Below are 121,896 nucleotides of genomic sequence, written 5' to 3' on the forward strand. Positions count from 1 at the left end.
CAATTAAAAAAATCAACATTTTTACACTGAATTATCCGGGGACAATTTTATTTATCTAATGACCTGTAACCACTTGAAGATTTAATATTGTGACTTAATCGCCCTACTCTCAGCCTATATCAACAAGATGGTTTATATTTTATGCCATTATAAATGAGAAAAACGATATTGAAGTCATCAAAAACTCCCCAGAATTTTATTTTTTAACTCCCAGTTCTAATTTATTTGCAATCTGAGTTTATGCCATTGCGTGTAGTTTATGGAGCTATAAAACCCATTAGGGTCTCCTCCAAATTGGTGGAATCGTTTCAAAATTACCACGTGTTTTGTGATTTTCCAAAAACAAATGCCTAAGAAAGCCAAACAAATTGAGATATTCGTGAGAAATATTGTTTTCGCTAAAAGAGAAATTCAGCCTTACATGTAACAACTTCCTTTTTATATAAGGTTGAGATGAAAAAACTAGTGTTACAAGCGGGATTCGAACCCACGACCTTCGGCTCAATACGCCGCTGCTCCGTGACTTCGAGCCACTCGGGAACGATAGTTCATGGGTAGAGTAGAAGCGTATTGAGCCGAAAGTCGTGGGTTCGAATCCCGCTTATGGCACTAGCTTTTTCATTTCCACCAAGACACATCCAAGACCTGAGCAAATCTGACAAACTCGAGTAGAATTTCGTAGAGAATGAAGGTCTTAGACCGAAATATACCAAACCATATAGGAAGATTGTGACCATTTGCTACAATCGGAAACGATCAAACTATAGGTTCATCACGTCTTACACCACAGCAAAATATCTCAAAATTCTGTTTTAGTAGTAAAATTCGACTGGAGTTTTACTATAGTAGTGAATGAGTATATTAGACATTTGTAGGAAACAAAAATCTTTTCTTTATTTTTGAAGGGCCTCGATTCTGTATACTTCTGCTGGATGGATGCAAAACCTCACTGCGGCAATCTCCATCCACCTTTCTAGGGCGTACATTAAATATTCATGCATCACTGCCATTCGGGACGAATTCCATCTCGGGCGCCCCGTTTTCACTGAAAGTTAAATTAAAGTTTCCTAATTAAACCACTGTCGATGTACAGATTTTAAAAATGTACGATCCCTGTATAATTCTTTCAATAATCGGATTAAATTTTATTAATAATGATTAACTGAACTGTGATAAATTGACGATATTGTTTTGTTTGGTTACAGAAACTCCGGCATTTTCCAACAATAGTCAATCAGGTTTAGTAATTTTCAAGTTACTAATACTACTAATACTAATCACCTGCGGTGTTATTAGCGATTAGCCTTTAATATTATGCTTATATGTTAAAAATCAATCAAGGATGAGGTCAATTAAAAAACAATTAAATTTATTTTCAAGTTTTCAAGATATCACCAAATGTTTCCTCAACTTTGAAACTTATATTGCCTTCAATTAATTATTCTTTGTATGTAAGATCTTGGATGAGATAAAAAAGTAAGTGTCACGAGCAGGATTCGAACCTACGACCGCCGCTGCTCTAATCACTTGAGCTATCCTGACTTCGGTCCTCTCGGGCACCAACCAACCCTCCAACTCATCCTACAACCGTTCAAATTTTACTTCCTTTTTGCCATTTTCAAATGTCGTGTAATCAGGATTGGATTCTCAGCGAGTTATGAAGTGGCCACAGGGAGTTTAGTGAAGCGATACTTCTTTTACTTATTAAATATTAATTCATTTACGTTTTAGTGGTCAATTGACCAAGTTACTTCTTTCAATTAATTATTCTTTCTATGTAAGGCGTCGGTTGAGATAAAAAAGTCAGTTCGGGATACGAAGAGAGGATCGAAGTCACGATAGCTCAAGTGAAAGAGTAGCGGCGTATTTACGCGAAGGTCGTGGGTTCGAATCCCGCTCGTGACACTGACTTTTTTATCTCAACCATGACCTTACATAGAAAGAATAATTAATAAAAAGAAGTTATTAGTGGCCGTTAGTCGATGATTATTCGGAAATCATGAGATGCGGTCTGGTGTGATGTAGGTTTCAGAAAAACATTTTCTTTATCGTGCTAACGTTTCGATCTTTATTGGGATCATCTTCAGCGCCTGGGATTTACAAACATATTTAACCTCAAAGAAGCCGACTCCTTATACAAAAATGTCTTTCTATACCGACATCCTTCCCCACCCCTTCAAAATCCAACTTATATATACATAAAACAGCAATATCTCACTGGCACTCTCAACACGACACGCAAGAACGGCACAATTACGCAGAAAACTTTGATTGAGTAGAAATACTCTGAATATAAAAAAAAAAATTTTCATTGTATAAATTCACTTTTTTCCACGTCCAACATGTATTTGTTAAATTTAAACAACGTTTGTAAATCCCAGGTCCTGAAGATGATCTCAATAAAGATCGAAACGTTGGCACAATAAAGAAAATGTTTTTTTGAAACCTACATCACACCAGGCCGCTTCTCACGATTTCCGAATAATGAAAGAAGTAACTTGGTCAATTGACCACTAAAACGCATTTTTAATGATTTTGTCATGGTTGATTTGGTTCAACATAATTACAATCTTTACATGCAACATGATTCATTGAAATTTAAAGAATATTAGTCAAATAAAATCTTTTTAGAGGTAATAGAATATGATTCGTTTCTTGCAATAATGATTTTTTTCAATTCGTTTTAAGAATTCATATCAAAGTTTAGATCTGATTTGTTATATTTTAACCTGAAGTTACGATATTTATGGGCAATTAAATAGATTTTCGTTCAGAATTAATGCACTGAAATGATCCGAAGAGTGTCTCAGCTTCACCCCCAAAGCCAAAAACCTCTGTAATCATTAACTCCATTTATATCAATTTATTCGATCCGGCTTTTCCATGAAATATGGTTTATTTTGAGGGGAACTTAACCCTTGTTCGAGAAGGGAGAAGTTCATTATTCAATATTAGAATGGGGTGTCCTAAATCACGTCGCAAACCTATTGTTTGTTTTAATGTTTCGCCACGCAATGCTATCAGCCTAAAGTAAAGGGAAAACAGGCGGGTCGCATGATGCATACTGCTGTTCTGATGTTGAGTCGATGATGGAAGCTTAGTCACAACCACTTCACTTCAAGAATGCCGGCGATGGCTTAGCCTAATGCACCCTGAGTGCACTCAACCCTCAGAAATACGATACCCAGAGGATGATATATTTTTATCCAACTAATAGATTTTACTCTAAAGTTTTTTCAACTATGCCTGCTGTTCATAACAAAGATTTTTTACTTATTAATTCTTCTATTCATAAATAAAATACAATAACATTTTTAAAAAATCGTATACTTTTGTATTTCTGTATTGAATCTGAGTTGTTTCCATCTTTCTTCCTGATATGTCAGAAGGCTGCAGTGCCTGCGGAGCACAGACCCTGCTTCCTAATCCTCATTACCATTATCCAGTGGATATTGTGTCCTTCGGTTCTTTTTCACGTCTACCTATTTAGGACAGACAGGTAAAATGATAAAAGGCAAATACAAAGAATATATAAGATCATGAAGTAACAACGACAGAAAATTCGACTACCCAGTATCACAAACCATGAACCATCAACATACAAGCAATAATCCGGCACTGATGATGGCAAGATAAGTTTATTAAAGCGATGAGGTTGTTTTTTTTCAATAACAGCAGCAGTTGTTTGTTTATAATAAGGCGACGTACTTCTGCTTATGAGAGAACTAACCTAAGGATTAGAACGACATTCTCCTCCTCTTGTCCCTTCCGAAGGGATGGTCAACATTAAGTGTCTGACCGTGCTTCGTACACCAAGAAGCTCAAAAAGACTGAAACAACACGAACTCAATTCCTGGCATGGAATCGGACGTTTCATTACCACCTGGAGGGACTCCTCCAACTGAGAACTTCCGAACTACAGGCTAGCATTGGGTCTGTTAGTTAAAACTCTGTGCACCTGTTAAGCCAGAAACACACTTACCCGATGCTACCCGACGCCTTGCCACGTTTTGGTGGGGTGTGCACATCTACCCGACGCAAGTACACGTCGCGTACAGTCCACAGCATTTATCACAATAATCACTGTCACAATCGCAACGCATCTTTTGTTCTTAATGCACTATTTTGAGCAAAACCTTGTAATAAATCGTTAGTTAAATTTTATGAGCACAACCATCTAATAATTGTTTGTTAAACTTAATGTTTTAAATAAATTTACTCCTAACCATCATAATTAAACAATGTTTATAAAAACTTATGCATTTTTGATCTCGTTTAATTTGGTTTACATTAAAATAAGTTGTAATTAATATAACGACAATAATACATGTAGTTTGAATAAAAATATGAGTGTCCGGTTTTTTTTGTCTTCGACTGTACTCGATGCGACCCGACGAAAATCTGGACAGTGGGGATCGCAGAGCGTCGGGTAGGTTAGCGTGGCATAGCATCGGGTAGATGTGCACGGGGGTAATGCAACCTTATGGAAAATCGGAGTTTGGATTTGCGTCGGGTGCATCGGGTAGCGTCGCATGGCGTAGCATCGGGTAAGTGTGTTTCTAGCTTTAGGCATACTGTCACTAAGGTTGTCAATAATTTTATAAGGAATTTCACTCACTAGATGTTACAACGCTGCACTCAGTTGTTCCAGGTCAACTGGCTGGGGATGTTGATCGAAAAGCCTTTTCTGCAACGCATCCTACACGGGCACAATAGGATTGAGGAATGGAGACAAAGAGGGAATAGGATGATAATTTCCCAGGTTTTCTAAACATTGATGAACAATTGCTCTCATCCACGAGGACTGGCATTGTCATCCAGTAATCGAAAAAACCCGCCAATGAGATCCCTGATTTGAGGGATGTATTCCTCGATACTTTCTTGGACATAACGGACATAACGGTGAGGTTACCTTCAACAATATGGAGTTCAGTTAGTCCTCCCGTGTAAATCCCAATCTAGACAAAGCGTCCTCCAAACTACACTGAAGGGAGCACGAGCTGGAGCATTGTACGAATGGCCCGTACTCTGTAGACTCTTCGGCATCTGCTATTTCTATACAGACAGAAGCACGTCTTCAGTAAACATAACAGCATTCCAATTGGTGTTCGGCTCGCTGTACCATATTCTCGTGAGTTTCAGGTGGCGGCCTGTTGTTGCATATGATGTGAGGCCAACTTCCCTCAAATGGTTACGAATCGTTAGTGTTGATAAAGGTCTTGCCGAAACATCTTGTACTTCATTTAGGATCTAGTTGGCACGATGGGCAAGGTTTCGTCTTTCAGCAATGACAATATTTCTAACCTCCCTTAGCGTCGTAATGCGCTGAGATCCACTACCAGGCCTCCTATTGGAACTTCCAGTCTCTCCGATTCGAGCTAAAGTCCTGGAGACTACGCTCTGAGAAACGCCAACTGCCTCTGTGATATCCACTTGCCGTGACCTCGATGACTCATCCTCACAATAATACTGCGAACTTCTTGTCCGAGATTATGCCTTTCCATGGTTAAAGAGAATACAACTGGCTTAAAATGGAGAAAAGACGAGAAAAGTTGGTTGCTTACAAAATGAGTAATCTTCTAATGTTTACTATTCTTAAGTAAATCAGTTATTAAAAATAAGGATTAACATTTGTTTGTTTTTGGTTTGTATTTTTAATTTTGCTTTATACTACTAACAAGTATATCTCGGTTAATTTAATTAAAACTAATAGAATAAGACTAAATTACAAAAATTCTTATTCATTTTTGAACAGTTTATTACGATATAATTTCCAAGCAAATGTAGTGGTAAAAATGGTCGTTTTTGGCCTCCGGGTCGACAAGCACGTGTTTATATGATCGACACTGATCATTTTTCCTTTCAAAGTTCTCAAGATGAGTTGAAGCCAAAGTGCTTTTAAATGAAAGGTAAATCGTTTAGGGGGCCAAGGTGGCCGAGTGGTTGGGTGTCCGGCTATTTGACACGCTAGCGGTAATGGGTTCGAATGGTCTATGGTTTTTTAATAGAAATGAAAATGTACTTTATTCAATGATAAAATAAGTTACAAAAAAATTAATTTATAAAAATAAATAAAAGCACACCTAAGTGTCTCACTCCAAATTTTGCAAGAGTCGGACATTCTGCTCAGAATTGGAAGGTGTCTTCTTTGGCCTTTTTATTGCATAGGGAACACAAGTTGAGGAAGTTATCTCTTATTGGATTATAGTTAAGAGATAGCAACTCACATCTAATTTTGAAAAACCAGCAAGCAAACGAGACAGGGGAAATTCTGGCGCTCTCAGACATATTAAATAAGCTACTATCAAGCGCAAGTTCCTTACTCAATAGAAATCTGGATGAATTATGGGCCTGTACTAAACATTTATCAACGTGTACGATCCGCATACATTGCGTGAGTTATATAAGTAAAACTGGCAAATCTTCGACGTTATCCAGTATAATAGCCTAATGAAAAGGACTATAAAGGAAACAGTACTTACATTTGAAGAATACTCCACTCTATTTTCTCGCATAGAGGCTATCCTGAATAGTCGTCCTCTTTGTAATTTAAGAGATGATCCTGACCATAATGACTACTTGACTCCGTGTCATTTTCTAATAGGTGCTCCTTTGCTCGCACTGCCTGAGATACCCATGCCTGAAGATTCATCCTTACACAAACGTTGGACACATTTACGAATTATTACACAATCCTTCTGGAAAAGCTGGACCCGTGAATATCTAATAACGTTGATCAACTGAATTAAATGGGCTACTCATTGTAAGCCCCTTTGTAATGGCGAGATAGTTTTTTTGACTGACCTGACGAGTAACCCTCTCGACTGGCCCATGGGCAGAATTACCCAGTTGCTTCCTGGTAAGGATGGGATCGTACGAGTGGCCACTGTTCAAACTGTTCGAGGTGTTTATACTCGTCCAGTCAGTAAATTATTGCGTCTGCCTGACTAATTTAGAATTAGTCAGTCTCCTTGTATATGTTGTACATACCTTCATGTCTTTGTTTTGGTGGTTAGAAACTCTACTTTTTTGTTGCTTTATTTGGAGTTTGACTTTTCCTTTCTATTTGTCTGTTTACTACCCTAGGTGGGTGCCTATTTAGTTTTCCCCTCCATTCAGTTTAATTTCTGTTCCTTTAATTATTTCCCTTATGTAAGTTTCAATTTTGGTTTCTTGTGTTTCTTCCTATATTTTTGACCCTTCGTGCTTTGGTGGGTGGTGATGTTTACGCCGATCGCCCTTTTGAAACCTTCTGGATGTCTCCGGCCGGTCGGCGAGTCAGTTGTTGCCCAGAGTTACTGCCGAAAACATCGTTGTCTTACCCGAGTATTTAAATCTGGTGTTTGTGCGCAATTTATGTTTTTCAATTGCCGTTGTCAAGTAAGCATTCGGTACCAAATGTCTGAATCCGCCGGAGACTGTAGGGCCCTGCCTAGTCGAAGAAGAAGGCAACTGTTGCCGAATTGCTTGATCCCGTACCGAGACACGTTGGGGTAAGTGAAAATTCGAATTTATCCCAATCCCCTCCTCGGATTCACTCTTTCCCATTTTCTTTAATTTTGAATTTATTTAGCCTTTAATATACAGTCCACTTAACGAACATAAAATTTGGTTGAGAGGTAGCAGCTTACATCTAATTTTGAAAAACCAGCAAGCAAACAGGACAGGGGAAATTCTGGCGCTCTCAGACATATTAAATAAGCTACCATCAAGCGCAAGTTCCTTACTCAATAGAAATCTGGATGAATTATGGGCCTGTACTAAACATTTATCAACGTGTACGGTCCGCATACATTGCGTGAGTTATGTAAGTAAAACTGGTCAATCTTCGACGTTATCCAGTATAAATTCAATGTTCGGGTTGAATTGCTGCGTCATGTCCCTCCAGGTGGAAAACCATGATATTTTATGGCTATTAATTTCTGCTGCTGTTATTTTAGGAAGCCGGTGATTGCGAAGGTGATCCTGTGCACATAGGAAATATGAAGCTTTAAAGAATATATCAAGATGAGGTCTATCGAGGATTCCAGATAAATCATGTACGGCGGTAGGCGATAGACTTTTCGAACAAAATAACGTTGAAAGGCTTCAATTATATCATATCGTATGTAGCCCCACGCGTGACCAGCATAACACACTATACAGCGACGCACAGCTAAAAACAGTTTGAATTTACTGTTGACAGTATGACATTTTGCAATATGAAGTTCTGCCATATAGAATTCACAGCAAATTTAGCTGTTTGGATTTTTCTTTTGAAGGTTAAGGGAAAGTTGAGGGGATGAAAATTATGCCGAAATATTTATTTAATATTTCCCTGGGCGCCCCTTTGAAGTTACACTCTCATGGACAGAAAGTATGCCATCTCTTCTGAAGACCATCATTTTGGACTTGCTGAGATTTACTGAAAGATTCCAGTTGTCTGCCCTCAACGCATTGATATTTTTTGCATTGCAGTTGGCTAGTCGTCGTGGTTTTATGGTCTTATCACAGTGAATTCCATATTCCAAACAATCAGGGAGATCTTCCAGGAAGAGTGCAAACAATACCGGACTCAGGCTACAACCCTGTCGAATAATCTGAAATTCCTTCCCTGCCTCTGACTGCCGCTTTAGCGATGCTGAAAAGTTATTTTAGTATGGTACGGGTTTTTACTAAGAAGCCGAGGTTACTGAGCTTGAGTATTAGGGTATTAGGGGGTGTATATTAACACAATCAAAAGCCGCCTTGAAGTCCACAAAAACCCATAAACTTTTTTTTTCTTTAGATTGATATTAATAATATTGTTTAGGGTGAAGATGTTGTCTGTTGTGGAGTGACTTGAAGCCAAAGTGCGTTTGAATGAAAGGTAAATCGTTTACGGGACCAAGGTGGCCGAGTGGTTGGGTCATTGGGTGTCGAATATCCCATGGTTTTTTAATAGAAAATTATATAAATATTCAAAACGAGAAATTAGTACCGGAAAGGTAAACCAGCGTGAATAGTGAATCTGTGTCGATTGGTTCAACAAATGCAAAAAAAATCACGAAGTAGGCAGCTCCTTTCAATGTGTTATACTTCGTACTGAAAAGGCTGAGACAATGATTTGATTATAATAAAGTAAACTGAAGTTAAATCAGTCGTAGAACAACGGGTTGTTAAAGTTATAATCCAAATTATCAGTTTCTGTTTATTACAAACTTATCTCGTATTACTTAAGAGCTTCCTGGCTTTGAAATTAAACCTTTTGAATTCGATATTGTGCGAGGTGCGAGTGCTTCATTGGTAATTCAACCCACCATACTAGTGAGTGTTATAATGTGTGGAGTGTGTGTGTGAAAAACCGGTATTGTTCAACAATTATTGACTTCTTTCAACTTATTGCGAAGAAACATGACATTTTAACAGGAATTGGACGGATATATTGGATAATGGAAGGAATAAATGACGCCAAAACGTTAGAACACAAGATAAAGTAATTATACGTGTCATTAATTGGTTAACAAATATCGATTATGATCTTTTTTGTATAGTTTCTATATACACGACCTTCTAAGTGAAAAATATCTTGAGTAAAACAATCAATACTAACATTTACCAACAAAAATGTAATAGAAATAAACATATCTATCGAAAAAGCTAGTGAAAATAGATGAAATGTTGCCTTCTTTTTACAGTTAAACTAAATTTATACCGACATTGCCCTGTTAAACTGTGGCATGTTAAGAAAGAAGTCGGTCCCTGGTCCACGGAGAACAGTACGAAAAGGGAAAAGGCCATACTGACAAGACTACGCATAGGTCATACAAGAATTGCGCACGGGCACCTTCTGGCTGGAATGCGATCGCGTATGTGCCCGTTATGCAAGGATAGAATAATGGTCTCGCACCTTTTCAATTGTAGAAGGCTTGATGTATATAGACACTATTTGTCAATTAGTCTTGGGGCACGGCAGCGGGCACAGGTTCCGGTACCTCAGGGCTATAGGGATTTTTAAATGTATATAGTTTTTTTATGTGTGTTTGTGTTGTGTCTGTGTTGACTTTATGTTAATTTAGCGGAATGAATGTAATATATTAGCATGAAGGGAAGGGGTGATTTTACCCCGCCCTGAGGAATATCGAGTATTCTGGGGTGAGTGTATGACGTCTGGAGAGTAAAAGTAATTTATTAGCGTGAAAGGAAGGGGTTGCTTGTAACACCGTCCCGAGGAATATCGAGTACTCTGGGGTGAATGTATGACGTCTGGAGACTAAAAGTAAGTTATTAGCGAGAGTGGAGAGGGTTCAACCCCGCCCCGAGGAATATCGAGTACTCTGGGGTGAGTGTATGATGTCTGGAGAGTAAAAGTAATTTATTAGCGTAAAAGGAAGGGGTTGCTTATAACCCCGCCCCGAGGAATATCGAGTACTCTGGGGTGAGTGTATGATGTTTGGAGAGTAAAAGTAAGTTATTAGCGAGAGTGGAGAGGGTTCAACCCCGCCCCGAGGAACATCGAGTATTCTGGGGAAGTGAATGTGACCAGATATCTATGTTTGTGGTGATGTATTGTATGTTTTGTTTCTATTCTGTATTTGACAACCTGAGGTACAAACGGAGACTAGCATTCTAGGATATCAACGTAGTACATATTTGAAATCAGAGAGTCAGTCTGGTTACTGACCGAGACGCTCAAATGGCTGCAGTTGAAAATAAAATACGCGCGAAAGAAGAGAAAAAGAAGGAAAACACGCAGAGGGCCGGCGATGACCTCAGCTGTTGTCGGCCCATAAACTTCCCACTTTATTATTATTATACCGACTTCGACGGAATAAGTTTGGGTTTTTTCGGTTCATTTTAATTTTACGTTGTTATAGTTTTGAATGGAGTAAATGATTTGTGCACTGGCATTTGTACGTTCAAAGGTTTCCTCGTGTTTACATATTTCTAGGGTTAGAAGCACGCCCAATTTCCGTCACAATCCCTTACAAAAAAGACTCGATTCACTAAAATAACACAAACCCACAGCTATGGAAGACCAAATTGGCGAGTATAGGCCAGAATCGGAAACGACACAACTATAAATTTTAACCTGCAAATTTTTGTTAAGTAAATTAGCTTTAATCGAATGCGAGTCTGGAATAACGAATTCCATTTTCAAAAGGACCAAGTTGACTCCATGATTTATATATCCGACCTGGAAATAGAACGACGAGAGGGATATCCGGCGTAGTGTAGTCACTCGTTATGGGACAACAATAAAAAAACACTTTCCGATCGATATCCCTTTTTAAGCCTTGTTCCCTCGGCGGGTGGTTTGGCAAGCCTGGTCTGAAGTTTGTCATACCTCAGGCCGTAGGAACGTAAAGACTCGTTATTGCTAATCAGGCTAAATTATTCCCATCTCTCCTGACCTCTCATACATGAATTTTTTTTTAACGAGAAACCTTGCATTGACAAAGGGAGGTTACCGACTTGGGCTCACCGCTTTTAATTAAAATTTCTTGGTGAAGCTAGATGGAAAAATATTAGACAGGGGTCCGAGGGTTCTTGCCAATGGGCCCTTAGAGTCGAGAAAAAAGTTTATATAATTTGCATAATATTTTTTTCTTAATGTGACCTTTTGTTGTGCATGTATCAAGCTTGTTATACAGGGTGATTCGTCAGGTGTTTCTACACCTCAAATGAAACAAAAAAAATTCGTATGGACCACGGTCCGATTCACATGCCCTTTCGAAGACTTTCAACAATTTTTTTAAACTATCTACGATTTTCCACATAAATCTACGCATAGCTCATGAATTATTCATTTTTAAAACAATCATTGAAAAAGGCGTTAAATTTTCTTTTAAAAAGGCACCCTCCTAAAAAAACCTATTTAATTTTTGATTAAAAAAACAAACACTAAATTTTTAAAAAGCTGCTGAATTTAAAATTTGGAAAAAGAACTAAATTTGCAAAACTTCACAGCAGAGCTTGGCAAATTTCATCGCAACTTCTCCGTTTAATAAGCTTTCGAGCGATATACTCGTTAATTTAATTACATGGAACCGAAATGAAGAAATTTTATGCTAAATGAAAAAAGTTGGAAAAAAGGGGAATGAGGTTAATCGAGTAATTCAATGTTTTGTCCTGGGCCAAATTTATTTAACAACTTTAGCCTAATAAAAAAGCACAAAAATAAAAAATGAGAAAAAACACATGAAAAAGAGGCAATAAACATAGTGAAAACCAAATTGAACCTTATCAACCAATTAAAAACACACACCATGTTATTCAACTAAAATTCAAATAAAACACATAAAAAGAGACAATAAACTTAAAAAAATACATTGAATTTTCTTTTTTTTGTGATTTTTATTAGATAGGAAAGAAGTTAGGAATCACACTGTACGATAAGAAAATAATAAACAGGAATACGTGAAATGATACCAATTGCATAAAAGGTTATACAAAAAAAGCACTTCAGTAAAGTAACCAAAAAATTACTATAAAACGAAACAATTCGGATTCGTTTTAAGCACCCTTTCATGTCCTTAAATATTAATTTTTATAGTACACTAAAACATTTTTGAACTGAATTAGCCAGAAACAATTTTTTTTCTTTACGATGTCCGGTGTTCTTACCTTAAAATTTTGTTGCTCCTTTGGATCCAAAACCAACTTCATTAAAACAGGTTTAACGTCCTGTTTCACGATCAATCTCAAAAAGTTTTTGATTTTATATATTTATAAGTGATAAAATAATCCATTATATTGCGTGGTCTGATTGAACTTTTTTTCAATTAATTAATATTTTTATGTAAGGTATCGGTTGAAATGAAAAAGTTAGTGTCACGAGCGGGATTCGAACCCACGACCTTCGGCTGATAAAATAATGATGAAATCAACAGCAAAAAAATATTTTATGTCTCTGGTTTTAACTTATCTATTGAGCATGTGCTTAAATAGAGAGAGAAACTGCTGCTGAAGTTCTGGCGGAAATTTGACTAAGACACTGAGATATTTCAAGCAATACAATAACTTAGACTGAATTTACAGAATGTTATTCTGGTGGTGGTAGCATGGTGCCTTGCAAGTGGGGGTGATCAAATTTCACTTTTAGGGAATAGTTGTCTGAAGTTGAACTAGTTGTTAATGATGACGTCCATAATTGTAAGAAGATAACTAATATAACTCGGGATCAGTCAGCTCTCAAGAATGCTCTTCACCATCTCCCTTTCGGCGCTGACGTCTTCATTCTCCTTATCCTGTCCTCATATGAACAGAGAATGCAGCATTTTAGCCACTTGCCCAACTTATCCAACTGTTCAGCAAAATATCTGTATCTTTTTCCACTTCCCGAACAAAGCGCTGAAAATCTACTTGAGACAGTGACCAATTCGGTTTTGTTTGGCGGCCACATTCCTCCCCCCCCCAAAGCACCCTCTTCATAAATCGGCTTCGTGGTCCTTGAAAATGCGAGCAGGAAAACAACACATGATCCCAGGTTATCTCGTTATCGATGAATATTAAACCTATAAAGGTAGCTCTTAATCTTTCCATGGCCACTCAAAACCTGGATCATTCTGCTGCCTTGTTGAAAGGATGCAGCGAGACGGGACTTTACTGTAAGGAAGTACTGTTTTGTAGTGGAACCGGTACCGCTTTTTTCCCATTCTTCGTTCCAAATTCTTCTGCACTTATCTTTGGCCATTGCTTCCACAGCTCTTTGGTATCTTTGAGAATATGACCGTAGTATTTCCCGCTGCTGCCTCTTTTGCCAGATGATCTGCTTCCTCATTTCCCTCGGTACCAACGTGTGCCTTAACCCATCGGAACGAAACCCTCCATCCTTCATTTTTTAGGAGTTTCAAGATTTTTTCATATTGAAAGCAGTCCCTGTCAATTTGGTGTTCTGAATGTATCAAGCGATGTATGACTGTCGGTGTGTATTGCTACTGATTTATCTCCTGGTCTTACGCTCTGAAACTGTATCCAGTCCAGTGCTCTATGGCTAAATGTTCGGCCTGATTATTGGAACATCAATCCGATAATTTGTATTTCATCGATTTAATGAGTGAACCGTTGCGGTCGTAAACAGCTGGTGCACATCCCACGTTGTGTCTGTCTTACTCTCATCTGTGTATATGTTGAATTTTCTTCTTGATCAGATGTAGTTATCACTTTAACTGTTTGTGGATGCAAGAGTATGTGAACCTGGAGGTGTGTGTCCGTCTGGTAGTCGGGACATGTGTTCCCATGATGATATGATATGCCTCACAGACTTCCACCACTTCCTTGATTTCCAGGTCTATAGGTTCCTCGCCAGTCAGAATGCATACAGCGTTAAACAAAATAAACAAATAAAATAAATAATATATGTAAATAAACGAAATAATGGACCCTTAGTGCAAGAGAGTTGGGGTGGATGACCTGCACCGAAAGATGCGAAAACTGTTGAACCCTGAAAGAGGTGTACAATTTAAGTTAAAATCAAAAGAAAAAGGGTTGTTGTGAACACTAATCACTATCATATAAGTGCCAAAGAAAACCTGCTATTTATTAATTTCAGTACGCGATTTTGTAGTCTTTTCTCTTTTGATATGTGTCGCCGCAGAATGAAACAACCATGCTGGTTAAATCAACCGGGAACATCAATTTTAGAAATCATCTGCACAAATGAGGCTATAAGAACATCCTAAAATAGGTTCTCTTTCATTACGAGACTAAAATACAATAAATGTTTTCTTTGTATAGGCCCAAGATCTACATTATCTATCTTTTTATGGTTTATTTATAGGTTACGTTTCTTTGGCCTTATCCTATCGTTTATTACAAAATTCCCAATAGATCCGGTAAACATAAATAACATATCGAAATAATTTCGTCTATCATGGTTATCTTTATTTCAAGACTATCGGATCCGAGAGCCAATCTTAGGTTTTGCCAATCCAACCAGACCGGCCCAGTGCATTAATAATGCGCTCCCTTGACAATGGGAGACTGGAGGAAGTGTTAGCAAGGACCTTGCGCTTCCAGATTGGATTTGTTAATTAACCGAACCAACTTGTTCATTTCATAATTAATTCAAGCTGAACCGAACAATGAAACCGGGTCAAATCGTTGAGCCTTATACCATTCCTGTTAACTTTCTAGCTGTTTCCAACCAATAGTTTACTATCAATGTTAATTAACTGTTATCTGCTGGTAAACTCGTGAACTAATTAGAAGTGAGATCTCGCCATCTTTATACGCACTTTGATGCTGGTCACCGGCCGGATTTCTTCGTAAAGAAAAAACAACAGTCTTCCATAAAATAAAATCGTTATACTTTATATAATTTCTAGACGTTTTACGAGTTCTACAATTTTAAGAGTTTAATTAAAGTGCGTGCATAAATAGGTCTAATTAAATGTAAATATTCACAAAGAAATAACACGTAAATACGATATAATAATGAAATAACAAACAAATATTTATCTACGTGAACTTTGTTGTTTTTTTATGCATAGTAAATTAATTAAAATTACAACTAGGCACGGTTTGTACGATTACATTACATGTTTCAATCCAATATTGTATAAGCTAATTATTATAGCTCATTTTTATGTTTACAGAATATTTGTTTGTTGTTAAAGTAATTAGATATTGTCATTTGTGAAAAAGAAAAGACATAAAACAATTTCAATTAATTAATATTTATGTTACGTATTGGTTGAAATAAAAACGTCAGTGTCACGAGCGGGATTAGAACCCACGACCTTCGGCTAAATACGCCGCTGCTCTACCACTTGAACTAGCGTGACTTCGATCCACTCGGACATCAACTTCCGACAACCCACCTTTCCAATTTTCCCTCCTTTTCCACCAATACCTTACATAAAGATTAATTAATTGAAAGAAGTTATTTGGTCAATCGGACCATGAAATCTAATGAGTATAAAAACAATATGAAACATTGTAATCCATATATATACTTAGTAGTCATAATTGACCTATTAATTATGTTAAGCACGGGATTGGGTTATATAAAATATGAAATTAAGCGTATCTCTGTAAAGTTTTTTTTTATAAAATGATTTAATATTATACATTTCTTTAAATTTTTTAAAGATAAATAAAATCTTTAAAAAAATCTAAATCCAGATGCCCCATAATGTTCCTCGAGTGCTAACCGGCCTTTGCTTTGCCGATCTAGAGATCTAACGCTATGACTTTCTTCGAACAATGTTGTGTAGAATTAATTATTCTTTTAATCTCACGCCTTGGTTGAGATGAAAAATTTAGTGTAACGAGCAGGATTCGAACTCACGACCTTCAGGTCAATACGCAGCTTCTCTAATCACTTGAGCTATCGTCACTTCGATCCCTAATCACACCAACTCCTCATTCAATGTACAACTGTTCGAATTTTCCCTCTTATTGCCATATGTTGTTTCAAAAATTTTTAAAAAAGATGTTCTTTAAAATTCCGTTTATGGAGATCATTGAGTACCTAGACATTCGGACAGGCATACTCAACCTATCTAAAAATTTAGTGTAACGAGCGGGATTCGAACTCACGACCTTCAGCTCAATACGCCGCTGCTCTAATCACTTGAGCTATCGTCACTTCGATCCCCTCGGACACCAACTCCTCATCTCTACGTACAACTGTTCGAATTTTACACTCTTTTGCCATGTTTTCAAATTTCGTTTAATCAGGATTCGATTCTCAGCGACTTCTTAAGTGGCCATGGGGATAATACAGTATACTTACTGTACTTAGATCATAATTGACCGTGTTAATTATTTTAATTAATTACTTGTAATCTAAAGCCTTGGTTGAGATGAAAAGCAACATAACTTAGCGGGATTCGAACACACGACCTTTGGCTAAATACGCAGCTGTTCTAACCACTTGAGCTAGCTGAAAGTCGCGGGTTCAAATCCCGCTCGTGCCACTAACTTTTTCATCTCAACAAGACCTTAAATTAAAAGTACAATTAATTAAAATAATTAAACATTTATTTAGATAGATAAATGCACTCAAAGACACAATCCCGGGCACTCGTATTTTGTTGTTTATTTCTATATGTATTTTTATCTTACAATATACTTATTTTGATGTAAACCAAATTAAACGACCTCAGAAATTCATGAGTTTTAATAAAAAGTATTTTACTTACTTTTTACAAGGCTGAGTACCAAAGTAGTATACATAAATTCACTATTTTCGTGGTCCACTTGACCAATCAATACATGACAATTAATTAAGGTTTTTAGTTGAGATGAAAAAAGTTAATGGCACGAGAGGGATTCGAACCCACGACCTTCGGCTGGATACGCCGCTGCTCTACCACCTGAGCTATCGTGACCTCGATCCACTCGGACATCAACTCCCCATCTCAACCCCACCTTATGAGTTTTCCCTCCTTTTGCCATTTTTCAAAAGTCATGTAATCGGTTTGGATTCTCGACGACAATTGAAATGGCGACGGAGAGCTTTAGTGAAGTGTACTTCATAATGGCGACGAGATCAGAAGGATCGTTCGTCATTGTTAAAAGCTGCTTACGGTGATAAAAATTATTTAATTTTGACGGTTTGAAAGAAAATTCAAAACTGATAAACATAACTTAGCAATAGATTAAAATTTAACTAAAAATGTATTACCTAGCTTTGCTCTTAACAATGTCTTAAGTCTACTAGCGTCGAGTAAATAAGCGACTGAATTTCCTCTTCTGACACAGAAACCCATTCTTGAACAAGAGCAGTTCAATCAGTCCGTTGATCAGTGTCGGTCCAGTGAGTTTGCTTTAGACTGGCTAGAGATATCATCTAAGGTGCATGTATTGGAGTAAAGAAACGCAAACAAAGAAGTCAAGCAAGTCAGGTCTTTTTTTTAGGAAGTTGGCCATTTGTTCATTTCCTCCTCTTGCCTTAATTACACCTCGAAGACGCCTCGGCATACTTTCTACCAGTCTGGAAATGTTAGCCCATTCTTCACGAAGAGTCCTTTCAAGATCGCGGAATATCAGGAAGTGATGGGACGTCTTGTGACGTTATCCCATAAATGTCCGATGGGGTTCAAGTCTGGATAACTAGCCAGGCTAAGACCCTGATGTTATGCTGTTGAAGGTTTGTACTGTGCGAGCAACATGCAGACGGGCATTGTCATGCATTAAAATAGGATGGTCCCTGATTTCAAGGATAGGCAACGAATGATGTTCCAAAATTTCATCCACATAGCGAGTGGCCGGCAAAGATTCTTCACGAACAACAACCAACTCTGTGCGACTCTCCACTGAAATTCCCGCCCACACCATCTCTGAGCTACGTTGAAAAGGTTGGTTCTAGGAAAAATTACAAGCTTCGTAGCTTTCATTTTGCCTTCTCCACACTCTTTCACGCCCATTTTGAGATCGTAGAGCAAATCTGCACTCATCTGTAAAAACTACAGCAGACCAATCGTCCAGAGACCAATGGCCGTGTTCTTGAGCAATCGTGAGCCATGCAACTCTGTGTGTTCTGGACAATTCTGGTCCTCTTACGGGGCGAAAAGCCATCAGTCCATACTGATTTAATCTTCTTTGAGCAGTGCATTCTGAAAGTGGGACACCTCGAACTTCCTGGAGTTGATGAATCGCTTATGAAGTAAGGTGCCGGTTTGGCAAACTTCTCAAAGTCAAAAAACGGTCATCCTGTGTTCCTATTGCACTAGGTCTTCCAGACAGCTTTCGAAGTTAGGACCCAGTTTCTCGAAAACGTCTAACGGCGCCTCACAGTGTTTCGTAGGTAACTCCGATGGCAATAACTGCATACCTGATGGAACGTCCATCGTCAAGTGCACACCATGCACAACATCCTCAGCACTAAGTGACATTTTTAAGTTTAAAAATTGAAATTAAAAAAACAAAGTTAAAAACTAAACAGTTTATTTCTTCAGAATTCAAATGAGACTGAATAAACATTTTAAATTCCGTAAAAAGTAAGCATTGAAAAATCCTTTATCCTTGTTTTGGTTAAGGATTAAGTGTGTTTACGTCTAATTGATATGCCCAATTCATAATTTGCATAAACCAATATTTATTGATAATAATAATGAGACAAATTAAGGGCAGAATTTTCTTTTATCGACAAATTGAAAAAAAAATCAGTTGGGTGGAATTTTTTGCCTGTCAGTGTATATAAATTAGTGCAGGTTGTATTACCAATTTCGTTCGCAGATAATTTTCAATTAAATTGATAATAAATAAAGCCGTACATAACTGCAGTAAAGTTGGAATTTATTTCAATTTTAATCCGGCTAAAAGCTTAAATAATAGTCATTTACATTATTTTTTATATTACAATTAATCAGGTTTTTAGTTGAGATAAAAAAGTCAATGGCACGAGCGGGATTCGAACCCACGATCTTCGGCTAGATACGCCGCTGCTCTACCACTTGAGCTATCGTGACCTCGATCCACTCGGACACTAACTTCCCATCTCAACCCCACCTTTTGAATTTTCCCTCCTTTTTGCCATTTTTCAAATGTCGTGTAATCGGATTGGATTTTTTATCTCAACTAAAAACCTTATTAATTGTAATATATTAATTGGTCAAGCGGACAACGAAATTAGTGAATTTAAGGAATTATTTTTTATGGTAGGATGCAAGTTTGCGTTACATATTTAAATGAAAAATCGACTCGAAAATCTTATGATACTACCTAAATAAACAAGATGATTCAATTTTATTTTATGCTAATGTGAATTAGAGCAAAATTGCCTTTCGCGGTATTGTATTTTAAGGCTGGAAGTATGCAGAGCAAGGGGACAAAACCATCTACCATTAAGTTGTGAAGCTGGTTTTAAACCAAATACACTGGGCCTTTTGGGGAGACAGTAAAAAACTTAAGTTGACGACTCTGTTCAGGGCGTAAACTCCACAGTAAGCCTCGGTAAATGAAACAATCATGGACCTAGGCTTTGGACCAGGATTAAGGGAAAGGCGTTGAGGATTTTAACACGCGTTTAGGGTCCCCCGTTCTTTACAACCGGTCTTATTTCCAAGGAAGAAAGAAAATGTAAAGAAAGTGAGAAAACTCGGAACGGCGGGTTTAAGAAAGAGAAGAAATCTGTTCTGGTCTAATCTCTCGGGTATAGAGCGGTGCTCCTTTTTAAATTCTGCGGAGTACAGAACGCCCGAATCAAACTGTATTATACACATGTGTCGGTAATGTTTCTCCTTTTATACATTGCAATATGCATGTTATACATGGAAAGGTAATACGGCTTAATTGGAAAAAGGGGTCCTGCGGGTAAGCATATAAAACCGATCTCCCCTCAAAAGGTTACGGCCTTTGCATATTGAATATTACAGCATCGGCAAACGGTAGCTTTTCGGTTTTGTGTATAAATTCAAAGCACAGCGTTTTGCTTATTTGTACTAAGTTCAAGTTTATTTGATCAAAACCTATGTGTCAAATGTACATAAATAATTAAAATTTTGCCGGCCACCTAGATTAAACGTTAAATTCAAACTAATTAAGGTTTTTGAGATAAAAAAGTCAATGGCACGAGCGGGATTCGAACCCACGATCTTCGGCTTGATACGCCGCTGCTCTACCACTTGAGCTATCGTGACCTCGATCCACACGGACACTAACGTCCCATCTCAACCACCTTTTTATCTCAACTGAAAACCTTAATTAATAGCAAGATATTAATTGGTCAAGCGGACCACGAAACTAGTGAATTTAACTGCATGGAATGTCCAGTTGTTTTGTTTTCGTTCTGAAAAAAAAAGACAGATTATCGTTATTATTTTTATTAGGTTTTGGTCCGCTTGACGAAATAAATTGTTTTCAATTAATTAAGTCACGTTAGCTCAAATGGTAGAGCAGAGGCGTATTTAGCCGAAAGTCGTGGGTTCGAACCCCGCTTGTCACACTCACTTTTTATCGCAACCAAAACCTTAATTAATTGAAATTGTTATTATTACTGATATTGACTACGGTCGTTCGAGATATAGAGATGGATGACAAACCCTCTTTTATGGTTCTAATAAATTTGTAAAGAAACATTTAAAAAATATAAAAAAAGAGGCTAACTTGTGCTCACTAAAATGGCAGGAAAAACAATAATTATTCATTCAACCACAAATGAAATTATTGGGTTTTTCCGGAAATTTCTTTAAAATTTTGAAATTGCGCTTTTCCAATACACAAAAAAATGAATGAGAAAGTTAATATTTACTTGCACATCTTCAATCCTAAAAGGTCAACGGTCAAAATTCTGTGCTTACTTTTATTCGCCACTTTTTCAGCCAAGATTCTGTGCTGAAAAGTTTAGCCGGGAAGGAACCTTTATTTTCATCTACATAACTACTCAAGTATGGATGAATGTGACGGGTTTGGTACATAAATCAACCGTTTTCCGGTGGGACTCCGGACTTAACAGGCCAGTAGTCAGATGGATGTTACCTGGTCATGCCAGGTATCGTCAGAGTATGAGGAAGCAGGCGAAGGGTAGGATGCTCTCTCTCTCGAAGAACTTCCACAGCAGACCGATGAAAAGCTTGAGCCACGCGAGTAACACTGTTTCAACTCAAGAGAGAAAGATTTCAACTTCAACCCATGACATTAGTGGATTCTGGAGTGGTCTTTACCGATAATATTTGGTACTAGGATTGTAAGGATTCTTTTCAGAAGGAGCTCCTCGAGGATTTTTCCTTGCGTAGATAAAAGGCTTATCGGGCTATAGGATTGAGGTATGTCGCTTTGGGATCTTCTTTACAATGGAAAAATTTCATTGTAAGGGAAAGTAGTATTTAGGACAGCATTATAAAGATACAGCCATTATGTCTTTGTTAAAAACAAGCTAGAACGCAGCCCGACCGGCTAACAAAATTCGCTCTGCTTACAACGAAGATTCGATTACTGACTGCACAGTTCAAAACTGGTTTTGAGTTTTAGTTTTGGGGTATTCGACTTGAAAGACTGTCAATGATTCGTATCAAGCATTAAAGCTGTGATAGAAGAAAAAAAACGTAACTATGTAAGATTGCTGAGAGGTTAGATATTGACAAATGAACCGTTTTGACAATCTTAAATAGGCTGGGTATGCCTGTCCGCATGTCTAGGTAATGAGCTCCATAAACGGAACTTTAAAGAACATCTTTTTTGAAAATTTTTGAAACGACATTTTGAAAATATAGTAATAAGAGAGAAAATTCGAACAGTTGTACGTTGAAATGAGAAGTTGGTGTCCGAGGGGATCGAAGTCACGATAGCTCATGTCTTAGAACATGTTTTGAGCCGAAAGTCGTCGGTTCAAATCCCACTCGTGACAATAATTTTTCATCTCAACCAAAAACCTTAGATAAAAAGATAAAATTAATTCCTAGATGGACATCACTAGCAAGAGGTTACCCGGTTAGCACTTGAACAACATTATGAGGCACAACATTATTATGGATTTAGATTTTTTTTTTATTTTATTTATAGTTTAAAAATTTAAAGTAATATATAACAAAAAAAAACTTTACAGAGATACGCTTAACTTCATATTTTATTAATTATTCAAAGTTAAGTTCAACGTTAAGTCCATTTGTCGCCGAAAATCGAATCCTGATTTGAACGACACTTGAAAAATGGCAAAAAGCTGAGAAAATTCGAAAGGTAGGTTGAGATCGGAAGTTGGTGTCCGAGTGGATCGAAGTTACGATAGCTCAAGTGGTGGAGCAGCGGCGTATTGAGCCGAAGGTCATGGGTTCGAATCCCGCTCGTGACTCCAGCCTTTTCATTTCTCTAGCCTTACATAAAGATTAATTAATTGAAAGATCTTTGTTTAATAAAATCCATAACAAAAGAGGATCAATATGATTAAAAGAAAATGTATTACTTTTTGTTTTGAACAATATCACCCAATATCTCTTGTCTTAATCATTGAATTTAACCCCATTATATTTCGTGGTCCGATTGACTAAATAACTTCTTTCAATTAATTAATCTTTATGTAAGGTATCGGTTGAAATGAAAAGGCTAGCGTCACGAGCGGGATTCGAACCCATGACCTTCGGCTCAATACGCCGCTGCTCCATCATTTGAGCTATCGTGACTTCGATCCACTCGGACACCAACTTCCGATTTCAACCCCACCTTTCGACTTTTCCCTCCTTTTTGCCAGCCGAAGATCGTGGGTTCGAATCCCGCTCGTGACGCTAGCCGATGCCTTACAGAAAGATTAATTAATTGAAAGAAGTTATTTGGTCAATCGGACCACGAAATATAATGTGGTTAAATTCAACGATTAAGACGAGAGATATTGGATGATATTGTTCAAAACAAAAAGTAATAAATTTTCTTTTAATCATATTGATCCTCTTTTATTATGGATTTTATTAAACAAAGAAAAAAAAACCTTCATTTGGGTTGAGACAATTCTTCATGGCAGGACGTTTTTCTTATGAGGAAAAAGAAACGCCACAGGACATCACAAGACAATTTCCAAATATTAAAGCGTGGTATTTCACTCATATGGCTTTTAAAAAATACTGGTACTAGACTGGTAAAAATAATTATTTGTCAATCAGAAGAGTTCAATTTAAGTACCCCCGTAGAGATATTGTTCAAAACAAAAAGAAATAAATTTTCTTTCAATCATATTGATCCTTTTGTATTATGGATTTTATTAAACGAAGATAGCCCTTGATTGAAAAAAAACCTTCATTTGGGTTGAGACAATTCTTCACGGCAGGACGTTTTTCTTACGAGGAAAAAGAAACGGCACAGGACATCTCCTAATTTGGCCCAAAACCCCTTTCGAAGGCACGTGTAGCCCTCGTTTCTTCAAGAAAGTGGAAAAAAATATTATAAAATCCAGCTCGAAATGTCGGACCCTCTAAGCTCTTGAAATACTCGTCTTGAGTCTCTGAAAATAAATTCAAGCCAACAACGTCAAGGAGGATTTTTATCGTTAAGAGATAACATACAGAGTAATTACAATACTTTATTAACCAAAAATAAACATATTCATATATTTACTCCTACCGATTTTATAATAATATATCCTTGAGATTCAAAACGTTGGCATTAAAACTGGACAGAATATTTCAGAAAGAAACTTTGAATACATCCGAATTATTTACAAAATGAAGATCCTTAAAAAATAAAGCCTGGAAAATCATAAAATAACCTATTCGAAAACTTTCCCTCGAAATATATAATAAATATATCCCTCGATCAAAATCAGTCCAAATTTTGAAGAAAAAAAATAGCCAAGCTAATTTGTCTATTTGTTGAAACATCCAACGTAATATAACAGGATAGGACTTTTCCTGTTCACCAGCGCAAGGCCATTTTTCTGTTATCGAATTTGGATAAATTTGGTCAATTTCTTGGCAGTACGTCGTTGATCTGATTGTCTCCTCCCATGGTAGAAAAGAAAAAAGGACAAATCCAACCACAGACCGTAACGCAGTGGGGTGTGGAAACAACCTATTTTTCAACAATTCCGAAAGCTTATTGTTAGTTGTAATTTTAACGTATTATTGTTTTATTGCTGTGTATGCATCCCAACGTTTCTTGACATTACATTTTTTTGCTAATAGTATTCACGGGTGAATAATCTACTTATTTCAAAACTACTATTTCCTTTTAACCAAATTTGGGTGGATTTCTTGAAATTTCATCTTTTATTTAATTGTTTCCTCCTTCGGCAGAAAAAAAAGGGCGAACCTCAGCTCATATCAAAAAACGATGACCGACCTGATCTGAGTTCATAGGCAAGGCTTGTATTGCCATTGTTGAAACGCCTGACCAAAACTGCGGCAGTATTTCGATAGATAACTGATTCCCTTTTGTGGCACAAACGTCTTGGCTGCCTTTTCACCAGTAATGTCTCAATTTCTCACTTCTTCAAGAAACATTTATTCCCGATTACCCTTGCGTTTTAAAAATATGAATCCCTTAAAATCAACTCAGGTAACATAAATAAAAGATTGGTCAAAGTAATTTTTTAACGAGGATAAACTATTCTATAGTCTAATAGGTTATAGGACTGACACCACCGGTATTTTATCAAATAAGGAGAGATATTCATCAACTACTCAGCAATTGATTGGCATGTTATAGTGCTATAGTGCGCACACGGTTTTGGTGGATCACCCTGATTTTTCGTTATTTGTACTTTCAATTAATTAAGGTTTTTAGTTGAGATAAAAAAGTCAGCGTCACGAGCGGGATTCGAACCCACGATCTTCGGCTAGATACGCCGCTGCTCTACCTCTCGGACACTAACTTCCCATCTCAACCCCACCTTTTGAATTTTCCCTCCTTTTTGCCATTTTTCAATGATGGGACACGATAGCTCAAGCGGTAGAGTAGCGGCGTATCGAGACGAAGATCGTGGGGACGAATCCCGCTCATGACGCTGACTTTTTTATCTCAACTAAAAACCTTAATTAATTGAAAGATATTAATCAATCAAGCGGACCACGAAAACTAGTGAAGTTAATTGTACTGACAATTCATCTAAGAAAGAAGACGCACAAGAGTTCCACTGAAGATGGCGGACGGGAATACAAACCCAGCGAGGTTCTGGGGACCTGGATGACCAAACTACACTCCGACAGTGGCTTTTAAATAGTTACATGAAAAATTGCTTTGTGTATTATTACTTAACGTCTTAAATCATAATTTATGTTATAAAGATCTGAATGGGAGGTTGACACGGTATTCATCACTGGAGGATAAAGATCCCGGGTTCGAATACAACTGCTCTGATTGAAACTTTTTTTTTGGGGGGGGGGTTCAAAAACTCCGGAAAGAACTAGATGTTTGTCACCTTTTTATTTTTTTCAGGGCGTTTTACTCCTTTTTTAAAGTGTCTGGAACAAGATGTTGACAAAACTGGTTAAAATAAATTTTCAAAATGTAAAAGACCAACTTCCAGGAAAACTCGTTTTTCATATTGTTTATGTTGGAAGAAGTTGGTACTTTTTTAGATTTTTTAATTTTATTTTAACAATTTTAGTCAACATCTTGTTCCAGACATTTTAAAAAAGGAGTAAAACGCCCTGAAAAAAAAATAAAAAGGCTTTTTTTAGATTTTTTAATTTTATTTTAACAATTTTAGTCAACATCTTGTTCCAGACACTTTACAAAAGGAGTAAAACGCCCTGAAAAAAATAAAAAGGCTTTTTTTAGATTTTTTAATTTTATTGGAACAATTTTAGTCAACATCTTGTTCCAGACACTTTAAAAAAGAAGTAAAACGCCCTGAAAAAAAAATATTTATTGGAACAATTTTAGTCAACATCTTGTTCCAGACACTTTAAAAAAGGAGTAAAACGCCCTGAAAAAAAAAATAAAAAGGTTTTTTTAGATTTTTTAATTTTATTGGAACAATTTTAGTTAACATCTTGTTCCAGACACTTTAAAAAAGGAGTAAAACGCCCTGAAAAAAAAAATAAAAAGGCTTTTTTTTAGATTTTTTAATTTTATTGGAACAATTTTAGTCAACATCTTGTTCCAGGTGCTGAAAAACGAGTAAAACGTTCGAAAACCCAAGAAAGAATAAAACATCTAGTTCTTTTCTGGCTGAAAATACCACCGTACACCAACGTTAATATTTAGAAATACAGCCATCCACCAGAGACAAATGTTAAATGGTTTATCAGGGGTTGAGATAAAAAGTAGATAAAAAAATAAATGGCAATATTAAAATAAACGTTTTCAGATTTTCCAGTCAAATTATTTTTACCAATAAGTTTTTCCCTTTAAATATTCTTTCCTTCCGAGGGTTCAGTGTTGTACTTTTCCGAAAAAGTCTAGCATCCCAGATAGATTTGCACGATCGCCAGATGTTCCAACTTTTATGACCGAAAGAAAATCCGGAGTCGTAAAGGGTCGTGGGTGTATGTGAGTCCACATTTCAGTAATGGTGGCTCTCCTTTCAACAATTTCCCCTTCCGTCTTTCCATCCAAAAACTGAGTTATTAACTATTCCTGTAATACAAACAAATCTATATTTTTCATTGTTAAATATTGATTTCTATAATTAGACAATGAAATAATAGTAAAAAAAATTGTTTTATGGACTAATTAGTTAAAACCAAATTATACATTATTAATTTATAGAGTGCAAAGTAATTCAATTTGTTATACATTAAAATAATTTATCATAATTTCTATTTAATCATCAGTATTAATATTTTGGATATTTGATTTTTTTTTTTAACGAATAGTTTTCTCTTTTCTGACCTAAATGTGGACAAAAATCATAATTTTTCTGGCGCTTAAAATCGCTTTGAATAATTAAATATGAAACAACATATTTACACAGATTCCAGCCTCATGTACATTTTAAAAAATTTATAAAAAGGAAGAGAGGTTGGAGGCATAAAATGAGGAAAGAACAACCGAGCCCAGTAGTTCCATGATTAGGGTGATAGAGGTGAGAAGGAAGCGGGTGTACAGGACAGGAGTGTACAGAAGATAAGAAGAGCATATATGTAGAGAGAGGAATAGGAAGATATCATGTGATATAGGGAGAAGCCAAGGAAGAATTGATTTTGTGTATAACCCAAGTCGGTATACAGATATACATGATGGACCTCCCTGGAAGGAGCTGAAGACAAAGCAACCAAAACAATTCATTACACATTTAAGTTTATCTTTAATATCCTCAGTAATTCGCCCAGACACATCCAAAGTGGGGGAGAATAAAGAAGGAAAATTAGAGTTTACACGTCTTAAACAGGAGGAGGTGGCTGGCACAACAGAACTGTTGAAAGGTGGAGAAGTATCAGGAAATCTGGGAGTTATGGGGTTACCAGGACTAGGTCTGAAATAGTACAATCCCAAGGTTCTTGAAGGTGGGACAGAAGGAAAGAGGATGATTGCTAGTTGTAAACTTAGGGATAGGAAGTAAGGAATGGAGGAGATCCAAACACAATAGCCTGGGACTTTTCTACGTTCAACTTAAGTCCAGTTTTTTGTGGCCCAGGAGCTAATTGAGTATAAGTCCTCCTGATTTTACACAAGTGCAGCTGAAAATGGTAAATTTAAGAATCATCTGCATAAAGGAGATTCGAGTTTTTCTAAGTGGACTAGGGTTGTAAATGGGCTATGTTTCAAGACGTTTAGCAAGGTAAAAAAGAATAGATATTGTACAGAAACCATTGAGGGAAGTGGGATTAGGGATTTTATTTAAAGGTTTTACAATAGCTTAGCTTCCATGTTTTAGAAATTATCAAGTTCTAGAAAAAAATTATAGATAAGTAGGAGGACTGGAAGACACGTCTTAATTTGCTTTGAAGATATTCTGTCACAACCAACTGTATTGGTATGGATATAAATATATCTGAGAAAAAGAAGTTGCTAGAAACAAATGGAGGTCTACTAGGAAAAGAAGTAAGGTTATGTGGACCAGATGATCATGATGTTAACACAAAGTAGCAATACACTCATCGGGTGATGCTGGGAAAATGGGTAAAGCTTGGGATGACCTGCAAAGAGAGAGTTTAGGCAGAAGGTTCCGTTTGTTCTTGGGGTCAGGAGCAGAGGACAAGGCCTCATGGAAATTACGAGTTCGAGCCATTCGAACCTTGGAAGACCAGGGTGCCTACAGCATCTCAGGTAGCCTCCCATCTTCTCTTCAGGTTGCAGATCTCATCATTCATTCTTTTTGTATGTACAGTAAAACTTTGGGTCTCCCTGAAGATTGTACTGAAACTAAGTGCACAAAATAATATCACATTGGCAATCACAACATCTTGAATTGCGGTGACTCTTTTGGATGGTTGTTGAACAGCCTATTCAGCCCTGAGAGAGCACCACTGAATATATGAAACAGTGAAACACCAACTTGCAACATTTAAAAAACATCAGGAATGAATTACTCCAGTAATGCATCGGATGAATGCACAATAGTGAATAACAAATCATTGGAAGCATCACATCTGTAGAGACATATTAATAAATTTTCATTAACAACACACGTGCATGTTAAATTACAAAACGTTCCTTTTGCAGAACATTTTGCGTTATAATTATTGGATATTGGAAATGGGAAAATTAAAATTAAATAAACAACAGGCTGCATTAAATTGCCAATTACAATATCACCCACTCACAAAAAAATTGGTTCAATGCATATTTACAGATGTGTGAGACAATTTTCGGAGTTGTTTACACAACCTTTAGACCTCCGGTTAATATCAGATCGTACCAGACCAGTTTTTGAATCAAGCCTCGCTCATCTATGATGATGCCCTTTTTTGGTGTGAGTACAATCATAAATAAAAATTCCTGTTGATGTATTCATTAACCTGATAGATCTTAATTAAGAACATTTACAGTTTTTAAAGTAATATTTTATTTTATTTTGTTTATTACTCTTAGTAAAATGTTTTGTATTTTGTAAATTTATTAAAATAAATATACTCAAAGACAAAAATTGGACACTCATATTTTGTTGTTTATTTCAAACTATATGTATTTTTTATTGTTATATTAATTACATCATAAATAAACGAGATCGGAAATTCAGGTGTTTTAACAGAAATTATTCAATTATGGTAATTTGAAAGAAATTCACCAAAACACAGGCAAATCATTTTGTGATAGAATAAATTGTTAATTTAAATTTTAATCTCTCATTAAATGATTTTTTTGGTAATTAATATACTGATAAAAACACATATAGTTTGAAATAAATAACAAAATACTGCTGTCCAGTTTGTTTTTTTATTGTTAAAAAATTACCTCTGCCCTATTCTTATCCTGACAAAGAACCCAAAGTGGTGTAATGTTCTTGCAGAAGAGAGGCACATTAATCTTGCAGTATTTTCCTGTCTTCAAGAGAATGTTTTGGCCAGAATGATCGCACATGTTCTTAAATATAAGAGAAAATTTAACAAAAATTATTCAGAAATCGTGAGATGCAGTCTGGTGTGATGTAGGTTTCAGAAAAACATTTTCTTTATCTTGCCAACGTTTTGATCTTTATTGAGATCATCTTCAGGGCTCAAAGTGTTTGTCTTCTGTGCAATTGTGCCATTCTTGCGTGTCATGTTGAGAGTTCACGATTTCTGAATAATTATCTATTAACGGTCACTAATCACCACACATATAACAAAAAATTTAAAATAGAGAGAAAATCTTGTACATACCTTCCATACTGATTTTGGGTAAAAAGAAATCTTCAGAACATTTAGAATCAGATCAAAAATTCTCTGGTAAGATTTTACAGTTAGCGCTTAAAATGCGATAAAATTTGTAATTGATTACTTTCATTGACGTTAAACTGTCGCACTAAACAGGGGCATGCTGAACCAAAAGATTATGATGGAAAAAATACATAAATTAAATTAGAATAAACAAGTTTTAATTTTAAAAAGGACATACCTAAATTTTTCATTTCATACCAAAGAACCAATACAAAACAAATTCCTAAGACTTGCCACTTCATCTCCGAGATACACAAGGCTTACCCAAATCCATACGGTAACTGGCATAAAATGGATTCGCGACATAGTTGTGAACACGAAACAACATTTTATCTCAACTGAAAACCTTAATTAATTGTAATGAATAACAACCCAGAATAACAACCCTAACTATCCTTAATCATTTTTTTGTTATTAGACAACACTCACTAAAATACCGCAAAATTGGTTTAATTGCAAAATATGAGTCAGCTTAGATGATTAGTGGTTTTTTTGTAAACTTTTTTTCCCCACTAAGTGAATCCGAGGGTTCTACCTATACCTAAAGTATTTAAATTTTCAGATGATTGCTTTAGGATATAGAGCCCTGTTACTTTTCCCCTAAATTAAAAATTTATGTAGTACCTATGTCCTATGTAATTTGTCAATAAATATATTACTACTACTACTACTGACAAAGGATTAGACATGTATATCCAGATAAAAATAATTCACATCATTAGTACTACTATTTGAAAATTATTTAGCTGTGGGCTACCAAGCACGAATAAACTGTCAAAGGAATAACTGTGTGGTTAGGACCAAGAGAATGCGGTTCTCATTCAGATTGATACATTCCTATGAAGGTGTCTGCCTTCTCCCGGAATCCAAGCTATTTTCCCAATATACATAGTTCCCTTTTCTCGAGGGATAAGGCTTTAGAAGCGTGTAGAACTTTAGTGTGTTCGCGCTTATAAATTGGTACAAGCGTACTGTAAGTTGAACTTCAATATTATTTGACCATCCAGTGAAAGTTAATTGCAATGCTGATCGACCTGGTAATTTTATATCAAAGAACAAGGCCTTCCTTCAACTATAAATTATCTATTTATGGGTATATACATAAATTACACCCTTTTACTAAGAATATAATTCAACAGGCATAAAAGTTTAAGTAGTAGATAAACAAAATTGATAAAATAACAAAAACCACAGCAACAACAAACATTAACCTAATAATAATAACATGTATGTATTTAGTAGTCATAACTGTCCGTATTAATTATTGAAATTAATTATACTTTTTATGTAAGGTCTTGGTTGAGATGAAAATGTTTGTCACGAGTGGGATTTGCCATGACCTTCGGCTAAACATGCCACTGCTCTAACCACTTGAGCTATCATGACTTCGAAGGTTGTGGGTTCGAATCCCACTTGTGACACTGACTTTTTCATCTCGAAGAAGACCTTAGATAAAAATTATAATTAATTTAAATAATAACAACAATAAAGGGGGGCGACAGTGGCCGCAACGGTTAAGGCGTTGACACGGCACTCATCACTATACGGTAAAGGTCCATGGTTCGAATCCAGCAGCCCTGCATTGAAACCCGACATACCTACAAATGTTTGTTTTTTTTTTGTTTTTTTTTCAAAAACACCGGCACCCCGAGGGTTGATATAACTTCTGCTGTTGCGAACCCTCATAAAAAAGAAGAAAAAACAATAAACTAAATTTATATGCAACTATATTTATTTTAAAATGATCTCTAAAATGATTGCCTTTAATTTGTGATCTATTAATCAGGAAAATTTAGGAACAACTGAAAGGGATCGATGCCAGTGAGAAAAAGGTCGTCCTGGCTAAGTTAGCCATGATACCACATGACCCATCTCACTTTGTATGTCTAGTGGACTTACAAAGCACAATGGTTAATGCAATTAAAAATAAAAAAATAATAAATAAAATGAATGAACCCATATTATAATAATAGGCCTGCAGAGGTCGGGCTAGAAGAGTTCATACTTACTAAGTTGCACATAGATCCAAGACACCTTAATGATAGATTCCTTTTTGAAAAGACAGTTCCTACTCACAGTAAGTTGTTTTGCAACGAACGGGTTTCGAGCCCTTAGCTCATCATCAGTTTGTAGAACTCCTTCAACCTGATGATGAGCTAAAAGCTCGAAATCCGGATCATTGCAAAACAACTTACTGTGAGTAGGAACTATCTTTTTAAAAAGGATTGAACACCGCACTCTCTCCAACATTCAACATTTCCCTTAATGATGTGGGTGAGAAAAATAGGTGCTCCTTGTGAGGAGAACATCATGAAAGAGCTCATAGTGACATAGTGAAAAAAATTAAGTCCTCAAAGAAAGACAAACGGCACCCCGAATGACCTATGCACAGCCTTGAGGCTCAGTAGCAGGAACAAATCACTGATCCAATATCTCAGGGCCATAAATATTTGTAATTTTATCTTTGTACCTTAAGGTATGTGATATGTGCTATTTATTGGAATGAATTTATTTATTAGTATGAATTTATCCCCGTTACCTTGAGGATATCATGTACTCTGGGGTAGTGTGAACGTAATTTATTAGTGTGAATGGACAAGCTTATCCAAAATTACCCTGAGTAATCTCAAGTACTCTGAAAAGTGAGAATGTAATTTATTAGCGTGAATGGACAGGCTATCCACAATTACCCTGTGGTCGAGTACTCTAGGATAGTGTGAATGTTTTTATTTTGTTTACAATCATTGCAAAATACTATGTTATAGAGTATTTGTAAAATTATTTTAAAATAAAGGTCACAGTAGCTGAGTGTCAGCATGATAAACTCTCAGCCCTAGACCTGGTCATGGGTTCAATTCCCACCGTCACCCCTGGTCCTTTTTTTCAAGCAACCCTTCCCCCCCCCCAAAAAAAAATGAATAAGCATTGCTTATCTCTATAATGTACGTTGGTTAATATGCAAAGTTCATAAGGCCATTAAAAAAAGAAAAAACATTTCATTAATTTTTCTTTGTAGTTAGCCATCATTACAGACATCCTTTACACCCAGATGCGAAACTACTTCTTGCGGCCAAGATTTCATAAATATGTGTGAATTTAATTTCATTACAATTAATTAAGGTTTTCAGTTGAGATAAAAAAGACAATGGCACGAGCAGGATTCGAACCCATGATCTTCGGCTTGATACGCTGCTGCTCTACCACTTGAGCTATAGTGACCTCAATCCACTCAGACATCAACTTCCCATCTCAACCACACCTTTTGAATTTTCCCTCCTTTTTGCCATTTTTCAAATGTCGTGTAATCAATTTGATTTTCGGCGACAAAGGAAATGTCCACGGAGAGCTTTAGTAAAGGTATACTTCATTTTAAACTTATTCAATTCACTAGTTTCGTGGTCCGCTTGACCAATTAATGCATTACAATTAATTAAGGTTTTCAGTTGAGATAAAAATGGACGATTACACGACATTTGAAAAACAGCAAAAAGGAGAGAAAATTCAAAAGGTGCGGTTGAGATGGGAAGTTGATGTCCGAGTGGATTGACGTCACGATAGGTCAAGTGGTAGAGCAGCGGCGTATCAAGCCGAAGATCATGGATTCGAATCCCGATTGTGCTATTTATTTTTTTATCTCAACTGAAAACCTTAATTAATTGTAATATATTAGTTGGTCAAGCAGCCCACGAAACTAGTGAATTTAATTTAAGTTCACACAGAAAGTTTACAATGTAAATTATGTCAAATTTATAAGCATTTGCGTTAAAAGGAACTAACACAAATTCAGTCTCAGGAAACATTTTTGCATATGCGCTCAGTCAATGTTAGTGTCCTTTGATTAAAGTATACATTTATTATCTTCTTTGTCTTATTTTTTGACTTACAAAAGCATTTATTTGATTGTCCTTTCTGTCAACCACTAAAACCAATGAATTCCATACGACAGAGAAAATAAGAAAAAAACAGTGAGAATAGGCAGACGAGGTTGATCAGGGATGATCAAATTACACTTCCATCATTTCACCATATTTCACAAGAATATGTCTGTTAAGGTTACTAGTAAAATATAAATTTAAAATATAGAATTTAATAAATTACATGAAGAAAAGAAACAACAGGAATGTCAAAAAGAGAAACAAACACTTTTAATAAATTATTTACAATGTTCAATAAACAATGTCTTCTGGCTCTCAATTTAACATTCAATCATTGAAAGTTTGGTTTGACAATATAAGCAGAAGAGATGTACAAAAGGCAGGGGAGATGTGCAATAAATACGTCACAATTTATTTTTTTAACACCAAAATGTTAAATTGGTTGTTTTTGAATACATAAATAAAATTTTACAAAAGAATAGTCTAAATTTCTATGAACTTAAAAATCATGTCTTGCCAAAGCTTTCAGTCTACTAAAACGACACCATGCTGTGTCCTTCCCCTTCATCTGCATTTACCATTTCATCCCAAAGCACTTCGACCATGTGAACACTTCCGTCCTCGGCTACTGAAAGCACTTGTTTAGTCGGGTCTGAGTTGTCTGGCATCTGAACATAAAGCGTCCCATCTTCCGCTTGCTCCACTTTCTGTAGAATTATACCGTTTTCGTCGACCATGCACAGTGTGTTGGCACCGTCTTCGCCTTCGACAGCCTGTAGTGTCATCTGTTTAGTCTCTCCTCCCACAGTCATCTGAAGCATCTGGGGCTCGACCGAATTCACCGCAGATTCGTCGGCAAACTCCTGTCCTATTTCAGCGGCGATCATTTCCACTGTCTCAGCACCCTCTGACACCATGGAGTCCTTTTTCTCTTCAGGCTCGACGGCCACGCTGCTGGGCTGCTCGTCCAGAGCCTGCATCCTGACTATCTGTTTTTCAGTTCCGTTCTGTTTTTCTTCGACAGACTGCTGAGTGCTGACCTGATTCGCTTGACTTGTTGGCACTGACTTTTCTTTTGAGTGTCCTCTTACATGATGTACCATATAAGCATTGTAATGTGTTGTGTATTTACACCGATCACATTGAAGCCATGTCACATCTTTCGTGTCCTTTAACTGATCTGGATCTACTTCACCACTAATCGCTTTTCTTTTCCTGGACTATAATATAAAAAAAAAGGCATTACTTTTTATTCCTTATTGCAAACATAAATCATCCCTTCATAATTATGTACCTGGAAATCTGTGGATAAAATATCTGCCTTTCCTTCTATAACAAAATCAATTTTTTGTAAATAATGGACAAGCTAAAAGAAAAAGGAGAATTACCTTTGCCCTTTCCTACATTTGGATTAGACCTCGTATTAACCAGTTCACCTTCTTCTAAGTCGTATTTCTTTTCCAAATATCTAAGCACCATTGACCTCAACGAACCAAGCTCTTTTTCAAGCCTATCTAACGAGTTGATCATTGTCGCACACCCTCGACAAATAATATCATCTTGTGATATAACAACCATATAACTGAAATATAAAATATTACCTTATCATCATATACTACAAATAAAGTATATTATTCAAAAGTAAAAATTTTCAAAGTGGATTTTCAATCAATTCCTTTAACACGTTCACAGTAGATGATGCCACAGTGGCATCATGAGTTTGAATAATAACACTAAAACATGTACAACTTCATCGTTGAGGTTTCAATGTTTGGAAGTGATACAGTTTGAAACTGCCGAAGAAGTCGATTGACTAAATGATGAGCTCAAAAGCATTAACATCATTCCAAGAGTGAACATTTCGCACATTTGTCAATTCGACAGTCAAGTTGACTCACTGTGAAGTTACTTAAATCCGGCAATTTCTTCCGGGATCACATTCACTCCCACATGTCAGACACACCAGAAATTGTTGGATGTTGGCTGGCTCTGCAAATGTTTTCTTATTATGAGCTCTGGACAACTCAATTAATAGAAAAATTAATATTTATGAAAGGTATTGTTCGAAATAAAAAATTTAGTGTAACGAGCGGGATTCGAACCCACGACCTTTGGCTAAATACACCGCTGCTCTACAACTTGAGCTATCGTGACTTCGATCCAGTCAGACACCAACTTCCCATCTCAACCTACAACCGTTCGAATTTTCCCTCCTTTTTGCCATTTTCAAATGCCACGTAATCTATTGAAAAACAGTGTGAAAGACACTGACTTTTTTATCTCTACTAATACCTTTCATAAATATTAATTAATTGAAAAATGTTAATTGGTCAATTGGACAACGGACTGTAATAGATTTAATAATTAAACTTAAGTATATCTTCATGAAAGCTCTCTGTAGCCATTTTATTTGTCGCCGAGAATCAAATAGATTACACGACATTTGAAAAATGGCAAAAAGGAGGGAAAATTCGAATGGCTGAAGTTGGTGTCCAAGTAGATCGAAGCCACGATAGCTCAAGTGGTAGAGCAGCGGCGTATTTAACCAAAGATCGTGGGTTTGAATCCCGCTCGACCAATACCTTTCATAAATATTAATTAATTGAAAGATGTTAATTGGTCAAATAATAGATAAAACTTTAATTCATTCTGGACTGCCACCAGAGGTAATGTTGTGCATCTGGTGAGAATGGAAGTAGGTGTGGGGCCAAACCAAATTACAATAAATTATCATTATCAACTAAAAAGCCTCATGAGTTCATTAACAAGCTTGCTGGTGAGTCCACTGTAGGGCAAACAACCCTAATCGAAATGGGAAAGCTCGAGGGAGAAGACGGGATTTGCGGGTACTGATTGGGAAGAGTTGGCTTATAACAAGATTTTGGAAATGTGGGGTTTCTACAAGATAGGGTTTGATCAAAGATGATCTCAAGGTTTTTGACAGATAGATAAAAAACAGGAAATGGATAGGACGAACACTGGGAAAAAAGGACAACGCCATCTAGAAAAGTGCTCGCTCTAGAGTTGAACCCGCAAGGACAATGCAAGATTGGACAACTGAGGGAAACATAGAGACAATCTCTTGGAAAAGAAATTCCAAGCATGTTGACAAATAAACAGTATTTTTTCTTTTTTTAATTTCAACAACCCTCACAAAATCTCAGGTTTCAATTAATAAGAAAAAAGGTTCAATTAAAGCGAAAAAAGTTTCAATTAAAGCAAAGAGTTTCATTCGACCTGAAAATGCTATATGTATTTGTAGCCCGCAATCATGTTTGGAAGTGGGTAGATGATTTAATAACAAAAATAAAATAAAAACTATGATCCACTGTGGGTGCCAGGGCACAGAGGAATTTTGGGTAATGAGAAAGCAGACAGACTAGCCAGAGGAGGATCTGCAAGAACCATAGGCCCCGAACCTATACAGTGAAACCACGCTTAACGAGCACCTTCCATAATGAGTGATTTGCATAATGAGCAAAACAAAATGTAAAAAAAAAATTACTCCTTTAAGGAGCTATATTTCACAGAATGCGTGACAAGGATCCTGCCTGCATCTCGGCTTTCAATCTGTGTTTAATGCTCGTTCAGCTAGTATTTTACTGTCGCTTGTGAAAGTTGTATTCAGACACATTATTGTGTTCTTTGTTTTTTTTAAGGGCTCTCTTCGAGCATTATTTTGAGGTAACTGAAAGAACCAATCTCACTCTCAGAGTCTTGGAAAGACCACTTTCACATCATTGCCTGCCTCAAGATGATTGACAAGGCATAGGAGGGGGTCACCAAAAGAACTCTTGTTTCTGCATGGAAGAAGCTTTGCCAAGGTAGCGATGACGAACGTGACTCCAAGGCTGCGAAGTCTCTAATCGACGAGATTGTGTCTCTGGCCAAGATTATGGGTCTAGAGGTGAATAGCAAAAACATCGATGAACTAATGGAAGAGCGTAGCCAGGTACTGACCACCGAACAGCTTATGGAGCTGCATTCTGTGTTACAGCAAGAAGTTATGGAGAAAATTTGTCAGGGGAGGAGGAGATAACAGCCTCAGCACACCAACAACCTTCCAGTAAAATAACGAAGATGCTGAAAGCATGGGAAACTGTTGAATCGTATGTTGAGAAGCATCATCCTAACATGGCAGTAGTTATGCGTGCTACAAATTTATTTAACGATAAATTTTCGCGTAGGCAAAAACAAATGTCTTTAGACAACTTTCTTGTAATTTTTTTGTTTTTTAATGGAAATTTTTTTTTCGCTTAACGAGTGTTTCGCATTACGAGTAAAGCCTAGTACGCACTGGGATTCTTTGTTCGGATTCTTTATCACAGAGCTGCATCTGGGATTTATTTTCTTGGGTCCAGGACGCTGCGCGACAATAAATCTTGAATATGGTGTGTTGCGTTTTATTATTTTTTGAATCCCATCTTAAATGGGATTCTTTACTTGTTGGGAAACATTGAGTCAGTGTGAACGTGAATCAAACCAAGTGGACCTCTCAACCACTCTCACGCAATGTTTATTTTACTTTTCCACTTTCGTTAAAATGTGGATTCCACTTTACAGTCGATTGAAGTCTGCAAATGCAGCGATGTTTGTGGGATGTTTCCTCAGAGGAAAGAAAGCTGACACTGTAGCTGTGTTAGCGCAAAAATATGAAGTTAGGCTTGCATATGAGTGACTTGTGAAGAAACGAAGAGCGATTGCTAGCCTATTGGTAGCAGAAACTGGCACCATAAAATTTGTATCCTTTTTCCAAATGTGTGGTCCAACCATTTCCAAATGACATTTGAAGTCGATTGGACTCATCCGAACAAAATTTTGGAATTCGATTCTGTCTTCCAATCTCAATGTCAAGATCGTGCCCATGCTTATAACATGATCCTTGAATATCCAAATCCACCAACTTGGTGGCTTTTTGTTAGCTCTTGTTTTACTCTATAGAGATATGTAATGTAATAATGCAATCCCCGAGCAGACGAGATGCAGACACAATTTGCATACACATGGCAAGAGTCTGCGATGAATTCAAGAGTCTGCGACAGAAAGTCCGAACAAAGAATTCCAATGCGTACTAGGCTTAAGATTCAGGAATAAATTATTCCACCAAGACTGGCAAAATCACTGCTGCAATTGGAGAGGGCTAGACTCAAAGGAGTGGTAGGACTACTAACCAGTCACTGGCATCTGAGAAAACATTACATAATATATACACAATGATGATCCATCTGTAGACTGTATGAGGAGGAGGAAACAGCCACCCATATCATCTTCGTATGCGAAACAACAGCTCAATGGAGATTTAACCTAACAACACCTAACAAAAAAATCTAGGGAATGAAATTGTAGCAGCGACAGTCAATGATCTGATACTTCTAAGGAGAAGGATTGTCTATTGCACTGAACTAAGAACTAGGAAGGTACAAGCCAGAAGGCTGCAGTGCCTGGGGAGCACAAACCATGCTTCCTAGTATCCTCATACCATACCATCGTCCACCAAGCAGCAGGGATAAATCAATGTGAAATTGTCACTTGAAAGTACATAAATATGAAATGAGTACTGTTGTTAGGTGATACTCACTCGTCGCCAACAAGATGGCCTAGTTTTTCTATAAGCCTCACTTTCGAAGTCTGCGTCCTGCAGTTGGCAAGGAGGTAATACCTTCCGATGACTCCGACATCGCATACAAAGCATACGAGGCCTTCAGTCCCGTTTGCTAACCCGCTCTGCACCTGCTTCGCCATGCTGTAAACGTGAAATCCCAAGTGAGCCGTGAAAAAAGTGATAAAAGTAAATAGAGAGAATGAAACAAAAAATAAATAAATGTGTTTACTGAATTGCCGTTTGACCCGGCCCGATTATAAACACGGGACGTGAGAGGAAATTCTCATTTCGGATGGAAAACGTTTTATTTTTCGTTTTTTTTTTTTTTTTTTTGTAGGACGCTTTTTATTTTTCCGAGACAATTGTCGAACTGAGTCGGTTGAATGTACAAAAGGCCGAAACTTGTTCGTCGCGAAGAAAGAAAAGGTTGGAAAAGTTTTCAAGATTTGGCGTATCCACGGTTAACGCGTGGAAATGGGTCGAAAATTGTTTTTTTTTTTAAAGTTCGGGCGTTGGCCGGTTTTAAGTCCGCCCAGAAGTTCAATAGAAAATCGCTTACCCAAATTTATTCAAGTCCGATTCGCCTTTTTTTTTATCCAAATTCAAAATAATCCGACCATCTCAAGTTCGCGGCCCGGGATAACCGCTGCCCGGATGAGACGGGAAAAGTGCGGAAAAGGCCGTGCGGCCGTTGAAGCGGCTTGAACTCCGGTCGTCGTCGACTCACAGCGGCCGTTGAGCTTTCTCACTCGCTTCGACGGGCCGAGCCCCGCTCAATCATCAATCACAGAATAACTCACGATTTTCAACAGAAAAATATTACCAACGCGTTAACCTCCTTCGGGGTCGAAAATGTGTTTTGTTTTGAAAAGGTTACAGAAGACCTAAATCGGGCTGCGGGCCCGGCCGAGCCCCGGGCGGATCAACGGCTGGCAGACGTGAAAAATAAATGTGTCATCCTTACTCTCGAATTAAAACCGTGCCGGTGGCCGATTCGGAAAGTGAATCTCTTTATGAATTTTCGAAAGAGAAAATAAACAGAGGGCCGGTGACACAACCCTCCAGTCCGCAGGTTGGCCTTCAGAAGGGAGAAAAATGGGCAACGCCAAGCAACCCACTCCCACGGACGGAAATCCAACGCAAAAACACTACGCAAATCCTCCAAACAACGCAGTCATGAGGTCTACACTTCTCCGTCGTAAAATCACTAGGACTGCTCGTCTACGCTAAATAATCGTCAATAAAAATATAATTAACTTCAAAAACGTCCCGATCCTATAAATAACATACTAAGGGGGCCTCAATATACATTTCTAAAAGAGCAGCAGATCTTATTCTTTTCTATCCAAGAAGAAACAATGATCCATCATTATTAGTGCGTTAAATGTTCAATTTCCTTCCCATTCCAGCACAATTAAATCGTCGACAAACGAAAAAAACGCCTCATCCTCCAAACATCAAAGTCATAAGATCTATCTTATTCAAATAAAGATGACTAGGCCAGCCCGTCTCCGCTAATATAACCATCAGTAAAGATGTAATTAACTTTTTAAAAAATGCTTTCTACAAATAATGTATTAACGAAGTTTCAATGCACATTTCTAAGAAGCCAGCAGATCTTCAAGTTTCTCTATGCAAGAAGAAACAATGGACCAACATTATTGATGGTTTAAATAAAAAATTTTCCTTCTAAATTGTAAATTATGTTCAGCCAGTACAATTCAAATATAGACAAATGTATGCTAAAACACATGTCAAATCCTCCAAACTCCTAAGTCATGATGTCTATCTTTATTCATCTTAAGATGACTGGGTCTGCCCATCAACGCTAATATAGCCATCAGTAAAGATGGAATTAAGTTAAGAAACACCATCAAAGTATAAATAATGTATTAACGAGGACTCAATGCATATGTCTAAGAGGCCAGTAGATCTTCAAGCTTTACTATGCAAAAATAAACAATCAGCCAACATTGTTGGTGGCTTGAATTAACATTTTTCCTTCCTAATTGTAATTATGTTCAGCCAGTACATAGACAAATGTATGCTAAAACATGCCTCTAATCCTCCAAACACCAAAGTCATAAGATCTTTATCCATCTTAAGTTGACTGGGTCTGCCCGTCTCTGCTAACATAACCATCAGTAAAGATGTAATTAATTTAAGAAAACCCTCATTCTACAAATAATGTATTTATGAAGATTCTTCTCTATGCAAGAAGAAACAATTGACCAACATTATTAGTGGCTTAAATTAACATTTTTCCTACTCACTTATTATGATCACGCCAGCACAATTAAAATGTCGACAAATAGATGAAAAAACACCTTAAAGATGTAATTAACATCAGAAACACCCTCATTCTACAAATAATGAATTAATGAGGACTCAATGCACATTTCTAAGAGGCCAGCAGAGCTTCAAGCTTCTTTATGCAAGAAGAAAGAATGAACTAACATTATTGGTGGTTTAAATTAACATTTTTCCTTCCCATTCCAGCACAACAACATAGGAAAAAATGACTCAAATCCTCCAAATTCCAAAGTCATGATGTCTATCTTTATCCATCTTAATATGGCTGGACCTGCCTGACTCTACTATTGTAATCATAATTAAAAATATATTAACTTGGGAAATGTCCTGATTCTCCTGTATAACCACATCAATGAGGCCTCAATCCACATTTTTATGGGATCAGCAGATCATCAAACATTTTTATGCGAGAAGAAACATTCAAGCAAATTATTGGCGGCTTAAATTTATATTTTTCCTTCCCACTTGTAAATTATGTTCAGCCAATACAATTCATAAATCAAACTAAAACATGCTTCAAATCCTCCAAACACCAAAGTCATAAGGTCTATCTTCATCCATCTTAAGATGACTGGGTTTGCCCATCTTCGCTAATATAACCACCAGTAAAGACATAACTGTCTTCAGAAACACCCTCATTTTAAAAATAATGTACTAATGAAATCTGTTGCACATTGTTGTTGTGGGGTTTTTTCATTGCCTGTGATACATAGATTTGAAAATCTTTGCATGCTGCCAATGTTTGAATTGCTTGGTTTTATTGAGCTTTGGTCCATCTGATTAGTGAGCGATGGGATTTTTGGGTTCTTACTGTCATATACAGCCAAGGAGACATTTTCGGTTTTAGTCTGCCAGATTTTTTCTAGAGTTCTTCTTGTGGTCTATTAGTGGTATTTTACTGGGTTTATTAAGTGATGGTGGTGAGGGGTCCAGATTAATTAATTATCCCTGGGTATTTAGAGATGAGTGGCTTGGGAACGACATAGGAAACTTTTATTAATTTGAGATTATTTTTCATTTTATTTCGGGACGAATTGTCTGAATTTATGTGTGACATTTGAGGTAGAGAACGCTTGTCAGAAGTTCGACGTAATCACCTATCCTGTCAATTCAATCGATTATTATAGAAAATAGTTTTTGATGTTAGTTCTGAAAGTTTTTTTTTCGTGTCGACCGTTAATCCTCCGGTAGTTTGGCCATCCAGATAGTTTTTGGCCGATTTTGAGTTTTCGACCGTCGAGGATGGCGGATTCGCGAAAATCGAGTGTGGGCCGGGCCTTGTCGCGATCGATGTATCGCCGCCAGTGCCGACCTCTCTCCAGTCGGAGTCAACCAGTCGTCGATCCCCCGTCTCCCCTGCCCAGAGCCAAAGTCAGAGACTCGGATCGTCTGCCAGTCGCGCTGTTTTGTTTGTCGTTTCCTTTCTTCGAAGTCGATCCCGTTTTTTATTCCGCCCAGTGACCGTTGCCTCTGAGGAGCCGAGACGACGCGATCGCCCCCAACACGTGGAGTGTCGTGCACTTTTCCAGGGAAACGATTCGATTTAAATGGGAACTGACAATCCGAAGACAAACGTGGAAAACGAGTTTAACGAAATCGACCGAAGCGATGGATGGATTCAGTTGTATCTGGTATTTATTTGACTCATTGCGCCTTTCCCGGAATGCCGTGTGGCCGTATCATTTGACTTTCCGCATTCCACAATAAAGAACAGCAGTTCTGCTTTTTTGTCTTATTCTTACAAATCAATTTTTGTCTTGTGTCTCATAAGGGAAATTGCCCGTTTTTGTAGGAGATAAAAGTGGAAAGCTCTAAGTACGACTTTTCCACGTCTGCGGCGATAAAGAAAAAGAATGCGGCGTTCAACAGATACCGGGACGTCAATCCGTACGACCACTCGAGGATCGTTTTGCAGAGGGGGACATGCGATTATATCAACGCCAATTTAGTTAAAGTGAGTACCGCCCGCACATTTTGCCGACGATCCAGGCCGACGTTCGATTTGATTTGGTCGAAGGCTTTTGACATTTAAGAGAGAGGGACGGCGTCGGCCGACTAAGGCCGTAAATCTGATCGATCCTCAATGTTATCGCGCGCTCCCAGGAATTTTCTTAACGTCAGGCCCGCCCAGATAAAAACAAACTATTAAAAAAAAATCTTCCGATATCTGTCGTCCGATGTCATCGTCGAACGCGGACGTTCTCAACTTATGACACTGGAATCTTATAACAACGCCACTTCCGCCTCGACGAGACAACTCGACAACTGTCAAGTGGTTGGCAAAGAGTATTTTCAAAATAATCGCTTTTCAATTGAATATTGACATCCATTGGCATTCGTAACAGTTTTTTTTTAATCATTTACATTTATCTTTATAACATGCAATGTGGGTTGGGTTCAAATATCTTTTCATGTGTTGACTAATAGCTGAGGAATTATTCAACTGTGATTACTTCCTAAGTGCACATTGCATCAAAAAACCCACGCCATATTTTTAGATGTTACATTAAACTCCATGGACTTCTTTAATTTTTTGCACTTTGACTGAGAACATAAATCATAAAACAATTTTTTTTTACTGATAACTTACATATAATTTTTACATAGGGCACGCCATTTAATAAATTTTGTAGATTTTATTTATTTTATAGCACTTTGTAAACGTAAAGCTTTTCCACCTGTACGTGACACATAAACACGACACATTTGTCAACTGCCAACTGGTAAAGAGAATGTTCAGAATAATCACTTTAGAACTGAATATTGACATCTATTGGCATTCATTACATAGTTTTTTCTTTATCATTTACATATTTCTATAACGGTTCAAATATCTTTTCATGCGTTGACTAATAGCCAAGCAATCATTCAACTGCGATTACTTCTAAAATGCAATGCATGTTGCATCAAAAAACACGTGCCTTTGGTTATTCTTTTTTTATATTAAATTTTACACCATGCAGTTATATTTTTAGATGCTACATTAAACTCCATGGACTTACTGCATTTAATTTTGTAGATCTTATTTATTTTATAGCACTTAAACTGTAAACTTAACACTTTTCCACCTGTATGTGACAAATAAACATGACACATTTGTCAACTGCCAACTGGCAAAGAGAATTTTCAGAATAATCACTTTCAAACTGAATATTGACATCCATTGGCATTCATTACATAGATTTTTTTTTAACATTAACGTTTATCTTTATAACATGCAGTGTGCATTGGGTTTAAATATCATATGTATTACTTATTCCATCAAAAAACTTGTTTTTTTTTTTCTGATATCTTTTTTTTTTCTTGTTCATTTTATAGCAATTAACTGTAAACATAACACTTTTACACCTATAAACACGACACATTTGTCAACTGCAGTTTTTTCTCTTATGTGATTACTTCGAAAGTGCAATGCACGTGAAAAACACGCCTTTATTTATTCTTGTTTTTTGTAAATTTTATGCAATGTAGTTATAGTTGTAGATGTTACATTCAACGCCATGGACTTACTGCAGTTTTTCGCACTTTAACTGAGAACATAAATCTTAAAACAATTGTAATCATTTTAAAAAGATTGAACAACACACTCACTCCACCATTCATCATTTTGTATACTTTTTTTCTTGATACTTTATTTGTATATTTTTACATACTGTGTGCCCATTAATAAATTTTGTAGATCTTATTTATTTTATAGCACTTCAACTGTAAACATAACACTTTTCCACTTGTACACAAACACGACACAATTGTCAACTCTCAACTGGTAAAGAAAATTTCAGAATAATCACTTTCAAACTGAAAATTGACATCCATTAGCATTCATTACATAGATTTTTTTATCATTAAAACTTATCTTTATAACGAGCAGTGTGGGTTGGGTATCTTTTCATGTGTTGACTAATAGCTGAGGAATTATTCAACTGTGATTACTTCCAAAGTGCAATGCTTGTAGCATCAAAAAACACGCTTTTATTTTTGCCAACCGCCAACTGGTAAAGAGAAGTTTTAGAATAATCACTTTCAAACTGAATATTGACATCCATTAGCATTCATAACATAGATTGTTTTAACATTAAAGCTTATCTTTATAACAAGCAGTGTGGATTAGGTTCAAGTATCTTTTCATGTGTTGACTAATAGCTGAGGAATTATTCAACTGTGATTACTTCCAAAGTGCAATGCATGTAGCATCAAAAAACACGCTTTTATTTTTGCCAACCGCCAACTGGTAAAGAGAAGTTTTAGAATAATCACTTTCAAACTGAAAATTGACATCCATTGGCATTCATTACATAGATTTTTTTATCATTAAAACTTATCTTTATACGTGCAGTGTGGGTTGGGTATCTTTTCATGTGTTGACTAATAGCTGAGAAATTATTCAACTGTGATTACTTCCAAAGAGCAATGCATGTAGCATCAAAAAACACACGCCTCTATTTATTTATTTATTTTTTAATTTTACGCCATGCAGTTATATTTTTAGATGTTACATTAAATTCCATGGACATTGCAATTTTTAGCATTTTGACTGAGAACGTAAATCATAAAACACTTTTTTTTTTTTACTGATACCTTTGCATGTATATTTTTAGATAGCGCTTGCAATTTAATAAATTCTATATATCTTCTATTTTATAGCTCTTTGACTGTAAACATAACGCTTTTCCAACTGTATGCAACAAATACGAAACATTTTTCAACTGCCAACTGGCAAAAAGGATTTTCAAAACTCTTACTTTGATTTTCACTCATAAGGGGACGACCAGGTTGGTGAGTCCCAACTTTGGACCAAACATTTTTCAGTGATTTTACACTTCAAAATATCAGATACCAATTCTCCACTTCTTGTGAATAGATTTTGCCAAAAAAATTTGAATGTTGAATTTTTTTTAAAAATGGTATTAAATTATTTGTATTGCTTTTGAATTATAGCCGTTTCATTAAGATATTCCAATAACAACTTCTCAAAAATTGGAAAAATTTTAGGGGTCAAAAAATTGATAAATTTAAATTCAAACAAAAATTTATATTTTGGGGGAGGGGTCTCAAAGTGGTGCTAAAACGAAATTTCATATTAATCTCACAAAAAAATCTAGTACTAAATCTACTTGAAAAATATTTGATTTTTAGAATATTTTTTGTTTACTAATAAACTTTGACAGGTTTTATATTGCATGTTATTTATATTTTATTGCAATCTATGTAAACAGTGCTGTAAAATAATATATTCACATTGTTGTTTTGAGCAAGTAGAAAGGTGAAATAGGATATTTAAAAAAAAATTCAAAATAATTGTTGTTTTTTTTTTTGCAAAACCAGGGCCTATTAACAAGAAGTGGAATGTACGTCTGATATTTTGGAGTGTAGAATCAGAAAAAAAGTGGTCCAAATCTGCATCCCACCAACATGCTGGTTGGCCCTTGTCAAACACGAAGTAATCGACTTGCATGAGAAATTACCGCAAGCTATAATCATTGGAGAGAGTATAATAGCTTTTGAAATCAATATTGACATCCATTGGCATTCATCATAGATTTTTTATCATTGTATTTATTACATGCAGTGTCCGTTGGGTTCAAATATTTTTTCATGTGTTGAGTAATATCTGAGGTATAAGTCAAATGTGATACCTTTTAAAATGCAATAATTATTGCATAAAAAATCACTTGCTTTTATTTATTCTTTTTTTCAATTTTTAATTAATTTATTTACTTTTATACCATGCAGATATAAGTTTAGATATTGCATGGACATAGTCCATTTTTTACTACTTTGACTGAGAGCATAATGTTTTTCTCCCTGTACACAGCAAATTAGCTGCAACACTTTCGCTAAGTGCCAAAGAGAAATTTCAAAATAATTGCTTTGGTTTTCAATCAGACACCATATAATCGACTTTTGTGAGATAATCACTCAAAGAATTGCTTTTGATTCAATTCTCAACTTACGAGTATTTTCATCCTATTAATATTTTTTTTATCACAATTTGTTTTATCATTAACAGTATTTTTATACCTTACAGTGTGTGTTCGGGTCAAATATCTTTTAATGTGTTGAGTAATATCTGAGAATTGATTCGTGTGTGATTACTTTTACAATGCAATGCATTTTGCATAATAAACACGCATTTATTTAACATCATGCAGTTATATTTTTAGATATTTACATTAAATTCCACAGACATAGTTTGTTTAATAGCACTTTTACTATGAATATAACAACGCTTCGTCCACCTGTATACATCATATAAACTCGGCACATTTAGTACCATGCACCAAAAAGAATTTTCTAAATAATTACTTTTTGTATTTGCTCAGGTGCGATGTAATCTAATTCTGTGAGAATTTACAGCATGTAATGATAGTCTGAACATAACTAATTGCTTTTGTTTCTATTGTCGACTTGTGGTTAGTACACTTCTCAAACACAATGTCACATCACATGAAAAATAAATTAATTTTTATTTCCTTGAAGAATACGTTGCATTCTTAACACACAATTTTTTAGAATCATTAACTTTACATTGTACAGTGTGTGTTAGGTTTCAGGTATCTGTCAAGGTGTAGAGAAATAATTGAGGAATCGTTTTATTAAGGGTGGCTAATTTTTTTCCCTCTTAGTGTATTTGTTATAACGAATATAAATATCTACTTACAATATTAAAAATTATGGCTTCATACATATTTATGAGTTTATCTCAGTAATGTTAACTATGCCAACCATCCATTCTACATTACAATTCTCGTTCAATTGTCGATGAGCCATAATTTATAATTATATATTATAGTTATTCTAAGGAGATGTTTATTTTTGTTGAGGTGTGTAAATTTTTTTGAAATATTTTTTAAGTCCTGATGAAGACATTTTCTTTCTGAAGGTGCTGAGTTTTCATCTTTCTTTCATATTCACCTTACCCCTGATTTTTTAAATATATAACACTTTACATATATATTTTCCCAGCACAGATATTTTATTATATTAAATTTCTTTTTTTTTTAAATGTTAATATGTTGAGGAGCCATACAAAAACACAATTATTATATTTTTTATCAATACCGATAGGGCACATAATAATTTAAACAATAACATTAAATTTCATATTTAATTTATATTATTTTAACACCATTATGTTTAGTGGTCCAATGACTAAATTATTTCTTTCAATTAATTATTCTTTTTATGTAAGGTCTTGGTTGAAATGAAAAAGTATCACGATACTAACTTTTTCATATCAGCCAATACCTTATATTAAAAAAAAAAATTATTTCAACACTTAAATTTTACCACAATACTCCCTTTTCATCAGATACGATGTGATCAACTTTCGGGAGAATTTATTGCCAGTGAAATTGTTCGAAGATCAGTAGGTAAATTCATGTTTAATGAACTGCACAAAAGAATACTGACATCTCTGAAGAATGCGTCATTGCATTGATAACAGGGAGATTTTTTATCACTAATATTTATCTTTCGTATTGTACAGTGGGGGTTCAAATATCTATAAACATGTTGAGTAATACTTAATAGGAAACAAAGAAGTATGATTACTTTAACCATGCATTACACATTAAAAAGCCAACTTTGATGATACTGTGTATCTATCTATATAATGCACATAATGTATTTAAAAAAAAAAAAATTAAATTTTGAAGACCGGCGTGGTGTAAGCAACCTCAAAAATCATTTAAAAATAAAATAGCTTTTGTTTTAATTGCCAGCATATTGTACAGTGCACAAAATAATATTGAATCCCATGATTTTTTTTTTTTTTGGTATGATTAACAGATCAATTTTTTTTAAATTGTACATTTGGTTTTATGTAGTGGCCATAATATTTCAGTCTGAATTTTGAAATTTTCAGACAATTACACTTCCAGTAGTTCCCTTAAAAAAAATATTTCTAATTCTAAAAATCTTTTTCAAAATTATGTCCCTCTCTCTCTGGTGGCGATAATACAATTGTTTATTATCACTTCATGGTTTTTTTACTTTTTCACTGACATTGACAAATTTCACAATTGTGTTTTCTATGTTTTGATTATATATTTTTGTGTAAACTTTCATCTCTGGCAACAAATATTAGGATACTGAATGATTATTCTGGTCTGAACCACTACCAAAAATTCCACATTTAGCTCTCGATCCTCCCTAATACGTTAAAAACAAAATCTATGGGAGTCCGATTGGAAGGTCAAGCAGGCAAAAACGATGCATGTACTTCATAATCAAATGCTAGCTGTCCAAAGTGAATAAATTTGGTTCTGAATTTCGACCAGCACAAAACACAAATGCACTGTGTTGCATGCCTAATTGGGACTGAAATTTGTTTCAACAGTAACGAAACAATTTAATGAGTTGATAATAAATTTATTTATTTTTAAATAAATTAAATGGATATGAAATTTATAGCTAAATCCCTTCAGGAAAGCATTTGATACTATCTGACATGATGTTCTCTTGTCAAGGCTACACAATCAGTGGAAAAATAATCCAGGAGATCCAAGTCATTGTACTCTTCAGCAAATTTCTAACTGAAAGTAAAGAACAAAGTAATTAACAAGGACGAACCTACAACCCAAGGCATATTGCAAGGGGAATCACTGCCTCCCCTATTATTTCATTTCCTTTTTGAAATCTCACATTGTAGGGGTCAAGTTTGACAAAGTGTGTGCCTTCTGTTCACAATGATGTGTTTGCTGATTCATTTATTGAAGTACAGTGCATGCTTATTGTGCTGTCTGAACACTGTACCATAAACAGCCTAAATCAAAAACTAAGATAATGGTGTTCAGAATTTCACCCAGAGATAAATATTTGAGAACATTGTGGGCACTTTGCCCTAGACACGAAAAATGTTCTTACGAAAGGCAAGAAAGATTTGGGAAAAAACAAAGGAATTGCATTCAAGGAACATGCAAATTATTAAAAACTAAAGTTGAGCTCTTCAGCTGGGTTTCCATTGCACAAAAAAATCACTCACCCAACTAAACACGAGAATCACTAGAAACACAGTCTCTGGTTAAGCATTTCCTTGAGGCGAAACATTTCACAGCCTAGAGGTGTAAAACAAGCCATCAGTTTGCGCAAGACAAGCATGCCGTTTATAACTACACCAATTGTCGCACCGTTGTTTGCTATCATGGCAATACTTCTTTTTTTATTTTATTTATTTTTGGTTTTTGTCCCATTTTGATGCTCATTTCCATTCATACATTCTCTCTCTAGTTCTTGTTATGATGATATTTAGCATCCTACAAAAATCAGTAGCGGTGATATGTTCGGATAAGTCTAATGCAGCCCTCATGGTTCATTCTAATACTTGAGATAAGTGCATTTACATAGAGAGAAACAACACAAAACACTTTGATGCACACTAAAAAAACCGACAGCCATTCGCCTCACCCTGAAAGTTTCGCAGTTCCAGCTAGGTATCCAAAATGCGAGACGAGTTTCACGAAACAGTTGCACGAGTGATTTCCATGCAATGGAAACCCAACTTTTGATTCTATTGTAGTGATCACCTTCTGCTGTGGGCATTGAGTTGTCTAGAAAAATCAACAAACTTTTAATGCGCTTCTTTAAACAATTACATCACCATCAGAATTGAATTTGGATTAACTCCACCAAGCACCCAAATAGTAACAAGGACCCCTGACTGGTGGGAGAAAATATTAAAATGTAATAGAAATACTCTTCTGAGACGCTCTTTTGAATATTCTCTAAAAAGCACAAATTCCTGCCGGTCCATCAGTGGTAATTGGTTCGACAACCTGAATAACTGTCTGCTCTTCAGCGTGTAAATCCTTCTACTACTATACAAATTCAAAATTCCTTTTAAGTAGGAAAGACGATATAGTTGAGAGGTGGAAGAACAATATATACTCAAAAGACATCGATGCTTTAACTCCTGATTTAACCCTGGCTTCTGTTATCTAGCTGTTGTACAATATTTATTTTTTTAGTTTAGCCATTAAGAAAATAAGGTTCCTGGTTCAGTTAAGACCAGCTAATTTAGAAACATTAAAAATATTCTACAATGGAAGTTATTATAAAATCAATACAAATAACATTTGTTTAGTTTGTATTATAAATCAATACAAATGACATTTGTTTAGTCTGTAACATGCATGTTAAAGAAACCGTATTATATTTATTTAGAAATCGTGAGATGCGGTCTGGTGTGATGTAGTTTTCAGAAAAACATTTTCTTTATCGTGCTTGCGTTTCGATCTTTATTGAGATCATCTTCAGGGCCTGGGATTTACAAACATTGTTTACATATAACAATTACATTTTGGATGTGGAAAAGTGAATTTATACAATGCAAAATATATTTTTTATATATTCAATCAAAGTATTTCTAATGTTTAAACTGTCCGGCAACTTACATCAGTCTTACATCCCAATATCTGGACAAGAGAGTAAAGCAACATATCTATGATTGCAAAAAACCCAAGCAAAATCCTACAGCACTCGCGACCCACTATTTTGAACACCAACACAATTTCGACTCCAAAAATATTACATACAGAACAAAACAAATATAAATGTAATTTCTTAGAAATGATTTATATCAACCGAGATAAACACAGCATCAATTACAGAACAGATACATGTAAACTCAGATAACATACCTACATCATCACATTACATTCCACACATCAAATATTTTTCACATAGTCTAATTTCCCACTTTTCCAAAATGTAATTGTTATATGTAAACAATGTTTGTAAATCCCAGGCCCTGAAGATGATCTTAATAAAGATTGAAACGTTGGCACGATAAAGAAAATGTTTTTCTGAAACCTACATCACACCAGACCGCATCTCACGATTTCTAAATAAATATCGATTAATGGTCACTAATCACCACACAAACCATATTATTATTTTTGCACCTTATTATTTTTGATTGTCCAATATACAGTCCTCTAAGAAGCTGTTTCATTTGTAAATGTGCGCAGTTTAATTATAAAACTGAGGGGGGTATCAGTGGCCACAATGGTTTAGGCGTAGTCATGGCGCTCATCACTGTAAAGTAAACATCCTAGGTTCGAATGCAGGGCCTTATATGACATATTTACAAATGGGCTTTTTTCAAAAACACTAGTACCCCGAGAGTCGAAATAACGTCATAGTTGAAATACCCTCATTAAAAATAAATATTTGGAGATCATGAGATGCAGTCGTCTGGTATGACATAGGTTTGAGAAAAACATTTTCTTTATCGTGCCAACGTTTCGATCTTTATTGAGATCATCTTCAGGGCTCAAACACACGACACAGAAGAATGACACATCTACACGGAAAACAAACACTTTGAGCCCTGAAGATGATCTCAATAAAGATCAAAACGTTGGCTTGATAAAGAAAATGTTTTTCAAAAACCTACGTCACACCAGACCGCATCTCACGATCTCCAAATAATCATTAACTAACGGTCACTAAACACCACACAATAATAATAATAAAACTATAGAGAATATACTATGCTTTGATGAAAACTAACAAAGAGCCAATGATTTATTATATTTTTCCAGTGGTTTTAAGGTTGAGAACCTTTGCATTATCAGAACGAAGTTGTTATTATTGCTGGAGTAACTGAACAGATACGTGTAGTTATTGGTAGTATTTAAAAGTAGTAATTACATATCTGTTTAAATCCAATTTATTTTGTTTGGTTGCACTTATTTATATATTTTTGTTTTTTAAAATGTTAAAAAGATCTTGAATTCAAATTATGTTTTAAATTGTAATGATAAGTGCCTGACATCACCCCTCTTGTACTACAATAAACAAATTCTGTTCTGTTCTGTCTAAATTCTATTAGCGGTCATAAAATCGTTTTTGACTCTTGGTTCGTTTTCCACTACCTTTCTTGAAGATTATCATCAGACAATTTAACCAGTCGGCCACCGTGGTCCCTTCTCTTTTATAACAATTTTATTTGAAATTCTACATTCACTTTTACCATTTACCTTCATTTATATATTATATTTCACTTTTATTAATGGCATAGATGTTTAATTAATTATACTTGAATATTTCAATATGACTTAGCTTTTGAAATAGCCTAAGCCAGTATACTACTTACTATTTATAATTGAAAGAGAAAAAAATATAATTGTTAAGATATGTTGATTGTTTTGTTTTAACTTTTTTTTTAAATTTGTAATGATTTGTATTGTTTGATTTCCAGGTTCCAAAAGCAAATAGAAAATACATTTTAACTCAGGGTCCCTTACAACGAACCGTTGGCCATTTTTGGCTTATGGTATGGGAGCAAAAAAGTCGTGGGATTGTTATGTTAAATAGAATATTAGAAAATAATCAGGTTTGTTGTTAGTATTGTGTTAATTGTTACCCAGTAGATAATGATTTTTTTTAAATGTATTTTTTTTTAATCCTTGAAAAGAAAAAATGCCACCTTTATTGGCCCAGAGGTGAGAAGGCTCACGGAGAAAATGTACTAACATTAACAGATGTCGGTCTTTCGGTAACATTCGTCTCGTTTGATGATAAAAATGCTTATCCTAAAACTATACTGAGGTGAGTATGTTACAAAAAAAACAAGAATATACCTTTTGTAAACAATTTTTTTTTTTTATTAGGCTCACTGACTTAGAGTCAGGGGAAAGTAGGGAGGTCATACATTTTCAGTACACCATGTGGCCTGACTTTGGTGTTCCCGAAAGTGCACGATGCTTCGTACGGTTCTTGTGCCTTGTCAGGAGGAGCGGAATCCTAGAAGAGGATAGTGGAGGTCCGCCTGTTGTCCATTGTTCAGCCGGGATCGGAAGGTCGGGCACCTTCTGCCTCGTTGACTCGTGTCTCATTCTCGTAAGCCTGCATTAAGATCGAATATTTTGAACTTTTTTTAACTTAAACTTTTCAATTTGTTCCTAGATGAAAAAATTGGGCCAGAAAGATGTAAACATTAAAGAACTTCTACTGGAGATGAGATCAGATAGAATGGGCCTGATTCAGACCCCGGGGCAACTTCGATTCTCTTACTTAGCTGTAATCGAAGAACTGACAATGGATTGGGAATCACAGAAAGAAGTTAGGCCTTTTTATGTACAATGTTATCATGTTCTTTTTTATTTTATTTTGAGATGAATCTATTTATTAAAATCAACTTGTGTATTTTTTATTTATTTTCATTTTTGTTGGTTGTTTATTATTTGAGATATTAAATCATTCTCTTTGTGCAACCTAACTCTACCTCAATGGGTTGTTTATTGATTAAGGAAACAAAAACACATAAAAACACATTAGTAGATGTTTCTATTATTTGTATAATTTAGAATGCTTTTAGTAATTTAATGTTTCCAAGCGTTTTATGCATTGTATTTTATTTTACTTTTAATGTTCATCATTAGTTTGAATGTCTACCTGAAGAGGAGTCTGCATGGAAGAACACAATATCGGAGTCTGACTCAGAATCAGATGATGAACCGCCTCCTTTGCCACCGCCGCGAAGTGACAGCAAAAGAGAAATACCTCCATCACCACCTCATGACTTACCTTTACCTCCAGACAGGCCACTCCCGAGTGAACCACCAACGCCTGAGACGCCCACACCTGAAAACGAACTTTCCAACAACGATGCTTCAATGCATTATAATGATTTGTATGTTTCTTCATTTAGACTTCGTCCTTGAGCTGTAGCAATAAATTTCTTCTGTTCCAGGGGCGAGGGTCTCAGGGAGAGAAAGAGGGTTGAAGCGAACAAGAAGACATCTGATATTATATCGGAAATGAAAAGGAAGCAGGAAGCGGCCGAGAGTTGGCAGAGAGTTAAGAGGTCTTTATTGAAACCCTTCAACCTTGGTCTTGGTGCTTGCCTCATTGGAGGCAGTGTCATTGCCATTTATTTGTACATTAGTCGAGAATCATAATGCTCATAAATGAAAAGTCAATATGAAAGAAATCATGTAAATACATTAATAATAATGGACTTTTTCAGCCCTTGATTATACACACATAATACATACACAAACAAACAACAACCACAACGGTGTGCCTGTGTAAACACACAAACAAACGTACATGTACATAATAACCTTTTCCTCTTTTAATATCTGAATGATTTATTTTCAAAGAAAAAGGAGGTGTTTACATTTTCACGTTTGATACAAATTTCTTTAGTATGTAGAATCGTCATGGTATTGATGAAAACTTTTGAAGTAAGTACCATAAAGTTATTGTTTCTATATATTTCAAAAGGAAAATTTTCTCGACGAGTCTCTTGTTGGAAAATATCAATGTTTGTCTGTGCCATATCATTTTTTGTTATCCCTTGTTTCCGTTTTTCCCCTTTTTCATGAGAAAAAAGTGTATTTACTATGGAAGTGTACAGTATTAATTTAATTGTTATTGCTATTAAAAAACTCCAACAACCAAATTTTTCTATTTACTAATTATATTGCTCAAAACATCTTGTTTTGACAAAAAGAGTCGCGAAAATGTCAGTCAAAGTAAAGAGCTTATTTTAAATCCAAGTGACCAATCACATAATAATATTCTTTTTAAAAAAAAATGGGAATGGATTATGTTTCCAATCTATTTCTACTGAAATTAAACTAAAAAAATTATATATTTGCATTTGTCTTTATTTCCTAGTGTCTTCTTTTTGTTCTAAAACAAAGTGTTCAAAGAATTTTATGGATTCGTCCAGTTTTTATCTCAATTTAGACTTTCTGTGATGGATATTTTTTTATATTTTACAATTTGTAGATTTTTTATATAATAACAAAATGAAATAATATATTATGTATAAGTAAATTTTTTGTCATATGTACTTGTAAAATACACAATACAGAAGCTCGATGGTAAACAATCAATTTTCTTTTTCTTTTTTAAATATATAAGCCTAGTACTGAATGTAAGGCTTAAGGCAGGATTATTTAGAGGATGACTGCAAGACAAATTATGTTTTTATACATGGATTTAAAAAATCCTACTGTCTTGATTAAAGTTAAATGGAGGATTTCCACATTTTTTAGTTTAAAAAAGCCTGTATTTTATTACTTTATCATGGCATCCTCTAATTTTTTAATTGTTTTATTGTCAAAAACGTTCATATGTGGGCCTAAGAAACATTGTATAAAAGGCAACAACGCTTCTCAAAGTGACACAAATTGCGATATTTGATACGCTTGTAAATTATAAACCGACTGCGGTTAAATAATTAATTATCATCTGCGAATAAGGGAGGGTGAGAGGCTGTAGTAAAATGTTTTGCCATTTCTTTTATACCGAGTTGAGTGGGTGCGATAATGAATAGAAACATGGTTTACTAATTGTCTAGGTGTGAAAACATATTCCAAACAAACATTTTCACTTTATTTTTTTTGTTAAACAATAAACTCGCTGTGCAATAAATTCTTAGGCTATTTAATGTGTCATTTATCACTTGATGAATTTCTATTGAATTTTTAATATTAATGTACATTGAATGGACAACTTAGACTGAAATGTGTGGTTATGGTGGTATTTTGCTGATGTTAGAGCAATTGAAAGTAACGCATGTTAACGTATCTTGTATGGAACAGTCCTATCCTTTTGGTAAAACAAAAATAAATATGTATTTTTTTAAGAAAAAAATTAGCTAGGTTAAGGGAATGAGATGGATCTTCAAAAATTACTTTTTATTCATTATAGAAGGCACACCATTCAGTGAATGTATTTGTTATAAGTTGTAGTCTTCACAATGAACATTTTGGAATTGAAATTAAATTTTCAAAGAATTTATCGCAGTGTGCTGTGGAAAAATAATCAAAACCTGCATATTTTTATTATCCTTTTTGTGTTTTAGATTAATAGAAATGTGAAATACCTGAAATTGTGATATTTTTTAATGAATATCATTATGAAAACTGGGTCAATTTTGTTGGGTTACTGTAAAAATGCAGCTGTCGAGGATATTTTATGTAACACTTAATATTACTGCTAATAATGATAATAATATTACTACCAATATTATTATTATTATTTAATTGATAACAATAATAATGACACTGTCATGCGTATATAAAATATTTGAAACAACTTTCTATAAAAATAATCTAAATTAGTTTTGTACTACTCTCAGTTTGTATACAATATTATTGTGAACAACCTTTATTGATATTTTACACAGTTAATATATGTGTCAAGTGTAAATTGCCTGTGTATTAATTTGATTGCAAAATATTAACACAACACCCGAGCCAACATCCCTTGAAATTTAAGATATTAATTTTGCCATCTTTTTATCAAAGAAAATAAAGAAATTTTGGTCTTGTTTCGCTTTCAGAAAACACACCGAAGACTCAGATGAAGGTGAGAACCCTCCGACAAAGAAAAGTTGATTTTCTCCCAGGAGCCCACAATTCACATCAAACGTTTTCCTTGAAATACTTTTGTGTTTATAATTTGATTTTCTTGACCTGTTAATACAATAGATGTGATATTAAATTTTCAATTTTTAAATATTAAGTTATTTTTTATCAGTTTATGAAATTGTTTGAACTACATTTTCTACTTTTTCTCCCCCCTGCTAATTGTAGAAAATATTTTCAACAATAAACACTTGTGTAATTATTAAAATTTTAATTTCTTACAAATTTCCTATAAATAAATATTACATAATACAATTATTTTCTCACTCGACTCACATTTTAAACTTTTTTTAGTTTACTTTACATTACTTTTTGAGTATTCCCAATTCAGAACTTCTGTGTTTCAGACAATTTCAGTTTTGGGTTGTTAAATTTAATTTTAACTGTTAATAAATGACGGACATCTGTTTAGCAAATTTTGTCAATAGTTTATTAGTTTTGATTCTAAGACTAAATTTATGGGAAAATGAAAGCAATAAAAAATATGTAATAAACTTGATAATGAGTAAAAAATCTATTTAAATTTACTTGAAAAAAATCTACACAATCTAATTTTATAAAAACAAATTTCTTAAAGTAAAAATAAAAAGGTAAAACTATTAATGTGGTATAATGAGTTAACCTATATTTCCAGATAGACTGACAGTGTACTTGTACACTTTAAAAAATGGTGGTGGTTTAATAATTATAAACTTTTTATTTTCCTAATTGTATATTTTCAGTTTTTCTTCTTTGACTGATTAATTTTATGTTATCCTTAAAAGCCATGCATTACAGAGAGTATTTTATTAGGCTAAAGTATCGTGAAGAAATATTGCATGCTGAAAAGGGGGCTGGCTGCCTCAAAATATATAGCTTTATTTATTTGGTACTTTTATGTAATATGGATAATGTGATGGTTACCAAATGGGTGAAAAATGTTCTAAGGCAGTCCTAAACATTGCACAGAAAATAATTTTTATAGTTGAGATGAAGGATTTACATTTTCTAAAAAGGAAGCTGTTTTATAAGGCGGAAGAAATATAAATGCGATGAAAATTTAAATTCAAGGACAAAGATAATTAACCAGATTGTTAATCCCATTGACTAATTCTAACGCTGGTTTCAAAGACTGCATTGATCAATTAATGGTGAGGAAAATGACGATGTAGTAGTTCCAATTTGGTACAGTTGTACTATAGCCGCATTTAACAAGGACTGGAATCTTGGGTAACTAAAGAACATAATAAATATTGGGAGTGCAAACCAGGTATGAGACAATCAAAATACTACTTGAAAAAACAACCAAATGGGAAAGAAAATAAAAACTGGTGTGTTTACAGGAACTGCTCCAGTAAAATGCCAGCTTAAAAACATTGGACTATCACAGATGACCAATGTCAATTATGTCCAGGAGAGAAAAATAACATGCCCTATGCAACTACCCCACAATGGCTAGGAAAACGCTATGGAAACAGAAAGTCGTTCTTGAGCTACACAGATCCAGACTTCCAAGAAGAGAGAATTCTCTACCTCATAAAAATATCAATGTTAATTAATTGTTAAAAAACCATTTTAATTTTTTTTAACTTATTTAAGAAATCGAAAAACTATTGCAATAAAGTGTAGTTTATGTTAAAAATATATTTTTTTCTAGGTTTAGTAATTTTTGAGAAATTGAAAAAAAAGGGAGGGAACTAATAAATTGAAACCCTGTATATTTAATGTTTTTATGAACCAATTTCCAAATGGTTTTCACCATTTTTCTAAATATCCAATTGACTTGAATCCGCAATTGAAAGTGTGGGTTATCATTCGAAAAAAATTCCATTTTTTAACGTTTTAAGAAATTGAAAAATTATTTATTGCAACATTTGAAAATATTGTGCTAAAAAGATATTTTTTTTGTTGTAGGTTGAGTTTTTGAAAAACCTAAGGTGACACTAGTAAGTTGAAATCCTGTATGTCTAACGTTTTTATGAACCGATTTTCAAATGGTTTTCACAATTTTTCATAAAATTTAATTGTTTTAATTAATCTGCAATTGAAAGTGTAGATTACCATTTCAAAAAATACCATTTTTTAACTTTTTTTTAAAGAAATTGAAAAAACTAATTATTGCAGTTTGAAATTATCATTTATGCTAAAAAGATATATTTTTTCTTGGTTGAGTAATTTTTGAGAAATTAAAAAAAAGGGGGGAGGACTAGTAAATTGAAATCCTCTACATCTAATGTTTTTAAGAATCGATTTTAAATGGTTTTTGCCATTTTTCATAAAATCCAATGGACTTGATGAATCCACAAATGACAATGTATGTTACGATTTGCAAAAGAAAAAAATTAACTCTTTTATGAAATTGAAAAAACCGTATTTATCCAAATTTTGAAAGTAGTGTTTATCCTAAAAAGATATTTTTCTCTAAGTTGAGTAGTTTTTGAGAAATTGAAAAAAAAGGGGGGAACTAGTAAATTAAAATCCTGTATATTTAATGTTTTTAAGAACCGATTTTCAAATGGTTTTCGCATTTTTCATAAAATCCAACTGACTTGATGAATCCACATATGTGTTATGATTTGCAAAAGAAAAAAATTAATTTTTTTAAGAAATTGACAAAACCGTTACCTACTTGAAGGTAGTTGTAATATACTACAAATTTAAAAACAAAAGTAATGTTTATGCTAAAAAAGATATTTTTCTAGACTGTAGTTTTTGAGAAATTGAATAAAAAGGGGAGGGCTAATAAATTGAAACCCTGTATCTAATGTTTTTATGAACCGATTTTCAAATGGTTTTCGCCGTTTTTCAAAATATCCAATTGACTTAATGAATCCGTAAATGAAAATGTATACGATTTGAAAAAAAAAAACCTTTGACTTTTTTTTTAAGAAATTGAAAAAACAGTTATTATTCCAATTTTGAAAGTAGTTTATGGCTAAAAAAATAGTGTTTAAATATTTTTTCTAGGATTAAGATTTTGAACAATAGGGGGACACCTGTAAGTTGACACCCTGTATATAATATATTATTATATAGACCCACTATCATACAGTTTGGTGTAAAATTGCTGTTTACAGATAGGAATATATTTTTCTTTTAAAAATAAAAAATATAGTCCATAGTAAAAATTGATATTTTCAAAATATCATATACTGTGAAAAATGTAAGAGCTTAAATCACCCTCTTGTGTCAAAAATTATGGAGTTCCACAAAATTGACACTTACACACTACAGAGGATCAGGAAGTTATTATTTATCGGCTAATTTTAACAGACGCGAACAGCGCGAAAAATTCCGCAGATGTCAGCAAACTCCCTTTGAAGCTGGAAGTGAGAGTGGGGGGGGCTCTGATTTCTGGAGACGACGGGCCCGGGCTTCTCCAGAAAAGAGCCGGTGAGCCAGTGAGGCACCAACAACGAGAGGTCGAGGGAACGGCGACGCCGATCCGAATAATTGAGATGGTACCATTCCTGGTGATGGTACTGGGCATGTCCGCTGTCAGGACTGCGGCCGAAGTCCTGGCACCGCCCTACTTCAACATCGCTGCGAACAAGAGAGTCGACGCTTCCTACACCTGTGGGGAGGACATCGACGAACCGGAGCTCTACTGCAAATTGGTCGGTGCAGTACAAGACTCACATGACAAAGACAAGTCAGTCATCGCAGGACAGGTAAAAATACAATTAACCAAGATTGGAGCATTTTACTTAAGTCGTGATTTATTTAAAGGATTAAATACTTTCGTTTTGAAGTTTTTCTTCATGAAGAGAAAAATGTGCTTACAGCACCATATTTCCTTACTTTTACATTCTTTACCTTATTTTTTAAAAAGGAAGCACTCAGTAGTGTCTAATTTCAATAAAAAAAATTCAAATCTATCCAAAGCGTTCAACTTTCTGCAGTTGTCAAAAAATTTCTATAATCTATCTGCTACTGAACGACCTGTTCTGATTCGGTTAATTTTACAGGTTCCATTAAATTTGGTAACGCTTGTACAGTATTGCAAGTTCATACTAAGTATCGTGCTTTTTGAGTGATTGATTATTATTTTGGGCAAAGGAAAAAGAATTTGCAAACCATATATTAGTAATCGTAAAATTTCTTCCTGTGGTCGCTAGCCTGATGGGTGATGAATTTTTGGTCGTTTCCGTTCATCCTGTGTCAGACGAGTTTCAGCTTTGCACCATCATCAATGGAGGTTTTGTGTGATTTTCGTTTGTTCGGGTTCCTTTTTGTGTGTTCAGACATAATGTTTCGGTGTTTGACAACTCACAAACCACTGATGATGGGTGCTGAACTTGTAGCTCGATCATTTCCGTCCGTTTGGCCTATAAGACGTGTTTCTGCTTTTTGCCATCATCAGTGGCAGTATTGGGTGATTTTTGATTTCGTTTAGACAGTTGTATTTTCAATTTTACAAACACATCTGACAGATCAAATGAATGAAAATGACCGAGCTAGTTCATCACGTATCATCAGTGGTATTTTGAGTGTTTTTCCTTTAGACCGCTTCATTTTTGTGCGTTCGTACATGATGTTTCGGTGTTTGAGAACACAAAACCATTGATGACGGTGTAAATGAGTATGGGTGATGAACTAGCTTGGTCGTTTCCGTTCATTTGTCTGTCAGACGCCTTTCGGATTTTTGCCATCGACATGGTAGTTTTGGACAATTTTTCGTTTAGACAGGTGTATTTTTGTCCTCAGGATGACTCTGACAGACCGAATGAACGGAAACTACCAGCCTAGTTCATCACCATCATTGTTTCGGCTTTACGCCTTCATCAGTGGTTTGTCAACCAGAAGTTAAGGAATCTTTTATAAAGTGATTACAAAAGTGCTCATACCTGGCCAAGAACAATAGAACATAACATCGAAACATCTTATCCGAACAAGAATGGACCCGATTAAATTAAAATTACCCAAAACTCACTGATGATTGCGAAAAGTGCCTGACAAAAACAACGTGTTTATCAGAGGAAATGACGAATGTAATTCCGAGTCAGTCCTTTTCCGACTCGAAAGGATACTGGTTGCTTTGAAACTAATCTATAGTTTATAAATGCAAAGTTGTTTTAAAATTAAGTAGTTATCAGTATCAGCAAGCATCAGCAGTACCTGCAAGCAGCAAGAAGCATCCACCTGATTACGACATATGCGATTTTATGCCATTGAGTATTGAGGTCAACGAGGTGATGGACGTGAAGTTTGATCATCCCGGTCAGATACCCTTCGTTTAAACTACGATTATTGGGTGTATTTTTGTTCAAAGTAGTTTATAATTTTAGAACTATGCTATTTAACTGCATACACTAATTATAGTAAAGTGATTTCTGTCAGAAGGACTTAACGTCCCATTCGTTGGGTGACGTGGTGAGGGGTCAAACTACTTAAAAATAACTTTTTTCATACTCTTCTCAATTAAAAATTCATTGGCTAGGCCTGGATTCGAACCCAAAACCTCTAGTATGACAATTACGAGAAGAAAGCCTTACCAACTCGGAATCGCGGATTGTATTATCCATCCTAGCAGTTTTGGTGCTCGGCTTCTCGATATCTTCAGTGGTAGGATTTGTGTGATTTCTCTCTAGATTGGTCTCTTTTAAGTCCACACACAATGGATATAATTTGTACTTAAGACAGCATAAGAAAAACAAAAGGCTTGAGTGTTGGATACTAAGCGGACTTCATATTTTTTCTCTTCCATCTTTACTCTTTTAATTAACTTTTTCAGTTTTCTCCTTTGCCTATTTTCTTCGTCTTCAAATTGGGAAGTTAAATGGACAATAAAGCAAACCTTACGATGCAACTTTAATTACCGAGACCATTCCGTTTGTACAAATAGAAGACGTGTTTAATTTCAGTGGCGAAATAAATTTGTTAGACCGTAAAAGCATTTTCAAAGGGCGGGATGTTCACGTGTAGAACAGATGTCCTTTAATAATAACAAATAACCAGTTTCTGGAAATGGTGTTTTCTCCTTGTCAAATTAGCTGGCAGGTCAAACTCTCAGGCCTACCCTCTTTGAAAACGGTCATGGGCCCCTTTATTTGAGGTAAACCCCCTATTCAAGTCTTTTCTATTTGGTACTCGATCGGGAGATGATCCGCATCCTCCCAGTAAGCAGAAATAGACAAAAACTGGGTAGTTTTCGAGTTCAACTATTTTTGAAAATATAGTCCTACTGGTACGAACTGCATGACTGAGTCTGAGCTGCACTATCCGAATAGCTAAATTAATGAAACAATGAACAAGCAAGCAGTAAAACGTGCGCGCGCGCGCTGTGTGTGTGTGTGTGTACGCATTGAAAATTAAGTTAGCTGTTTTGAAAAATCAGGACAAGATTATTATGCAGTTTGGGCTTATGATGGGTTTATGATTTGCTGTATAGTTTATAGTTTGCTTATGACTTGTTTTGATCTGTCAGAAGTATTTCCGCTTCTCGCCATCTTCAGTTTTTAATAATAATTTTGGTTAAAACACACCGCTGAAAGAAAAAGGAAAGAAATGTTGGTAAAGGACCAAACTAAAGGTTACCTTACAGACCTAACATTTGATGTGTGAAAGTGCAGTAAAAATCAGTACTATAGTTTGGTGTGAACAAGGCCACAAAAATGAACATTAAAATTCGACTGGAAACTACAAAAAAAACTATATTGTGCGATAGTTACCTATCGTCTAGGTCCGCCAACCCTCGCTGATTTTTGTTGGTTCAGACGCATTTCGGCATTTAACCATCTTCAGCGTTTGGGTGATTTTTGTGAAATGATCCGTCAAAAATTACTCCAAAATTGCGAAATGCCAACACGCGTCTGAACCAACAGAAATCAGCGAGGGTAGGCAGACCAAAATGATAGGTGACTATCAAGCAGACCTCAAGAGGAAAGCTCACAAAAAAACTATGTGCTGCAAGCTAACAAATTTTCCCTCAGTTTGGATTATGTGGGCTCAACTGTACAGCTGTTTTATAGCTAGGCATGAAATTGTATTAATATTCTACAATTTACTTAAATTTCATATAACAGTGCATCGTTTTAGTTTTAAATGTTTAGCTTATTAACTTGCCCTGGGTGCAATTATAAAATTAAATAATATTCAAATAACCCTTTTAAATTATTATTTACAACCTTTTTGTATTATAGAGACATTATAATTTTGTCTCATAATGATTATATTTACTTTCTTTCAATGCGTAAAAGTCTCGAGGGGATATGGAGTCAGAACATGCGGACAGACTAATCAGGATAGATTTAAGTTTATCTACTCCTCCAGACGTTTTTCTTAGTCACCCGGGGCTAATGAGTTTTTAAATTATATCATCGTATAAAAAGTTATATCCTTTTGTTGTTTGACTTTGAGTCGGTGAACACATGAACTACTTTTCACTCAAATGAGTTTCTTCTTCACGCCATTAACGGTGATGAAACATAAACCCAGTACATGGCAAGAACATAACATACATACCAAGAGTTACACACTTCTCCAAACCTTCCATCCTTTCATCAAGTATATACTCAAATCCCCCTGTAGAAAAATCTCCTGCACATGCCCTAATTACTCTTTTAGACCTGTGTAATAATATACTTCGAAACTTTCTTCAGAACTGCTCAATATCCTGTCTTGTTGGGTAGTCTCAATCCTAAAGCTCATAAATTTCCCATTACCCTACTAAAGACCTTACCACCCTCCTTCCTGTAATGTTCAAAATCCTTCAGTCTCATTTTAAAATGTTTAAACTACTCACATAAAATCATTCCTTCTCATCAAGTCGGCTTTTATCCCGATGATTCCACGATCTAACATGTTTTCATAACCGTCACCAAACATCATTAGTTCAAAGATGGTGTTGAATTGCTAAACCAAATTAAACATATTAGCAGAACAGTCAGCTCTGCTGGATCCCAGGACATTTGGGCGTCGAGAAAGCGGACACCCTTGCAAGAAAAGAGGCTGCAACACTGATGATAGGGCCAGAACCCTTCTGCGTCATAGGAACCCACCATTAATGAGTACTCAAACAGAAGGATAAAAAGCAAATGTGGAAACAATGGAATTCACTCATTGGACACAACAAGCCAAGAACGTCCTAACAAATTTCGGAAGGAAAGAAGTGACAGATTGTATAAGGAAGCTGGAAAAAACAGCGAATCCTAACAAGATTCTTAACTGCAAACTAAATGGACATTTAAAGAAGATTGGTATAACCCAACACGGGATCTGTAAGGAGGCAGAGGAGACACCAACACACCTATTAACAAACTGGTGCGTTTTGGGATGTACAATGTGACTGTAGAAGAAATTCAACCTCTGAAACAGGGCCTACTATTTAAGTTCCTTGATGAAATAGGACCGGTGTGCTATAGGCACAGAACGGAGGATAGCTCTTAAAGGGCGCAGTATATTACACCCCGATTAATAAATCTACTTTTAGACGTCAATATTTCCCTCGATCAAAAGAAAACCCATTGCTTGCGTTGGGGAACGCCTAGGGGATGTTGTCTAGGCTTTTGGTACGGTCTGGCACCCAGGTATCTTTTATAAACTTATAAACTATAACACTTCCTACCCGTTATTACCTTATCCTGGAATCCTATTTAACTGGCCGCTGCTTCAAAATATGGCACATATGACCGATACAAGCCTGCGTCCCACAAGGAAACATTCTTGATCTCATCCTATATACATTTACACTGCTAAAATCTAATTTGAATCCTATCCAACGAACCTCCAACATCCAAGAACACCTTGAGTTTACCAAACATTTGTGCAAAAAATGGAGGACAAATCTGAAAAAGGAAAAATGTACCCAGGGAATATTTACATTGAAAAAAAGTCTTTCCCTCCATTATACATTACAACAAGAACCTACAGACTTTCACTCAAGCCAGGAACTTAGATCTATATGAACAGACTGACTTGGAATTACCTCACAATACTTAAAAGACAACACCTCAACGAAGACTTGGACAACTACGAAGTCTTCTAGGACCGAAGTCTTACTGGGATGGTTAGGGATGGAACGTCGCGTTGGCGGGTGTATCGGCAGGTTCACTTTTGCAATTCATGTCGAGAGACGTGGTTGTAGACTTCAACCTGATGATGAGCTAAAAGCTCGAAATCCGGATCGTTGCAAAACAACTTACTGTGAGCAGGAGTACCTTTTTAACTAGGAATGAACATCGCATTCACTCCACCATCCATCATTTCTATGCAGTCTTACTTGTCAAAACTACACTATCCTTAATCAAGCCTTTACTGCGATCACTTTGGGCATATGGAGCGGAACCGTGGGATTACGCCAAGCCATCCAATATCCAGCGCATTTAATCCTTTCAATCACAAGTCCTCAGACGATTGTCAAAATTCCTTGCTACATTACTAACCTCTCTATCCCCAACCTCATCCTTCCTTTTGTCAACTGATCCTATACCGCTTTCAATCGTTCCACACCAAGCTCACAATCCATCCTGACCTACTGCCCAAGCCGTACACACCCCCTGCCATGCACTTTCCTATCCTGAGAACACTTGCCTTAAACGACGATGACCTCGAGACGTACTCGCCCCTTAATTACTCATATTGGATTGTTGTCCGGTTTCTCTTAACCTCATGGTTGGTGCCCTCCTGGTGCAATGTTGGTCATAGTGTCACTTTTGTGACCTAGAAAAAAACACAAATATCCACATATTTAATATGTACAGGTTATAAATAAATTTGTGGTATCTAGGAAAGTTCTCTTTCATAATTAGATTGTACCCTAAACTTTCTTTTTTATTAAATGTATGGCATGTTAAAAATATGTCCCAATGGGCAAGGACCCCACAATTTAATAAAATTCACTTTTTTAGACTAAATTATAAATTATGAGTCTAAGTTTTGTTTTTTCGTTTATTTCAGGTGTGTGATTACTGCGATAGCAGTCAGCCGGAGAAGTCTCATCCTCCAAATTACGCTGTCGATGGGACTGAAAATTACTGGATATCTCCGCCCCTTTCTAGGGGTACAGATTTCAACAAAATCAACTTTACCATCTATCTAGGCCAGGTAACTTTATTTTACAGCAAAAGAGAAAACGTCAGAAGCAAATAATTCATTCACCCAAAAAAATCCAACATTACATAATTTTTTATCTACGCTCATGATGACATTCATGATGCCCTTGTACGCTTTTACAGGTCTCAAATATTTTTCAATTAAGCTCATACAGTTTGTTTTGTAAATAAATTTTCCGTTCTGTTTCTTTTGAATCATTAACATAAAACAATCATTGAAAGAAAGAAATTTAGCTTTCTGTGACGGTCATATATTTTATCTCCACAGTTATCAAGGGTCAGATTATATGTCAAGGGGGTAGAATCTTGTATCAGTTCAATGACATAGTTCATAAATTAAAATAGCCCATTCATACAAGACTAACGATCGTCCTAAATAGAGTAAAAAGTAATTTTCTATCTACACAAATATTTTCTCGTTTCCTTTCATTATGAAAGACAATAAAATAAATTCACGGTAATAAAAATGGCATATACATTTGCATACAGCCATGATTATTTCAGCCGTGAGTCATTCATTTACTCAAAGCAAAATATAGTAATTACACAGTAATTGGCGTTGTATAATAAAATCACATTCCTATGTTTATCTGTAAAACTGCGCTCTGCTGTTCTAGTTAAATCGGCCGGTTTTCATTTTGTTAACTCCCTGCGAACAGAGCGATCCCGGTTTCGTCGCATCAGCAAATAATTCAGTTGACTTTTCCTATTATTAAACGAATATCCAGCGTAAATTTTTTTTTAACAATTTCGCCCTCCGTGGATATTTTATTTTAAGTTATCGAAGCTATTTTTGAAAATGAATGTGATTCCTCCATGATCCAATAAAACCAGATGCTCGTATGAAATTGATTTAATTCTGAAAAATTCGCTACTGAAGATTGACCTGAAAACAGAAGAAAACGGCGAAAAAGAGTTAAAATCCTGAAATATACTAGGCTGTACTGTTCTCCCTCGGCACGGTAGTTCTTACAAACCCTAGGAATAAATTGTGCCCGCGTACAACAAAAATATCAAATAATTAAAAAATGTGTGGTGATTAGTGACCGTTAGTCAATAATTATTCGAAAATCGTGAGATGCAGTCTGGTGTGATATAGGTTCCAGAAAAACATTTTCTTTATCGTGCCAACGTTTCGATCTTTATTGAGATCATCTTCAGGGTCTGGGAATTACAAACATTGTTTCAATTTAACAACTACAACAACAAATACACAAAAAAGTGAATTTATACAATGCAAAAAATATTTTTTTATATTCAATCAAAGTATTTGTTTTCTGAGAAAGTAGAAATACTTTGATTGAATATTAAAAAAATATTTTTTGCATTGTATAAAATTCACTTTTTTACACATCCTACATGAATTTGTTAAATTGAAACAATGTTTGTAAATCCCAGACCCTGAAGATGATCTCAATAAAGATCGAAACGTTGGCACGATAAAGAAAATGTTTTTGTTAAACCTACATCACACCAGACCGCATCTCACGATTTTCGAATAATAATTAAAAATGTTAAGGAATGAACTTTCCCCGACTAAATTTCCGTCCATGTAACGTTTTTCGAAGGTTGTCCATGGGAAGAATTGAATTTCAAACTGTTTTAAATTAGTCAGCTATTCAAAGGTCATATTCTGAACCATGTTTATTATATAGTTAATATATATATAAAAACCGAACTAATAAGAAAAGTTCTAAGATTTTTGTTTGAAGTTTAGTGGCGAACCCCTAGTTCGATCTTTCCGATCATCCTTGTTTACCATCGATGGATTTGCTTGTTAAGTACGTTATTGGCACAAAGCCGAAAATATCCAGATTGTGCTGATCGGAAAGATACGACTACTTAAGAAGATTTCTAAATGTGCTCCTTCCATGGAGTGGAATCAATCCAAAGTAGGTCCAGTTAAGCGCAAGGAACCCTATTTCACCCTTATTAAGTAAAAATGACTATTGATTGCTAATTGTCTTGTCGGGTCGCTGAAACGAGTCTGTCGGACCAAATCTCGCCTAGCAAATCAAACCATCTGGCAGACCAGGATGATCGGAAACAACCATAACTACAGAGGTTCAACACCTTGTAGATACCATCATGAAATCCCACGCTACTTTTTTTATAATATTCTATCTCATTTTGTCATTCTAAACATTTGTATATTGGGATTTGAGGATTTGTGGGTTTCAACGTTCCTAACGTCAATATTGTGATTGTGGAGTTTTTTGAAGATCAGTGGGGTGATCCTGTAATTTTAATCGTTTCCGATCAATCCTGTTCTGAGTTTGGTCTATCGAACCCTCTTCAGTTGTAGGCTTGTGTGCACCTGAAGGCTGGGATTTAGCCATAAAAAATACAATTTTTAGTTTTACAATTTTGAGTCCACTTAACCGGACCTACTGTGGATTCGTTCCATTTTATGTCATTACCATGAAAAGTATACGCTTATTTAGGAATCTTTAGCATCTCCTTAAAACGTTTTTTCCGATCTGGCCATCCTCGCTGGCCATATACCAAAACGCGGCTAAAAGGCAAAACCACCGAGGATCCGAAAGGGTAAACTACAGATTCTTCACTTCAAACCACAGAGGTTTCAAGAAGGAAACCTACTTTTCTAAGCAGTTTGGCCATTTAAGATCATCCTGTTCTGTTAAGATCATCCACCTTTCTCGATGGTTGGTCGGTCGTTACCGTTCAATCCTGGTCTGCATATCCTCGCTGTTTTGGTCTAGCAAACCCGCTTCAGTTTTGGGCTTGTTTGAGTCCTGTCGGTTGGAATTTATGCATACCAAATACAATTTGTTGTTATTAAGGCCGACTAGAGCCGAGTGTAATTGTTTTTTTTTTTTTTTTCAATTTTGAGTTTCTTACGTCCCAGACTCTTACGAACTAACCACCATATTCGTCACAGACCGTGCAAGACCTCGACAATTCTCACAATAAATTTGTTAATTTTTTGACCTATTTCAATTCTCTCTTAGGCAAACTTTAAACTCTAAACCACATTTCAACCAAATGCCAAATCGCGTATGATTGACCAAAACAGCGAGGCTAGGCGGACCAGTCGTTAACGACCAACTTTAACTAAGTGCTCTGGAACTATCTAAAGCTAGGCCATCTCATCTCTTTCACACGTTTAAGTTATAAATTTAATGTAAACCACTCATTCAATCTTAATTAAATTAATTCTAATAGATTCGATGATTCTCTATCTTCAGTGATGAGATTTATTTATAGAATATTTATAAAGAATTGTATATAGAATTCTATATGTAGAATATTTTATATAGAATTATTTATAAAATAATTATGATAAAAAAGGGTCATAGGACAGAATAAATTTTTTTAAACTTTTAGCCACTTTTTACTTTCTCTTGCATCTTCAATTTTTTTACGTTTTTGTTGACCTCCAATAAAACTACGTTGATGACAAACTAATATAAAATTAGACGTTATATTATGGTAATGTGATTATTTATACATTCATTGTTAATAGTTGGTCTCTATAAATAGATTCAAAACGTTACGCTGAAGATTGATAATTTCCAGAGAGCTTATCAGACCAAAACAGCGAGCTTAGGCGGACCATAGTAAACGTATATTATGTCAGTTTATTGAGTATAATATATAAATTTTGAGTACATTATAAAGAGTAAAATGGGTCAACAGTTAGTATGTTTGAGTTAGAAAGTGTTCAATTTTTTTTCAACTTTTGTTATATTTTTGTTATTTCCATAAAACGCATAAACAAGAAAGCTGTTCGGTGACTTGAAACTTGGTACTTATGAACTTAGGAAAGATTCCTTTATTTTTAAACTTCCTAAACTTGGGATCTTAGCGAGGCCCTTTTTTGTACTGCAACATGTGTTGACCATACATTTTCCCCCAACCGTTTCAGCCCGGACGCTAACAATCCCGGGGAAGCTAGACAATTTCTAGGCAAAACGAATAATTCTTCAATAATAGTAATATTCAAGCTGGAATTCCACGATTTTTTCGTTTTGTCAGCGAACTTTTTCGACCGGAAATGAAACTTAAGTCTCTTTCCTTTGTCCCCGCATTTACACGATTACTAAAGAATCAATGACATAATTAAGTAATAGTTTCATTTTTTATGAATATGAATATAGTTATAAAATTTCTGTAGTATTCAACTGGGAGTCTGACGGATAAAGTAATCTTATCTACCCGTTGCCCACGCTATAGATAGTCGTTCTCTTCGTCTTGGTTTTGATAAAAAAAATAATACAAATAAATAAATGTGGGGACAGTTAAAAAGATCCCAAGGCAATTTTACGATAATTTTCAAAAGCTACCCGAAACACCAGGGTCTATTTTTATTATGGTTTTTTTTGTAATTCACCTATTTATATTATTTATTACCAAGTTCAAATGGTACCCAATTACATCGACAGAAATAAAATTAAATAACGATAGAAAAGCGTACTCCTCAAATGAGTAAAACAATTGTGAAACAATAGCCTGAATTTCAGATTGAAATTTACATTTGGGCCAAACATTTTTCACCAAGTCCAAACTTCTAATTTTATAAACCAATATTTATAATTTTAAACTGTATTAAGTCTTAATCTAGGTATTGCCATTTTATTACCATAACTTGTCATTTCATCTGAATCATTTTTGAAATGGATCTCTAAAAATACAAGTCCAAAGAAACAAAAGTCTGCCAGAAAAGTTGTAAGAATTTTATGAATCTGACAAATTCCTCTAGGCTACCACAAGGTTCCCACCTATGCCCTCTCCTATTTTTAACCTACTTTAAGGATATATCTTACATTTGTCATGATGTTTGCATACAATTTGACAATTTTATTGAATTTATAGTTTTTATGATTTTTTATTGTTACAACAAAATGTAGATAACCTAGGAAGTTGGTGTAAAACAAATCTCATTAGGGTAAATATATCAAAATGTTCTTTCATTTAAAGCAGTATTTAAATGCCATTAAATAGGATTTTTTTTAATAATATTAACTTCACAAAATAGAAATACATAGAGCTTCATCTACCCAAGATTTGTTAGTTATAGTTGATAAAATTTCTTTTGATGGCCGCTTAAGTTACATGTCAAAGGCCAACAGGATGTTTGGATTTATCTATCATAATACTAGAAAATTCTGGGATATTAATTCACCAAATATACTTACGATTCTTTATTTAGGCCTCATCTGGATTTTTGTTCTCCTGTCTGGCCTGAATTTTAAAAATCATAACAAAATCATTGAAAATGTTCGGAGTAAATTTGTAAAACTAATTACTTCAAACTTTAATGCTTCAAAAAAATACTACGACTATCGCTTGCGAAAATAGACATAAATTGAATGACATTCTATTTCCAGTTACAATTCAGTTCCATTCCAGGTACAATAAAAAAAATCTCACTATTCTTTGATTCCCATATCTTTAAGAATGAAACAATTCTGCAATGATGTGGATATTCTTTCAACTTTAAGGGTAAACTAAATAACTTTTGTACAATAAACTGATGACAAATTTTGTCAAACTTTTTGTATGTAAAATACATAAACCATTTGCGATTTATTGATGGATTTGTAAGTGCAATCACTTACAATTATACTCTATGGTGTATTATGTGTAGAAAAATAACATCACATTTTAGAAAAAATCATTACACTTCATCTGTATTTTTCATGTAATTAATTTATTACCAACTAATGACCTAATAATTTTTAGGTAGGACTAGATTTCCTGTCTTGAGGTTTATGTGTTCTCATTATTTATCAATCATTTTTGTTATAGGAGTTTCACGTGACTTATGTTTTAATTAAAATGGGCATATCACCTCGTCCCGGACTTTGGGTTTTGGAAAGATCAGCGGACAACGGGCAGACGTACAAGCCTTGGCAATATTTTGCAGAATCGACTTCGTGAGTGATATTTCATAAATAGTCTCGGTTTGATTAATTTTCATATCTAATAAATCTATGTCCTATTCAGTGATTGTGAACATCATTTTGGCATTGAAAGCTTGAATCCCATCATGACAGACGATTCTGTCATCTGTACTACTCAATTTTCCAAACTTATACCTATAGAACATGGAGAGGTGGGGGAAAATGCTATTAAAAATATTATTTTACGTGCAATCAGTTTTTTTAATTACTTTTCAGATTATAGTCTCTCTTTTGAATGATCGCCCATCTGCTAATGATTTTTTCAATTCTCCTGTTTTACAAGAATGGACAAGAGCTACAAACGTGAGGCTGCGACTACTTAGTACACAAACCCTATACGGTCATTTAATGTCAGTGGAGAGACTAGATCCTACTGTTTCTAGAAGGGTTAATAAAAACTTTATACATAATTTATAAAACAAATACATAATTTATAAAATATTTTAGTATTTCTACTCTATAAAAGATATAAGTATTGGTGGCAGATGTCGTTGTAATGGCCATGCTGACGTTTGTGCTGAAACAAAAGAAGACAAATACAAACTCCGGTGTGTGTGTCAGCATGATACCTGCGGTACCAACTGTGATAAATGTTGCCCTAACAAAGTGCAAAAACCTTGGCGACAATCCAAACCTAACAAATTATTTGTTTGTGAAGGTAAACTTAGCCCAAGAGAAGTGTTTTTTTTTAATCTGTGAACCATTTATATTTGCTTTTTAGGATGTAACTGCCATGGGCATAGTGAACAGTGTCAGTATAATGAAACTGTTGACAGATTACATTTGTCACTTGATATTCATGGCAATTATGAAGGTGGTGGCGTTTGTCAAAATTGTGCCGATAATACAGAAGGTATTAATTGTGAGAGATGTAAACTCGGCTATTACCAGCCTTTTGGAGTTGACATCCGTGATCCGAACGCCTGTGTCCGTAAGTTTATGAGTTTTCTCTGCCATGTTCTTGTACGCATTTAAACTTAATTCCTCAGCTTGCAACTGCACTGGCAAAAAATACACTGGAAATTGTCAGTTTGGAGATGGAAGATGTGAATGCAAGTCAAATTACGTTTCCCCGCTTTGCGATTCTTGTGCGTTCGGATATACAAACTACGATGAATGCGAACGTTGCCGATGCAATGTAAACGGAACAGTTAATGGTTTATGCGACCCGGAACACAGTGAGTGCCCATGCAAACCAAATTTTGATGGACCTCAATGCGACTCTTGTAGAAAAGGATCGTACGATTTTCCAAACTGCAAACGTAATTCTCATTTCCTTGTTCATTCAATTATTATTTTAAATTCTACTAATTTTTACCTTTTTAGCTTGTGAATGCAACAAGATTGGTTCTCTGAATGATATTTGTGATTATGAAACTGGAAATTGTGTGTGTAAAAACAATTACGCTCCACCAAAATGTGACGAATGTACCAACGGATACTATTCTTTCCCTCACTGCGATTGTAAGAAAGCTCAAAAGTTGAAATATTTTGAAATGTATTAAATGAACTAATTTTTCAGTATGCAATTGCAATTTGTACGGAACAATTGACGAAGTATGTGATAAATATTCAGGAAAATGTATATGCAAAGAAGGTTATGCAGGAGAACACTGCGGTGAATGTGCTCTGGGTTATAAAGGTTTTCCCAACTGTGAACCCTGCGGATGCAGTAAAATAGGATCATTAACGCATTGCGACAGTAAAGGGAAATGCCCCTGTTTAGATAGATTTTCCGGGCAAACGTGTGATCAATGCTCTCCTGGCTACTATAATTTTCCACATTGCTTGCGTCAGTAAAACATAACAAATATATTTGTTTGGGTTTGTAAGATTAAATTAAAGGCATCACTATTTTAAAGCTTGCGGATGTGATCCTTCTGGAACTGTTGGGAAATCATGCGATGACGAAGGAAACTGTAAATGCTTAGATTCGTTCCAGGGCAAACACTGTGACAAGTGCAAAGAAGGCCTGTTCAACTATCCAGCATGTGAAGGTAAAAGATTAAGTATAAATTCTGTAATATATGTTATTAAGAAGAAGAAAAAAAATCTAATATTATTAATGGTGGTATAGAGTGGGATTGTTTAGCCAAAAATAATGTGTCTTGCCACCCTTTTTATTATTTTATCCTTGTAAAATAAATTAAAAGAACTTTTGGAGCAAAACACTCAATTAAAAGTTGAATTTTCCGACCAAAAATCACTGGTATATAAAAATCAGACAAAGAAAAGTAATACAATTTTCCAACTGTGCTTTCCTTCTGCCTTGACTTTCTAAATTCAGTTCAATTCATTAAGGACTGGGCACGTGCAAAGGAAGTGGAGTTTTGTGGTGGATTTTGCCTGTCTGTCTCTCTCTCTTCACCATAAGAGAGGTGTGTGTTGTACAGCTTAAATTTGTTCTTCAGTTGGGTGTGAATCTTGAAATTTGTAGTTTCTCGGTGAATTAAAAAAAAAAAAATTCCAGAACCTTTCTGTTCGTCCACAAAACCAACTTTTTCGGAAAGCATTGCCAGGTATGTAAGGCACTAGGTAATTAAGGTGGAGTAACGTGTACATTGATATCCCTAGCTCAGTCTCAAGTTTAAGATTGTAATTTGGCGTGTAACGTGGCCGCTTACTCCTCATAACACCACACCTCAGCTGCGTAGCATAAAATAGATTGGATGTCCACCCTGAATATGTTATTCTTCTCTTCTTTCTTCTTGGTTGTTTGCTTGTTTTAAGATCTTTTTAGGTGTTTTTCCTGGAACTGACAACCAATTCAAAATTTCCTTTTATTATATCGATATCGATAAAAGGATATTTTGAAATGTTGTAAATTCCTGAAAAAACACCTAAAAGACCCTGAATATGGTCACCATGGCACTCCAATATTCCAAACACCCACTTTGTTGGGAGGAAGGGCTTTCGTTAATTTGAAATACCAATTTCCTTACCCAATATCCCACTGGTTCTGTGGGGATTAATTTTCCAGACCTCAATTAATTGCAGAGAAGATGAATAAATTAAATATATACTGTTATTAAATTGAAGATAGTTATCCAGAATATTTAACTCTCCTTTCCCCTTTTATCTTTTGAATAAATGACAAATACCTAAAATTTGAATATATGGCATGCACACATGTATACGGGTAAAACTATAAATAATATGGTTTTATACATATATAAAGAATATATTGTTATAATAAAATATAAAAATAAATGTATTCTTACTTGATTTAAAACCATAAAACAAGATCAGATAAAATTAAAATAAACCTTTTTCTATTGATTTGAATTGAATTTTCTATTGATCTATATATAAATTAAAATTAAACAACTTCTTAAATTACGATCATTTGACCAGATCGTGGTATTCGATTGACCAGATTGAAACAAAATGAAAATTATTAAATTTTAATGAAAAGAAATGAATGAAAATTGACTTTAATAATATTACTCATGTCAAGACGTGCACGTTAACTACAAATTAAATTAACTTAACGAATAAACTTGCATGCAATAAAATAATAATAAAATAAAGTAAACTTAATGAAACTTAATGAAATGGCAAAGAAGGTATGAAAATTGAAGATGTGTAGTCGCAAATGTTGAAGAAGCCACAGATGATGAAAAAGCAGAGATGATGAAGTCACAGATGACGAAGAAAACCAGACGAAACGGCGACGAAGAAAAAAATAAAGATGAGATGAAGAAGATCAAAAGAAAATACAGCCTGGTGACGTCACGGTTCATCATCTGTGGCTTTTTCATCATTTGCGACTTCACATCTTCAATTTTCATACCTCCTTTGCCATTTCACTAAGTTTACTTTATTTTATTATTATTATTTTATTGCATGCAAGTTTATTCGTTAAGTTAATTTAATTCATAGTTAACGTGCACGTCTTTACATGAGTAATATTATTAAAGTCAATTTTCATTCATTTCTTTTCATTAAAATATATAATTAAGAGAGAGAAAAAAGGGGGGAGGAGACTTCGTAATTTACGATAAAATATAAAAGAAAAAATGCTCCTTAACACACTTCTAAACATAATTTACCATAATATTTTCCACTTCTGCTCATTTTCTTGGCAAAAGTGAGCCTAGGAGTGAGCACTGTCCCAAAATATGTGTATTCTTTGACAATTTCAATTTCTTTTGAGACATATGTCCAGTGTTACATACCCCACCCCCTTTTTGAAAATCATTATTTTTGATTTGGCAAGATTGATCACAACCGATTTTTCACAGTAATGCTGAAGGAGGTTTATATTTGATTTCTAAAACCAAGTCATCTGCATATTTATTCTCAATTTCATTAATAAACAGAATAACGAGAATTTAACTCAGTTGTATTTTTTTATATATGCATATTATTGTAAATTATATATATGACATACACATTTACTTTTAATTGTACAATTTTTCCTAATAATTCAAATTATTGTTTATTGTTATGTTAATTATAGCTTGTGATTGCCATCCTGCTGGTGTTACTGCCAATTTCACTGGATGTGGACAAATCAAAGGTGAACTTTGTGAATGTAAGCCAAGGGTCGAAGGCAGAACATGCGACCGATGTAAGCCACTCTATTGGAATTTGCAAGAATACAGTCCTCATGGATGCTTAGGTGAATAAGTTTGAATTAAATTTTTATTAATATAAATACTTTTATGAATTGTTAAGAAAGAAATTTATGTTTAAAAATTTATTCCTCGAATGATGTAGGCAGTCTTTTTATGTTAGTATTAGTTGAAATGAAAAAGTTAGTATCACGAGCGGGATTCAAACCCATGAAGTCAAAGGTTGTGGGTTCGACTCGCTTGTTACACTAACTTTTTCATTTCAACCAATACCTCACATAAAAGATTAATTAATTGAAAGAAGTTATTTGGTCAATCGGACCATGAAATATAATGGAGATATAAACAGTTTTAATTTAGCAAGTAATTAATATATATTTTATATATAATACCATATTTTAAGTTGTATATTATTTTCAGATTGTGATTGTCATTTGCCCGGTGTTCAGGGAGGGATAGCAGAGTGTGACAGCGTCAATGGAGGACAGTGTTATTGCAAAAAATTAGTTGTATCAAGGAAGTGCGATCAGTGTGCAGATGGAAGTTACAACTTGGAAGAAAACAATGTTTTCGGATGTACAGGTAATTTCTTTCTTGATTCGATAGAATACATTTATACAAATATATCAACAAGGAAAAATTGTTTGTAAAAGATTGTGGCTGTGATGTCGGTGGTGCACTGCCAATCGCTTGCAACAAGATAACTGGTCAGTGCATTTGTAAAAACAGAATCGGCGGCCAGACTTGCAACAAGCCTCTTGAACTACATTATTTCCCAACTTTACACCAATTGAAGTATGAAGTTGAAGATTGGACGACTGCAGAAAACAATCATGTCCCTTATAATTTCAACGAAACCATATTTCCTAACTTTTCCTGGAAAGGTTATGTCGTATTTTCGAGTCATAAGGTAATTATTTGCATTTAAGAAGCAATATACAAAATTTCTGATGTATTCTTTTGTAGCCGGTGATAAAAAACCTGATACATGTAGAACAGATTGGAATTTATAAAATTATTGTGAGATATGTTAACAAGAACAGCGAACCGGTTACTGGAGAGATTATAATGAAAGAAACATCCACGGATAATGTACATATGCATAAAGTAGTTTTTAAACCATCACCTAAACCCGGTTTTGTCACCGCTGTACCGCAAGGACAACTCGATCTCTATTTATCAGAAACCAATACAGTTTTGGAAACTTTCATTAAAATCCCTCAAGAAGCCCCATCAATTTTTCTCGTAAGTAATCACATTTTATAACAAATAAAGCAATTTAAAAAATATGAAATCATTTAAGGATTATGTAGTGCTCTTGCCAGAACAATATTACGAAGGAACTATCCTTGATGAGCACATACAAACTCCCTGTAAGTATGGTGAAAAATCCCATTGCCAGTTATATGAATATCCGAGTCTGGACGATTTCGCTAGTGAAAAGTTTGTTGGATTGAACGAGTTTTTGGTAATAATACTGTACACATTTGTACATAATTCGTTTTATTGAAATTGATATTTTTTTAGGAAAATCGCTCAATACCATTGCTCTCAGGCTCTCAGCCTCAAATGTCCGTCACTTTTGATTTCAAAGAAGGCAGTAAAGGTCCGAAAGTTCTTGTAGTGTCGTACGCTTCGCCAAAAGGGGTGGACCAAAGTTCCAAGATTAATGTGAATGTTCAAAGCAGCAATATGGAGGAGCATAGATTCGTCAACTTAGCCCCGTGCCACTATGCCTGGTTGTGCCGGCAAGTCATTTTGGATAAAGAAGGACGGGTCGCTACATTTTCCACTGAAGGAGACGCTACTCCAATGACAGTCACATTTTTGGTATTTGTATTAAAAGAAATATTTTTTCTTATGTAAAAACACTAGTGTAAAATTGCCTGCTTTGACACTTAATTAGAATGAATTGCAACCGGAAACAGCATTGTATGAAGTTGTAGCCATTCCAGTTAAAGATTGGACTTTTGATTACATTATGCCTACTGTCGTTTGCACCATGCAGGACTCGAAATGTGCCAAAATTGATTATCCACTTCTGACTGGAACAAAAAAGGTAACTTAAAAAAATTTAATCCTTCATTTATTTATTTTCTAGTTACTTTTATTAATTATATTTTCAGATTGAATTTGAAAAAGATAGTGATATGAATAAAACATCAAATTACCCACAAGTTTTAGATCAATCAGTAGTACTTGTCAGAACAGATGAAGCGCCTGAAATTACACTTAATGGGAAAGTTCTTGTGCCTGGAAACCACATGTTTATAGTCCATTATTATCAACCAAAATCACCAGGTGAAACGAAAAATATTTCGCCCTTTACTTTTATTTTGAGAATAATTTTTAGCTGAATTTATGATACATATGTAAATTTTTATTTATTTTTAATAGTTGATGATGGGTGTTGGTTTGCCAGTCGGTGAACTCATGCTGAACCGACATAGGGTCACTTATTGGGTATGTCTTCATTCACGGGTTTGAGTAATCCAACAAACCCGCAAGAAGACAGACCCCACGCTGGTTCAGCATTATTGTTAATGCTTAAAATATTTTTAAGTACTTACACTCCTATGTCAAAATGTTAATGGTAAAATTATTTGTAGCATTTACGTTGCCTGTGGTTGTCCAGGCTGATAAGGCATTCAATGCGTCATTAAAATTTCAACATTGCCCGTCACGAATTGGATGTAGAGCATTAATTTTAGATCCAATGCATAACAGTAAATTTCCTGTCACCAACAACTTTAAAATCACGATTCAAGTAAGATTCTAAAAAATAAATTATTTTTTGAATAAAAAATTCTTATATTCGACACGGTTCCGACAGGGTAATCAAAAACCATTATGGCTTGACTATGTTCTGGTTGTGCCTGAAAGCCAATATAAAGACATCCTTCTTGAAGAAACAAACCTTAACAATGCTGAAAGGTTTAAATTAGAATGTGGCGCAGATCATTTCCATGTTGACACCAAAAATGTTACAGGTATGCTACATACGACAAAACAAAAATTTATCACAAAAATATAATAAAAACGTCATTTTTCAGAATTTTGTAAACGATCTATATTTTCCTTGACTACAAATTACAATGGTGGCGCTTTGAAGTGCGGATGTAATCCTGAAGGTAGTAAACACCATTATTGCGCGCCGTTCGGGGGACAGTGCGAGTGTAGGGACTTTGTCATCGGACGAAGGTGTGAGGAATGCAAAGCTGGCTATTACGGATTTCCAAACTGTAAACCTTGTAAATGCCAAGAATGGGCGCATTGCGACAAAGAGACTGGTAATGTTCTTAGTAGACAAGTTCAAACAAGCTTTGTAAAGTTTCAGTATTTTCCTAGGTCATTGTAGCTGTCCAAAAAATATGGAGGGGGAAAAATGTGAAAGATGCAAGCCAAACACTTACAACTACCAATTACCGATCGGGTGTACAGATTGTGACTGCCACCCTCAAGGCGTTGTAAACGGTAATTTGCAATGTGACATGAACAGCGGAGCCTGCTCGTAAGTTATTTTCTTTTATGTATTTATTTTTATTATTAATGAAGTAGAACAGGATAGTGTTTTACATCCTTGCATAGTATATCAAAGCTTTGTTTTATAAAATACATTTAAAAAATAAATATATAATGTAATTAATTATAGAAAATGTATTAATAAAAAATGTGTTGGCGGCTGCCTGACTAATCACTGTATGAGCCCTGCGTTTGAATCTCAGCGGCACTGAATTTGAATCTACTTTAATTTTTAACATTTTCCAATTCAAACATGACCAATATTTATATAGCCTTAGCCTATTTATTAGCATATTTGTGAGGGTGAACATGATCACTGTCAATCCAAAGTAGGACTCTATTTAGTTTTTAAAAAAAGTCATAGATATCGTGCATACTGCATACTAAAAGGAATTGACAAAATTTTTAGGTGCAAGGAAAATATAGGCGGAAATCGCTGTGACAGTTGCAAGCCTGGTTATTATTCATTTCCATATTGTGAAGAATGTGAATGTGATCTCCGAGGAACAACTTACGAAATTTGTGATGCTGTAAGTGTATATTATGATTTTAAGACTTTGATTCTTGCAAAATTATTCTAATTGATCAATTTTCTTGTTTAATTAATTAAAATAATTGCTCTCACTAATGTTCAATGTATAATATACTTTTAGGAAAGATACGGGGAATGTAAATGTAAAAAGAACGTCGAAGGAGTTGTGTGTGATTTATGCGCTCCAGGGACATTTAATCTCAATCAGGAAAATGAAGATGGGTGCACGGAATGTTTCTGTTCTAATCGCACGCAGGAATGCTCCAGCTCTCGATTTTATTGGGACTATGTAATTTTACTCTTACAAATTGAAAATAAATAAATAAATGTTGTAATGTTATAATAACATTTTAGGTCGGTGATCTAGAGGATTGGGTTCTGGTGACAGTAATGGTAAAGAATGGTATTTATGTGACTGAACTTCAAACCCCTCCAGACAATGTACCCCATGGAATTAGTGTGAACTTATCAGGTGAAGAATTCAGAGAGCAAGAAGTGTACTTTTCAACTTCAGACGCGTTTTTAGGAAATAAGCTAGGCTCTTATGGAGGAAAATTAAAATATTCGCTATTTTGTACTGTAGGAGACAAAGGTAGAGTACTGATAATTGTATCAGTCGACAAATTAAATCATAAAATTTATTTAATATTTCAGAAAGCTTTGTACACGGCCCGGATATTATATTCAGTGGAGGAGGTATCGAACTTTTTTATTCCGCTGTCGAATTGCCGTCACCTTCCACACTGTTTGAAATGGAATTGACCTTAACTGAACATAGTTTCACTCTGGTTAACAAACGCCCTGCTTCGAGAGATCATTTAATGCGAGTTTTAGAAAATTTACAAGCAATTTATTTAAAAGCGAGTTACTGGAAAAATAATACTACCACAAGGTGAATAATTTTCATATTTAATCACAAATTCATAGTACATATCACAAAGATAAAACTTGAATATGTTTCTTTGGAAGAATACAAAATTTAGCCATGGATGTCGCAACGGAAAAGTATACATCAAACGGGATTGCCCTGTCAGTAGAGCAGTGTGCTTGTCCTCCTCAGTATACGGGAATGTCATGTGAGGAATGTGCAGATGGTTACTACCGTTCTTCTACCGGGCCATACGGTGGTTTTTGCATTCCATGCCAGTGCAACGGCCATGCTAACACTTGCGATAAAGTCACAGGTGTTTGCAAGGTAGGAGATTGCAATTTACAGATTTTTTTTTAACAAGTTACTCATAAACTCGTACATTCATAGGATTGTCAGCATGATACTACTGGTGATCATTGTGAACAGTGTGCTGAAGGATATCACGGAGATGCAACTTACGGCACCCCACAGGACTGTTTTATTTGTGCTTGTCCTTTACCATACCCAAGTAACAAGTGTGTAAAAATATGTAAAATATAAAATTTAATTGTTATGTAATTTTTTTTTAAATCAACAAAATTTATAATTTATTGTTTTTTTTAGTTTTGCAAAAAGCTGTGACATCAGTGATGACGGGACTATGATTAGTTGCAATTGTAAAAAAGGATACTATGGCCATCGATGTCAATCTTGTGCTGATGGATATTTTGGAAATCCTGAAATTTCAGGTAATATCTTTGTAAATGTATTAATTTTCACAAAACACATTAAATTGTTCTATATTTCAGGTGATTTTTGCAAACCTTGTGAGTGCTCAGGAAACATCAACTTAAATGAAGCGGGCTCTTGTGATTCAGTTTCTGGTAAATGCCTTAAATGCCTTAACAACACTGCTGGAGCGGCGTGTAATTATTGTAAACCGGGTTACTTCGGTGATGCAGTTACACTTAAAAATTGCCAGAGTAAGCGATTTTTAAATCAAGTCTAGGGATTTTGGTAGCTAAGCTCAAATCCTATTTGTTACATAACAGGTTGTTCTTGTCATAAACATGGAACGTTCAGATGCGATGATGTGACTGGTGCCTGTGAGTGTCATCCGAATGTCGAAGGGGAGAAATGTGATCGATGCACAGAGAATCATTATCTGTTTGAATCAAGTCAAGTGTGTTCAATTAAAAACACTTTTCATAAAATTTTATTAGTAAACTTTACAAGTTGATCATTCTCGGAATGTTTTCCTTGCATATTTCTAGGGTTGTATACCTTGCAACTGCAAAGAAGCATCTTACAGTAAACAATGCGTTGACTCGAGTGGACAGTGCAGATGTAAACCCGGTGTCGCTGGAAGAGCCTGTGAAAAATGTGATCAAGGCTACTGGAATTACACTTCCGAAGGATGCACTAGTACGTTTTACTCATACTGACAATCGGGCTTAAAATTTGTGACACTCATTGCACCATCTGTTTAGGATGTTCCTGCAACCTTCAAAACTCAGTTAAAGTTGGGTGTAATGAGAAAGGGCAATGTGAATGCCTTAAAGATGTCATAGGAGAAAAGTGCGATGGCTGCCGAGAACGTTGGGTTTTTGTGGAAAAAGAAGGCTGCTTTGAATGTGGAAAATGCGTACACGATTTGTTAGACTCGGTTGATGAGATGCAGAATAGACTAGAACCGATCAGTAATGAATTTGGGGTACTGAATATTGTTTAAATTATTTTGAAGGCTACTGACAATATTTATATTTTAACGTTTTCTTTTTTTTAATATTATTATTAGTCGGTTGCAAAATCGTACTTTATTCAGAGACGGCTGCAATATCTCAATGAAACTGCAGCTTTACTCCAACCGAAAGTAAATCAGTTACAAAATGTAATGGTCGAGTTGAATCCATTCAAAGAAGAATTAGACCATTTTCAGAAAAATGTAGATCATATTAGTCGAGAGGTAATGTTCAATCAATTTTTAACTGGCATTTTATAATGTGTAAGATGGATACGATATTATTTTCAGAACTCATATACATTAGAGAAAGTTAATGGGACATCTAACGACAGTTTGTCCAACCTGTCGTCAAAGCTTGACAAAAACACGAAAACCATGAACAAATTGGCTAAAGAAGCAATTCAAGCAGCTAAGATGACAGTTCAGAATGTTAAAAACGTTGGAGAAAGCTTTCATCATTATGGTACTAGGCATTTATTTAAACGTGCTTATCAGTTCAAGAAGCTTGAACCGTTATTTAATTACATTTTTATTATAGATGTGGATTTGGACATCACACAAGCTGAAGCCCTTGATGAAGCAAATGACATTTTAAATTCCCTTCAAGAAATGTTTTCACCTAACAATGGTAAACATCTGTCAAAAGAAGACGTGAAAAAAAGTTATATGGAAAGGGCAAACAAGGCATTGGAAAATATGAAAATGTTTAAAAAGCCTGTTGATGAGAAAGAAAAGGCCTTGCAAATGCTTAAGAAAAGGATAGAAGACATACGAAAAAGAACCAAAGAAGCATCTAAACTGTCTACTGATGCGTTGAAATCTTCTAAGAAACTTTCTGAAGCTTTAAAAGAAAACATGTAAGCATTCTGTCAGGGATGATGTTTGAAAAAAAAACATTAAATATTTCAATTAATTATTCTTTTTGTGTAAGGTTTTAGGTTGAGATGAAAAAGTTAGTGTCACAAGTGGGATTTTAACCCACGACCTTCGGCTTGTAGGATGGGGAGTTGGTGTCCAAGTGGATCGAAGTCTTGATAGCTCAAATGATTAGAGCTTATCGTGACTTCGATCCACTCGGCCACTAACTTCTCATCTCAACCCACCTTTTTGAATTTTCCCTCCTTTTTGCCATTTTTCAAAGAAGAGAAGTTAGTGCCCGAGTGGATTTAAGTCACGATAGCTCAAGTAGTAGAGTAGCAACGTATCAAGCCAAAGGTCGTGGGTTGAATCCTGCTTGTGACACTGACTTTTTTTATCTCAAGTAAAAATGTTAATTAATTGAATGATATTAATTGGTCAAGCAGACCACGAAAAATAGGGAATTATTAAAAAAATTTATATTTATGAAAGGTATTGGTTGAGATAAAAAGTCAGTGTCATGAACGAGTTTCGAACCCACGACCTTTGGCTAAATATGCCGCTACTCTACCACTTGAGCTATCGTATTCAGCTGAATGTCATGGGTTAAAATCCTACTCATAACACTAACTTTTTCATCTCAACCAAGACATTACATAAAAATAAAATTAACTGAAATAATTAAAATGGTCAATTAGACAACTAAACATAAATGGATTCAAAATTTAAATGTTGATTTGTGATGTCATAGGAAAATAAACTTGCCTTCGCTGTTCAAAGAAATAAGTAAACTAAATGAAGAAGCTAAAAGCACTACTGAAAAAACAGAAGCATTATTAGATGAAATATCCGTTTTTATGGATAATTTTTTCATTTCGCTCAACATTCATACTGGTATGTTTTCACAAAACCCATATTCTTATTATTATTGAAAAGATTTCACATTCATTTAAATAAATTTTCAGATGACGCGAGTGACTGGCGCGCTCATGATACAGAAATGAAGAGGCTCACTAGCGGCATTCTCACAAATGACTCAATAGAAAACTCAGCAATTATGGTAGAAAGTGCTGAAAAGTGGGCCGATAATTTGTTAAATGATGTGAGTTTGGTGAGGTAAATCACATGAGACGGATTAAGAAAAGAAAACTTGATTTATTTTTTAGGCCAAAGTGCTTGAAAGTATAGGGAAGCAACAGCTCTCAGATGCAAATGAATATAATGTTTACAATCAAATTATTAGTGCTCTTAGATCAGCATTAATCACAGCAGAAAAGGCAAAAACGGATGCAGAAAATGCTAAACTTTTGGTTAGTTTGACTAATTAGGAACAAGAAATTCATATCTTAAAAGCTTTAAAACATTATCTCTTTGATTTGAAGATATGTTATAAAATTTATTGAATTTTTAGAGTGTACAAATATTACAAAATGCTCCTGAATCACTAGAGATGTCAAATAAACTTTTGGCCGATGGAAAAGAAATTTTAAATAAAACTGATGACGTATTGCTGAACAATGTTAATCTTACTCTAAGTGAGGTTGAAAAACTTAAAAATGAAAAGGATAACATTTTAAAAGAACTTGATGCTATTGGAAAGTAATATTCCCGATTCCCCCCTCCCGCTAAAGATTCTTTTTATTAATTTATTTCTCATATTTACAGTAAACTTGAAGGAACAGTATTAACAACTGAAAAAGGTGAATTAATCTCTGATATGGAGTCGGCCAACCAGGAAGCCACACTCTTTATTAACGGTATAGGTACAATTTTACAAGAGTTACCTAAACTACATGATTCTGTAAAGGGAGTTATCGTAAAAAAGCGAGATGTAGTGAGCAAAATTTCAGAAACTGGAAGAGCTCGTAAGTAAAATAAACTTTCTGAAAATTAAGATGCTTGATTCAATAATGTATTGTTCATTTCGATTTTAAAATATTAAATAATTTATATAAGGAATTTCTGTTTATAAAATTTTTTTATATGTTTATTATGTTTGCTATTTCATGAGATTTCATGAGAAGAACTTGTAATTTGGTCATTACCAGTCATTTTAGTAGGATAGGCAGACGAAAATGATCAGTGATGATCAAATTATGTGTTTATTGTTAGAGTTGAATAATATCTTTAAAAAAAGCTTAAAATTAAAATTTGTTCTGTTCTTTTTGTTTCAAGTTGAAGATATTAAAAAAATTATGCCTGATGTCAACAATCTTGATACGATATTAAAAACCAAAATTAAAGAAACGGAGGATACCATGGATACACTGCAAAAAAAAATTGAGTTCTTGAATGAACAACTTCGTCTTGCCCGCGAAGCTGCCAACAAGTAAGTTTATAACTGAAAACTCATCGATTAGTTATTATTTCTAACTATTTTGTAGAGTAACACTAGGAGCAGAGTTCCTTTCTAATACAAGTCTGGAATTATGGCAGTCAGATGACATTCCAGAGCAGGCGATAAACAACCATGTTTCACTTTACTTTGCAACTTTGTCTCCCAACTCCTTATTATTTTATATGGGCAATCAAGCAAAGCGTATCAAAAGAAGAAGCAAACAGTCATCTGTACTAATACTTTTACTTTAATATTATTTAAAAGACAGTTTCTACATTTGTCAGTATCTGTTTTAGGAAGAGTTTATGGCTCTGGAAGTTCAAAATGGACTTCTCAAATACAGCGTTGATCTCGGAAGTGGTCCCAAAAGTGTTTCTACGTCGAAAAATGTGGATACAGGTCATTGGCATAAAGCTATAATGGAAAGGTACGGTACTTTATAAAATCATGTTCATTTTCATTTTTGATTGATAAAATTTAATAAATGTAGATTAATAATTTAAGTTTTAACAAAATAGACAAAATTAATTGTATTAGGCAATACCTTCAATGTGAGGTGATGAACCTGTCGTGGTCATCTCTGTTCCTGGTCCTTTTCAGCATTTTGTCATCTTAAGTTGTTGGTTAGGACCGTAGGGAAACTGCATATTCCATGTGCAATAGTAACAAGCCTGTGCTAGGATGAAGATTAGATTAGATTATACAGGAGCACCGCAACCAGTATTCGTCTATTGTGCATCTAAATTTATTTATTTTATTTTTTTTTATTTTTTTATTTTTTTATCTAGAGCTCCTCATTAAGCTTAAAGCTTTTTATCAGATCCCAAAGCTTTTTCAAGGGCTTACCTATGTATCCTTCAGGCCTTGGCTTTTCCTCTCCCTACATAGGTCTTCATACCAATGGAGGACATGATCTATTTTTTCTTCTACTTTTTAGATTGCTAAGAAGTACAGGCTTGTTTCTGCCACTCCGAGTCTACATGTCGATAGAGTCTGCAGTGTCTAGTCAGCAGTCTAACTATTATTCTAGTCCTAGCACAAGCCAGATTTATTAGTTCTGCCATTAGTTTCTGCGATTATCCTTTAATATTTTTTTTGCATGCCTCTAGCCTGGGCTACATTCCCATTGAGCAGAGGACTTATGTTTAATCTATTGTCTAATGTTAGGCAGTTTGGTATGCCACAAAAGGGTCCAGGGCCAATAGGTGACCTCATCGAACTTTCCTTGGCCAATTTGTCGGCCTCTTTGTTGCCGCTCTGCTCTGTGTGCCTTTGTACCCAGGCAAGGGTAATATTTTTATTTTCTCTGATGCTGTGATGCAGTCCCAAATGACTCTGACAGTCTCCCTGGCACTATATACAATAGCCACTGTTTCGTAGACACCGGCGGGAGTAAGTATTGGATATCTACCCTCCAAGTCCGGCGTTACCAGGGATAGTTGCCGGCTGTTGTGTAAAGGACTTAAGGTTAAAAAAAAATGAATAATTCATTTGATGATTAAATTTATTAACTGACAATTTATGATAAAAATACGGAAACTAAAATCTGGCCAGAAACAAAACAAAGTTAACAAATATATAGAAATATAGAGAGTTGGTTATAAGAAAGTTAATACGAAAAATGGCAATGTTGAATTAAAAGAATAAGGACGTTCGTACATCTTGTCAACTCACAACAGTGAAGATCAAACGATTTAGCACTTATCTTGGAGTCTGGGAGCCACTCGCCGGACGACGTCAAAGGTGCGTTCGTTCGTACCCGTCAGAAGCCAGAGAGTGACAGACTGGAGACCGCTGATGTACATTCGTGCGTACGGGTTGAGTCCTCGAGAGAGACTCGCTGAAGACAGCTGATGTACGTTCGTGCGTACGGGTTGAATCCTCAGGAGAGACTGACTGAACGCTGAAGACAGTTGTACTTCGTGCGAACAGTTCGAAAACCAGGCAGTGACTCACTCCTTTTACGAAGGTTTGCTGAAAATTGACCTGTTTCTCCCTCCAGCATCGTGATCCTTACAAATTTTCTGTTTTTATAATTTTTTTAAAATGATAAATTTAAAATAATAAAGGATAAGATTTCTAATTAACGATTCATACATAAAAATGTTTACATTAACAACAGCGTAAACAGCCACAGTTTCCACATGAAAGATGGTGGTATATTGTTCAAGGCTTGTATGAATTCTAATTCTTGGTTTATTTCCATAAATGCCAGCTCCTGACCCATATTCAGTTTTGGAGCCATCTGTAAGCCAAATACGGTTGGCATTTCTTCCAGACTGCTCTACAAGGTATTTTGATTAGAGATTTTTTGTAAAAACTGAATTTAGGGGTCATGGGTTCTTTCTAGCTGAAGCTTCCCTCAAAACTTTAAATACTCCTTGTTGTGAGTAGGCTATTGGAGCCACCCCTGCACTAGCCTATGAATTATGGCCCTGGCCTCTCCCTGGATAAAGATATGTACAGGTGGTAGATTCAGAAGGACTTCTAGGGCAGCTGGGGGGTCTTCATTGCCTCAGCGATGCTCAGACATTTAGGATGAAAAAGAAACTGCATATCTTCCATTGGTTAATGAGATTCCCGCTCCTGGGATATGGAATGAAGGATATATATATATATNGAGTAATCCTGTAAACGTAAACAGAATATTTTATATAGATTTTTTTTAATGAAAACTTAAAATCCTGCATTATTTTCCGGACAACCCAATATATACAGAGTGCGCGATCAAGACCCGAGGGGTTAAATGCCTGGGTAGACTCGTACCCCATCCCTAAAAAGTCCAGGACTTGTTCACAAAACCCCAAGATTTTGGACCATTTTATCTCAGGGAGTGATTTGGTGATGTCTGCTCCTTCAAAGATTTCAAATCTAGACCTAGCATACCTATCACACTCTGCAAGGTAGTGCCTTCAGCCAAGTTCTGGAATGAAGGATACAAGAGCCCTTAACAAAGCTTTGGAATTTGATTAAAAGCTTTAAGCTTTACAAAACAATTTAAATAATAATGAAGATTGCACAATAGACCAATATTGGTCCCAGTGCAAGGTTGTGAAGAGGCTGGCTCCTGTTAACATTTAACATTAAATTCTCTGTCAAACAGAATATTTCTATATTTTTGTTAGATAAACAATAAATAAATTCATTTTCAGAACTGGAAAAATAATTCGCCTGACTGTCATAACACCAGATAAGAAGCAGATGGTCGAAGAAGCAGTTCTTTCAGGGACTTCCTCCATCCTCAATTTGGACAAAACAAGATCAAAAATATTCATTGGCGGAATACCTGCAGACTTCAGTGCGCCGTCGTATTTCGAGCACAACAACAACTTCTTCGAAGGGCGAATTGAAGATCTCACCATTGGAAATTCACCAGCTAGCTTGTGGAATTTCATACGCGAAGAAAATCTAAGACCTAGTGGTGGACGGTACTTATTTATTAAACTTTTTTAAAATAAAAGTTTGGAATTAATTTTTTTTCTTTAAATAGAAGTGAACTGTCAAATGTTAGCAATACTATCGGATGCAGGTTTGATGGCCATGGTTATGTGGCTGTCGATAGTGAAACATACCGTATGGGTTCCAAATCTGAAGTGTCTATGAGCTTTAAGACAACTGCTAAAGATGGATTACTCTTCTTGGCTGTGAATGAAGACAATACTTTTATATCAATTGAGCTTAAAGATGGAAAAGTTTGGCATCAGGTTAGAACCGTCAGTGAAAGTAGTTCACATGCTGCATAAAGCATACGACACTAAAATTTAAATGTTTTATGTTTATTGTTATTATTATTTTCAAGTTTGATCTCGGTGATGGAGTAATAAGTCTGAGTTCAGAAAAACTTTATAATGATAATCAATGGCATAGAGTTGAAACGAGCAGATTTTATAACAATGCAACTTTAGCGATGGATGGCCATCTGCTGGAAGGATCATCAATCTATCGAGATGAAAGGCGTAAATTTACTGTATGTTTTTTTAATGTTATAATTCCATTATTTATCTTTGTTAAAACTTAATGCTTAACAATTACAAAATATATCTGTTATGATTTTAGAAACCACGTAAATTTTATTTTGGTGGTTATCCAGGCAGGCATATGCTTGATCATGTTACGAATATAGATTTTGAAGGTTGTATAGATAATGTGCAATTAGACAGTGTTGTCGATTTAAAGAAGAACCTAGAATCGGTTGGAACTATCGCAGGCTGTCCTGCAAAGGTACATGCACTTTTCATAATTTTCTTTTAAAACTGAGGAAAAAAGTGTTCACTAAATTAAATTTTGCAGTTTGCCAATGTCGTATCCTTTGAATATGGTGCTCCTGGATATCTGCTAGGACCAGTTATAACTGCTGGAGACAATTCATTAGAACTGCTCATGCGTTTTAAAACATCATCGCCCAACGGTTTACTCGCGTATGCGACTTATGGGCCTGCAAGTATTTCATTATCACTTAGAGATGGACAGTTAGTGTTTAAGAGCGGAAAAGATGAATTGAAGTCGGATTCTCCAAAGCCGTACAATGACACAAAATGGCATGTTGTTATGGCAAATCTCAACCGAGAGAAGATGGAACTTCATGTTGATGATTATCAATCCTATATGTAAGTTAATTAATGTTTTTTTTTTTTAATCTACAAACATTACACATTTGTGTTACCTATTTCAGGTCAGAAGAACCCCCGAACCTTATACGGATGTTACATGGTCAAATTTATTTCGGAGGGGTTCCGTCCAGTGTGGATGCGCAAGTAGCATATTCTGAGAAATTTGTTGGCTGCATCAGTGATGCGACATTGAACAATGTTATAATTAATTTTGCTAATTCATCCGAAGCTCCACAAGCTTTGATTGGAAATTGTGTTTTACATGAAAAACCTTTAATTTTAGCTCCACATCCACCCATGCACAAGCCACGTAAGTAAAGCTTAATTAATTTTTTAACCCTAACAAAACTGATATAAAATTTTGTATAAATCAGTTAGATTATTCTCATATTCTTGACTGACTGTATTTAAATTCAAGAACATTTTAGGCCCTCCAGAGCCGCCGATTACATTTGAGACTGAAAAACCTCCGCAAACGCCTGAACCAGAACCTTGTAAGACTACTGTGTACTTATTACTTCTGTGAACACCTAAACTGTACACAATATACCATTTTCTTTATTTTCAGTATCCACAACTTCAGCTCCGATTACAAGAGAAGATTCTGAGTCATGTGTCCTCCCTCTTTACTCTAATATAAAATTGACCGGGAAAAACTATAGATTTGGTAATGTTGAATGAGTATGTGGGAGGAGATACAAACTAATCATTTAACTGTAAACAGGTACCAAACCAAACAGCAGAATAGAATATATGTCACTACCTGGCAAACTGAGGGCGAAATATGAATTTACAGTTGATATAAAAACTACGGCACATTACGGCATTATATTCTTTGCTAGCAACAAGCATTTCACAGATTATATATCTCTTCTACTTATGGATGGAATGGTAAGATTTATTTTAGTGTGAGATATTGATATTTTTTCATTTTAACACTTTTAATAATCCATTACAGTTCATTGTCCGATTGACCAATTAACATTTTTCAATTAATTAATATTTATGAAAGTTATTGGTTGGGATAAAAAAGTCAGTGTCACGAACGGGATTCGAACGCAGGACCTTTAGCTTAATACGATAGCTCAAGTGGTAGAGTAGCGGCATATTTAGCCAAAGGTCATGGGTTCGAAACCTGCTCGTGACACTGACTTTTTTATCTCAACCAAGACCTTTCATAAATATTAAAAACTTTTAATAATTCCCTATTTTTCGTGGTCCGCTTGACCAATTAATATCATTCAATTAATTAAGGTTTCTAGTTGAGATAAAAAAAGTCAGTGTCACAAGCGGAATTCGAACCCACGACCTTCGGCTAAATACGATAGCTCAAGTGGTAGAGCAGCGGCATATTTAGCTGGTCATGGGTTTGAAACCTGCTCATGACAATGACTTTTTATCTCAATCAATACCTTTCATAAATATTAAAAACTTTTAATAATTCCATATTTTTTGTGGTCCGCTTGACTAATTAATTAAGGTTTTTACTTGAGATAAAAAAAGTCAGTGTCACAAGCAGGATTCGAACCCACAACCTTTGGCTTGATATGCCGCTACTCTACCACTTGAGCTATCGTGACTTCAATCCACTCGGGCACTAATTTCTCTTCTTTGAAAAATGGCAAAAAGGAGGGAATATTCAAAAAGGTGGGGTTGAGATGAGAAGTTAGTGCCCGAGTGGATCGAAGTCACGATAGCTCAAGTGGAAGAGTAGCGGCGTATCGAGCCAAAGGTTGTGGGTTCGAATCCCAATCATGACACTGACTTTTTTATCTCAACTAAAAACCTTAATTAATTGAACTTTTAATAATGTGTGATAATAGGCAGACCAAGATGAAGACAGTGTCATGCAACAATGATTTTTATTAATAAGTATCATTGTGAGAGTTGAAAGTTGTTGAATGTAAATCTGTTAAAATCTCCCTGTGTTAATAAAATCCATTTATCTTTGAAATTATTTTACATAGATTGCTTACATTTTCAACTGTGGATCTGGGGAAGCGTATATACACAGTACATTCCCAATAAATGACAATGAATGGCATACAATCACTTTTAAGAGAACGCATGAATCCGGCAGCTTAATTATCGACAATCAAGATGCAATTGAAGGAATGTCAGAGGGCTCGACAAAAACGCTCAACGTAACACCACCATATTTTATAGGTGGGCTCGATCCTGCTATAGCGCAAGACATCCCAGCAAATATTGTTAAGGTAATTATAGGTTAAGGTATCTGTTCAAAACACTCACAAAATATATTGATTTTAAAAGTTAAAAATACATTATAAATGTTTTCAGGGAGTAAAGGAGTCTTTTGATGGCTGTATTAAAAATTTTATGGTTAACGAACAGCCTGTCCCTAAATCAAGAAGTGAAGTAGGTGTAATACCATGCTCTGAAGATTATGAAAGTGGTGCCTATTTCCCTCCTGAAGGAGGCTATATAAAATTATGTAAGACCAAAATGTTAAAAATTAATCAATCTGAATGTCCATTAATATATATTTATCTGTTACAGCTGATAAATACTATGTCGGTAAAGGTGTTAATCTAAGGATGTCCATAAGACCTAGAGTCTATTCAGGAGTGTTATTATCCGTTAGAAGCAAATCAGACTATTTAATTGTTGCATTGGAAAATGGTGTTGTAGTGGTTAAAATTAAGACATCAAAAAGTAAAAGTATATCAGTGGACTATAAAATGCCTAATGAAGAACCAGCTTATATATGTAATGGAAAATGGCACAATATACATAGTAAGTTTATATAATTTAATCTAAAAAAATAAAAATATCTTGTAACATTTGCTTATTTTCATTATTTGTTTCAGTTATGAAGTCGGTTAACTCATTTTTGATTGGAATAGATGGTAAATACAGCGAAGTTATACAAACTCCCAGAAGATCAAGAGATATTATGACACAGGATCCAATGTACTTAGGAGGAACGCCTGACATGACAACGCCACCGTACGTCGGTTGTATTAGGAATATAACTCTAAACAATGATATACTGTTCGTTACAAAAGAAGCTACCTTTGGAAATGCGATAACCAGTGTTTGTCCAGTTATTTAAAAATGTTTTTTTCAACCATGTATATAGACATTTAGATTTTTTTTTAAATTTAGCTTAAAACTTTTATTAAATAATAAAATATTTAAAATATTTGTTCTCTTTACTATCTTTCCATGTACTCTCTATCTCATAAAATACACTCTGCAAATTTATATCACCCTTTTGACATTTTGTTTGTGTACATTGATTTACCTGGCATACCTCACTCTGGGTTTTGTCTATCAGTAACAATTGTTCACTATATTCAGAGGTCAGAGAAACTGAAACAGGGCCAACATACCAAGGCAGTGCATAAGCGGATAATAGCATAAACATGAGCTAAGCAGGTGACCTGAAATCTTAACTATATGTCTATCAGTCCATGGACCCCAACAAAAATTGTCGACTGTTAGAACATATTCTGTCTTTCAATACATTTTTAAACTATAAAAACATTCTAACACCAAATCTGTTACACTTATTTGCTTAATAATTTAATTAAATTTAAATATTTATAAGAAACGAAGTATTTAACTAATTTTTTTTTTTGTATTTTCTTCTTTATTTTGCCTGTTGTTTTGAGTACCTTTTAATGCTAACTTCAGCAATTCCATAAACCACAATATAATTTTTTTTAAATTAGCTTCAGAGGCACCTTCTTTCATTTCTCAAATTGAACCTGAATTTAAATGCAATAAAAATCCTGAAATATGTCCATATAATGTTCACTTATCTTTGTGTAAAACAAAAACAAAATGGACCACAACTTATCCAACAATTGGACGTTTAGAGAAAATGATGTTGATAAATCTTCTGACAACTTTCCAACAATAACATCAGTCAGCTTATCTGGAGGATCAAAATATACTCAAAAGTTGCTTATTCTTAGTCATTGTCCTAGTGAAGACCAAAGGGTAATTTTTTTAAATTGTGCTTTCGCTCAGCATTTTGAGACCAGTATAGTTTTTGAAAAATCCTTTTAATTCAGAATTATCGATCTTATAGATTACGTCATTGCTATTAATAAAAGCATGGGGCCGTACAGTGAATTACTGCAAGAAGAAATTGATGGAGAAATCAATCCCTGCATGAACTTTCTTTTCCTTTTAGTAGTTTTCTTTTGAAGCCCAAGAAAGATAAAATCTGACCCAAAGTTAGATAACAGTTTTCAGATGAAGCTGTTGGCTGAAGAAAAGGCAGAGAAAAATCATAATTAGCTTCAAAAAATGTACCAATATATATGGGTCTGACAATTGGGCATGTGAAAACCAAACAATTGGGTATAGTCAAGGGAGGTAATTGAAAGGTGAACTCATAATTGCTAGCTGAATGTAAGAAATCGGATGCTGGAAAGGAGATACTCTCTCATGTCCTTTTCAAGTGCCCAGAGAATCTCTCGAAGATTGTAAGGACCTAGGATCAAGGACCAATCCTCGGTCTCTTTAACTCAAGAAACCATTGAAACACCCCATTGTACGGGACATAGATAGATAGATAGATAGATATATATACTTTATTTACAAAATGAAAAAATTTAAAGTTAAAAATAAAAAACACAGTATTATTATGGCATGGTATTAAAACCGTCAGCCAGAGTTCGGAGTGCATTACTATCCCAAGAATATGCATAATTATATAATTATGAGAAAAGGAGAATTTAAAATATCAACTTCAGAGGTTACAATTATTTACAGGATTTTCAAATTACAAGGTTGAATTGCGATAAACTTTGAAAATAATAAAAATGACACTTCAAAGAACAAAAGGATTCTAACTTACATAGGGTCCCCCACAGGCCAACAGAATTCGCATTTAGAAGCCCACAAATTACAAATTATATTTATTAAAACAAACAGAACAAAATAAAAAAAAATAAAAAAAGACAAACAAAAAAGAAAAAAGAAACAAAATAAGACGAACAGAATATTAATTCCCTACATTCCAATGTATTCATATCTGTAAAACCAGGCTTTCCGAGCAAAATCAACAAGACCCCCGGCAATCGGAGCCATTCAGAAGGGCTATGAGCTCTTCCCTTGTCTGAAAACATACAGATACCTCAATTCGTTCAGGACCGAGCATCTAGCGAGAAAATGAAATGCATCCTCACGATCACCTGAGTTGCATAGAGAGCACACTGCAGTGGCAGGAGTACTCCCAACCCAAGGAACAACAACTCCCCTCGAATTTTAAACCACCAGCGGAAAAAAGAGAACGGAACATCATTTGATGGAGCAGAAAAAACATTGCAAGGAGTTAGGGAATGATTCAGGACATGTCTCTAGCCAAATATTGATGCCACAAATAAGGAGACCCTAGACCTCGCGGAGGCGTATGACACTGCTAGCACATTGTATTGGGTGATAGACCTCAAAACACAAAAATATGGGATATTGAGGGAAGCCCTCTTGGAGCTACACCACAAAAATTTCTTTAAGCAGTGAGTGTAGTAGTGCATACTGAGGATGCATACCTGTGCATACTGAGAAGACGCTCAGGTAACCTGGGATCAAGCAGCTCTCGAGAATGCTCCTCACCCTCTTCTTAACAGCGCTGAGGTCCTCACTCTCCATGGATCTCCTGCACCAAAGGATGCGAAAACTGGCAAATGCCAAACATTTATTATTTAAATTAAAATCGGGGGAAAATAGTTTGATAGAGTAGGGTTTAATTTGAAAAGGTTGCCTACTTGGCCAATTGTCATGTGCGATACCATAAAAAAGCAACAAATAACATTTTTATTGTGCAATTTCAATAGTCTCACTCACTTAAGAGAAAAGTGTTTTATTTGAAATATTAAACTAGTTTTCTTACACTAGTCAAAATTTAGTCCCTTCCAGTGTAGATACATGAAAAAATTCTTTAATTAGCTTCTTAGAAAAGTGTATTTTTTTAATTTTCTCCATGCTATGCTTGGACATAACACAGCATTACGTAGATGTTTGTCCAATTGTCTTTCACTTCATCTTCAATAGTGCCTGCGATACCATAAAAAAGCAACAAATGACATTTTTGTTGTGCAATTTTATAGTCACACTTTCACTTGAGAGAAAAGTGTTTTATTTGAAATATTAAACTAGTTTTCTTACACTAGTCAAAATTTAGTCCCTTCCAGTGTAGATACATGAAAAAATTCTTTAATTAGCTTCTTAGAAAAGTGTATTTTTTTAGTTTTCTCCATGGTATGCTTGGACATAACATAGTATTACCTAGATTTTTAAATTTGGTGGGAAAGCTAACAGACGACTGTCAATCAAAAATTATGACATTTTCACAAACGATGCCTGGTTCGGATGAAACATAAGCAATTAACAAGAAGACTTTAGTTTTAAAACATTGTATTGGCAAAAATATCGGCAGTTAGAAAAGTGAGGAACTCAAAGGAGGAAAAGTCGACAAAACTGAATCTAGACAGCACTGGTGCTATAGGTATTTAGGTTGTGCTGTCAGTGTGTCAGCTCGACATGAGAAAGAAACAAAGCTTGAATTAGTTATTTCGGTTCTGGACGGATATCAGGCGTTCAAATCGACGTCGTCGGACGAGATCACACTTCCTCTCGGTTCTCGGTTGAAATGTTCTGCACCTCCTGAAGGAGACTCAGTACCGTTTTGAGTTGAGTCGCCTGCCCCCTTTCACGATCGGAGGTCTCGTTTTTCTCAAAAAGACATCGCCGAGCATGGGCTTCGAAGTCAATCGTTTCAGCGGCGAAGTAGACGACGAGCTACTTTGCCCCATCTGCTCCGAAGTCCTAGAAGATCCTCTCCAGGTATATCTTGCTCTTTTTTTCTCATCCTGTCCAGATCGGGTAGCATTTTGGATTGGTGAAAGTTCTGGACAGTTTCGGAGTTTTCAACAATCGCAAAATGCTAAATAAGCCACTTACTGGACTCATTTTCATAGAAAAACATTTTGTAGTTTGGTCATTTCCGATCACCTGCTGATCGAATCATGCTAGTCCATCTACAAACGTAACCAGGGCCTATCCTTGCTGCAGAGTAGGCCAGCATCCTGATTTATTTTTTTAAATATGCCTGATTTCCTTAACGGCTCAGCTTTTTAGGTGAAATATTCTTTCAGCCAGTCGATAGTATTTCCAAAAATTAGCAGTGCGATATCTGCCAATTTACAAACCATAAAGGAATCGTGACCTTTCTAATTGTGGTCTGCAGGGTGAACCTGAAGTTTGGTTGCTTCCACAAAAGTCTGCCTTTGCTAGCTAATGTTGCCTTTCACACAGGCCATATTATATGTTTTTTGTTTTTTAAATATCTATGATTTCTTTACCAACTCAGTCTTTTAGGTGAAATACCAGTGTCTTTCAGCCTGTCGATTGTATTTTGAATACATCTGCCAATTTACAAACCATAAAGGAATTGTGACCTTTCTAATTGAGGTCTGCAGGGAACCTGAAGTTTAGTTGTTTCCAGTTTGGTCTGCCTATCCTTGTTGAAGTCGTCCGTCATAAAGTCCATGCATCATGATTTTTTTTTTTAAATATGCCTAGTTTCTTTAACTACTCAGCATTTTGGGTGAACTCTTCCTTTCAGCCATTCAATTGCATGTGCAATAATCTGTCAGAGTGATATCAAACAATTTCCAAACGAGAAACAAATTGCGACTTTTTTAATTGAAGCCTGCAGGATAAACCTGAAATTTGGTTGCTTCTAGGTGAGACTGCCTATGCGAGCTGTTGTTGCCTGTTATACCGTACTACATCATGATTTTTTTACAAGGCCTGATTTTGACAACTGTCAACGTTTTGGGTGAATTATCTCATATTTTCAGTCCTTCGATTGTATTTTCAATAGTTTAGCAGATTAATATCGAACAATTTATAAACCATAAAGGTATCGTCTGCAGGATGAACTCGAAGTTTTGTTATTTTCTATTGGGTCTACATACCTAGTTGCTATCATACAGTCTATACTGCATCATGATTTTTGTTTTTTTAATATGCCTGATTTCTTTAACGGCTCAGCCTTTTAGGTGAAATACATTTTTCTTTCAGCCAGTCGATAGTTTTTCCAAAATATTAGCAGTGCGATATCAGCCAATTTACAAAGCATAAAGGAATCGTGAACTTTCTAATTGAGGTCTGCAGGGTGAACTTAAAATTTGGTTGCTTTCAGGCAAGTCTAGCTATTCTAGCTGTCATCTGACCCATGATCTATATGTTTCATTTCTTTGCCTAAGCGTTTTGAGTGAAATACCTCATTCCTTAGGTCAATTAATTGCATTAACTATATATTAGCCAATTTACCAACCATAAAGGAATTATGACCTTTCTAATTGAGGTCTGCAAGGTGAACCAGACGTTTAGTTCAATAGTTTCCAGTTTGGTCTGCCTATCCTTGCTGTTGTTTGCCTGTCATACGCCTGCTTCATAATTTTTTGTGTTAAATATGTCCAATTTTTTTAATAATTCAGCCTTTTAGTGAAATACCTCTTTCTTTCAGCCAATCGATTGTATTTCCAATGCATTAGCAGGGCGATAACAGCCAATTTACAACCCATAAAGAATTGTGACCTTTCTAATTGAGGTCTGCAGGGTGAGCCAGAAGTTTAGTCATTTCCAGTTTGGTCTGCCTATCCTTGTTGCAGTCATCCGTCATAAAGTCCATGCATCATGATTTTTTTTTAATATGCCTAGTTTCTTTAACTACTCAGCATTGTGGGTGAAATACCTCATTCTTTCAGCTTTTCAATTGCATGTGCAATAAACTCATAGGGTGATATGAAACAATTTATGAATCATAAAGGAATTGGAACCTTTCTAATTGAGGTCTGACGGGTGAATCTGAAGTTAAGTCGTTTCCAGTTTGGTCTGCCTTTCCTTGCTTCATTTGTCTGTAATATAGTCCTTAATGCAAAATTATTTATTTTATTTGCATGTTTTTAAACATGTCTGATTTCTTCAAACTCAACTGATCCTCAACTCAGCTCAGCATTTTGGGTTAATTACCTCATTTTTTCAGCTATTCAATTATATGTGCAATAAACTTTTAGGGTGATATGAAACAATTTACGAATCATAAGGAATTGGAACCTTTCTAATTGAGGTCTGCAGGGTGAACCTGAAGTTTCGTCGTTTCCAGTTTGGTCTGCTTTTCCTTGCTTCATTTGTCTGTCTGACTTATTGCAAAATAATTTTTTTTTTAAACATGTCTGATTTCTTTAATAATTCAGCATTTTGGGTGAAATACTTCATTCTTTCATCTATTTAATTGCGTGTGCAATAAACTGTCAGGAAAAACCATAAAGGAATTGGGATCTTTCTAATTGAGGTCTATAAGGGTGTACCTGAAGTTTAGTCATCTGGGTCGTCGGTGGCCGCAACGGTTTAGGCGTTGACACGGCGCTCATCTCTGTAAGGTAAAGCCTCATCCAGCGGCCCTGCATTCGAATCCGACATACTTACAAATGCGCTTTTTTTCAAACACACCGGCACCCTGAGGGTTTATATGACCTCTGCTGTTGCGAACCCTCTTTAAAAAAAAGTTTAGTCATTTTAAGATTGGTCTGTCTACCCTTACTGCATTCGGCTGCCGTACAGCCCATACTGCCTCATTTTTGATTGTCTGATTGAAATACTTCTTATTTTAAAAAGAGAACTCATACAAATTACAGTACACAAAGTATAATGGCATGGCTAATGCTTTCTGCCATGACTGCGCAGTGGCAATATCGCAATCAATGAAGTTCTACTGAGATGTGATTATTGCTGGTCATGAATTTTTTATTTATTTTTTTATATGTATGACTGATTTCTTTAACAACTCAGTGTTTTGGATGAAATACCTCATTCTTTAATTTAATTTAGGCCTGCAAGATGAAAACTGAAAACTGGTTGCTTCCGGGCAAGTCTGCCTATTCTAGCTGCTGTTGTCTGACACATGATCTATAATACTTTTTAAAAGGATAGTTCCTACTCACAGTAAGTTGTTTTGCAACGATCAGGATTTCGAGCCTTTTAGCTCATCATCAGGTTGAAGGACTTCTACAACCTGATGATGAGCTAAAAGGTTCAAAATCCGGATCGTTGCAAAACAACTTACTGTGAGTAAGAACTATCCTTTTAAAAAGTATTGAACACCACACTCACTCCATCATTTATCATTTATATTGATCTATAATATGTTTGATTTCTTTGCCTGACCGTTTTGGGTAAAATACCTCACACTTTCAGTCTTTCGATTATATGTGCAGTAAACTAACAGTGATGTTAAATTGTTGAACAACTTACAAACCAGAAAGGAATTGGGGCCTTTATAATTGAGGTCTGCAGATGAAGTTAAGTCGTTTCCAGTTTGGTCTGCCTATCCTAGCTTCAGTTGCCTGTTATACGGTCCATACTGCATAATGATCTTTTTACATTGTCTGATTTTGACAACTGTCAGCGTTTTGGGTGAATTATCTCACATTTTCAGTCCTTCGATTCTATATTCAATATTTTAGCAGATTAATATCGAAAAATTTACAAACCGTAAAGTAATTGTCTGCAGGATGCTCGAAGTTTGGTCATTTCCTGATGGGTTTGCACATCCTAGTTGCTATCATACTGCATTATGATTTTTTTACAATGTCTGATTTTGACAACGGTCAGCATTTTGGGAGAATGAATTACCTCACACTTTCGATCCTTCGATTGTATATCCAATTTTTTATCTCAACCCATACCTTACATAAAGATTAATTAATTGAAATAAGTTATTTGGTCAATCGTACCATGAAATCTAATGGATTGTTTATCCAATATTTTAGTAGATTAATATTGAACAATTTACAAACCATAAAGGTATTTTCTGCACGATGAAATCAAAGTTTTGTCATTTCCAGTCAGGTCTACATGTCTACATATCCTAGTTGCTATCATACAGTCCATACTGCATCATGATTTTTTTACAAGGTCTGATTTTGAAAACCGTCAGCGTTTTGGGTGAATTACCTCACACTTTCATTCTTTCAATTGTATATCCAACATTTTAGCAGATTAATATTGAACAATTTACAAACCGTAAAGGTATTGTCTGCAGGATGAACTCAGTTTTGTCATTTCCATCGGGTCTGCATATCCTAGTTGCTGCATTTTGTTACCAGAAGGGAATTTTAACCTTTTTTAACCTGAGGCCTGTTGTGTGAATACAGTGAAAAGCTGCCTCTGAGATAGCTCAGGATCAACAAATAGCCAAAGTTCACAGAAAAATTGTTAAAATAGCGTATAATTTGTGTGTGGAATTATAGTCAATTTAACCTCTGCGATTTGACCAAAACTGAAAAATTTTTGAACAAATTTGTAAATATAGCCACAGTTTCTCTAATTGATTATTAAAAATAACAATTGATAAAGAAAAAATCTGTCCCTGATATATTTATATTATGTAACCAGATGGACAACATAATAACACATACTCACTGAAGATGGCTAAATGCAATGCCTAAGTGTGTTTGACAGAACAGCGAGGATGTTTAGAAACAACCAACAAATTATTTTTCCACTGACATCTCTCAAAAATCTCACGATAATCTTGACCAAATGCAGTCTTATCTTGTTTTTGAGTTTTGTATTTTGGCCTCGGCAGCCAGACAAGAACATAATTTTATGAATACTAGAAGATCACTAGCTATTGAGGCTCATATAAAATTTATTATGTCGATTGTTAATAATAATTAAAAAGATTTTGTGACAGGCACCATCCTGTGAGCACGCATTCTGCAGCGCTTGCATTAGAAAATGGATCTCTAGACAGTCCACGTGTCCTGTCGACAGACAAGCTATAACACAGCTTCGACCTGTGCCTCGAATTTTGAGAAACTTTCTTTCTAGGTACATTTTATTATACAGCTCCTTGACCGTCACTGATGTAAATTGGTTTCAGACTGAGCATAACCTGTGACAATGCAGTATATGGGTGCCAAGCAGTTTTAAAACTAGACGCGCTCAGGAGTCACGTATCTGAATGCGAACACAATCCAAAGAAGCCAGTGCCATGTGAACAAGGTTGCGGTCTTGTCATACCGATGGATGAACTCAAGGATCACAACTGCATCCGTGAGCTGAGAGCGCTCATCCACTCCCAGCAGCAAAAAATTCAAGACTTCCAGCAGGAAATAGCCGACCAGAGGTTTCAAATTAATGAGCAAAAAAATGAACTTTTTATATTGAAGGTAAATAGGAGAAAATGTTGTTTATTGGTCGAACGATTATGTTTGAATGATTTTTTTCAGGATTTTGTAAGAGCCATGAGAGTGTCAAATCCAACGATGAGAGCATTAGCCGATGAAATGGAAAGAGATGAAGTTGTCAGATGGTCCAACACTCTTACCAGGGCAAGAGTGACCAGATGGGGTGGTATGATATCCACTCCTGATGATCTTCTTCAGGCAAGTCTTTTCTTTATCATCAAAGAAATGTAGTTAAAAATGTAGTTAGTGAAAAATGTAGTTTAAAAAAATGTTTAATAAGGCTATATATATATTTCCTCAAATCAACTTTATGCATATATCATTTTGCAGCATTTTTTATGTAGAGTGCAATAAAAATATAAAACTTTATCAAAACCAAAAAATTTCTAAAAACAAAAAAAATTTAATTAAACTAGGTCATTTTTTCCTGTAAAAACTAACTTGAAATTTTGGTTTGAATTTAAATTTATCGATTTTTTGACCCATAAAATTTTTCCCATTTTTGAGAAGTCGTTATTGGAATATCTGAATTAAAAGGTTAAAACTTATAAACGGCCAAAAGGATTTTAACATCAAAGATGCCAAAGAGGGACATAACTTTTTAACAGCATAAAATTATTTGTCAGAAATTAACCTCGTTTTTTTAATGGAAATAATAGTTAGATTGTAATGTTTAATACAGTTATAAAATGCACTTGATAGTTACTTTAAAACGAATTATCAACCATGAAAATCGGTCGACTAGCTTTTGATAAAAATGATGTTAGAGTTTGCCCTAGGAATTCAGTCATGTACAAGGTTGTCAAAATTATCAGTCAAAAAATTAATTTAGATTGATTTCCTCCGAAAGTCGGTATCTAACGGTTTTATAATGCTAGAGTCACGACAATGAGGTCAAATCCAAGTTTTCACCATTTTCTTGCTTTCTTTGCTTTCAGAAAGTTTGTTAAAATATGCAAAAAAACTTTTGATTTCTCTTTTAAAATCATACCAAATTAAAATATTCTGCGTCGTAGAACATTTTTGTTTTTATGTTAACCAAAAATGAAGTTAAAACACCAATAGTCATATTTCTTTAATCTCTCAGTAACAATTTATGATCATATTTAATTGTAACTGAAATTAGACTGAACATTAACCAGATTAATTAATTTATTTATATTGTATAAATTAAAATATTAATAAAAATTATAAGAATAAAGTAAATTTAATTAAATGATCATAAATCGTTATTTAGAGATTTACAAAAAATTAATTTAAATTCAAATCAAAATTTATACATATTAGGGATCTCTAGAGGTGCGATTTCATGTTTCATGAAAAAAAAATTTATAACCTAGTTTACTTTGAAAACATTTGGTTTTTAGAATTTTTTTTTTTTATTGATAGTTTGATAGCTTTTACTATATTTTTATTGCAATCTACATAAAAAATGATGTAAAATGATTTATTCACATAGTTGATTTGAGCAAGTAGAGAGGCAAAATAAAAATATTAAAAACGGAAAATTTCATAAAAAAAAAAAAATTTTTTTTGCGAAAGCAGGGCTTATTCTTGGTACAAAGTGGCAGTTTTGTGTCCTATATTTTGTCGTGTAAAATCACCAAAAAAAGTTTGGTGTAAATCTGTGATACTAACCTGGTCGTCCCCTTGTCAATGTGATTATTTACAGCATTTGTTGATTTAGCAAATGTAAATATTTTTCTAAGATGGGAATTAGTAGTATTGTGGACGGGGTTTATTGATTGAGGGAGGATTGGGATTTTTTGTGGTTCATTATGATCTATTTTGGGCTAGAGCTGGCATAATGCATCGATTTATGTCATGGGAACAAACATTAAAGCAGAATTACTGTTCTTCAAGAATATAAAGTAAAATAGCAATGAATATGGGGGAGGCATTGGTGGCCATAATGGTTGACACGGCACTCATTCAGCGACCCTGAATACGAGCCCTACATACATAACTTTTTTTCGAACTGGCGCCCTGAGGGTCATATAACCTCATTTAAAAAAATATATATTATTTTTCAGTACATTTATATGGAAATTTATTTCAATTACAGAGAATGATTAAAAGGTCGTTGGCTGAATCTGGCTGTCCTGCTCATATTGTCGACAACCTTATGGAAAAATGTCATGAGATGAGTTGGCCGCCTGGGCTGAGTTCACTTGAAACAAGACAGAACAACAGGAGAGAATACGACAGCTACATATGCAAACGTATACCAGGGAAGCAGGCCGTCGTCGTATTACAGTGCGATAATCCTCATATCAGTCAGGACATGATGGTGGAACCCGGTCTTGTTATGATATTTGCACACGGTATCGAATAAATCGAAGCGGTTTTGTGATAGTACATGGGTCTTGGTCAAGGTCCTGTATGTTTTTACCTAAAATGATTTTTTTTTTTATTGTGATAATTTATATAAACTGGGTAAAATTTTGCAGGTTTGATAAAATTTGAATATTGATTTTGGTCTTTAACATATATTAAATTGGGAAATTGGAGGGTGGGCGGTTCTAATTTGATTTGAAATTTCTATTGTTGTATTGTCATAAATCTGAACTATTTATTCACAATATTTTAAATCAGTCATTAAAAAAAAATTGAAATTTATTCGCCTAGAAGAAATAATTATATGAATTTAAACAAAATTCCAATTTCTCATTTGATATATTTTTATTAACTTTCTCTGTTAAACATAAACTTCCACATTATTATTATTATTTATTGAAGATATTAAGTGCTAAAAAGAGCGAGACTGAAAATATAAATTTCCTATATGGCTGTGTATACATCTGTATGCTATAAATTGATTTCATGTAATAATTGCTAATGGATCAAAATAATTATTTATTCATTATTTCTCAGATTGATTCAACATAGCAATTCCATAAATTTTATTTATAAACTAACTCGATGGACTGTTGCAATTTGGACTTAACGTTTTAAAAAATGTATGTTGCACTTGTTAATTTATGTTTTGAATCAGAATTTCGTTACATTTAGGAGAAACAAGTAGCCCAAGAGTTAAAAAAAGATTAAGGGTTTTTGTTTAATATTGAGGCCAAAGTAGTCAAAATAACTTTAAATAATACTATAAAATAATTCAAAAGATTTGTTTCCCGATTAAACATTTATCTTTTAAAATCAGAGAATAGTGATAATTGATCCATGAAAGTAAATGGGATCCGATATTGTAGAAAACAAAAATGTATCCCCTGTGGTGTAACCCGTAGAAAAAGTAGAATATTAAATGAACTCATTTTTTATATATTTGTGAATAAAATGTATGTGGATATAACCATTTTTCTTAATTCACCCAAATTTATTTTATTGCTTGTTATGATTTGAAGTAAAAAAAATTAAAAAAACGTGATTATTGCACCAATTTGGTATGAGTATTGAACCTCCAAGCATGATCAATTATTAATTAATAACTAACTATAGCCTAGTCATTTCATTTGTAACAAATTTTGTCCAGGGTGTCAAATAGTAATATAAAAATCTTGAACATTTAAATGCTGTTTTATTAATAATGAAACATACATATAGAAAAATAATTTGCACAGATCAAAAACACTTCCTGAATCCCTCAATTTTACATATTTTCATAATTACAAAATCATGAGGCGTACTACGTTTTGGAATAGATACTCAATCATGTAATGTTCATTACGATTAATCGTCAAGCATCACAAAAAGCATATTTTATTGATAGCAAAAGATAGTTGCCAGAAAATGTATGTTTTAACAATTCACTTGTATGATAACTTTTTTCATATACTCTTCAGTTATATCGATTAATATAAAAATACAGTAAATTTATATTTTAAATAATGAACAAATGGGCCCAACAATAACAAATTTGTTTTTGGTGTTTTAAATTTCACAGTTTTGTGTACTCATTTGTATACCAAAAGCATATAATTAGTATCAATTTACATTTGGCTTCTTATTGTATTTATATAAAACTTGTTAATTATTGTTTAATATTGTGCTGTTATGGTGTTATGTATATACATATATTAATTTTAAGGCTTGAGCTTTCATTTTTTTTCTATTTTCATCTTTAAAATTTTGTGTTTTGTAAACATTAAATTGTATGTTTATAAATTCAAAATGATTATTTTTACATCATGCTTCAAAAATGGTGTGCTTTAGTGCTTAAATTGTTTGATAGCAAACATAAATATTGCTTTGTTATTTATATTTTCCTAAATTTGTCTGTTATTTGTTGCAAAATTGGATGTGAATTTATTATTTAGCTAGTCATTTTTTAAATTTTTTAAACTTATATTAGTTTGGTGATTAAGTACTTTTAAGTAAGCACTTTGACTAGAGCAAATATTTGGACCAAATGGATGTAGAAAAACAATCATATAATTTTATAGCTAACAATTTAATGGTGGATTATTTTTTTAAATAGTGAAGATTTAGAACAATACATGTTCATGCAATTAAAATAACATTGTCTTGTAGATGTTCTTTTTTATTTATTTTGTTATAATTTGATAGAAACTTTTTTTTTGCCTCGAGTGTGGTGCATCGATAAATAAACTTAATGAGTCTTGCACATGATATTGATTTTTCCCCCATTTATTTATCTCATTAAGGCTATTTTTATAACAAGACATTTATTTATTTTATTAATTAATTTTTTTTTTTTTAATAAGGCATTCAACTATATAGGTCATGTTCTGCCTTAATCCATGTAAATTTGCCACAATGCCACCCAGCTCGTAGGCTCTCTGAATCTGCAGTTACATAAACAGTCATAGTCTTTACTTAAATGGTTTTTCATTGACCATATCAATGCATTTTTGTGTTTTGTCAATACTTCAACTTGTTGCAAAAATATCTGCGCCCCAATCATGGTCCAACTATTAAACAATTGCACCAATTGTTTGGTATTTTCTTATGAAAATCTAACTTTTGATAATATAATTTTGGCAAACTGTCATTTTCCAAGGAAAGCAAATTTATCCACTAATTAAGGGTTATTTTAAATATTTAGACCTGTTGCAGTGCTTCTCTCTCTAACTCTCATGTCTAACTACATCATTGGGCGTGTTTTTGAACAATTGCAAGAGTCTTATAAAATCCGACTTGCAGTTTTTCCAGTTTCAAAATGTGGGAGAGCTCACACGTCACCACAATATAAAATAGTTGCACACCATTCACTAAAGAATCGAAAAGCACCACAAAGGGGGTTCAAGAATCTTAGTTAACAATGCAAATGATTTGCCTTACCTTTGTTCATGTTGCCACACCTTGACTTATTCAACAGCTTTAGTGAATTTACAACTTGATGTAAACGAGAAGCCAAGATAATTGTATTAGTGAACTAATTCTATTTCCTTATTATTATAGAAAAATTTGTTCATTTTATTCGGTTTTTACCTGCATTTTTTATCTAACAATGATTTTTGTTTTGGATATGTTGACTGTTAATGAGTTTTGATTGCAGCACTTGTTTATGAGATATAATTTGAACTGTACATTTGTGAGTTACAGAGACAATGTCATCGGCATATAAGAGCATGATAATATATTTTTGCTCATTCAGATATATCTCCTGCATTTATCTCCAATGTTTAATTTGAAATAAAAAATTTCAAATTTCCCAAATTGAAATGTACATCTTTTTGTGAGTAACAGAGCAAGACAGTGTCATCAGCATATAAGAGCATGCCAATATCTTTTTGTTCATTCAGATATATACCTACAGTGCCATGATCCCTAAAAAAGTCTACCAAGTCTTATGAAGAGGGAAAATAATAAAGGGCTGAGGTTTTCTCCTTGTAGGACACCCTCAGAGTCCTTAAAATCCTTAGTTTTATTGTTGTTTTGTTCCAATGAGAAACTGTTTTTACTGCTGCTCAACTTTTAACATGCAAAAAACGTTAATTACCACACAATTAAATATTATCTTAGTAAATACTGACAGAAAATCAGTTTTTAATTAGTGATTAATTTGTATGTCAAATGCAGGTACATCTATTATATTATTTATCCATTTTTCTCTATGTTTAATTTTACTTTTTTTATTTCAAATTTCTCAATTTGAACTGTACATCTTTTTGTAATAACAAATCAAGACAATGTCATCAGCTTATAAGAGCAAGTCAATATAGTTCGTTCATTCAGATATATTCCTAAGGTGCCGCAATCCCTAAAGAAGTGCACCAAGTCTCTCATGAAGAGGGAAAATAATAAAAGACTGATGTTTTCTCCTTGTAGGACACCCTCAGAATCCCTAAAATCTTTTAATTTTTATCTCAAATTTAGTAGGTACATGTTTAAAATAGGAGGTAAATTAAAATCTATATTATTTATGCATTTATCTCTACATTTAATTTTACATTTTTTATTTCAAATTTCTCAATTTGAACTGTACATCTTTTTGTGAGAACAGATCAAGACATCATCAGCATAAAAGAGCATGACAATATCTTTTTGCTCATTCAGATATATACCTATGGTGCCATGATCCCTAAAGAAGTCAACCATGTCTGTTATGAAGATGGAAAATAATAAAGGGCTGAGGTTTTCTCCTTGTAGGACACCCTCAGAGTCCCTAAAATCTTTAGTTTTATTGTTGTATTGAAAATAATAAAATTTGTAAAATGTAAAACAAGTGACACAACATAACAAACAACAACACACAATAAAACAAACAACCGGCAATACTTTGCTTTTCCCTAGGTATTATAGTAACTAAGACAAGTGTTCTTCAATGATTGGCGCATTGATCATTACTGATATTAGAGGTTTTTCTTGTTTTTCATTAAAAAAAAGGCACGTCTTCATTTATATGCGAGTCATAAAGTGGCGCCGTTGGATCGAAGAGACCAATAGGGATTTAGAAATTCGAAGTTGAAGGTTCAGACTGAACTCTTGAAGCACTTCGTTGTTTGTCGTGGTGCTAGACTCGGCAAACATCGTTTATCTCAGTAAAATCACCGGGTGGTGTCATTCGCGATTCACGTTCACATTCAGTTCTCTACTTCGAAACTGAGCAAATATGACCGTCGAACATCTCGCCGCAGGTGAATCTCAATTTGAGAATCTAGTTTTGTTGAATTTTTATATATTCTTTTACATATTTTGTCCAGGATCCAAGGCCGTGCCTCTTCAAGAAGGAAAGCTACGTTTGTATTCCATGCGCTTTTGCCCCTACGCCCAGCGAGCTCACCTCATTCTCAACGCCAAGAACATTCCGTACGTATTTCTTGATGTTTGTTGAAAATCCCTTGGACTTGAGTACTAAGTACTCTAACGAAGCAACTTAACTAAGTAGAGAGTTGTACTGTAAAAAAAAAATAATGACCCAAAGTTTCTACACGAGTTCACCGACTCACAGACCAACACCCAGCATCAAGAAAAGTTGCTGTTTAACAATTTCAATAAAAAATTTGTTAATAGTACAATAACGCTTTTTTTCAGTGCAATATTTACAACTACGTACATAGCTTAGCACATGTTAAATATTGGGTGTGAGCATAAGTTTTTTTCAATTGCAAGGAGTACCTTCTGTCCTAGTCCAACTTCGTGAACAGAAAAGTGGTAATTTTTTACCAGAACAATGGGAGACCTCAGAACTACAGCCAGTATGACAGTGTACGATCTTACTTGCGCCTTTTCCTCTTCTAGTTGTAAGAATTCACCTACATGGACCTTCACACAAACATAAATATGTTATAAGTATATTCTGTAGTCTCTTCTTCTTGGCAGTATCTGTTCAGTGTTTCTTCTGTCTGTACTCCTACCCAGTACATGTGCCTTCTTTAGTGTTAGGAGTTCAGCCAGAATTGTTTGTAAGTTTTTCTGTTGGTCCTTCTATGAATCTCTTCATGTGCCTCATCCTGAGTTATTATGCTACAAAACTTTGGACTCTAAAGATCCATTTTAAGATGTATCCTCTTTTGTGGCAAGATGCTATGCCACAGTAGGGTTCAGGACCAAGAGTCCATGTTGGCTCCCTCTTTGGCCAACACGACAACCTTTTCATTGACACTAATCTCAGAAGCTCAGGGACCCCATACCAGGGTCATTGGTGTTGCCGATTTCAGCTTGGGTACCCATGCAGTTCCAAACACTCTTTGCCTTCACCTCCATGAGGCTGGGCCTTTAGCCTGACTGACAGAGAAGATGTCTATCTTACAAGAATGTATTCTTTTTATTTATTTTTTTCCCTGGCACATTGTTCAATTGCTATGATGTCAGACTGGAAAACAGTATGGTATTTACCTAATTTTAGAGTCAGTTCAGTTTTGCATTCATCGCAAAGATTCGAGCCTCCTTGACAGGGATGATAATAAAGTTGGATATGGTTGGAAAATCTTACCATTCCCTCTCAAGAACTGACTGTACTTGACTTTCTCCTTTTCTTAGCAATGGACAATCGAGAATTCAATAATTGCAAACAGCTGGAAAATGAGGTGAATTTTATTTTTATGTTCCGGAAACCAAATATTAAAAACGGCATAACTGGCCTAGTAACTCGTTGGACAAAGGTCTGGAGATTATGGAGATTATTTCACCGAATAAAATATTTCTAAACTAATGTTAATCGTGGAACTTATTAAACCGTTTAAACCCATATGAACTTTTCTGTTTACCTAAGTCAGCTATTTCAAAAGCAGTAATATTGATAAGTGCAGTTTTTTCCACATTTTGAAGATTGAACTCAATTATGAATTAATTAAAAAATTTGATATATTGAACTATGAATGGAATAGAGATGATACATTTAATTTTATATGTTAAGCAAATCAAATCCATAATAATATAATAATAATAAATAATATAAAATTTGGTATAATAAAATTTGTCCTTTGTAAATCTTTACATAGATAACCAAAGTTTATGCTGCATGCAAACATTTGTTTAAGGATCTCACTATCTTACATTGTTTTTTTTTTATACCACAATTTTATTAGGACCTTTTTCTACATAAGAAAGATTGTTTCCTTTGTTGTTTTTTTTTTCAACTTTTAAGTTTACAGTTTGTAATCATATTTCCCCTTTTTTTTTTTTTTTTAAACGAGGATTCGCAACAGCAGAGGTCATATAAACCCTCAGGGTGCTGGTGTTTTTGAAAAAAAGCCCATTTGTAAGTATGTCGGGTTCGAATGCAGGGCCACTGGATTCAAACCCGGGATCTTCACCTTACAGTGGATAAGCGCCGTATCAACGCCTAGACCGTTGCGGCTACCGATGTCCCGAGTATTCTTTATTATTACTATTTTTCCTTAAATTATTATTGCTATTATTATTTCCATTTTGTATTATGTATTTTATGTCAATTTGTTTCATTTTATGTTAATGCCAAACCTTCTTAATTCAAGTGTCAGATTTTTAAAAAATGTCACGTTATTGTTATTCTTTCTTAGATTCTTAGGGGACTCTAGTCCTAGAATAAAGTATTTTCTTGTGCCTAGTGTAAATGGCCCCCTTCTCCTCCCAGTGGCCGAGTATGAAATGCTAGTCGTGTAGTCCTTGTTCCTTGGTTCCCCATGAATTGAGTTTCACAACATAACCCAGAGATCAAATTCTTTCTATGGTTGTGCGATGTTCCTTAAATATGATACAGTTAATTTGTCCTCTTCCTCCAGTGCCAGCAATTAGTCGCAACTTTTGAACTTCCTTGAGGCCGAGGCTGGCGTTTGATTTGTCTCTCTACAGTATGAAAACAATTAATTAAGGTTTTTAGTTGAGATAAAAAAGTCAATGGCACGAGCGGGATTCGAACCCACGATCTTCGGCTAGATACGCCGCTGCTCTACCACTTGAGCTATCATGACTTCGATCCACTCTGACACTAACTTCCCATCTCAACCCCACCTTTTGAATTTTCCTTCCTTTATTATGAAAACATTGGAACCATTGATTTGGTTTTTCTACATTACCATTGTAAATTCCACATAAATTTCGACAGGCAGCCCCTGCTCTATGGCCGAGATCAATCTTGCACAGCCTCAAATGAATTTTATCTGCTGATAATGTTGTACTCATCACAGTTTATTCTAGACTGACTTTTGAGATCAACTATCCCTTTCTTAACAATCTCTTTTTCAATAGGACTTTTCCCACCCTCCTACAATGAAATTAATCACTTAAATGCTGTATGATTCCGCTTTGGCTTGTTTTTCCTTTGATAAACTTACTGTTAGGAATAAAATAAATTTCATTTCCAGCCATGACACAGTTTATATCAATCTGAAAAATAAACCAGAATGGTATCTCGAGCAGTTTCCTCTTGGAAAAGTGCCTGCTATTTGTGTCGACGGCGATCGCATCTACGAGAGTTTGATAATCTGCGACTTCCTTGACGAGAAGTACCCGGAAAACCCGATGTATCCGAAGGATCCTCTCAAAAAAGCTAAAGACCGCATTTTGATCGAACGTTTCAGCAAGGTAAACCGTTCTTCTGTGGATGTCTGATTCATTCTAATAACATTTTCGTACAACAGGTCAGTAGTTTGCTTTACCAGTGCTATTTAAATCCAAATATGGATGTTCAATTGCTACACCCTGTGTTCGATGCTATGGACCACTTTGAGAAGGAACTTAGAAAACGGGGGACACCGTTCTATTCAGGTTTGTAGAAAATTTCATTATAAAATCTGCGTGTGTGTTTTTCCTCCCCTAATAAGTTATTTTGTAGGAAGCAAACCGGGCATGGTTGACTACATGATTTGGCCCTGGTGCGAAAGACTCGAAATGCTAAGAGTGATCGGAGGTGATAACTTCAAAGTGCCTAAGGATAGATTTGCAAAGCTTGTACGTAATATATCGAACTTTTAAAATAATATAACTTTAAAATAAGAGTTAAAATGGTTATTGCAATTGAAAAAACATTAATATTACATTATTACATAATTGTATATATTTCCTTTGTTTCAGTGGCGGTGGTCTGAAGCAATGTTGGAAGATGATGCTGTTAAGAAACATTATGTCACACCCGAGCAGCATGCCAAATATCTCCAGTCACACAGAGCAGGAACTCCCGATTTTGACAATATTCTCTAATTTTGTCAAACATGGTTAATATCTTTATTAGAATTAATGTTAAACCATTATTCTAATAGTTGAAGAGTAAAAACTAAATAATATTAAATTTTTTAAGGCTCTAATAGGTCACTAAATGCTAGTTTAATTATAAGGGAAAAAATGTGTAACATTTACCTCATGTGAATTTCATAAAATTTACAATAATGTGGTTTTTCATTAAATGTTTATGTTCGTTGATACTGTAATGCACAAGGTTCACAAAATGTCGTTTTATTTTTGTATTATAATCAAAATTTGCCTAGCATTTGTTGTATTCATCTTTAAAAGTAATGAAAAATAAACTATTTTTGATGCTGATTTATTTGTGGTAAATTTATTCTCATGACAATACCTGTAGTTTCTATTTTTTCCCCGTTGCAATTCTCAAATTTGAAAGAAAGGTCAATCAAAGAAGACAAATCAATGATGGTTTAAATTATAATTATCTAGATACTGGAAATGTCTTATTACAGTGGAGCTCAAAGTAATTGTAGGTGTTCAGTATCCTTGCTAACATCAATGGACTGCTTAGTATCAAATAAATCCTGCATTGTGTTCGTCACTGCAATAGGTGTTGTGACTGAAAAAAAAATTATGATTTTATGTAATTACTTTTGATAAGACAGTCATACCAAGGGGTGTTTGGGACGTTGCGTTATCTAAAGCACTATTTTCTGGGATTGGTGAATTGACTTCGCCCCCTGTACATTCAGTGTATAAAAGTTCAAAATCATCCAGCGCTATTGTTCCGTATGTGTTGTCTTCGACGAACTGAGCTTCAAATATCAGCTAAAGCATTTCAGACAAAATTAAAAATACAGAACATGTAAAATACAATCAGGACAATCTTGCCTTGAATGGCCTCGTGACATAAAGTGGGATTTCAACGTGTATCCAGTTCCCTGAGTTTGTATCATTACTCCAAAGCTCGAACGTAGTTTCAGGATCGTTATTCAATTGTGTAACTCTTTCCAAGAATGCTTGGGATAACTGTAAATTTTTATGTTCTAATATGTATTTTTTCACACAAAAAATTACAAACCTTGAGGCTAGCAGAGGAATCGCTCTGAATCATGTACCAGAAACGCACACAGCCAAGTGGACCTTTCATTTTATCCTGTTTTGCCACATTGTGGAAATTAATCGACACAAGGTAGCCTGGAGTGGTACCAGCACTTTCGAAAGTACTGTACAAATATCCATCTGAAGAATAACGCATTTTTTAAACGAGTAATAAATAAGTTAAAAATTAATTCAGTACCAGTTTCATTTACAGAACGCCAGTTCCAAATTGACGAATCTCCATTTTTGAACCCACAAGTATGCTTATTAAATGTGCATATGGTGTCATAGGGAAAACCATCTTTAGCCTTCGCTCCTGAAATTTTATTATGCAAAAAAAAATATGTGAACCAATAAAATATATATAAAAATAATCCAAGCTTGTGATCATATTCACATATTGTGATCATACATAAGAAAAAATACGGGTCGTCCGAGAGGCTTTTGCACGTCAAGAGCACGATTCGTAGATGGCTCCCCGAGAACCTGAGCCGGAAACAAGGAATCATCCTTACATGATTAAGAATAGGCCATACACGGTTGACACACGGGCACCTGCTTTTGGGCCAAAGCCCGTGCAGGTGCCCCTTATGCAGAAAAAGATTGCTCGATGTGTCCCACATACTGGAAACATGCCATGCCTTGGCTCCCTACAGGGAGCGTGTACGCATGCCATCCAACTGAAGATGGTACTCGAGCACTGCAGCGAGTTTCAGGGTCCCCTGTTCCGCTTTTTAGGGGAAATTGGTTTTTTTTATTGCATATAGTATGTCTTATGTGTTGTGTGTCTATATGTTTTGATTGCATGTATTTATTAGCGTGAATGGCGAGGGGTGAGGGTGAAATATAACATCATCATCGCCCCTTGAACGTTGAGAGCGTATGAGTGTGTGTTCGGGGTCGATGGCGGAATATTTATAAAAGTACTCCATCAACCCCAATCTAGATTAGTTTGAGTATAGGTCGGTGGAGGAATATCAAGTACTCCACCGACCAAACGGAATGAGTGTATTGTATGGATGTATTTATGTGTATGAATGTATTTATTTGTATGAATGTAGTGTTTGAAATTGTAAATAGAATATAGACTTAGTTGGGGGCTGAAATTACCTAGATGTTGGAAGCCCCAGTCAAAAAAAAAAATAAATAAATAAATAAATACAAAAAGAGTTTGCAAGAATTAGGATTTTTTGTTATTATAACTTCCATTTATGTACTTTGTTCTTTGATTTAAATTTTGAATCTAGTGATTTTATTTATTATAATTCATTGTCACATTCTCCATGTCACAATAAACAACAAGAACAATAAAATAACAAGCCTGATCGGTTGATCATCCTGGATTGCCTATTCTTGCTAGATTTGACAATGGGATGCCTTCTGGTAAACCAAACCAATGAAAACAGGCCCAGAATGACGGGGACAACCAGGTTCAACTCACAGACGTCACAATGTTTAAACAACTTGAAAACTATTTAATTTACCTTTGCATGAGTAAAGTTTGTGTATTCGCCTTACATCGGAATTAGAAAGGCCAGGCTTTTTCCAGATAGGCCCAATTTCGTATCCAGTTTTTGCTTGAAGCGTGGGAGATACTCCGTTCTATTAGAAGAAATAGCCATCAAAAGGGATATTGGTTAATTAATACTGACATGAAATGTATAAGGGTGAATCAGTAGAGTGGATAATTCAGGAATTATATTATTATTTAATTTATGCTGATATAAAACATATGCACATTTTCTGGAATCTTTGTTCATTATTTAATTATTAAATACACTTGTATGTGAACTCACTTATTAATGAGAATATAAAAACGTATAATCAACCACAAGGGTGACAAAGGAGAAGAAGAAATCAGGAGAGAATAAAATATAATATTGTATACAGATAGCCCCACAATCAGTGAAGGAATTGAGTCACGTATATTATCTGTAAGGGGATTAGGAAAAAATATTAAGTAAGAACACATTGGTCTTTTCAATCTGAAATTCATGTAAACATGCTTGTGTCAAAGAAAATCAAAAGAATTTCACTGAAAAAAGTAATCCTCAAAGGATCAGACAGCCAAGCTGTCCATAAAGTATTAGCTCATAAAAAGGTCACATCTAAATTGATCGGTGAATGCATCCAAACTCTCAAAACCCGAGAAAACATAACAACTTGACAATATCCTGGGTGTAAGTAATTCTGGGCAATAAACAAGTAGACAAATTGGCCAGATCTGTAAGACTAATTATAGAACCAGAACCTAACTGGGATGTCAACAATAAACTCAATCTCAGAATGGGTTTACACAAAACAAAAGGAGAAATGGACAAACTCTAGATGTTCTAAACCTACAAAAATCACGGTTAAAGAACTGTCAACACAATTGGCAAACACACTGAGAAAGATCTGCAAGACCAACTATAGGCCCAGAATTATAGCTGGGCTGTTCAAGATCAAACATACATAAACTCTCTCAGAATTTCCACACAAAACGGAAGGAGAAATGGACGAGCTCTAGAGGTTCCAGAGATAGTAAACTCATAGTTAAATAACCATCACCATAATGGCAAACACATTGAGAAGGATCGGCAAGACCAATTATAGGCCCCAACTATAACTGGGATACCTAGATCAAACATAGACTCGGATCTTACAAAACACATGGTTGAAAAATTCTCACCAAAACTGGCTTACACTTAGCTACAGTTATATAGAGTAAAACTGAAGGAAGTGATAGGTCACACCAGTCACTGGCATCAGAGAAAACACCTAACATCTGCAAATTCTATGATGACACTATTTGTAGGTTTTGCAATGAGGAGAAAGAAGCTGCTTCTCAAATTATCATCAAATGTGAACCAACTGATCAATGGAGACAGGCATAACCTATCTCAAGAAGACCTGAATAATTGCAGCAATGACCTACTACTTCTTACAAGAAAAATGAACTGAGGAAGTAAGAAAACAAGCCAAAAGGCCTCTGGTACCTGGGGTATACCCAAATACTCAAAAACCGCGGTTCTTTGCATCCTTCTCATCATCATCAACCTCAAGTGCACGACAAATTTCTTCGATTCTATTTATATTAGCCTAAATAAAAAGTTCTATGACATCTTTGGTTGGGTAACTAGTTATGTTGAATATTGCTATACTTATGTTGCATACGGATCTATATTTTAATTGAATATTTTTAAAATTGTATTTTATTATCTACTTTGAATTTTTACTGAATATATTAATTTTCAGTGTATCACTTACTTTCGAAAAGGCGTATTCATCATACATCATTATCGATTTGTAATCAAAGGTTTCTCCCAGATTATTTACAGTGTGTGAGTCGTGTTTGGCAAAAGCATGCGCGAAATTCTGAAAAGAGAACTTTTAGCATAGTCCATTACATAATGGCACTTCAGTTCAGTTTTGTCATACTGGTATTATGTTGTTCCAATAAATGTAGATCCAATCATCGCGGTCTGGTCGGTTCATTTCATGCCAGAAGCCCGCTGCATGACCCAATTCGTGTATGACTATCCCCAGGTACCAGCATCTCTGCCCCAGGGACAACCGTTGTGGTCCCTTGCCCACACGTCCGACCGGCGACCAGCATGCTCCGCTATCGCCTCGGTTGAAGAAAATCTGTACGTAGTTGTCTTCGCCGGACCACTCTTTGAACTTGATGCAGCTCTTTTTGTGGTAGTGGTCCATAGCTTTCATTAAAATGTCGCATTGCGGGGATTCCGGACAGCCTTGGGGAAAACGGATCGTTAAAATTGAACTTTAACATTCTAAGTTGCTTCCTTACCGATGTCGTCTTCCACTTTGTACACTATGGCACCCATCGGCCAGAGAAGTGTTGGCTCGACGACTGCATTCTTTTCACCAGGCTGATGATCAGTGTTTTTTTATATTCACAAACATTCTATACAAATAATTAACCATGGTCAAAAAAATTAAACTAACTTCTATAAAGATATCGCCTTCAAAATATTCAGCATTGTACAGGGCGCTGTCACTCCCTGGCCCGATCGGCGTGTACTTCTCGTTGATCGGTTTACCCTCGAGTGTTTTTATTTTTTCCATTGGTACTGACGCTACTTGATAAATTAAAACAATCTGCAACAAATTATTATTTTCCACAGAAAATTCCGATAAATTGTAGTGTTAAAAAAACTTTCCAAAATTTGTACTAAGAAACTGTGATTTTATGGTCAGAACATCCTGGTCAATCCTTGCTAC

The 121,896-nt window shown here is 34.9% G+C and overlaps 6 protein-coding genes and 1 pseudogene across 11 annotated transcripts; 5 read left to right on the forward strand and 2 right to left on the reverse strand.

Annotated features, from left to right (window-relative positions):
• Positions 1-34,307: 34,307 nt before the first annotated feature.
• LOC106668241 lies at positions 34,308-45,606 on the reverse strand. 3 transcript variants are annotated; one of them, XM_024224608.1, is made up of 5 exons: positions 45,581-45,606; positions 39,591-39,755; positions 35,401-35,594; positions 35,307-35,341; positions 34,308-35,232 (listed from the first exon to the last, which is right to left on the reverse strand). In XM_024224608.1, the coding sequence occupies exons 1-5, from the start codon at positions 45,589-45,591 to the stop codon at positions 34,546-34,548; spliced, it is 1,092 nt and encodes a 363-aa protein (XP_024080376.1). In that variant the 5' UTR covers positions 45,592-45,606; the 3' UTR covers positions 34,308-34,545. The 3 variants fall into 3 exon arrangements, with proteins under 3 accessions (XP_024080376.1, XP_014252278.1, XP_014252277.1); XM_014396792.2 differs by lacking the exon at positions 45,581-45,606 and adding an exon at positions 40,579-41,013; XM_014396791.2 differs by lacking the exon at positions 45,581-45,606 and adding an exon at positions 40,174-40,514.
• LOC106668240 (tyrosine-protein phosphatase non-receptor type 2-like) lies at positions 43,228-59,939 on the forward strand. 4 transcript variants are annotated; one of them, XR_002909802.1, is made up of 10 exons: positions 43,228-43,558; positions 43,720-43,881; positions 54,133-54,267; positions 54,349-54,482; positions 54,545-54,773; positions 54,840-54,995; positions 55,316-55,566; positions 55,627-55,740; positions 58,234-59,567; positions 59,641-59,939. XR_002909802.1 is itself a non-coding variant. In XM_014396788.2 (9 exons), exons 1-9 carry the CDS (start codon positions 43,475-43,477, stop codon positions 58,286-58,288), a joined length of 1,320 nt encoding a protein of 439 aa, XP_014252274.1. In that variant the 5' UTR covers positions 43,228-43,474; the 3' UTR covers positions 58,289-59,939. The 4 variants fall into 4 exon arrangements, 3 of the variants coding, with proteins under 3 accessions (XP_014252274.1, XP_014252273.1, XP_014252276.1); XM_014396788.2 differs by having other exon boundaries at positions 58,234-59,939; XM_014396787.2 differs by lacking the exons at positions 58,234-59,567; positions 59,641-59,939 and having other exon boundaries at positions 55,627-58,100.
• A 1,585-nt stretch (positions 59,940-61,524) lies between these two features.
• LOC106668245 (laminin subunit alpha) lies at positions 61,525-96,549 on the forward strand. The gene is made up of 58 exons (XM_014396801.2): positions 61,525-61,968; positions 68,195-68,341; positions 74,122-74,249; positions 74,320-74,428; positions 74,493-74,663; positions 74,724-74,934; positions 74,998-75,207; positions 75,266-75,538; positions 75,603-75,740; positions 75,799-76,068; positions 76,139-76,273; positions 78,739-78,900; positions 79,274-79,435; positions 79,507-79,763; positions 79,820-80,098; positions 80,157-80,321; positions 80,381-80,683; positions 80,760-80,912; positions 80,980-81,154; positions 81,463-81,620; positions 81,687-81,843; positions 81,907-82,143; positions 82,202-82,364; positions 82,785-82,905; positions 83,029-83,196; positions 83,262-83,499; positions 83,562-83,799; positions 83,877-84,102; positions 84,166-84,293; positions 84,382-84,506; positions 84,567-84,740; positions 84,810-84,940; positions 85,032-85,182; positions 85,248-85,471; positions 85,556-85,723; positions 85,790-85,964; positions 86,040-86,358; positions 87,111-87,253; positions 87,325-87,461; positions 87,526-87,669; positions 87,771-87,958; positions 88,025-88,224; positions 88,535-88,688; positions 88,744-88,927; positions 88,994-89,124; positions 91,850-92,125; positions 92,188-92,401; positions 92,497-92,664; positions 92,754-92,918; positions 92,988-93,304; positions 93,370-93,617; positions 93,736-93,801; positions 93,876-93,974; positions 94,032-94,198; positions 95,275-95,523; positions 95,609-95,762; positions 95,828-96,064; positions 96,139-96,549. The coding sequence occupies exons 1-58, from the start codon at positions 61,756-61,758 to the stop codon at positions 96,381-96,383; spliced, it is 10,848 nt and encodes a 3,615-aa protein (XP_014252287.1). The 5' UTR covers positions 61,525-61,755; the 3' UTR covers positions 96,384-96,549.
• A 3,209-nt stretch (positions 96,550-99,758) lies between these two features.
• On the forward strand, positions 99,759-108,853 carry LOC106668266 (E3 ubiquitin-protein ligase NRDP1). Its single transcript, XM_014396861.2, has 5 exons — positions 99,759-100,129; positions 105,051-105,187; positions 105,240-105,528; positions 105,589-105,744; positions 107,612-108,853. Exons 1-5 carry the CDS (start codon positions 100,040-100,042, stop codon positions 107,879-107,881), a joined length of 942 nt encoding a protein of 313 aa, XP_014252347.1. The 5' UTR covers positions 99,759-100,039; the 3' UTR covers positions 107,882-108,853.
• On the forward strand, positions 103,028-103,148 carry LOC112126158 (annotated as a pseudogene).
• A 3,586-nt stretch (positions 108,854-112,439) lies between the features above and the next one.
• LOC106668275 (pyrimidodiazepine synthase-like) lies at positions 112,440-116,929 on the forward strand. Its single transcript, XM_014396878.2, has 6 exons — positions 112,440-112,601; positions 112,668-112,773; positions 115,752-115,971; positions 116,028-116,154; positions 116,222-116,337; positions 116,461-116,929. Exons 1-6 carry the CDS (start codon positions 112,577-112,579, stop codon positions 116,584-116,586), a joined length of 720 nt encoding a protein of 239 aa, XP_014252364.1. The 5' UTR covers positions 112,440-112,576; the 3' UTR covers positions 116,587-116,929.
• A 90-nt stretch (positions 116,930-117,019) lies between these two features.
• LOC106668216 (meprin A subunit beta-like) lies at positions 117,020-121,669 on the reverse strand. The gene is made up of 10 exons (XM_014396746.2): positions 121,621-121,669; positions 121,463-121,544; positions 121,090-121,406; positions 120,919-121,026; positions 119,154-119,271; positions 117,869-117,985; positions 117,650-117,810; positions 117,460-117,597; positions 117,240-117,396; positions 117,020-117,187 (listed from the first exon to the last, which is right to left on the reverse strand). The coding sequence occupies exons 2-10, from the start codon at positions 121,497-121,499 to the stop codon at positions 117,087-117,089; spliced, it is 1,254 nt and encodes a 417-aa protein (XP_014252232.2). The 5' UTR covers positions 121,500-121,544; positions 121,621-121,669; the 3' UTR covers positions 117,020-117,086.
• Positions 121,670-121,896: the final 227 nt, after the last annotated feature.

Source organism: Cimex lectularius, unplaced genomic scaffold, assembly GCF_000648675.2.
Source record: "Cimex lectularius strain Harlan isolate CLEC.00 unplaced genomic scaffold, Clec_2.1 scaffold71, whole genome shotgun sequence".
In the NCBI taxonomy this organism is placed as follows: domain Eukaryota; kingdom Metazoa; phylum Arthropoda; class Insecta; order Hemiptera; family Cimicidae; genus Cimex; species Cimex lectularius.

Coding starts and splice junctions, on each gene's coding strand:
- LOC106668240 (XM_014396787.2), top strand. CDS start 43,475: ATGGGAACTGACAATCCGAAGACAAACGTGGAAAACGAGTTTAACGAA. Junction 54,774..54,839: donor TTGACTCGTGTCTCATTCTC/GTAAGCCTGCAT, acceptor ATTTGTTCCTAG/ATGAAAAAATTGGGCCAGAA. Junction 55,567..55,626: donor TCAATGCATTATAATGATTT/GTATGTTTCTTC, acceptor CTTCTGTTCCAG/GGGCGAGGGTCTCAGGGAGA.
- LOC106668245 (XM_014396801.2), top strand. CDS start 61,756: ATGGTACCATTCCTGGTGATGGTACTGGGCATGTCCGCTGTCAGGACT. Junction 75,539..75,602: donor CGATTTTCCAAACTGCAAAC/GTAATTCTCATT, acceptor TTACCTTTTTAG/CTTGTGAATGCAACAAGATT. Junction 87,670..87,770: donor CAGAAAATGCTAAACTTTTG/GTTAGTTTGACT, acceptor TTGAATTTTTAG/AGTGTACAAATATTACAAAA.
- LOC106668216 (XM_014396746.2), bottom strand. CDS start 121,499: ATGGGTGCCATAGTGTACAAAGTGGAAGACGACATCG. Junction 121,027..121,089: donor ATTGGAACAACATAATACCA/GTATGACAAAAC, acceptor TTCTCTTTTCAG/AATTTCGCGCATGCTTTTGC. Junction 117,811..117,868: donor GCGTTCTGTAAATGAAACTG/GTACTGAATTAA, acceptor GTTATTCTTCAG/ATGGATATTTGTACAGTACT.
- LOC106668241 (XM_024224608.1), bottom strand. Junction 35,595..39,590: donor GGCCATCTTGTTGGCGACGA/GTGAGTATCACC, acceptor TTTATATTTCAG/TTATATGGTTGTTATATCAC. Junction 35,342..35,400: donor AAATGTAGGAAAGGGCAAAG/GTAATTCTCCTT, acceptor ATTTTGTTATAG/AAGGAAAGGCAGATATTTTA.
- LOC106668275 (XM_014396878.2), top strand. CDS start 112,577: ATGACCGTCGAACATCTCGCCGCAG. Junction 115,972..116,027: donor TGATCGAACGTTTCAGCAAG/GTAAACCGTTCT, acceptor TTCGTACAACAG/GTCAGTAGTTTGCTTTACCA. Junction 116,155..116,221: donor GGGGACACCGTTCTATTCAG/GTTTGTAGAAAA, acceptor GTTATTTTGTAG/GAAGCAAACCGGGCATGGTT.
- LOC106668266 (XM_014396861.2), top strand. CDS start 100,040: ATGGGCTTCGAAGTCAATCGTTTCAGCGGCGAAGTAGACGACGAGCTA. Junction 100,130..105,050: donor TCCTAGAAGATCCTCTCCAG/GTATATCTTGCT, acceptor ATTTTGTGACAG/GCACCATCCTGTGAGCACGC. Junction 105,188..105,239: donor TTGAGAAACTTTCTTTCTAG/GTACATTTTATT, acceptor AATTGGTTTCAG/ACTGAGCATAACCTGTGACA.